Here is a 144,179-nt window from a genome sequence, read left to right on the forward strand (position 1 = left end):
CACTACTTTCAAGCATAAATGGGGTTATTGCAGCCATGTTCCCACCCACACCTTCATTTTGTAGCTAATGCATTGTTATAAAACAGACAACACATTCATCCCATTTCACAAACAGCAATAAGCCTTAAGGGATTATAAGACACACATTCTGTTTTTTTTTTCAAATGCAGATAATATAGTTTACCATCACAAATGATGTTTGCCTATCCATTGTGTATACATATAAACTGATCAATAGCCTATTGTTTGCATGATTATGCTGATGTTGTTTCTATGCAGTACCTTATATCTGAAAGATATATAACTTTTACATCACCAGGATTTTTGCATCTTCTGCCGTTACCAGCTTGGTAGATATGGGCATGCTGAGGCAATAGATGAAATTGCCTCATGTTTACTGACAACCAGCTAATTATCAAACAAACTGATAAGGTATGTGACAGATGTATTTATACATTGTCACTGGAGGCAAAGCTCTCACATAAAAGCACTCCTAAAGTCAATCTGTTTGTCACTAGTACACACACTGCATCAATCACACTTAGTTCAAAGCAGACATATAGACTCACATATGCTGAGGCACTTAAATGTAACCTTCCTAAACCCCAAAGAGCTCCTAGAAAAAGTACACATAACAAATACCCTCAACAGCCCCAAATGCACTCTTTCAAAATAGCACCCACATGAAGCAAGCCACCACACACAATCTAACATTCTGGTCATTGCAAACTCCATTGTGAGACACACCAATGCCCCTATCACCAGGCTGAGCAAGGAAAAAGTCATGGTCAGCTGCTTATCAAAGGTTAGGATCTGCCACAATATGCATGGATGCAGGTCATTGGACCACAAGTACCAGTACGACTCAGTCATAGTCCATATGGGTGTAAATGACCTGAGATTTACTCACCAAGACTATATGAAGAGAAACATCAAGAAGCTCTCAGTATATGTATCCCAGGCTGGTATGAGCCTAGTACTGAGAAGCATTTTACTTTCTCTAAGGATGCTGTCACAATACAAAGAGAAGATAACTGACTTTAATAACTGGCTTTGATTCTGGTGTAATTCCAACACAGTGTGAGATTTGTCAGCATGGAAGGAGATGGTCAGCAGACAACTCTGTTTTGCCAGGGATGGTCTGCACCTTGCCCCTCTAGTCTTTTGAATATTAGCTAAAACATTGTCCTCCCCCATAATACATTTTTTAGACAATGCCAAATTGAAAGTACTTCTGACATAGCAAATCAAAACCAAGAAAATCTAAACGTATTATTGCTCAATGCTAGGAGTCTAAACAAGGAACTTTACTCCCTAAAGCTCTTCTCACTTTAGATAATGCTGATGCCTGTGCAGTCACTGAGACATGGTTTAAAGTCATGGAGAGCATACTGGCAAGGCTATATCACCTTCCATGCATTTAGATTATCTACTACACAGACAAGGACTAAAGGTGGAATTGTCTCAATTTACATCAAAATAAATATAACTCCAGTCTGGTCAAACAGGACACTTGAGGTTTTCCACATTCAAATTACCATAGGCAAAATCCCATACTGCCTTGAAAGCTTTAGGTCCCATTGTATGACCCAGAAAACCCATAACATGTATTTAAACTTATTGGAAAAAAAACACCATACAACCCAATACCATATTCATGGATGGCTTTAAATACCCCACTATTAACAGGCATTGTCAGACCCCACCCTGATGGACATCTTGCATATCCACAAAACAAGCAGCACCACAGCTATCAATTCTAAAGACTTAAACCTTGAATGTGATATAAATAAGGACTGCTGGACAGACAGGTATGTATCCCAGAGACTACCCCTTCTCTGGAACCAGCTCCCCATCGATGTGAAGCAGAGTTCCTCTCAAATCCAATTCAAGTGTAACTTGGACAGTTGGTTGTGGAACAAGAAATTCATCCCTGGTTTGGCACCTGTGTTTCTAATAAACACAGCAGTCTGTAACAGTTCATCTCCCAGGCTTCTGCTTGTAAACATTTCATCTCTCAGTACCCTGCTTACATTTTTCAAGGGTACCAGAACTTGTCAGAGATTTGGAATGCATGGCTAGGCTTAAACAGGCTCTTGTGGACATTGACCTAGTACACACTTATGAGCCTATAAATAAACACTCAGAAAATACATAAATAGCTGGATATATACCCCTCCACATACACACACACACACACACACACACACACACACACACACACACACACACACACACACACACACACACACACACACACACACACACATGCACAAACATGCTCACACACACACACACACACACACACACACACACACACACACACACACACACATGCACACACACACACACACACACACACACACACACACACACACACTAACACAAATATTGCCAGTTCTATACACCTCTGGCTATTTGCACAAAGTAATTTTGTAAATATGCTATTTTAGATTCTGTGTCTCTTTGAAGATCTATACATAATTTTGTAGGGGTGGGTGCATAAATCTGTGCACTTGAGCTCATGCAAAGATAAGTGTGTGTGTGTGTGTGTGTGTGTGTGTGTGTGTGTGTGTGTGTGTGTGTGTGTGTGTGACAGAGAGAGAGAGAGTGTGTGTGTGTGTGTGTGTGTGTGTGTGTGTGTGTGTGTGTGTGTGTGTGTGTGTGTGTGTGTGTGTGCATGTGTTTGTGTTTCTATATGGGATATAGACTTTAGACATATGTGTAAGATATCACACTTTTCTTCGTCAAAATCTAATTATTCAAGTTATCCTGTTTGGTAACATCAAAAAGGATTCAAATAATCCTTTAATTTTCTGTCAAACTTTTACCTGGAAAATTTCTACACTTGCAAGATGAGTCATAGAAAAATAAACTCTTAAGAATCATCTTTGAAGAAGAATTGTGAGATGATCTTGACTAATATTCATGAACTATCACTGAAAATGGACAAAATGGTCAATAAGTTAGGCAATTTTAAGGACAGATGTAGAAAACAAAGGGAACAAATCCAAGAATCATTTAATCGTCAGAAAGTACAGAACATAAGAATCATTAAATGATGTGGAAGGGAGATTAACTGAAGAAGAAAACAACACTGAATTTTTATTAAAGCAAAATACCTTACTATTAAGCAAAATAGATAACCTAAAAAACAGATATCTGAGAAACAATATCCGTATCTTTGGTTTGCCTCAGAAAATAGAAGGGGGAATTATAACAAACGTTTTAGCATCCTGGCTTCCTAAAATTCTTAATCTACCAGAAGCGATGCCTTATGACTTTGAGAGTGCCCGTGGGTCTATGACTGTCATTCCTTCTAAAAGTACTCAGCACCTAGATCTACTATTGTTTTTTTTTTTCTTCACAGGACCAGGAATAAGTACTCAAAATAGCTAGGTCAAAATCTCCCACCAAACTAGATGAAAAAATAATAAGATTTGACAATGGCTATTTTTCTGCAGTGATATCTAAAAGGAAATGTTTTTTTAACCTTTAATTAAAGAACTTAAGAAAAAACAGATATTCACTTGCTTTTTCCTTCCAGACTTAAATTATTTATTCCTGATGAAACTAAATTATTTGAAGACCTGGACACTGTATTGTCTTTTCTGAAAATAAAACATATAATTGATCAAGCAGAAGTCATGGATCGGAATAAAAGTTCCCTGAAATGACAAGTTAAAGGAACGGATGGAAAACTATGGAGAAGGAAAAGAAAATGAAGGAAAAGTAACGTATTGACCAATTTCAACAGCAGTTTATTTATTAAGCTGTTATATACCTAGTCCTGCATACTAAGTGCTTTTAAAGTCTCTTTTAAACCTTCTTTTCCCCCCAAAAAGAAAACCTGGATGCACACTTCACTAAGGTAATCATTTTTTTAATTTATTTTATTCACTTATTTGTTCTTATTCTTCCTCTTAATATTTGAGATTATTTTAAGTTTATTATGGCTACATATGATGTATATGCTATTATTTGATTAATATATTTAGTTTCAGTAATTATATTATTATTAATATGTTATTTATATATCCTGCTCCTTGGTGATGGCTTTGCATTCAGGGTTTCTATGCTCTTTTTACTATAGACTCACAATTTATATTACTTAAAGTTTTACAATCAAGCCTTGGACATCTTCTGATGTGTGTTGCTCTAGCTGGGTTGTGGTGGTACTTCTTTGATGTTGTATGTGTGGTTTATTTATGGGGACTCATATAGAGGTTAAAATGTGCTTTTGACTATGTGCACTCTCCCTTTGGAGGTGTGGTGGTTGGTTTTGGGGTTGGTTTGTTTTGTTTAGTAGTTTATTGGTCTTGTTGTGTACTTGACATGGATCGGGGGTTGCTAGTAGGTTGTGTAGTCCTTGCTGAGTCTTGGTTTTTTTGTTCGTATGCTGCTTTGTATCTCTGTGGTGCTTGCAGTGATTACTGTAACTGTGGTGTCATGTATTGGGTGTTTGGTTCGTGGACCATAGGCTAGTTTGTCTTTTTTTGTATTTGTTTTGAGTATGATTGCTTTCTTTTGTATTGGCACTGATTGAGTGGTTGTAGAGTTTGTGATTATGCTGTTTGTCATTGTGTTGGTTGATGAGGAGCATTAATCTTGTGTTGTCTGGTACACTTTGTGAGAGCTTGGCAGCTTGCACTCTTAACAGCTTTGATTGTATAGGGCTCAAGCATTGACTGTTGCTTGTAGAAGCCTTTTTACCATCTCACATTCTTGACAGATTGAAATTCTTACTGTGATCACAAGCATTCTGACATCACAGCTTGGCTATTGGCAAGCAGGTGGAGTTATCGGTGTGGAGCTGTCTTGTTGCTTGTAGTGTGTTTCTGGCTAGCTCCTTCTGAGTTCTGTGTCTCTCTCATTTAATTCACTTTCTTTTGTTAAGACCGCATGATTCTTTTGTCTAAGCTCACTGAAACATATTGTAGAAAAGCAGGGAGTGGGTGAAGTATTAATGTGCAACTCTGATGACTTGTAGTCAATTCTGAGTACATTTTAAAAGATTAATTTTATCTTAGAGAGAATGTCATATGGATTTTATACACTACAAAAAGTTAATTCAGCTTAGAAAAATAAATAGAACTCTAATGTTTACTTTATGATTCTAAAAAAGTATATGGTTAAACAACAACTGCCTTTTGAAACAGAAGGTTGCCTAATGAATAACAGCAGACATTGGTGTGATGAACCATAATAAAATGTTGTCATATCCCTACACTGTACAGATTTTTGCAAAATGTCCGGATTTTGGCCTCATATTTTGTGGTCCATTTTTCAGAAAATTTTGGTTTCTGGTAAATTAACCATTAAAGACTAAGGGCAGGATTCACAAAGCCTCCGTGTAAGAGTTACAAGGCTTACACGGAGGCTGCAGTTAAACAGTGTAACGTCAGCATGTCATGCATATGCATGAGGGCATGCTGAATCAAACCTAAGGCTTATACGGTCTGTGGAAGACAGTAGGGGGCATGTCCATAGGCCGAGCCCTGCAAACGGACACGCCCCCAGAAGAGTAAAAGTCCCGAAAGTAAAACCCCATGACAGAGTCCGTGTAAATGTGAATAAACACAACACAACACATGCCCCCACAGACTATGAACATAAAATATATAAATGAACATCTTATATTTTTTTTTAAATTGTAAAGATGTTTGCCCGTGAGTGCGCTCGTTTGCGCGGGCGTGCCCGTAGCTTAGCCACAGTTAGCAGTCAGTGGAAAAGCATATAAGAACTACATATGCAAAGTAAGCCAAGAAGCAATAGTGTAGTGGTAGAGACGTTGGCTGAAGAGCAGGCAGTCATGGTTTGAGCCCCACAACATCAATTTTTATTTCTAGTGAAATAAGCACAAAACAAGTCCCTGACATATATGTACACATATAAAATTATATTTTATGTAAAATGTAATGAAATGGGCTATTTATTTTGAAGAAATGTTAGATAAAATAATAAAAAATGCCAGATGTGCCTATAGCTGAGCTACAGTTTAACAAGTTGAGTGCATCTGCCCATAGGTGAGCAGTAGTTTAACAGGTGTAAAATGAGTGCCCGTAGGTGAGCAGTGGTTTAACAGGTGTAAAATGAGTGCCCGTAGGTGAGCAGTGGTTTAACAGGTGTAAAATGAGTGCCCGTAGGTGAGCAGTGGTTTAACACACTGAAACTGTGTGCCCCTAGCTGAGCTGAGCGTAATATGCATGCTGACAGCCAAATGACGCGTAAACCAGTGTACCCCGTTTGCGCGGAGCTGCGCACCATGCCAACAAGCTAACCGATGGGCAACGTTGAGCAAGCTGTAACAAAACTGCCTTTACACAGACACACCTCCTAGCCTGTGTAGACAGTCATAAAATATAAAAAGCAGTGGCCAGGTTCGAACCCAGGATACCATAGGTTCATAGGTTCATAGGTTCATACTAGGCTATCTGCCCGAACCACTAAGCCTAGTCCATAGTTTTGTGGCTTAACATACCCCTTTAGTATGGGAACTATACCCATTATTTTGCTGTGCCTCTGTTGAGCAGTGACACTGAGGTAATCCCTGGGGTATATTTCATATCTCCATTCCATTCCCAAGATTTCTCTTGAACAAGGCATAGCGAGTGCTCTGCCTCACATATACAGGGATTTTTTTTCCACAGCATAGTGAGTCTGATGAATGATGAATCTAGCCTCCAGCCTATTAATAAGTAAGTCTTGTGGCTCAGGTTTAAGTCTCCGTGGCTGGTTTGACGGATCTAGATTTTTGGTTTGACATGGCCTCAATGTTCATGGGTGCGCGGCCTTTGTATGTAAAAGCAAGTGTCCTAGGAGTAAGCGGTACAGTCAGGAATAGAGCATGGAGTTCTTTCAGTTGGGCGCCATAGACAGATGTTTTTTGTGGCCTCTCCCTTTGCAAGTGTCAGTTGTGGCACCTCCAGCAGCTGCAACATTGTTCATTCCAATCATTGCAACTGATGAGTCAAGGGACCTGGCCTCCCTTGATGCGAATTGATGACCCTGAGAATCCCTTGATGAGAATTGAGGTCTTCCTTTCTTCATGATAAGGTGGGCAATGTGACGAACTACTTATAGACCTGGGTCACGGGTGTCTGATAACCCTAACTCAACCTGGGTCCCCAGGTCCCCACATCTATTCTTATGCTAAAGGTAACCTTGTTTTCATTTGGTAGCTAGGTATACATTTTGTTTTTCCCCATTTAACTATTAGCATTTTTGGCATTTAACTTTTAGGCTGGGCTGTCTGGCCCCAGTTATCCGCTCGTGAGACCTTCTGAAGGATATCTGTGTCAGATGTGTTTTCTATGGCGCCCAGTTGATCATCTGCAACCTTTGTTCTTGGCCTAACCCTCCTGTGTTTGCTTACACTGGGAAAGTAGATGTGAAAACAAGAGTGGGCAGGCTTTGAGTCTGACGCCGGCCCAGCAACTCTGACCCTGTGGTTCTCTGACATGGCCAGTTTCACGCCCATCTTGTGATGTCTGGGTTAGCCAGTTTGCAACCCATCTTGTATGATGCGGGTTAACATTTAAGTATCGAAGGGTTTCAATGATACGAGGTGGGGTGTTGTAGCTGCCTTTCTCTCATCAGGTAGGCTGTGTGGACCGCCTTTCTCTCCAGGCATAATTTGCAAGGACTTCGAAAAACTAACCAAAAAGCAAAGTCTGACAATTCCCTGTCTTTATTTGGGGTCCATTATGATCCTCCTGTCCTTTATGATGTCTTTTATTGCAGAGGTCCATTACATTTTTCTCCATCGCTTGAATTTCAAGGCCAAGGTGAGAGTGGGATGGGTTTGTAGAACACAGCCACCTTTTCTATGAACTACCCATTATTTTTGCTGTGCTGTGCCTGAGTCAGTGGAGCAGTGGAGGTTTGGGGTATATCTCGGTATCTTTATCCATTAGTCAAGATTTTGGCATTTTGAGGCGGGCCAGCACAGTTGCAGTCGCCACTGCCTCCAGAGGTAAGACTATGATTAAACAGCTGTCCGGACACCATCAGGTCCCATGGATGCTGTGTTTTTGCTTTGGAGAGTTGGAGATGTTTGGGGGCTGCAATCTATAGATATCTCCGGGGTGGGTTGGCAATGTCTGTAGGATCAGTAATCTTCACATCATTATATCTGGGAGGTTCCTCCCAGGTTTCTAACATGCCTTATGATTGTCTTTTGAGTCTTCAGCTATTTTCTCTCAAAATTTGCTTTGGATGATTTTATGAGAGCTCTTAGTTTTACTTATAGTGATCAAGGGTGTCTTACCTTTTAAGGATTTTGCTCTATCTTGTAGTAGCTTTTGTTGTAGAGTTTGTTTATGGCTGGGGTCCACCAGACTGGACGCTTGCCTTTGGTACAAAGAGTCTTGTTTTGCTTGGGATTGCCTTATCCACCATGCCCTGCAGGTGCTGGTAGAGAAGGCATTTGTAAGTGATTCAACGTTTGAGTATTGTTTTGTTTTCCGCTGCTTTCGGGGAGGCATAACCACACTAGTACTAGAAGTGTGAAATTCAAGCCGTCGGCTTACTGTGGTCTTTTTTTTGGGGTGGTGGGTGGGGATTCAGATGGGGAGGGATTTTAGTTCCAGGATCTGAGTGAGGGGTATACTTAGAAATGCAGTAATAGCAAATATATAGGAATGAATAGAAAGAGGAGCATGACAAAGCAGGTTTTGTGAAGCTGATACAATTCCAAAATGGCCAATCACAGATAAGTGCGGGAAAAACGGCATATATAAGCCCCATAGGCGGGAATACACAGCATAACCGATTGTAGAACCAACTTGCAGCCAGAATGTCAGGTGTAGGTGAGGGTAGTTGCTTTCGAGCACAGAGGTGGGGCATTGAGGAGTTCAAATATATGGTTTGGCTCCTTGTCCACAATCATGAGGCCCAACTCATGCAGGGTCAGGTCCTGTGGGGAGCATATAGGGCTGAGGCGTGGGACCGGTTGGCTCATGATCTTACCAGTGCCACAGGGATACCAAGGACTGGTAAGCAGGTCTCACCACCATGCGGACCTGAAGAGATGGAAGCAGGACCAACTCAATCGTTGGATCCAGGAGGCCCGGCAAATGCCCAACGCCCCACTACTGAGTAAGTTACATCTAATTATTTATGTAAGAAATTAACCTAGCTGATATTATGGAGATGTGTATTCCAATATTACTTTATTTATATTACATATGCAGGTGTCCGTTCTGCGAACTGTAGAGCCTATGGCGATAGGCTGGCGCGGTTGCACCACCAGGCAGGTCAGTAATCCTCTCCCTGTAACTGTAAATAAATATAAAAGTATGACAGTTAGTAAAAGAGTGCAGTGTAGTCACTAAGTAATAAAATGTGCAAGTAACAGTGTAAGAGGGTTTGCAAGTATTGCTTGATTACAAAAGTGTGATGCAGTCTGTAATCCAAACAGAAAAATGAAAATGTCTAAAATAAAGATGTCCCACCTGAAATATAATAGTACATAACCTGCAGCAGGCTGAAAAGGACAGCTGCATAAGCTGAGTAAAACACGTGTGTGAAATATATCCCTGTTGAAATACAGAAACATGACAGAAGTGAGACTGTTGGAAAGGATTGTAATAACTACAGGTAAAACATGTCAATAAAGCCTAGAATTAAGTACCATCCTGAATTGTAAAAATAAAAGAAGTGAGAGAGTGTGAGAAAGAGTTATGAATCCACCAATAAAGTAGTAATAACTCCTGAATAAAGTATACTGCAGTCAGTACAGAATGAAATGAATGTGACAAGCAGAACCAAACTGTAAAATGTGTTGAAAATGTCACCGCAGCTGGAATGTGTATCCCAAAATCTGGATATGTTGCTCTCAGTCTGCAATATGCAGATAGTATGGTTGTCTGAAATACCAAACATCCACAGTTGTCTATAGCTATATAAAGCAAATATAGCAGGATGATGTAGCTGAACAGAGCCAGATATGAATGTGTATGAATAAAAATGAAAATGTATATTGATGTAGCAGTAACATTCCTATCACCAACTTGAAGTAGTTATCACATAGGAAACTGTAGGCAGAACTGTAGTGTGTATATATCTGAAGCTATTAGAAATGTACAGCATATGTATTGGTATTTGACGTTGTTAATTAAATTTTCTTCACTCTACCGTATAACCACATATAATCCATTCCACGTGAAATTGGTATGTGCAATCACAATTAACACCCCTGGACATTTGTCCTATTGGTTCATACATATTTGCATGTACGTTGATGCATCTGCCCTGTTCATACATCCAAACCTGATGGCCTGTTGCCATCAATCAACCCTGCATGTTGTTGGACTGTGTATTACTGTTCAAAATATGCATGTGTTATGCTTGATGTTCAATGGTTTGAATATCTGGGTGTTTGGTTAATGGGAATACTAATGCATGCTGTTACAACTAATTGTGAATGGTATTGTACGTTACTAACCCAAACTGTCATGACATAATTCAAAACATAGGACAACAGGGAAGGCGGGTTCCAGCGGACCCACCTCTCCCACCTCAGCTGGCGAGTGCAGCTGGCAGTAGTGCCCAGTCCGGACCCTCCTGTGGTGGCCCTGTGCCACCTGTGGGTGGAAGCGCTGCAGGGGATGGGGCTTGTCCACCCTCTGCAAGTGTGGCCGGAGGAGAACAACCACTCACCCTCCGTAGTGTCTGGACTGTGGTGCGTAGGGAGATCCAGGAAGCTGTTCTTGGGCCCCTATGCCAGCTTGAGGCACAGGTGGCACAACTAATGGGCGTGCCTGCTGCCCAGCCTACACAGCCCCCAGCACAGCCCCATCCTGGGCTGTGAAGGCACAGTGGCAACTGCCCATGGGTGGGGATATCAGTTCCACTGTTGCCATCTGTGGGCTCATGGGTTCGAGATATCCAAACATCCATCCCCGTCAATTATGTAACTCCCCCACATGTGTCATACACTGTCCCTGTATGCATCTTGTTTGTCTTGTCTGTTGACCTACCCAACCTACCTCCCCAGCTATACCGACTTCCTCTACCTGACATGCCACTCTCACCTGAAAAAAAAAAAAAAAAAAGGGCACTCTGTACCCACAAAAAAATTACGCCTCATACATAGCTGCCCATTTCGCACACATGTCTGCTGGACATGGAAACTGTCAATTACAATTATCTGTACAACAAGTATTATTGTTGTCCACACACCTCTCTCAGGGGTGGAAGGTTTCAAATGTCACACCAAATTACAAACATATGCACAGCTGTTGCTGATGAAGAAATGGGCAGCTATGGGCCTTACCTACATCCCTCCTGCAAAACCCGAGCTTGTTTCCCTACTGTCTTACCCTCTTTGTGACCCCTTTTTCACCACTTTCCTGTCTCCCCATTTTCATTTCTTTCAAAGAAAATAGCGCGGGCGTGTGCAAGAGTGAGCAATTTTAAGTGGTTGTAAGCGGGTGTGCGCGGAGCTGAATGCCAGTGCGCATGTGTGAGCTCCGCGCAAACCAGCACTAACCCAGTTACAACTGCTTAAAAGTGACTTAGTCACTCTGAATGACAAGTCCTGTAGTCTGCTCAAAAGCAAAATAAAATCCCACTGTCAGTCCCAAAGCCAGGACCTTGGAAACAGTAGTCTGCATGACTTACCAGTAAGCCATGACTGTTATATAAGAACATTGTGCTACAATAAATATATCATGTAATAGTAGGAATGAATATAAAGGGAATATAGGATGTGTAGTACACAAAGCATGTCATGTATATTTACTGTCAAATGTAGTGGATTTCTAGAATAGTAGTGTGTGAACAGAAACAGCCATGCTAGTTGGTAGCTAGTAGGTAATAATGTCACTGTAGCACCTTGCAAGCCACACACATACTCACAGCAGGATAATCACTGCCATACCCCACAACCTCTTACAGGAACACATCCGGACTAAGTAATAAAAAATGTGGAGCAAGGGGCCAAAAACAGGGACACATTCCAAATAATGCTACAACAAACTTAGACAGTTCAGAGAGTAACAGGTTCTGCATTTTGTTGGATGTTTGGAAGGGTATGAAGTCAGAAACTTAAATGTTTGTCACTATAGTCTGACTTGAGCCCAGAGTAATTTGCCAGAAAAAGCTGTTTATGAGATATTGGCCAAAATATGAGGCAAAATGTGGACAACCTGCAAATATCTGTACACTTGAGAGGTCTGACACTGCCATATTTGAATAGTTAAGAGCCTAGACATAGCAACAGTGACTGAGTTACAGGATGCCCCACAGACTCCCTGTGAAATGTACAAACAGTAGGCAGAAAGGTGTTACAACACATGCAATGGTAACTATAAAGTACTGAAAGTATGCACCACTTGCACGGCAGAAATAGTGTAGTAATACATATGCTCATGCTATCCCACAGTCACAACTGCAGAATACCAGACAATTTAATGGGTGTACCCCACTGATATGTACCATTCCATGAGGCAGATAAAAGATGCACCTGAAAGTCTCTTGGGCCTGCTCAGCAGCATACTCAAATACCCTAATAGACGTCAAGGCCCACACCATGGCCAGACCACACTGTATGCAGTAACACCCTAGCAGATATAGCAAGCATTCCAAGGTGTGAATGTACATGGAAATTAGGAAAGCCACAGAAACACACTACAGTCAGGACACCTAGCAGGCATACAAGTAGTGAATGTAAAGGGCAAATATTGAAGCCATAGCAACAAAGTGCAAGAGCCACTGCTATGTACCAGTTACACCACATGTCCCACAGGAAAGAACACCCACCCACATTAACAGTAGTAGTAGTAGTCTTAGGTGTCAGTGTACATACACACTTAGTACAGGAAACTGGAGAAATGAATGGAGAAATGTTAATCTACAACACAGCCAGAAATACGAGAGGGATACTAACCTTTACACTCACAGAACAGTGTCCAGAGCATACCAGCATGGTCTCTGTCCTTAAACTTTGAAAGGGCCATACCTATCTCACATACCTTTTTATAGCACTGTCCTGGAATCATAGTGAGAACTGCAATCAGTACACAACTGGCTGCATGCAATTAGCAAATGCTGGCTAACAATTGGTGCAGAGGCCATCACATGGACATATGCAGATACCTACAAAAGCATGCTGTACTCCCAGTCCACACATGCAATACATTCATTGCACCCTGTGGAGGTAGGGAGAGACAGAGAGAGAGAGAGAGAGAAAAAAATAAACATACACAAACAAAACCAGTCAGCAACAACCACTCGAAAGCTGACAACTGGCAAGTGGAGCAGCAGGACACCAAACCAGACGGCAACACAAGCAGCTGTGACAAACACAGGTAATGTAAAGTAATACTTTAAAAATCTACATATTGTGAACCCTCCATATGTGTCATTGGTCTGTATCCATATGTATATGAAGATGTGCATAGGGCAGGGGACATACAGTAACTATCAGTGAAGGCTGTACATACATATGTATGTGAGGGCATCTATGTGCACATATCAATGTAGGTTGAATGTAGGTTGTAGTGCAATGTACAAAGTAGGTTTCACAGTTATGTATGTTTAGCAGTATGTTAGTGTGTGTATACAGTTTTGTAAACAAACATGTTGATATATCTACCTATCATATGGATACTTATGTATGTCAATATATGATGTATGTATATATGTATATATATATATATATATATATATATATATATATATATATATATATATATATAATATGCATATATGTATACATACATAGAGAGGGATGTAGGAGTACATAGACAGATGTAGATAGACAGAATATGTACAAACATATATATGTAATACACACATACAGATATAGATATATGTAGATACATATACATAGACAGACAGATCTGACTATCTACAGGTATGACTGTATATGACAATCTCACACTTCTCCTGTCCCACCCCCTCTGTCACTCTCGCCCCCTCTCTGTCACACACCCCCTCTCCATGCCTATAGCAATATATATATATATATATATATATATATATATGTATATGTATACAGACATATAAATATATATATATATATATATATATATATATATATATATATATATATATATATATATATATATATATATATATATATATATATATATATATATATATATATATATATATATATATATATATAGAGAGAAAGATATATATATATTCTGAGAGAGGCACATGTGTACAGATGTATTGCAACAGGTGCCTGGTGACAAAGGCATGGAGTGAACACCACTGTCAAAACTGGAGTACCATACCCCATTTCAAATCACCTACACCAGTAACCACCAGATATTTGATTGACTGCCCACCACTGCATGTGTCAGGGGTGAACAGGGTCATAAATGTGTACAATAGTCCCCCCAATGATATTCACAGTGGCATACTATTCCTGGAATACCTGCACATGGTATGTGTCAGCAGACATGGTGTGTCAGCTATGGACATGTAGGTCAGTGTACCCCTCCACATCACACAATGGCTGCCACGGTATGTACCTCACATGACAGCTACAGAAATGGAGAAGGACACAGTGACATGTACAACACTGTGACAATTCACTCAAACACATTACCAATGCATAGTGACTGACAACACCACAGAGTACACACATACTACCCACATAGAGGTTACCACTCCTGGATTTACATACTTAAGTCACACCCATGATAGATGTCCAACAACCATAATAACACCTCACACCATCCACAACCTAAATGACTGCTGTGTGTCATCCGTGACACTGCAGTAGAGAGCACATGGCAGAGGTACAGGTTCCTACCCACAGATAAGACATACCCTGCAATAAAACACACAGTGTTAAGAAGCAAAACTCCCCATGAGTATATGTCACACATACCCCTGCTGAATGTTAGTCAGATAGGTAATATGCCATATGAGTCACCCTGTGAAACTGTTTGACAGGAGCAGGTACCATCACATCACATGTGTCACAATGGTCAGGGTAGCAGAACAGTATGCTGCTGTAGTCCCAGGGGCAATAGCATATTGTATTGTATTGTATTGTATTGTAATGTATTGTATTGTGTTGTATTGTATTGGTATGTAGAGGTGCCTCCTTCATGGAGTGGAACCACTGCTGCTGTACGCCAGTGTACAAGTACATATCCTGTAGTCAGGCTAGTGTTACATATCACTTATATATGTGTGTTTAGCTCCTCTTGGAGTTCATGTAGCATGCAACCGGGGATCAGGTCCCATTCATGTTGTGTTTTCTGCTTTTCTGAGGGCGGCTCTCAACTGGACATCTGTGATGACAGGGAGGTTACAGTCAGCTGGGATAAGTATGTCTCAGTTTGGGGGAGAGGGAGGGGGGAAACCTGCACTGAACCTGTCTGACACAATGTTGCCAATATCTGTGGGTTCAGTGAATTATTTGTTGTTGTGTACTAACTATGAGCATATTGGAGGGTTTCTGACCAGGTTGCTAACATAACTGAAGAAGGCCTTGTGTTTATCTGTAGTGTCCCCATTGATTTCTCTCTCAAAGTTGCCCATGGATGTTTGTATGAGAGAAAATAGCTCCTTACTAGTGCTGATCAGACATGCCTTCCCTTTATGGAATTATGCTCTGTCTTGCAGTAGCTTCCATCTTTTGTTATACAATCTGTCTATGGCTAGGGTCCACCAGACAGGATGCTGTCCCTTTGTGGAGAGTGTCTTGGTCTTATTTGGGAATTGCGTGATCCATGCATTCTCTGAGATGTCCGTAGAAATCATTTGTGAAGGGGTCAGCATTGTGGGTTGTGTCTTCCACTGGCCCAGTGGGCTTAAAGGATACCATGTCAGTGTTACGAAGTGTAAAGTTTGCATTTGAAATGTTATTCACTGTAGTCGTTTGTGCTGGTGGTGGAGGTGGGATATGTATATCCAGGGCAATTAGTTTGTGGTCAGCTCAGAGTAGTTGATGATGTACCCCATACAGTACCTCAATACAAACACCCAGAGTGAGGAGGTGCTTTGGACCTGAATCAGTGTTCTGACTGCTGGGGTTTGGTAGTATGTCGTATGGAATGTGCCAGGTACTGTTGCACAGTTGTTGGCTGAGCACTGATACCTGGCCATTTACATGTGTATCCACCAATAGACACACAGATGCTATATATGTGAGATATGTTGTATCACAACAGTCGAGTAGCATGTGTAGTATGTGTGCCAAATTCTGCTGACATATTTTGCTGATATCATGTTATTTCCTTTTTCAGGACCATGGCTCACCAGCACAATCCAGCATACTCAGCAGCTGAGGATGAGGAGATACACCAGAGCCTGGTGCAGGATTATGCAATACTCTTTTCCCGCACCAGCCAGAATCAGCAGGAGAGGGCTGCACTGTGGCAAGACCTGGTCCTTCGGGTAAATGACATAGGTACGCATAATAGGACATATGAGCAGGTACAACATCACTGCAGTGATTTAATCAGTAATGTCCATCAGCGTGTGTCGGATATCCACAGGCAACAGGTTGCCACAGGTGGTGGGGTGGCTACACATCCCCCACTCACCAGACTGGAGGGACTACTCATAAGTGTTGTGGCTCCAGCCCACCAACAACAACAACAGCAGCAGACCTGCATTATGATGGAGGCTGGAGCCACACAGCAGCAAGACTATGAGCGTGCAGGTAATATGCCATATGTATAGTTGACTGTTGTGTACACTGGTAGTTCATGCATGTGTGAGGTGTGTCCTTTGTTTGTAGCTGTCATCATAGTATCTAATGTGCAAGTGTGATATTCTCAATATCAGCAGCTGACCTGTGAAAGGTGACTGTTGTGCTACTGACCTTCATCATACTCAGTAACAATGGCACAGTTGTGCCCACTGACATTAATTTCCTCACTTCTGCATGTCCCTCCGGTGTAACAGCAATGCAGCCTATCCATGCTGGTGAGTGTGTATTAACCATACCTTCAATAGTCTTGATAGTAATAGTAATATTAGGCTCACTGAGTAGTGCTCTGTGTATGCATGCAGGTGTGTCTGTGTCTGTGTGTTGATATCTCGCATACTGAGTAGTGTGCAAGTGTGCAACTGTGTGCATGTGTGCACGTGTGCACCTGTGCATGTGTGCATGTGTGCATGTGTGCATGTGTGCACCCGTGCATGTGTGCATGTGTGCACCTGTGCATGTGTGCATGTGTGCATGTGTGCATGTGTGCACCTGTGCATGTGTGCATGTGTGCATCACTGGTAACATTGTGTAGACATTGTAAACTGTGTTTCCTGTTTCCCTCCCACAGGTTCTGGTGCTGCTCTGGTGTCATGCAGCAGGGTACCTGAATCAGGTGTCACGGGTACTGATAATGATGACATCTGTGTAATGGCACAGGAAGGTATGCCAGGGTCCGTCACTGGTCAGCCAATTGACAGTACACAGCTGTCAACCCCATCAATGCGCACAGTTATCCTGCCAATACATCCTTTGTCACCAATGTCCCTAGGTGATGGATAGGATACAGTGGGCATTGACCAGGGTAATGTGGTATCTGTGGCACATGCTTCCCCACACAGCAGCCATGGGCATGGCCCTGAGATGGTACCACACAGACAGATGTCCAGGGATTCTCGTGGGAGTATCTGTGGGCGTACTGCCCCTGTCAGACGTGCCCACAGAGGTCTTACAACCTCAGCTATGTTTTGGGCTGTCATGCAGACACAGTCACGTATGGAACAGAACACCAGACAGGGTCTGAGGGAACTGACAGCATGTCGCACAGCCATGACTGACAGTATGCGTGACAATGCGGCTGCCATCCGTAATTTCACCGATGTCATAGACAGACGTTGTGGGGACATATTAGATCGGTTCCACAAATACATGTCCATGATCCAGGGCGATGGTGGATGGTTGAGGCATTGACGTGGATGTATGCCAGCAACAGCAGCAGCTGGCAGTCGTGGCGTTCGACAACAGGGCTGCGGCTGCCCCCATAGTGCCAGCAGCAGCCCCAGCAATGCTGGGTCTGTGCTGTCATCAGACCGCCCCAGGAGACCACGTGCACATGGCTCTGGACAGGCCCGTCAGGGATCTGTGTCCAGTCAATGAACACCTGCTTCTGATGACAGTACCCAGTCTGGATTGGTACCGGATACGGTCTGTAGCATCCCAGCAAGGCACAGGTACCGTGTCCATGGCCAGAGACACTGATCTGTATGACCTGGCAGGTACAGTCTGTGGCTGTGCACAAACACCAGTATATGGCAGCCATGAGGTGGAACTGTGTGCATCCATACACACATGCGAATTGACAACACCTAGGGCTACTGCATACACGCACACACTGCATCAACATTGCCCCACCTTGTAATGCTGTCCCTCACCAACACACATACACATACATGTCAATTGGTGGTATCAGTGGTAGACTCAGGCATACCAAGTTCACACCCTGTGCATATGATGAAACTGTGCCACCTCCTGCAATCTGTAACATCAGTGCAGGTACAGGTTAACATGTTGCTGATGCACAGGGTGACTACATAGATGTGTAGTAATAGTATCATGTTGTTAACAGTACTGTGTGCTGATATAATTGTGGGTATATCCCAGCATGCCGGATGCAGTAAGGGTATGATTGTCTTGTACTGTTGTCTACACCCATGGTAAGTTCCATAGTATATCATCTGCACATGCTGGCATACTGGTGGTAAGGATGTCAACAGAAGGCAACATACATAGGTAGCACAGGGGATAAGGTAATGAAAGTATTGATACACAGTGATGGACACATAAACTGCAAGTGGCATGTTGCCCACACTGGACTCTGCAATGCGGATGTTTGAGGATGTTGATATGTGTGCAGTACTACACGACTGGTACAGGACACACAGGAGCACCCTAGCACTGCAAGCTCACATCTCATACCATGCTAGACAGCCCCAATACACAAAACTAACTTTCACAGGATGGAGAGTCCCCATAAATGTCAGGGATACTGTGGTGGCAGGCCAGGTAGCATACATCCTACTAAGTATGGAACCACTGAGTGAAGGCTCAGTGTCTGTTATTTGACATGTGTATTACTGCAGGTATGAGCACCTGGGTTTCCATCCAGTTATTGTACATCCTGATGGTACATGGTCTGTACACTTGTGTGCGCTGAGACTGGACCCAAGCCATCTGATCTGTGTATTTCCATGTACATGTGTATAGTGTCTGCATATTTGCACTGTTACCTACTGGAAGTGGTACAGCTTGTTTGTTGTACAATGGACTACATGCAGCCCTGCTTACTGTAGCTTTGTTTGCATGCATGTTTGCTTGCAGTTACCCTGGAACACTGATCCCACCTGCAATGCAGAGTTACAGAGCTTCTGTGGACTCCTAGTGACATCTGCATAGCTTACTATATGTATGTCCATGTCTCACTTGACAGAACGTCACTGTTTGTCCTGTTCACATGTACGTTGCCTGTGACACATTGCATATGACTCACCTGGCATTTGTCCACGTGAGAAGTCATATATGCCAGTGCTAACTAATTACAGGCACTACACCCTCACATACTCACCTTCTGTTGAACCACCTGCTTCGCTAGGGATGGCTTGCACCTGTCACCCCTGGGCTTTCGGATATTGGCAAAGGCTCTTGCTACCCCCATAGTGACTTTTTTAGGCAAGGCTCAAAAGACAAACCCACCTCCATAGGTATCACAAGGGATAAGAAACTAAGAGTAATGCTACTCAATGCCAGAAGTCTAAACCTCAAGATGCACGCACTCAAAACTCTCCTTTGCATGGAGAACATTGATATCTGTGTAGTAACAGAAACCTGGTTCAGGACTCCTGAGAGCACCCCAGCACTACCAGGTTATACCTCATACCATATTTTTCGGCCCCAAAACTTGGACAGAACCACAAAAGGAGGGGGAGTATCGATATTCATCAAAGATACCCACACCTCCAGGTTGGTGGCAAAGCACGAAGCATCAGAGACTATCCATGTGCAACTAACAGTGGGTAAAACTGCCTTCCAGTTTATAGCCTGCTACAGACCACCCTGCCAAACCCAGGAACCCCACTCGACCTTCCTGAAAACACTGGAAAATATGAAGGTCTCTCCAAACACCATTATATTGGGTGACTTCAACTACCCAAACATAGACTGGGAGAATTACTCTAGCTCCAACACCCTAGCCCAAAGGTTCCTAAAATTTATAAACTCAAATGCTATGGAACAACTTGTTACCTCTCCCACAAGAGGGGAAAACATGCTGGACCTGATCATCATCAACATAGGGACTCTGTGCTCCAGACCAGAAGTGTATCCCTCACTGGTAAGATCAGACCATAAACTAATCTCACTGGATATTCACATCCCGACCCCACACCCTGCCCAGAAAACCACAGTGAAAAACTACTCTAAAGCAAATTTCACACTCCTCAAAACCGAGGTGGAATCCTTCAAAGCCCCTGGGCCTGTGGAACATACAGCCCAGACCGCAGAATCCTTTATAAACGCATTCTATGAACACCTTCAGGAATGCATGGATCATGCGATCCCAAATAAAACCAAGACCCAATCCTCCAAAGGCAGACGTCCTGTCTGGTGGACCCCAGGCATAAACAAACTATACAATAGAAGGAGGAAGCTACTAAATTATAGAGCAAAATCCCAAAAAGGGAAGGCATCACTGATCAGTATTAGCAAAAAACTACGGGCACTCATAAAATTGTCTAAGGCCAGCTTTGAGAGAAATATTGCACAGGACACTAAGGATAATCACAAGGCTTTCTTTAGTTATGTTAGGAACCTGGGTGGTAATTCCCAGATATGCTCAGAATTAGTCCAAAATGAACCCACAGACATTGCCAACATCCTAGCTGACAGGTTCAGCGCAAACTTCTCCCCCCCTCCACACCAAAAGGGCAAATATCTATCCCAGCAGAGTGCTGCCCCCCTGACATCTCAGATGCTCAGGTAAGAGCTGCCCTCTCCAAAGCAAAAAACACAGCATCAATGGGACCAGACGGTGTCCCGGGCTGTGTCCTACATGAACTCCAAGAAGAGCTAAACCCAAAGATAAAACTACTGTTCAATCTCAGCCTTACTACAGGATATGTGCCCAAAGAGTGGTGTACAGCAACAGTGCTCCCTCTCCATAAAGGTGGTGCCTCAACGGATCCTGGAAACTATTGCCCCATAAGCCTGACTAGCTTGGTCTGCAAAGCTATGGAAAGGATCATCATGGACCTCATAAATAAAGATATTGGGGACCTACAGACATTGGATCCTACCCAGTTTGGCTTTGTTAAGGGCAGATCCTGCCTCTTAAATCTGGTTGATTTCTTTGAAACAGTCACCAAGGCCATTGACGAGGGGAAGGTGGTCCACACAGCCTACCTGGACCTCGCAAAAGCCTTCGATACAATACCCCACTCATGCTTTATAGATAAGCTCACCAGCTTAAATATAACCCCCTATGTCACTAGATGGATTGCAAACTGGCTCAAGGACAGAACCCACTTGGTTAGAATTGCTGGAGCCATGTTAGACTCCAAACCAGTTATAAGTGGTGTCCCACAAGGCTCAGTCCTGGGACCTCTCTTGTTTGGTATATATTTCTCGGAGGTACAGGCCAACACGGAAGGACTGTGGCTGACCAAGTTCGCAGATGACTGCAAACTGGGCACCATAATCGACTCTCCAGCCGACACAAGCATCCTCCAAAAGGGCCTCATAGAAACAGACAACTGGTGCCAGAGCTATGGCCTCAAGCTAAATGCCAAAAAGTGCATAGTCATCCCCTTTGGCAAAAACAAAGTGCCCACAGATTACCACATAGGTGGTAATCCATTAAGTACAGAAGAAGTAATTAGGGACCTGGGGACCCAAGTTGATAGCAATCTCTCATTTGACAACCACATGGCCAAAGTGGTTAGAAAAACATTTTATATAGCCCACCTAATCATGAAGGGATTTACATCTAGATCAGGGGAGGTCATCGTGCCTCTTTACTCATCCCTCATCAGGCCCATAATTGAGTACCATGCCCCTTTTGGGATGTACCTTACCAGACACCTGCAGCAACTGGAAAGACCCCAAAAGTACCTCACCATGAGGATCAAAGGGCTCAACCAAATGCCATATGCTGCCCGGTTAAAGAAACTCCAGCTCTACTCAGTGGCATACCGCCTGTTCAGAGGCGATCTGTGCCTAACGTATAAAGCCATGTCCAACCCGGAATTAATGGACATGCTGCACCTCAGAAAATCCAAATCCCATTGAGCTACGTGCTCGAGAGACTTGAACCTCAGCACTGAAATAAATAGGACATGCTGGAGGGACAGATTCATAAACCAGAGGCTCCCTTCACTCTGGAATAAAATCCCAGTCCAGGTTAGGCAGAGTCCCTCATTGACTCTCTTCAAGAGGAATCTTGATGAGTGGATGGGAGATCGTAGGTTTACCCCGGGTATCACTTCTGTGACACGGTTAGACAGAGGCACATTATACTAACCTCGAAAAAGGGCATAGCAAAATAAATTTAAAATGGGTGGCGAAAGCCAAACACATACTGGCTAGGCTTATAAATGCCCTAGGGCAGATAGCCTAGTATGAACCTATGAACCTATGTACCTTGTTCCCCATTGGCCCTATGTGCTGTTAATCACCATGGCAACCACAATACTATGGTAGCATGTGCAAAGGTCACTTGCCAGTCACCTCTATGGTACAGTTATGGAATATGTGGGTCATGTGGCAATGTCACAGCTGCCACATGTACACAGTCAACCCTCTCCCCTACACATGGATGTACAACACATGTATGAGATGCAACCACATAGCCAAACTGGGGACTAAGCACTCTGAACCCAGTACTGGCATAACCTGTCAGGTGGCATGAAATACTACAATGACTACAATACCAATCTGAAGTAGACCTACACTGGCAGCAATCCAAACGTGAACACACTGGGCCATTCATGGAGCCTCAGAATAGCATCCTGCCTGAGCAGCAGACACCTCTGCAGCTGGCACAGGCATACGTTAAGCCAGAACACAGCACGTGCAACACATAGCACACAAATCCTGTGTGCCAAACAGTCACAGCCTGTAGGGCTAGACAACACACCTGCTACAGTTGTGTTAGGTATCTTTATTGTCCGGTACAGTGAGATCCCGCTCACCAGGCTGGGCAAGGTGAAGGTCACAGTGATATGCCCGTGAGGCACTATGGTCCACCACATAACACAAGCATACAGGTCAGTCAGAGGCATGGACACATATGACTCAGTCATTGTCCATGCCACTATGGCTGACCTGTGATGTACCTCTCTGGACTACATGATAGGGAACATGGAAGGGATCTCTGAGCATGTGGCACAGGCTGGTATGACCCTGACCTTGGTTGGCATCATACCCTCATCAGGAATGCCGACGTATTACTGAATGCTGATGAATTATGGTAGCTACAACACCCTAGCAGAAAGGTTCTTAGCATGTAGTCACTGCATTGCTATGGAACAACTTGTTACCACTACCACAACAGGTGAAAACATGCAGCACCTGTTCATCAACAACATGTAGACTATATGCCCCAGACCAGATGTGTATCCCTCACTGCTAGGATGATACCATATACATCTCACACTGTATATACACATACCACATGCAGCACCCGCACAGAAGACCACAGTCATAATGTTATCCAGTGCAAATACCATGTATTCACATGTGACAGGCATCAGACATGGGAACTATTGAAGGTCACAGGTACATATGTGTATTTGGCACACACATACATCATCTGTGTCCATTGCCATTACTGGTTTAATTGGTCATGCAGTATTGTGAACAACAACCCACACACATGGGCATTCTGTGTGACAAAAACACGTGGCATGTGTGGAATTCAAAGCCATAACTAACTGTGCTATAACAGTAGTGAGAGATGCAGTAGCAGAGCATGCTATTTGCATTACTGGGAGATTTGCCCTCTTCCACTGTACTTGTAGGGTGCTGACATCATCTCTGTGTAGATATTGGAATATGCAGCAGCTGGTATGTTGTACTGGTTGGCAAAAGGGTCAGTTTTCTCATCCATGTAATTGCACACACCTTACTTTCACCCCCCACCACACACACACACACTTGCAGTATTCAAACCTCTACCTAACTAGATTATGAAACACAAGACGTTCGCATTAGCGGAGTGCGCTATTCACTTTACTGGGAGGCTTTTCTTCTCCTGCTGTACTTATAGGGTGCTGACATCATCAGTGTTTAGAAAGGGGAATGTGCACCCTGTCGTGTGTTCTCCTAGTTGCCAAAAGGGACATTTCCCTCACACAAAATTGCACACACACTACCCCCCCTTACCCAAACACACAGTCTTGCCATTTGCAGGATTTAAACTTCTACCTAACTATGTTATGACACTCCAGATGGACGCATTAGCGGAGCACACTATTCGCATTACTGGGAGGCTTCCTTTCTCTTGCTGTACTTATAGGGTGCTGACATCATCAGTGTTTAAAAAGGGGAATGTGCATCCTGTTGTGTGTTCTCCTAGTTGCCAAAAGGGACATTTCCCTCACTCAGAATTGCACACACACTAATCTCCCTCACCCAAACACACACACTTGCAAGATTCAAACCCCTACCTAATTGTGTTATGACACTTGAGACGGATGTATTAGCAGAGTGCGCTACTCACATTACTGGGAGATTTCCCTTCTCCTGCTTTACTTATAGGGTGCTGACATCATCAGTGTTTAGAAAGAGGAATGTGCATCCTGTAGTGTGTTCTCCTAGTTGCCAAAAGGGACATTTCTTTCATACAGCATTGCACACACACAGAGCATTTGCAGGATTCAAACCCCTACTTAACTATGTTATGACACTCAAGATGGACACATTAGCAGAGCACGCTATTCACATTACTGAGAGGTTTCCCTTCTCCTGCTGTACTTATAGGGTGCTGACATCATCAGTGTTTAGAAAGGGGAATATGCATCCTGTAGTGTGTTTTCCCAGTTGCCAAATGGGACATTTCTCTCAAACAGACTTGCACACACACCAACCCTACTCACCCACACACACACACACACACACACACACACACACACACACACACACACACACACACACACACACACACTGAGCATTTGCAGGATTCAAATCCATACCTAACTATATTATGACACTTGAGGGAGACGCATTAGCAGAGCGGACTATCCGAATTACTGGGCATCTGTTCTGCACCTGCAGTATTTATAGGGTGCTGACATCATTATTTCTACAGAGGTATGTACATCTAGTACTACCTGTCAGGTGGGGGATAGCATATATATGCATTTGCAGCCACCTACCTCAGGGTCAGATATGCACATCACACTGGCAGGTTATGTTCTATACCATGCTTCATGACCACAGGACCTGTAACACACAACACAACCAGTTTGGACCACCCCTCCCACATCCAGGACACACACTTTGCTTCCCTGGGAACAGTGCCAAGATATGCAGGTGTTCACATACACCATTCCAGTTGTTAACGTCAGGTACAGGTATATTGTGTGGGAACTACTCAGGCCTCTACAACATTACCCTACAGCCACTACAATTTGTGAGTCCATGTGCTATGGCAGAACCACTCACCACAGCCACGAGGGGGAATACATATTGCACCTGACCACCTGCAACATGGGTACTCACTGTTCCAGACCAGAGGTAGACCACCATTGTTGATATCTGACCATACCCACCTTCCCTTTTTTAACCAATTAAACCCAAGGGAAGGTTTTTTTCCACTGAAAAAAAATTTTAAAACAAAAAATTTTCATTTGTTTAAACTTTTAAAGGTTTTTAAAAGGGCAATTTTCTGGGGGTCCGGGGTTGCTTTTCCTTGCCCCTTTTTTTTTTTGGCAAGGGGAAGGGTTTCTTTATCCATGGGATAAATACCCTGAAGTCCCAAAGGGAACCGTAATTTTAAGGGCCCTTTTGGGACCCGTCCCAGCCCTGGGTAAAACATTTTAGGCAGTAGCCCACGAGGGAGGACACCCTTAACAGGTTTAAAAATTTTGGGACCAAACCCCCTTCAAATTTTCCCTTCATTTAATATCACGACAAAGGTTTTAAAAAAGTAAATTGTCCAAAAACAATTTCCAGAAAAGGCCTTCCCCTCAGTCTTTTATTTATCCCACTTCTTTAGATCCCCCAAAAAGCAAAACCCCCTTTTTCCGGCACCCCCCCCCAACCAAATTTTTGGCTTTGCCTTCAATTTGGGGGTCTTCCCCTGTTCCCTGCTTGAACCAAAGAGGCAAGACAATTGCCTCAAAAACAATTCCCCCCTTAAAACCTACTTTTAGTGGAAAATAGGGCCAAAATGGGGGGGCGAGCCCAAAATCTGGGAAGCCGTCATTTTTTGGGGCCCCAAACCAAAACCCAGTTTGACCTCACAAACCCAAATTTTAAATTTTAAAAAAAAAAAGGCATAAATGGAGGTCTTTTTCCAAAAACCCAAGGCCCCCCGCCCCAAACAACTTTAACCCCGGGGAAAAAATGAAACCCCTAATCACGTAATGTCCGTAAACCCTTTTAAGGGCAAAAACCCAATTTCCGAAATGTTTTGGTTCCCAAAAACACGCGTGCCAAAACCCGATATGGGGGCCAACCCTTTTCTAAAACTGAAAATTTGGCCTAAAGGTACAAAAGCCCCTTCATTTCCAGGGTTTTTGTCGACCTAGCCCCCTTTATAAAAAAGGGCATTTGGGGTTGATTTTCCATATGTTTAACCCCTTGGGAGCCCACCCACCAAATTTTTGGAAAGAGAAAATGAACTTTAACAATTCTTTAAATGGTTTTTTTGGGGTCCAAAGTTGTTGCCCGGGAACTGCTTTTTGGCAACCCCCAACAAAGGGGGGTTTAACCCGTCCCCGGGTTTCGGGGTATTTGGGATAAGGTTTCAAATCCTTTTCAATAAACTAAAACCAACCCCCCTTTGAAAACCGGAAAAAAAAGGTACCCGGTTCCCGAACTTTCAAATTTACGACCCGGGCCCCTTTAGTTTTAGAAAATTTTCTGTGACAAAACCTGGTTAAGGGGGCCCTTTTGGACACCCAGGGATTTTTTCAGGTTTTACCCCAAACCCGGGTTGCCCCCAAAAGGACCCCAAAAAGGGTACCAATTTGGCAAACACCCCAAGGGTGGGGCCCTAGCCCTTTTTAAGCCATCCCGGTGGTTTTGGCCTTTGCAAATTGTAAGGGGGGTTTGGGCCCCCTACAAATTTAGGAAACTGGCCTTCCCAAAAACCTGAATAAAGTATACCCAAAACCACCATCTCCCCCTACTTCAAATTCCTTTGAGGGGGAATCAAGGAAACCCTGGCCAAAATTCCCGGGGGTTTAAAATCAAATGGGTGGCCTTGGGAATCCCCAAAAAAACAACTTGTCCATTATTTAGGGTGGGGCCAAGGGTTTTCCCCCGGAAGTACCCCATTTAGATTGTAAAAAATTGCGGAGGGTTTATTACCCCCCCTTTGGAAAATGGCTTTTTTTAAGGGCCCCTTCCCTTTTGGGTGGCCTTTTTGGCCCCGTGGGGAAAAAACTCAAATTTTTTAATCAAAATGGGCCCTTTCCAAACCCTTTAACTTGGTAAAGGTGAAAAAAAAACCCTTTACCCAAAAAAAGGGTCTGGGGACCCCAAAACAAAATTTTCCCAAAAAAAAAACTATAAAGGGTGAGCAAAACCAAAATGACCCCCTTATCCTTAAAACTAAACTTTCATAAAAATTAAAAAATTGGGAAAAAAGGTAAAAAATTTTTGAAACCAACTAAGGCCCTTTTTGTTAAAATGGGGGGGGAAAAAACCCCAATTGTTCCCCAGGGTTTTAAAAAATGTTAAGATTAATGGGGGTTAAACACCCAAAAATTTGGTAAGGTTGGGCAAAATTCTGGGAAAATCCACCAAAGGGGGGACCCCCCAAAAACTGCAATTAGCTTGCTGACATGGCTATGGCACCAGTTGTCTGCTTATATGTGGCCCTTTTGTGGGATGCTTGTGTCAGCTGGAAGGTCAGATATGGTGGCCAGTTTGTAGTCCTCTGCAAACATGTTCAGACACAGTCCTTCCATGTTGGCCTGTACCTATGGGACATATATACCAAACGAGGGAGGTCCCAGGACCAAGCCTTGTGGGATGCCAGCTATATCTGGTTTGTAGTCTGACATGGCTGCAGCATGTCTGACCATAGCAGTTCTGTCCTTGGTCTGGTTTGCAACCCCTCTACTGACATAGGGGTTTATATTTAAGCTGGTGAGCGTATCTATAATGAACAGGTGGGGTATTGTATGGAAGCCTTTGCAAGGTCCAGCTATGCTGTGTAGACCACATTGCCCTCATCAATGACCTTAATGACTGTTTCAAATGAGTCAAACATGTTTAAGGGGCAGGATCTGCACTTAAGAAAGCCACACTCGGTAGGGTCCGGTGTCAGTAGATCCCCAATATCTTTATGTCTGCGGTACATGCTGGTCCTTTCCATAGCTGTGCAGACCAAGCTTGTCAGGATTCTAGGGTGGTAGTTTGCAGTATCCATTCAGGCTACACCTTTGTTGAGAAGGACCACTGTTGTTGTATGCTGCTCTTTGGGTACATATCCTGTGGTAAGGCTGACATTGAGCAGTAGTGTAATTTGGCATTCCATTCTTCTTGGAGTCCATGTTGTACTCAGCCCAGGACACCATCTCATACCATTGCTGCTGTGTGTTTTGCTTTGTAGATGCTGGCTGTTACTTCAGCATCTGCAATGTCAGGGGGCCAGCAGTCTGCTGGGATAGATATTTTGCATTCTGGGGGGGGGGGTTTGCACTGCACCTGTCAGGTTGGATGTTGGCAATATGTGTGTGTGTTTGGTATGTTGTTTGTAATATTTGAGTGATTCAGAGCATATCTGTGAATTCCCAACAAGGTTCCTACCATCAGTTAAGAAAGCCGTGTGATTATCCTTAGTGTCCTGTACAATTTGTATCTTCATAGGTTCATAGGTTCATACTAGGCTATCCACCCTAGGGCATTTATAAGCCTAGCCAGAGTGTGTGTGGCTTTTGCCACCCCTTGCTATGTAAATATTATGGCCATTTATGATTTACTTTACTGTGCCTCTGTCTGGACGTGACACAGAGAAGATCCCCAGTGTACATCTACGATCATCCATCCACTTGGCAAGATTCCTGTTGAAGAGTGTCAGTGAGGGGCTCTGCCTAACATGGAGTGGGATTCTGTTCCAGGGTGTAGGGAGCCTCTGGGTTATGTATCTGTCCCTCCAGCACATCCTATTTCATTATGTATTGAGGTTGACATCTCTCACTCTCACAGCTCCAATGGCTTTGGGTTTTCTGGGGTGGAGCATGTCCATTGCTCCTGTGTTGGACATGGCCTTGTACAACAGGCATACAATGCCTCTGTGTAGGCAGTATGTGACTGCATTCAGCTGGGGTGTCTACAGCCAGGCAGCATATGACATATATCTGAGACCCTTTATCCTCTTGGTGAGGTACCTTTGAGGTCTTTCTAACTTCTGCAGGTGTCAGGTAATGTACATCCCAAATGAGGCATTGTACTAGATTATGGGTCTGATAAGAGAACAGTATAGGGGCACAATGACCTCTGCTGACATAGATGTGAATCCTTTCATGATATGGTGTCCAATATAGACAGTCTTCCTAGCCACGTTGGCAATGTGAGTGTCACACAACAGGTTACTGTCCACTTGTGTCCCTAGGTCCCTGATTACTCCTTCCATACATAATGGTTTACCACCTATGTGGTAATTTGTGAGTACCTTGTTTGGTATTTGGTGGGACATTCATACTGTCCAGTGTCTTCAGGATGGCTGGGTGGGGTTCCTGTGTGTGAGAGTGTGGTCTGTAGCATGCTACAGACTGTACAGCAGTTTTGCCTATGGTTAGTTGCACATGGGTGGTCTCCGATGCTTTGTGCACATTCAGTTACCTGGACGTATGGGTGTCTGTGCTGAATATGGATACCCCCCCTCCTTTTATGTTTTGGTCCAGGTTTTGGGGCAATAATGCATGATATGTGGTATAACCTGGTAGTGCTGGTGTGCTGTCAGGAGGCTTGCTGCAGGTTTCTGTCACTGCATGGACATCAATGTTCTCCATACTGGGGAGGGCCTCGGGAGCATGCATATTGAGGTTTACATGTCTGGCATTAGTCAGCATTACCCTTATGTTTCTTTCCACCTATGCTTACTAGGGTGGTGGGTTAGTCTTTTCAGCCTTGCCTATGAAAGGCTCTATGGAGGTGGCAAAAGCCTTATCCAATATCCAGACGCCCAGGGGTAACAGGTGCAAGCCATCCCTGGAACAGGAGCGTGGCTTGTCAAGCATGACAACCCAAGCAGACAGACATTGGATTCCCTTGGAATGACACCAGTAATTGTGCCACTTGTTAAAGCTGATCATTCTGTGTTTGTACTGTGGCATCATTCTTGGTGAGGGTAGGATGCTGCAAACGGTCAGTGTCATACTGGCCTGGATTACATAATTGGAGAGCTCATTTATGTCTCTTTTCATGTAGTCTGGGAGGTACATCTCAGGTCATTCACGCCAGCATGGACAATGACTGCATCATATTTCTACTTGCTTTAGGGTGACCTGCGTACTTGTGTTATGCGGCGTATTGTAGCAGCCTACAGGCAGCTTACTGTACCCTTTCCCTTGTTCAGTCTGGTGAGTGGGACAGCAGTGTGTTTGACTATGGAGTCACCTATTACAACTGTATCAGGCATGTTGTTTCTCCTTCTGGCCTGTGACTGTTTGGCACACCAGCTTTGTGTACTATGTGTTGCATGTGCTATGTTTGGAGGTTGTGGTTGCTTAGGTGTCTGCTTTGGAGACCTCTGTTGGTGTGGTGTGTTTGTAATTAGGGCCTCCAGGAATGTTTTTCTGTGTTTATGACTTTGGTTTGCAGTTGTGTAGGTCTATGTGGGACTGGGTTTGTGGTGCGTGTGGTTACCTTCTCCTCCTGACTAGTTTTGACAGTACTGAGTTGAGGGAGCTCAGCCTCCAGTTTGGATAAATGGTTGCATCTCTCACATATATTTGTATTTCTTGGGGGGAGTTGAGGGTTGTCTGTGTACTTGGGGCAGGTGTAACATTGCCTCAAGATTCACAGATTCAACTTGTTGTAGCTGGCCTTAGTGGATTGTATGTGTGGACATATTTTATTGCCATACTACTGATCAGTGATTACTTCCCTTTTTATGTTTGCTCTATCATGTAGTAGCTTCCTCATTCTCTTGCATGGTTTGGTAATGGTTGGAGTCCACCATGACAGATGCCTGCATGTATGGCATTGTGTCTTGGTTTTATTTGGGATTGCATTATCCAAGCATTCCTGGCAGTGTTCATGGAATGCCTGTATAACAGGTTCTGAGGTGTGGCCCATATTTTGCACCTGCACAGGGCCTTTAATGGATTCCACATCAGTTTGGAAGAGTGCAACTTTTGCTTTACACATGTTTTTCACTGTGGTTTTCTGGCCAGGGACTGTGGTCAGGATGTGTATATCCAGTGTGATTACTCTATGGTCTGGTCTTACCAGTGAGGGATACACTTCTCATCTTGCCATCCAGTAGCCATGTTGCTGATTATCACATCCAGTATGCTTACCCCTCTTGTGGGAGTGGTACATTGTTCCTGGGCATTTTGGTTTATGGATTCTAGGAACTTTTGTCCTACAGTGTTGGAGCTAGTATAATGCTCCCAGTCTATGTCTGGGTATTTTCAGTCACCCAATATAATGTGGTTTGGAGGGCTTGATATATTCATGTATTCCAACATAGGCCAGGTGCAGTTCCTGGTGTTAGGATGGTAGTCTGTAGCAGGCTATAAACTGGGAGGCAGTTTTAGCCACTGTTACTTGACCATGGCTAGTCCATGCTGCTTCTTATTGTGGTACCAACATGGGGGTATGGTTATCCTTGACAATTATTGCTAGTCAGCCTCCTTTTGTAGCTTGTTCCATGTTTTGAGGCTGTTCAGCACAGTATGAGGTGTAACCTGGTAGTGTTAGGGTGCTGTTGTGAGCCTTGACCCAGTTTTCTGTTACAGGACAGATATCAACATTCTCCATACTGGGGGAGTTTAGACTGCATGCATCTTGCTGTTTAGACTTTTGGCATTGGGTAGCATTACATCTAGGTTCTTATCCCTTGTGATACCTATGGAGGTGAGTTTGTGTTGTGAGCCTTACCTATTCAGGGCACGCTGTGGGTAACAATAGCCTTTGCCAGTATCCATAAGGCCTGGACTGATAGGTGCACGCCACCCCTAGCAGATGGAGCATTATGTCATGCTCAGCATGTCATCCGAGGCTGGCACACATTGGATCCCCTTTGATTAACTGCAATACTTCAGCCAATTATTGCAATTGATCATCTCATCGTCATATTGTGGCATCATGCTTGGTGAGGGTAGGATGTTAGTCAGGGTCATCAAGTGTGCATATACTACATGGTGTTACATTGCTTAACACATGGCATTCATGCCTCAGGTGGTGCTGCAGGGCTGCCTCTGTCAGATGCACATACTACACTCCCTGTACATGTTTGAGAGCAGGTTATGTCATTTTAGGCATCCCTGTTATTATATGAGTGAGTCAGAGAGGGGTATCATTCCCAGGGTTCCTACTGAGCCAGTGTATGTGCTATGCGTTGCCTCTTTGCCAAGGCCAGGGCATACTGGGCATGCCTCCTTCTGCCTACTGGGGCAGGCTCAGGTTGTTCCTCCTCCGAGTCATGCTCTGCCTGTGATGGCCTTGGCAATGGTGGGGGGCTGTTTGGCCCGGCCCTATGCTGGTCCTGCTGCAGCTGTTTTCGCAAGATCATATTATGTAGCATAGCACATACCATGACAATTTGGCTACATGTAGTTGGTGAGTACTGCAAGGCTCCACCAGATGTGTCCAGACACCGGAACCGTGACTTGAGCAGCCCAAACACACGCTCTATTACATTACGTGTTTGTGCGTGTGCCTCATTATTGCGTTCCTGTTCAGGTGTGTGTGCGTTTCTGATGGGTGTCATCAGCCACGGCTCCAGTGCATAACCTGCATCCCCCACTAGGTGTCCATGTGGGATGTCCCCATTGGTAAATGTCTGGTACAGCTGCGTCAAATGCCAGATATGGGAATCATGGTAGCTCCCAGGGCAGCCAGCACACACATTCATTATTATGCCCTGGGCATCACACATGACCTGGCAGTTGATGGAGGGGAAGCCCTTGCGGTTAATGTAGGCCCTACCCCGCTCACCGGCTGGTGCTTTGATGCGTATGTGCATGCAGTCTATTGCACCCACTACCTCAGGGTATTCCACTATTTGCTGGAAGAGATGCATATTGCTGGCCAATACCTCATGGACATTGGGGAAATATACATGATCACTGACATGTGCTGACATGGCATCCAGGAACTGGTTTAGTACCCTGGAGGCTGATGCCTGTGATATTCCCATCATATCACCAGTTGGTCTCTGGAAGGTTCCTGTTGCTAGTATTCCTAGGCCAACACATACCTTGGTTTCCACTGGGATGGGTTCCCCTCTGTTGGTTCTGTGTGTGAGGCGTGGCCTGCACAGCTTGACAATTTTCTGCAGGAGGTCTCTGTCCACTCTATAGCGCTCTACTATCTCCAGCTCATGTAACCCATGGTAGGTGACCCTGGGCCTGTACACTCTTCTCCGTCTCTTCACTGTGCATTGTCTGGCACCATTTACATTGTCACCACCCTCAGCAAGTAGCCTATGTCTCCTTATGACAGCTATGGCAGCCCCTAGCATTTCTGCTCTGAGTTCAGCTTTTTCAGTTTTCACTTCTAATAGCTTACTCCTGTCTTGCAGTGTCTCTTGAGAGAAACATCCTGCACTGCTGTTTGCAGAGTTTTAAGTGCTTGGCTGAGCTACTCTTCTGCCTGTGTAATTGCCTGCTTCTAATTGTTTTCACCTGCTAGCTCCAGCAGTATTCCCTGCTAGCTTCCTACTTATTCTGTTGCTTCCTTTTCCCTTTATGTTTCCTCAGGGGGGAGCAACACGCATACCAGCAGAAACATGCGCACAGTGGCTTACACGCGCGCACACATGCTTACACGGTTCAGAATCCGCTTATTCGGGTTAAAACGTGCGCACACCAGTGCAAACAGGCTTACAAGTCTGCCAATAGGCTCCCACATGCTCAGTCTGCCTTACACGCGCGCACACTGCCCTACTCGCGCCTCATGGTGCGCACACGTGCGCATGCACGCCCAGCAAGAAACTTTGGTGTAAGCAACAGTGTACACCTTCCATTTCTTGACTTTCCCATGCTTATCTTGTGGCACTGCTCTTTCCATGATATGTGTCTGACATCTGTCATGTAACACTGACCTCCAATGAACTGCATTTCTTTCTGCCATTCCCCCCCCCTGTGATGTCACCTATCTCCTACTCTATTCCTCCCCCTTATGTATCTCTTACACTACTCAGAATGTGCTCATTTACTATGTGACAGTGGAATTCAGTATCCTAACACTCATTTTCATCAGATTGCCTACTAATGCTTAGTTACATGTCTTAGACTCAGCTTCCCCCCTTAGCAACCATTAAATGGTGGCCATGTTGTTTTTGGTCTGCTGGTCCCTGCATTGTAAATCCATCTATTGCATAAAACCCACATTTGTGGGTTTATAACCTTCATTTTTATGTTTTATACAGTGCAGCCCGTTTGTGCACTAAAAAAAATGATTTATTTCTCATATTTGCATAGGGGTACTTTGCCAATGGCCACATATTTGGCCATTGGCATGCTGCCTGACACATATGCACCCTTTATTTGGAGCTGACATGGCTCCATTGTGTTTTTTGCAGAAACGTACTCAGTTGTCAACTGAGTATATTTCTGCAGCTAAAACGGCTCTTACACGGGCTGCTTTGGGCTTCCTGGATCAATAATCTACCTCATTCCCATGCCTTTCGGCTGCAAGTGAGGTGATTAGCATATCCACGCCCACTCCGTGTAAGAGACGTTTTAGCTGGTCTCTTACACGGAATTTAGGGCTGTTCCTGGATCGCGAGGGCTGCATGGAGTCTTACACTACTCTTAGACTCCGTGCAAGCCTTCGTGAATCCTGCCCTAAAGCTAGAAAATAATGACAGACATTTGCATTTCAGACTTCATATCCTTCAAAAAAAAATTCATGCTAATGTGAAACCTATTATTCTATCAACTTTCAAAGTTTGTAAGAGCAATATGTAAAAATTGTCACTATTTTTGGGCATCTGTCCCACTTTTATTAATGGCTTTGCCATATTTCTTGCTCTAAGTGGTTGAAAGGTATGCATTTGATATAATTGTATCTTATTTTTTTCCTGAAGCTGTTTTCTATCTTTACATGGACTGAAATTTGTGAGACTAATCTTAAGAGTACTAATTATATAATATTATTCATCATAGCATAGTTTCTATTTAAAAATTATGATCAAATATGATTCAGTCATGCTTCATTTTAATGCATTCCTGTTTTTCCTTGATTTACTTTGTAGAACCCCTCTAGCTGTTTTACTGTAATTTTATCTTTGTAATACATAATTAAGGAAGAAATGTTGTTGTGCATGATATGTAAACACTTTTTTGGTATCATACCACACTGTATACTAATGGCAGCAGTCAGTCTGGTTGTGCTGTACTCTCTCTCTCTATATATATATATATATATATATATATATATATGTATATACTTTTACTGCCTTGTGAAACTAGCAACTGGTGCCACTAGCTAGTAGCAAAGCTTTTTACATGTATTTTAAAAAGAAAGAAAATGTTTTGGTAACAGTCCTGTTCATCACTTCATCACTTTCAGGATTTAACCCCTACTTTGTAGTTTATACCTGTTCATTGTCAGGTAGTGTCTAGGCTAAAAGAGCTTGCCACTTTACGATATGATTTTGCTGAACTAGCTTTCTAAGAGTTGAACCTCAATCCATAGGATGATTTAGTGATCTTATGTTTTAAAAATTGTTTTATTTCATTAGTGTTAATATAATGACTTAAACTGTAACTATAGATTATTTTTATTTGGTTGCAGCTGGTTCTGTGCTCATTTCCATGTACAGCTGTTTGTTATTCTCTTTCAAGGTTGGATGTAAGTAATTTTATTTAATTGTAAGGCATTGTTCTTTCATTATATACATGTGAATGTTAGATGCAAATTTTTTTTAGCAGATAGTTGATACATATGTCGACATTAGCAAATGCTGAGACAATATTTAAATGGTTATGCTTCATTGTGTTGATGGTAAAGCATTTATTGGGTTACCTCTTGCTGTTCTACTTGGGATTTGGAAGATGTATATGGATCTTAGAGTTTTTATTGTGATTCATATCTTTTAAGCTGAGAGACTCTTTTTTAGATGCCACATAACTAGTTATGAGACATTTTAGCTAGAGGTTAGACTAAATTTGAAATAATTCTTTACAGTTCTGCTTATTTTTGAAATAGCTTAGTTATAGTTCTACTTATTTAAATAATGTGAACATTATTGAATGAATAATTTAATGAACTCATTACAGATACACTGTGGGAGGTAGAGATTCACATCTTGAATAGAAAATCTAGTCTATGGATTGTCATCAAACTGTTAAATAAGTTAATTGTTGTTTAAGCTATGGTGCTATATTTATTCTTAAAAAAAAAAAAACAGAAGGTACAATAACAGCAAAGGATTTTATGCATCTTCCTATATCACTTCCAATTAAAATGAAAATACATAATTAATAAAATAATTTAAATGATCTGGTGAAAGCTCAGATTTATTTATTATTTATTTATTTGCAGTTGCTATACCAGGATGGTCGATTGGGCTGAGATTAGCCCGTTTTCAATTGAGTCCTAGGGAGAAAAGCTCCAAACATACAAAATCTTTAATAAACAAGCACCAAGAATATAATGAATATAATAAACAATTTTTGTCTAGTAATGCAAGTACAATTACAAGCATGAATTTAGATACAAGTTAAAAGGAATAATAATAAGAATTATTTAGAGAAAGTTGGTTCATACAGTGGTTGTTGTATCTTTTTGGCTTTTCCCATTTAGGGGTCGCCACAGCAGAACTCCGGTCCGCTAATGATTGGCAGTAGATTTTTACATACCGAGTTGCCAGCCCTGATGTACAACCGTCAACAAAGGTACGCCCATTCACGCATGTCTCCACACAGAAGACGCTTTAGCTGAGAATTGAACAGGACAACGTCTTACTGTCAGGCGACAATGCTACTGCAGCACCACCACCGCAGTGGTAAAGGAAATAAAATAAGAAAAAGCAGATGGTTCATACAGAGGTAACAGAAATAAAATAGTAAAAAATGGTTGTTAGATAATTTAGAAGTATGTAAACTCCTGCTGAAAGGCTGAGTTTCAGATGTAGTTAAGTAGGAGTAGTGCAGTAACATTCCCAGTGGGATGCTAGGTGTGAGTGAAGCAAGGTTTTAAAGGAGGAGCGACTGCTAGTGGAACAGATCAGGGGTGGCAGTGAGTTCGAGAGGTGTGCTAGAGAAAATGATAGTATATGCTTACCAGGTGGGCTGGCAGGTTTATGTAATTCAATAAGATTTTGAGTGTTTGATCTGAGGAGTCTATCAGGTATGGGCAGTTTGAAGGTGGAAGCTAGGGAGGAGCAATGTGAGGGAATGAAAATAAGTTTATGAGCTTGGATGAGTTGGATATAAGTGAGATAGTGGGGCAACTCTAGCCAATTAAATTTGGGAAAAGCTTTACAGTGGTGAGTGGAAGATCTGTGGCTTGTGGCAAATGTGGCAATTTTTTTGTAGCAGGAGGTAAGTTTAGTCTTGAGGGATGATTGTAGGTTAGTGAGGAGAGGGGCACCATAAGGGAGAGATGGGATGAGGTATGTGGAGGAGAGAACTAGCTTGGTAGAAGAAGAGAGGTAGCCATTATGGTGGTATAGCATTTCAAGTTTCTGATGTGTTTTCCAGATGTTTGTATGCAGGTGAATATCATACTTAAGCTGATCATCAATGAGGACACCAAGTCATTTTCTATTGGAACTATTTCAAGAGGAGTATTATTGTGACTAGTAATGGTGAATGCGTCTTTATCAATGATGGTGGTTTTAGAAGGGGTATTATGATACCAAAACCTATAAGGCTGATGTTGCATTATCATAAGGGATTCAATGCAAAAAGACAGTCCCCAGGATTCAACAAAATCTGTTTAGGCTCTATGTAGAGCCTACACAGAATGTACAGGTGTACACAGCTACAGTTCCCCCTCAGCAGTGCACCATGCATATTTATCATGACACGCTGCCAATGACATCACATTAACATGGATATTGAATCTGTGTAGGCAGTAATGTAGTGTCCCATGGTTGTGGATTGTTCAGGGAATTCCTCGACAGATGTTATGTAAAGGGGAAGAATGCATATAATTACCCTACTAGTGTAGAAATATGCGTGACTTTTAATATTTTTGTGTTATTTTTATTTATTTTTTTAATGGCCGTTTGTGCAGTGGGGCATGGAGAACAGCAGTGCTGATCTGTGCTTACACATGCAAAGGTAACATCTGCCAGACATCTATAAATAGAAACTGTAATTAATTATGTGGTTTTGTCTAGGTGTTTTTATTTTATATTACGAATGTCCGTTTGTGCATCACAGCATGGTGTTTAGCAATGCTTACAGGTCACTTAGTAGTATATGTGAATATATACTGGCTTTCTTACCATCCATGTAGCTGAATAGGTAGAGTCACGGCCTTGAGTGTTGTAGGTCCCGGGTTTGAGTCACCAGCAGTCATGCCTTTTTACATTTATTGCTGTGGAAATGTATGAGGTGACCTAAAGGGCAGTTTAATGTAAAAAAAAAATGTTACATTTGAAAAAGCATTGCTTAAACATGGTTAATGGCTGCTCCTGTTTGCACATTGCTAATCTTTGATAAAATATGGCTGTGTGAGTTTACATGATGCTCAGCTCCACTAAGCGAGTTTGCACAATGCTAAGCAAAACTGTGCTTTTTTTGATTGTTGCAGTATGACATGAGGGAAAACAGCCTTCATTAAGGGCAATATGTGGGAACTTTGCAGCATTCATTTGAGTCTTGTTAACTTGTCGATATGCCTGGCATGGTTAGTGAGGGAGAGTGCATTTGTGGCCACAGGTGGGTTGTGTAGAAGTCCAGAGTGTTTGTTGGACTCCTGGTCTGCAACTATGAACCCTGGCTGTTGCAGAGTGATTACAATAGCTCAGAATGTAAAGCTGAAGCTGAAGTCTGGGATTGGTTGGCTAGGGGATCTTACCAGTGCTACGGGTATCTCCCACACTGGTGAGCAGTGTCGTCACCACTATGATGACCTGAAGCAAAGGAATAGGGGAAGCTTGGACACCTGGGTCCAAGGGGCTAGGGCTGAGCATGCCCCACATATATGTAAGTATTTTTTCACTACTTTACTAAAATAAAAGCTGAATCTGTGCAAAACTGGCATGCATAATGGTGTGCTTCTCCTCCAACAGCTGCAGCTGGATCGGCTCACAACCTCAAGTCTCATGCCAGGCACCTAGACAGGATGCACTGTGAGTGTGGTAAGTACTGATATTTTCTGATAACTGTAGTGCAATAAACAATAAACGATACCAATAACAATAATCAATAAGGTGTAAAGCAGGATTGATCTTTGATAACTAAAGTGTTGAAATAAGTGCAATACGGCTATATTCATTGGATGTCTGCTCTAATGTTGTTGCAGTCAACTGTAAAACTGAAATATGTAAAGAATGCAAACATAATTGCCTGATAAATGTATTGCACAACCCACAGTATGGTTCAGGGTGTCTGCAGCCCACTTTTAGTCACATAATGCTCTATATTCCTTCTGCAGGAACAAAGTATATGGCTAAGGTAGCCCAAATTCTTAGCAGATATCATGTGTATACTTCACATATTCTAAGGAGCAATAACAATAAAGTGTAAAGCAGGATTGTGGTTTCATAACAATGTGTTGAAACAAGTACAGTAGGTTGTATTCATTGCATGTCTGTTCTAATGTTGCTTCAGTCAACTGTAAAATTGAAACAAATAAAGGATGTAAAAGTAATTGCCTGATAAATATTTTGCACAAACCACAGGATGGTTCTGGGCTGTCTACAGCCCACTATCAGTCACACAATGCTCTCTATTCCTCCCACTCCAGGAACAAAGTATATGGGTAAGGTAGCCCATGTTCTGGGCTTATAGTATGTGTATACTTCACAGATTCTACGAAGCAATAACAATAAAGGTTAAAACAGGATTGTGGTTTCATAATAATGTGCTGAAATAAGTGCAGTAGGGCTGTATTCATTGCATGTCTGTTCTAATGTCACTGCAGTCCATTTATACATAATGTTCACATGTACCCTGCAGTCACAGATTTTGGGTTCTACTCCCATGCCTGCCAACTAAGATATGATGGCTGTCTAGTCTTCTTAATGTACACAAACATACCTCTCAAATGTCATGATTTTTTGTAATGCAATGACAACTGCCCAATCTGTCTGGTCCATGATTAGCAGATAAATGATTACCTGGAATGCAATGTATTTGCAAACCTCTTTACAGAACACCTTGGTAGTTATGTATGTGCACATTATGTGAAACAGTTCTGTGTAGTTGTGTAACTGCATTTGTTAGTGCTTGGCCCATACTGTCCCATGCTAACAGCTTGAGAGGTATGTATGTGCTACATCATTTATAGAATAATTTGTGTCACTGAACTCACAACTGACACTGCACACCTGTAGAAGTATGTATTAGTAGTCTGTGTATTAATATCATCTGCGACTTCAATAATGCTATGTTTTTCTCTCTCTTCCCACCCCTTATCTTTAATTTATTAAATATTATTTATTATTATGATTTAATATTAATATATTCTATTAAGCTACCTGTTTTGTTGGTGTTATGGGTTATTTCATTCTGGTTTGCTGTTAACATAGTTACTGTTATGTTACTTAATGTTCCACATAATATACCTTAATATGCTTTTGGATTAATCAATATTATGTTCCATTATGTTAATACTAACATTGGTTTGGTTGTTACTAACCTTAACCTATTGTTATAACTAATTTACTAAAGCGTGGCAAGGTAGTCCGCTTCCAGTTGATATACCTACCTTGGCTCCTTCGGCTATGCATTGAGGCCCAGCACATCTGGGACCCAGCCCGGTGATGCCCCCTTTGCTGCTCCTGCACTACCTGTGACATCAGGTAGTTCTGCCCAACAGGACAGGGTTTGGCATCCCCCCTGGGAGTGGTAGTGGAGGGGGTGTTATCACCTGTGATGAAGTTTCAGGATTGGTGTGCAGGATTGTGTTCTGTAGATTAGCATGCCACCTGTGGTGGATGGAGGGCATGCTGGCCACCATGGTGGGGCAGCCTCAGCATGGAGTCCTTGAGTAGATACCCTAGACTGGGATTCCACAACACCCTCCCCATCCAATGTGTTCACCCCCTTCTTGTGTCATACACCACAACTGTCTGCTGTCTTGTCTGTCTTGTTTGTCTGCAAAAGCTTCCTCACCTTCCCAACTTACCTCTTCACACGTACCTATGTCCCTTCCCCAACATACCACTCTCACCTTAAGAAAAAATGGGCACCTGTCCCCCCCAAAAATTGTCCCATACATAGCTCTCCATTTCACACACGTGTCCAGTGGACACAAGTAATTTTGGCCTAATTGGCTTGATAAAGCAGTTATGTTGTCATCACCCCTTTGTCTGGGGGTGACAGTCCAAATTCATCTTTAAATTCTGGCAAAGTGCACACTTATTGCTGTACAAGAAATGGATAGCTATGGTTCTTTCCTACACCCTTCCTGCACATACCTACCTACATTTCACTATGTTTTTTCCCCCTGCTTGCACCCCATTTCACCACTGTCCTATCTCCCCATTTTTCTTTTCTTTAAAGACTTTGTGCATGATGCCTTGCAAAGAACCACATCGAGCAGTGTTGCTAATCTCAGCTAAACTGAGCTATATATTGATATATGTGTTTTAATTAATAATAAACACATGCAAAATAAACACCTGTCCCCTATTTTGAATCTAAGGCAATCACACCTGCAAAACACTGCGTAAACCTGCCATGCCACACAGCTAATTAAAACAGGTGGTTTAAGCAAAACATACTAATTGCAAATTACAGTAATTATGCATGTTTAAGCAGAGCTGCACATCATGCCGTGTCATGCAAACTTGATGAAAAACTAATGGAAAAACTGGGATTGTAATTTGGATACTGGTACAGGAATACACCAGTAGAAAGCCAGACAAAGAGTAATGGATGTAACTGAGGCCTCTAATAGTAAATGGGCACTTTTATCAGCAACATGTACAAGTACACCTGCTAAAACATTAAATACATGTTCAACTGGGACTCTGGTGGAGAAATACATCCCTATAAAGCCAGGCACATAATAATGGATGTAATGGAGGTATGTCACAGACTGCATGTATGCACTTATACCTTCACAAATACACATGCTGTAACAGTGACTTAGTAGCTCACTCCATTAAATGCTTTGCAAACAGCATATTTTGCCACATGTCCTGGGTTCAAATCCAATGGTGTGTAGCATTTAAATTTCAATATTGTGAAGCCATCAATGCATGACTGAGTCATGCACTCTTCATCCACGCAATGTATTTCAAATGAAATGCCTGCTTTAAACAGATGGAAGTCACATGCCTACAGATAAGAACACATTTGACATATCCCTACAGCAACAGTATAACTGCATAAAGTGTCAGGTCATGCATTACTATGCATTCAAAGAGGATTTTAACTTAGGTAATGTAGTTGAGGCCCACTAATATCAGAGCACACAACACAATAATTTCATAATGATATTACAAACTACCACAACTGCACAGCTAACATGCACAAATGGAGGTCCTACAAATAACAAGGCTGTCAGAGCACACATTCCAAATGACTACCATAATGTAACACATGGCCTGATAGTTGCCAGAATAGTTGACGTAATGGGATATTTACCCCTATATTGCTCAAGGACACAACAAATATGCTACCTAGTACTTTGTTAGTGATGCCATTTCCTAACATACTTACCTTAAATACATACCTTAATTTGGAGTGGAATGGGTACCCTCACTTTGACTCTGCTTCTACAACAAGGCTGCCACAGCTCTCACAGTTACTCTTATACCATGCTGTACTGCAAAGTGTTCACACTCTCTACCTATGCCTATTGCCAGCAGCGTCCACTGCAGCCTGTAGCACACAGATCTGTGTGTAAAGGTAGCTGCTACAGACATATCCTGTGTGATGATGTAGTGTTTTTACCACAGAAATGTCCAGTACAACATATCAGAAAGGGCTTCTACTTTACATGAAGGTCTTATACCTTGTTCAGTGGTTGCATGTCATTGGCTGATTATAATACAAATCAGCACTGTTGGCTGCAGTTAGCATTTCAGAAATGCAGACTGGTTAAGACAGAATCACCTGATAATGTAAACCATATTAAAAAGGCAAACAGCTGACTAGGGGAACCAGTCTGTATGACACTTTCTTCAGATAATAAATGCATTGCCAAAAATGTTATATATCTGCACATATCAATAGAGAAGTATTGTACTCCATCAGGTATGTAACATTTTTACTTAGAACATGATGCATATTTGTGACTATACTTAGGAGGAGTAGTTATTACAGCATTAAGTCCTTAGAAATGTAATGATGACATGTCATTGATCTCCAGATTTGTTACAACTACAGAGGATATACAATACAATAAGGGTGGAATGTTTTTTTGTCAATGTGGCACACTGGTCTCTTAGGAATGCCCCTTTATAGTGGCTGCAATACCGCACTGCTATTTGTTTGACACTGTAATTTTGACTTATTATCAGGGGGGTTGCCCCTAGGGGACACACTACAGTGGACTCCTGTGTTGGGTGTGTGATCATACTGCAGTATCTGGCATGGCACAAATGGGAAAAGCTGACTATTGCTAGTATCTTAGTTGGATCCACATACTTGGTAAGATTGCACAATGTGGAATATGACATGTGTGATCATGTAGTGGGTACTGCCAGCCTTTCTGTTCCTGCTGTAGCTCTACATAGTGTACTTCCACGTATGCAATCCTGACATGTGTTCCCATGTTGTTGTCGTTCAGGAAACATGTAAGCCAGGCACCATGCCCCCTTTATGGATGCTGAGAATTATATCATCCTGGAAAGCCTCCAGTAAAGCCATAAACTCTTACTATCCTGGGGGAGGCAAAACAGGAAACAGTGGGCAGCATTGTGGGCTGATATTGTTCATGATGTGAATGCCATAGGTCACCAGAGCGGACATATGAGCAAGTTCAACACTGTGCCACAGATATGATTAATGCTGGAGCATGCAAAGAAGAAACAGATGTAGCCAGAGATCATGGTATCACCATTAGAGAGGCTGTAGCAGAACAACCACTGCCAGCCACTGAGGAATTCCTGGTGAACCTAGGACCACACGACAGCTCCCAGGCATCCATCACATTGCATATTGTGGATGTATGTGCCACAGTTTCCAAACAGAAGAGCATCCAGGTCAGCTTAGTTTTGTCAGCATTGGAATACTATAGCATTCAGTGTATCAGGGTGTATATACATTTACCTGGGTGTCAGGTGTTTGTTCTTTTTTTTTGTGGGGGGGTAACTGCAGTTTGAATCCCATGCTCAGATTTTCACCGACATAACAATTAACAAAGTAGCTACTGTAAATGTGAGATATATGGACATAGTACCCTGTTGTAGTGCAACACGCAGTGGTGTTTACATTACCTCTTCCTCAACTTTTTACAGGTCCCTCAGGAATGGGACAAGGCTGTGGCCCTGCTCCTGGTAGACACGACACTGTTTTGTTATAGATGTAGATATACTGCAATGAATTCCCTAAAGTGTCATCCCAGGCCTGCTTGCTGGATTGGTGTACTGTTGACATGATTGCCAACTGCACAGATATTTTCTGGCTGTACACACTTTAGAGTCATACCTATGCCTTGTAGGTGTGACCACATTGATAGATGTGACAGTATTGTCAGGACATTACAGATTGCCATATGTGTCAACTGTGCAGAGTCTGCACAAATGTCTGTAGTGTACCACAATGTTGTTGATGAGATCGCTGTTTTTATTTACAAGTAACTACAGATGTTTGTGAGAATGTAATGTCCTCATGTCCTACTATATGAGGTTGGGGGTTAAACAGGCCTGTACTAGTGACAACAGTGTATACAGTTTTATATATATATTGCAGTATAGTATTGCAGAGCATAATATTGCAGGTATTAATGTACTGCTTTTCCCTTTCTTAACACAGGTGACTAGTGGAGTTGGTCTCTGTCCGCTACACAAACTGATGTTAGTGTTTCTTCAAACTCTGATGATGATGGTGGCCTAATTGATGCACAGGTGGGGATTTTCAGGGGCTGAATCTGTTCCAGGGGTTCACATCCTTCTTCTGCCCTCATTATCACTGCACACAGTCAGTATGCCTACACATACCCAGTCCCCGGAGGCCGCAGATATTAGACAGTCAGAGGGTGGTGACATTAAACAGGAAATTGTGACAACTATGGCTCCAGTGAGTGCAGAAACTGGCTATAGCCAAAGAGCTAGTGAGGTTCCACACAGGCGGATTGATTGGGGTGCTCATAGGATGCTTGCTGTCCTTCTACCACCTGTTGCAGATGTCTCATCATGGGTCACTTGGCATATGTTTTGAGCAATTATGGAGGCACAGGCACATTCTGAAAGGTACTCCAGATGCATGCTTAGTGTTATGGATGCAGCACAGTCTGACATCCGTGACTGCCACCACTGTATTAGTGATAGACTGGATCAGTTCAATGATGCAGTGGAAAAAAAGGTGGTCTGAGACAGATCGCAGAATATCTGTCTTGGAATGCCTATTGTCTGTGATGGAACATCTGGATGGAGCTGAGCATTGGACTCCTGGACATAGGTCAGCAACTCCATCTGCTGAGAGTCCACGAGGCCATGCACAATCATGCTTCAGTAGTGGCAGTACATCCAGTGCTCCAGAGGGGAGTGTGCTGTCCACACCAAGACATGACAGGCCATGGGCTCATAGTTCTGGGTGTTCCTGTGGAGAACACATTCCCATCAGTCAGTGGTCACCGTCAGGTACTAGCACCACTTCTGACCTTGGGCATGTGGAGGTGCCAGTGCAACTCCTGGCAGGGCCAGTTCCCATGTTTGGAGTGGAGGTGGTGAACTGTCAGCTCTGTCATGCACAGATCAAAGCTGTCCAGCATACACACACATGTAGGACTAGCACTGAGCTTGATTGTGTTCATGCACACACTCACACAACACTGTCAAATTCAGGTCACTTACAGACACACATGACATATTTCCATAATCCATCTTGCCTGCTTCCCTTCCTGACTCACACACATGCTTTCAACCTATTTGGTCAGCCTAGGCCTCCTGCACCCCCACACAACACCCTGTGTAAATGATGATACATGTGCCACATCCCTGTCATCTTTGTCATTGAAGCAGGGAAATGAAGCTAAGTGTCTGATGCACTGGATGACTATATAAATTAATGTACAATTGTGTAATGCCGTGCTGCTTTGCCAAGGCGCTTGTACTGGTCACTGACAGATACTATATGCTGACATTTGTAATGAGTAAGCCACATACTTCTGCGTACCTTCTGTTGTATGATGTTGTAATGGCTGTATATTTATACAATGAAAGATGTGTCACAGACCTGTTTATGTATCAGTTTCAGGAGATTGTAGGGGACACCTATGGATACACAGCATCAATAAACCCATAGACATCACAGCACAGGATGGAATATCAGCACAGAAGAAATATGTCTCCAGCAAGGTGCAGCACTATAGGTGCATGGCTTCACAGGTTTATATGTGTATAAGAGGCTAACAAGGACAATATCATCACTCAGGCTGCACATGCATCCCTACTCTATGAAAAGGTCTGATACCCTTGATAAGTGTCACCATGGTTTCTGGAGCTAATACATCTACAAGCTGTGGTGATGGAGAAAAACCATGCACAAATTTCCTGTGTCTATTACAGACATTTGTCCTACATCAGTTTTGATTGCCTTGTTCTGCATCCCACTGTGTCACTTGCACATGATGTGTGTTACAGATGTGTGCTTTACATGCATGGGGAGCCTATTACATAGAGGGTGTAGTGTCTGTGTTACATACCTGTCCATTCAGCATGTACTATTTGTAATATAGCGATGCTGTAGGTGTGTAGAACACGTAATACATGTGTTAGCCCTGTCTTGGATAAGTGTGAGGTATACAATGGGATCTGACACCTCCCTGTCTGGCAGCCATATACATCCCCTCCAAATCATGAAGAAGACAGACTGCATATGTATGGTCTTGACATGGACTGCATCAGACATGTTATCTACAATGGGAATTAGTTTACCATGGAACCTGTGCGGAGTGCTACAGTTGTAAGATATGCTTATGTAGTGACATAGCAAATGTGCCATTATCAATCAATGATAGGTGTTTAAGTGTCAAATACAGTATAACAATGCTAGTCTAGGATGTACACTCCATACATTTCTGTATAGGTTGTACAAAATTGAATGAATCCCCACATCTTACCAACCAGTGACAGTCAAAGGCTACATTACTCTCTGTGTCCAAGTCCATGAGTAATGGCTCAACTGTGTGCAGTGTGCAGACACTGCTATATTTTTCAGGGGTGGATGACTTCCAGAAGGATAGTATTGTGCAGTCGTTGGCATTTACTATTTGCCAGTGGCTCTGACAACAACTGAATGTGTGTCTCAGGCCATCCTGGATAACTGCTGGTTCTGTGACAGCTCTTAATATGCAATCACCTACTAATGTAGTCATTCAAAGGCCACTGACAGTGGCCGTGATGGCAGAGAAGGGAAATATCTACAAGGGATACTCCATTAATAATGTCTAAGGGAAGTCCACTGGTGATTGGTGTCATTGTAGCATAGGTCTACCCAATGCCATCTTCCCAAATTATCACTATAAGACACTTAGCTATCCACCAGCTCACATACCATTCTGGAAATAACCTACACAGTTTTCAGCAAAGCCTGCTGGCCTAATATTGTCAAACTCCTTTTTGGCCATGGTAGCTGGAGTGAGTCATATTCCCATCATCCATTGCATAGTGATCCACTCAATGAGGTCCACCAGTTAAGGTAGATAGACATGATCTGCCCTTGAGCAAAACAAACTGTGTTTGGTCCAGTGTCAGTAGGTGTACAACATTGTTACTGATCGTATCCATGCTAACTGCTTTCATGGCTTTACATATCAGATGACTGAGAGATCTGGGGACACTGCATGTCACTGCATGCTAGTTGTCCTCTGTGCAACTAGGTATTGCAGTTACTTCCATCATGTTCCAAGAAAAGAGTCATCCAAGGTGCCTGAACAGAGGACAGATAAAAACTGGAGGTAAGCATAATATGTATACCCTGTGAAGGAAAGGTGGATGGTTTTGCACAGGTATTCTGCAGTTGGACACTACTCAAGTGGTGTGTACTGAAAGGACACAATTACCCTGTGAAGTATGTGGAAAGCAGGGGAGTCCTCTGAATTGCTGGTGTCTGGCTACTACTAATGCTGGTCTCACCACAACCATTCTCTCATGGGATACCATGCTGCGATACTTTTTCTGTCCTCACATGAAAAACATTACTACAAAGCTCATGGTGAGAAGCAGGACACAGCCTGTTTGTTCATCCACATGGTTGTCCCACATTATGGAAGGCTCTGTAGGCTTCACATACCCTTTGGCTTCTCCAGGTAGATGCCTTGATTAGCAACCTGAGCAATCAGTTGGCTTTTGCATGTATTATGCCTTCTATGCAAGGATTGGTGGTATGTCACTCGGAAAATGGCAAGAATGTGATGAGGAGCATAGTTGCAGCATCACAATATAATGTGTAATCTCTAGTGACATAAATGTCCAGGCTTGCTGAAAGCAGCACAGCAGTGGTGATCCAGTTTAAGTGACAATTTCACAGCATTTCATGCATCCTGACCTCCAACAGATTAATGGTGGATATCTGCATGACATGGCTGTGAAGTCTACTACAGAGGACTGGCCACCTTTGGCTAAAGTGTGTCCACCTGTCACATGTCCTACATATATCATACTGTGCAGCTATGTACCCAGAACACGTCTTTGTTCTCACATCATGTCACACCAGTTTTCTGTCTAGTTGATTGACAGTTATTGTACGCTTGCAAGGCCAGCGTAATGTCAGCAAAGTTGGACAAGTTCTCTGTGCATGAATGGGCATTCACATCTTCACTGCAAGGCATGCCTACACACACTGTATTACAGGCTTTCAACCAAAGGGTGTGGCAGCATGAACCTAACTTTACAGGACTTGCACAGTTTTACATTTGTAGGTATGATATTAGGACCAAGCCTGATGACACAATTATGGTCAATCCAAGGTCCACATAGCTGACAAAGCATTGTATGGCATACTGTCAGGTGTTGTTTTACCTTAGGGGACCTACATAAAGGTGACATGTGACATTTCACCATCTGTCATGGCACTGCCAATGGCATTGTCAATGACTGCTTCTGAGATCTGGAAAGTGTCCCCACCCCTCTACTCCTATGTCACAAAAACACAACGTGTGACAAATGTGACTGTATTTCAAACCTTGATTTCACGGTATCTCAAACAGCAGTCAGTACTTATGGCAATGAGCATTTTGCCAACATGCACAGTGCACCTCCTGCACCACGCACATGCACAACACACACACCTGCATTAGTGCAGCTCCTTACCAGACACATTACCAAACAGATATCTCAGAAAATCCTACCTCTGGAGAGCACAGTACATATAATACTGCATGCACCTGAGGCAAAACACAAAATCAAAGGTATTATTTATAGGTGATTACATTGTGAGACACACTGATGTCCATGTCACCAAGCTACATATCGGAAATGTTGCAGTTAGCTGTCTGTGGGTTAACACAATACGCCATACAACACATTGCAGCAACTCAAGGAATACCAGGTAACATAATGGTAACATCACATTTCCTGCAGGTGTGTATGACTAGGGACAAATGTCACCAGACTCTATGCAGACACATGACAGGGTTTAGACACTGTGGTTCTCTTGTGGGTATGCCCATAGCTTTCAGCTGCATTTGACCCTCACCTAGGATGATGGCTCAATACACATGGAAAAAGACATGTCAATAATTGCCTTAGCGTGTGATGTCATTGTAATGGGATCCACTACTTCTCTGCCTGGGATAACTTGCTCAACAGTCATCAATGGTTTGCCAGAGATGGTCTTCTCGGATTTTGAGTACTGGCCAAGGCTGCTGACATCCCCACAGTGCATCTTATAAGCACTGTCTGGAGGGAAAACTTTCCAATGAGAATGCCATCTTCATACAACATCACGGGTAAGAGCAACACTAAACCACACTCTGTGGAAGGTGTCCCCACCTTGAAATATGCAGACATTTGTACAGTCAAAGACACCTTGTTCAAGACTGTGGACAGCACCACAGCCATACTAGACTACATATTGTTCCACATGTTCTGACCTAAAACTGACAGCGTGAAAGGTAATGCTAGTGGTGTATACACATTTATTAAGGGTAGATACACATCCAGATTTAGTGAAATATTATGATTTCCTGGAGATACTGCACGTGCTGTTAACTGCTAGAAGGCCACCTACTCAAGCCATTACCAGCTACAGGAGCAGCTCCATGAATCCAGACACCCATTTTTCTTATTTGAATGTACTTGTGCCTATCAAGGTATATCACTACACCCACCATGGCTTGGTGTGGCATTAAGTAACCACCGACTGTGTTGCTTAGTTGTGCTGAAGTTACTTGCCCAAAGGTTAGTTTACATATTTAATTACAATTTTCTGGGGCTGTGGTGTGACATCCCCACAAGTGGAGCCAATGTAGTGCTTCATGTGTTTACAAATAAGGGTAATCAATGCAGCTCCCCACTGTGAGGTCCTTCCTTATGAGATCTGACCAGAGATCAGTCTCATTAAAACTACAAGACCTAATCCTCCCTTGCCAGAAATATAGAAATATACTTCAACAAAGCAATTAATTACCTCCTATGGAATGGTTTACATATCATGATTGCACCTCCCTCCTCAGATGGGACAGGCAAGTATGCAGAGCTCTACACCCATGCATTATGTAAGCAACAGTATAACTGCATATATTTGGCTGTACCTGAAAAGAGGATCATGAGCTCCTCATGGCACAGCAAACCTTCCTGGTGGACAACTACCATTAGCAGGCTGTATAATAAGAGGTGGACATTGCTGTGTGACATTTGGGTGAAGGTGCCCCCTAAAATGGAGGTGCAACCTCCTCAACTAAAACAGCCACATAGTGTTGTTGTGACATCATGTAGAAACAGTATGCAACAAAATTAGCCTCCCCTACAAAGCAGAACCACAACACACAGTGTAGTTACAAGTATAACCTCAGAGGACAGGTGTGGATTGTCAGTGAACTTGTACTTAATGATATCACATATAATGGGTTTGTAGTCATAGCTAACCTGGTGTCCCACAGGTTCTGTGTCACCTTCATTCCCCTGTCCCCTCCACATGTACCACATGACATTCCTACAACCTGTCCCATACCATTCATATCTACAGAGCAGGTTGTAACTATCCTCTCTATGGTTGATACACAGCATCTATTGGACATGCTAACATCCCAGGCTGCATCCTACATGGGATCCAACAAGGATTACTAACACCATTGGGAACTCCTTGCAATCATACTGTAACCACTGGCTGCATCCCAGTTGAGTGGACAATGGCAACTGTTATCCCCTTGCACAGATGTGCTGCATCCACCAACTACCGGAACTATAGACGTATTTGCCTGAGTAGCTATATCTGTGCACCCATGTGACAAATCATCATGGAGCTGATAAGCAAACATATATATAATCTACAAACAGTTGACTATACACAGTTTGGATTTCTGACAGGGAGAGCATGGCTGTTAAATGTGGTGGACCTGCCTGAGACAGTCACCAAGGACCTGGGTGAGGGGACATCAGGTCATACAACCCCCTGGACTTAGGCAAGCCATGTGACTCTATCCTCCACTCAAGCATCATAGACAAAGGCACCACTTAGGCATACATGATAATATCATTATAGGGGTCACTAAGTGGCTCAGTGATGGCACACATACTCAAAATAGGGAAATCCACCTCCAATACCTGATATGTAAGCAGCAGTGTTCAAGAGGGCTCAGTCCTTGGTCTGTACTACTTGGAATACATTTAACCATGATATAAGTGAATACTGAATGTCTGTGGCTGACAACATTGGCTGAGGCCTGCAAACTGTGAGCAGTCATACGCTGTGTGAGTTGTGTCAATATCCTACAAGAGTGTATTGATGAACAAACGCCTGTTGACATACTAATGGCCATAAACTCCATGCAAATATATATGCAGTATCATTTCTAGCGATAACTCCTATGTTCTTGGTAAGTAGCACATCAGTCGCAATATGTAATGTACATACTCAGGGGTGATAGGCATGGGCACACAGGCCTGGCCACACAGGTTTACCCCTAATGTTCCTGAGATCACCTTGTCTCTCCAGTGATAAGAGGGGAATCATATACCATAACTGAGGTCACAGTCACCCAAAACTGTCCTACTCATAACCTCCATGTACTCTTCCCTCAGCATGCCAATATTTGAGTACAAATGCCATTTGGTAATGTACCTTTCCAAGCACTACTGTCAATTGCACACAACACAATGATCCCTCACAAGGGAACTTCACATCTTCAGTATCTGTTCAATTGGGATCATCTGAAATCCATGGTCATTGTAGCCTGTGGCATATAGACTACTCAGAGGTGATCTCTGCCTTGCATATTGGGCAATGTGTGGCCCTTCTTGATTGGAAAGGCTGCATATCTGTATGCATTGTCTCTTAGACAAAACCAGGGAGCACTGATCATGCCTATGTCTGCCTACAGGGACATCAGCAGGAGGTTCTATCTCTGAGTCCTCCTGTGACTGTGGCTTTGGTGACCTACACACTGGTAAGTGGCTGTATATCCCTTCCCTTTGCTGATCCTATTGCAGCTGTTTCCACAGGATCAAAGTGAGTAGCATGGCACATACTGTGAACATATGTGCACATGTGGCTGGAGACTACTACAGGGTACAACCAGATATATCAATGCACTGGAACCACGTCTTCAGAAGTCCAAACAAACACTCTATCATGTTACTAGTTGTGTGTATGCCTCATTATGGCATTCTTCCATGGATGTGTGTGTATGTCTGATGGTCTCATCATCCATGGCTCCAGAGCATAGCGAGCATCCCCCAGTTAATGGCCATGTGTGATGTCTCCCTAGCATACATCTGTAGAGCTGTGATGCATACCAGATATGAGAGTCTTGACAAGTACCAGAGCTAACAGCACATGCACTCAGGATAATCCCCTGGGCATTGCATATGACCTGGGACTTGATGGAGTGGTATCCCTTGGTGGTGACAGAGATTCTACCCTCCTACCGGGTGGTGCCTTGATGTGTACATAAGTGCAATCTGTGGCACCTGGTTCTTCAGGGTAGTGTGCTACATGGTAGAAGTGTTGCATATTGCTGGCCTTCACCTCAGTGGCAAGGGGAAAAAATATGTGCTCACTGGCATATGGTAGCCTGGCATCCAGGAATTGGTGGAGTATCCTGGATGCAGACACCTGTGAGACCCCCATCATGTTCCCAGTTTTTCTTTGGAAAGTACCTGCAGCTAGTATCCTAAGGGCTACACATACCTTTGTTTCCAATGGGATGGGTTCCCCTCTGTTGGCTCTGGGTCTGAGTTGAGGGTGGCAGAGCTCAGTGAGTTATTGTAGTATGTCCCTGTCTACCTTGTAGCACTCTCCAATCTCTAGCTCATGTAGCTCCTGGAAGGTTACCCTTGGCCTAAACACTCTTCTCCTTCTCTGCCTAGGACTATTGTCAGCAGCAGCAGCAGTACTGACTTCAGCAACTAGCGCATACAGATATAGCAGACCTGCAGCAGCCACTTGCATTATCTCAGTTAAAATTCCCAAGTCTGTACTACAGTGGTCCAGAGTATTGGGAGAAAATCAGAATGTAGGGTATTTGCATAACTTATACAGCTCTACTGTAGGTGCAGAATGTGTGATTGGCTAACTATGATGCATTTCACCTGCCTACAATATAACAACATTTAATGGCCCTATTTCTGTGCACAATGCCATGCACAGTGCAAAGCCACTCAGCATAGCTTATGCAAAGGTCAAAGTTTTAATTCAATACATCTGGTTTTGAGAACATGCTCAGACAGGTGGTGCACCATACCAACATGCACATCTAAGCTTAAAAGAGCTTAGAAGTGAGAGGAAACACCCCCTTATGTCAACCACACCCTGTGTAAACATCAAGATGGTATAATACCCTACACAAAGGAAATATGTGGACACGAGTGCTCCTTTTTATTACTCAATAACTCTACCTCATTTGCATACTTATCTGTGCTGACAGTCTGGAAACAACATGCTTCATAACCATATGACTTTAGCAATGGCAGCAATGCACCACTGAAGAGACCCCACACAAGATCCTATAATACATTTCTGTCACATAGTATTCTGACATCTAGAGTAATAGTTTTGCTCATATGTGTATGTGGAATTATTACATTGTCAGGGGATTTATGTCCACATTTCTACAGTTTTACACCCTCTTTTGTCTGTCTAGACTCATGTATATGAAAATTTTCCATGTAGACTACAGACACTGACACGGGGTATGAACAGATGCCTTTCTGCTTGTTGGATCACTCAACCTGCCTCATTTGCATGAGATTCACGTGCTTCTGAGGCGATTTGCATGCCACAGAATTTTCTGTGTTTTCGAGTGTATGCTCACTGCTCAGCAGTGCTTACTGAATCTTAATATGTTCACGGCCATATAAGCTTCATGGCATGATGCCTAGATGGCAAAAAAACATTTAGGCTTTATTAAATACCCCAGTGTTATTTTTAACTTTTAAACTTGGTGTCTTGTCTGCATTTGGAAAGTGTTTTTTTAAAGTCTTCAAGAGAATAGTAGATCCATTCTTATTTACAGTTATTGATTTACTTTAAAGATATAGTTATTGTAAAAACCTATTTTGTATCCTAGTCACATTTCTATAGCAGTTATGTCATAGGTCATTACTTTTTAGTTACTTCTACCATGTCAAGAGATAATACTTGTAACCTCTTCTCTTGTGTCTATAGTTGTCTATCCCTTTAATGGCACATATTGTGAGAGACATATATGCAGAAAATATGAAGTAGTAGTAGTATTAAATGTAGTTAACATGATTTATTTTAATTAAAGAGTCTTGTAAAAATAATGTGATATATATATATATATATATATATATATATATATATATATATATATATATATATATATATATATATATATATATATATATATATATATATGGGAACACTTCACATAATCGAATTACTGAAATCTCGAATTTCATATGGTCGTGACCATATGATCGAGATTTTAGTAAATCGAATGTGTGTAGTGTTTAGAAATAAGACTTTACTTACCTTAATACATTACGTGCACACAGACAAGTATTGTTGTATGCCTTGTGTGTACGTAATGTTTTATTTGTTTTGCGGTGTTGGCAGGAAGTGAGAAATCTCCCATTTTGCTTCAAGATACAGCAAGACAGGAGATTTCCCATCTCCCCACTGTAGCGCAATCTTGGAGTTGATATATTTAAGTAGGCGAAGTTTGTGTTTTTTTTTTTTTTTTTTTTTTTTATGGTTTCCCTTCAGAAGTTCGAGTTTCCGAAACTCGAGCTTTTGGTTTTGGTTATTTGCAGTTCGAGATTTTGGAAATTTGATCTTCTGAAGTGAATATATATATATATATATATATATATATATATATATATATATATATATATATATATATATAAAAACCGAAATGACACAACACCGACAACCACAACACCGACACCACAAGAACAAAGCTGTAAAAACAAGAAAGTTCACATGCCTGACAAACCACAATCCCGACAGTTAACAAAACAAAAAGTTTGCTGTTCCACACAACACACACACAACACAAGCACACCAACAACCTAAAAACCTACACTACACCTTACACACAACTATCTATGCACTAACCTTAACCAAAACCCTAACCCTAAGGTCCATCACTATCGCACACTTACCTTACATGCACCCTAACCCTAAATCCCTCACTATCGCACACTTACCTTACCTGCACCCTAATCCTAAGTCCCTCACTATCGCACACTCACCTTACCTGCACCCTAACCCTAAATCCCTCACTATTGCACACTTACCGAGTCACGCTCACATGTTTCCCATGTCAGTGTTTTCGCTGTTGGGATTACAAGTTGTCGGTTATCTGCTCCATCGGTCTTCTGGTGCCGGTGATGTGATTGTCGATCTTCTGAGCTGTCAGTCTACCGTAGGGAACCCATATATATATGAAAGCTCAATTCACTGAAAACTCATTTGCTCAAAACTCATTTCGTCGAAAGTTATATATGGCCTTTTCCCCACTGTAGTATGATCCTGGAGTTATAATATAAAGTAAGGGGTTGTGGGGGCACAGTCCATCCACATTGGGAGGTGTGGGGGTGTCGCCCTCTACATAGTTTGAGTTTATATTGTCTTGTGGAAAGAGTTGTTCATTGCACTTGTCAATATACATGTGTATTGTATAAAACATTTAAAATAGGTGGGAGCTATGCCCCCCACACCAGCCAATGTGGGGGGCTGTGCCCCCCCACACCCCCTTACTTTATTTTCTAACTCCAGGATTGCATTACAGTGGGGAAAAGGCCATATATAACTTTCAACCAAATGAGTTTCAAGCAAATGAGTTTTCAGTAAAGTGAGCTTTCAGTCAAGTGTGCTTAGTCAAGTGAATTTTGACCAAATATTTTTTCGACCAAAGTAGACCCATATATATGTGTGTAAAACAAATCTTTACTTTTCTGATATGGGTCTAAGTCAAGCAGTTATTAGGCAGTTGCAGATTTTATTTAATCAGAGCACAAGCTATTAGAATAAATATTATGTCATATAAGGAAAATAACACTTATTAATTTATTTAGGTCACAAAGACCTTACTTATTTTGGGAGCTATTGTAGAATACAGACGGTGATATTTTTTCTCTTTCTCTTTTTTACATTAACATGTTATAGATCTGGAATGTCAGATTAGTATTAATCTTACTTTTATTGCTAGGTGGGATGACTTGGATAGATTTGCTATTCAAGTCAGGGGTGCTATACTCCATGTGGGTTGTGAAAGTTTAAACAACTTTATGTTTAATTTTTTTATGTTACATTTTTCTTATTTTGGTGTCTACAATTATATTCAATTTATTCATCTGTACTAACCTCAGGTCTATTAGATTTATAGTTGTTGCAGTCTCTAAGTGGTTCATTCATATTGCCACATTTTAAAGTTTTGATATTCTTAAGTAACAATTTCCTTGGACTATCAGATGACATATTTAAAGATTATTTCTGTTAACATCAATTGATTAAATAATGGTTGCAAAAGGGGTAGATTAAATAATTGTTTTAAATTATTTTCTTCTAAGATCTTATTCATCCAACATACAGACTCAATAAGAAATATTATACCATATTAGCTAGTTCCCAATATGATCAGAGCAGAAGAGGAGTAGCTATTTTGTGGAAAATCTCTATGCCTATGCAAAATATACTTAGTACATATAGTGATGATAAAGGGCTGTTTTGCTCAGTAACATTGCAAATTAAAGGAAAAGTATACACTCTCATTAATGTTTACTGGATATCTGGTGTCAGAGTTAAAATAGTTAAACATCAATTAGATCAGATTATTCATCTTTCAAAGGGTAGTTTAATTTTGTGAAGAGATTTTAATAGAATAGTAAATGAGAAAGATTTGAATACTACTGGGAAATGTAGAATATCAGCTTCAGCAAAAGCATTAATAAAGTTCATTAATCTATGTAATCTTAGTGATGTTAATGAGTTTTTCAGTCTCTGATTCTCTTTTTATACTCACTTTTCACATGGATATGGATCATAATCAAGAATTGATAGATTATATCTTTCCAGTGATTTAACTACTAGTCTTGGTAAGGTTAAGGTAGTCCCGTGTCCATTTTCTGACCACAACGCCATAACATTTGAGCTTATTTTGAACCATAATAATAATAATAATAATATTCACATTAAAAGAATACCTGCATATATAACTAACTTAAAATATTTCAAAGATTTCTTTAATAAGGAAATTCAGACTTGCACTGAATTCAAAAACACTGAAGATGCATCTGAGATTTATACATTGAATGCTCTAAAATCGTATGTAAATGGCAAAATATGACTTGGTATGCTTCACAGAAAAAGCAATTGGATAAGGATCTACTTGAATTACAGGAAAAAATAAAACTAAAAGTAGAAAGACAAAAAGACAATAACACTTTGATGAAAGAAATTAATAAACTGTAAAGGAAACATCTAGAATTTTTAAATCATAAAACTAAAATAAATCTAGAAAATAATAACTTAACAAACGTCTCCATAAATCCAAAATGCATGCATAAATTAGCCCTTAGAACAAAACTGATTATTAAATCTAATTACATTAAAGAGTTATATTCAGCTGATAGAAAGAATAAGGTCATGGTAATAGAAGATATTTTAAGACAATTTAGAACTTATTTCAGTAAAATTAATCAATTTAATTCAGTAATGGATTCACAAGATGCAATCAAAACCTTTATTAGGAAATGTACTAAAAACAAATTGACTGATGAACAATTGAAACTAATAGATAGACCTATACTGATGACTGGACTTAACAATCAAACTAATAAACTAAAACCTAATAAAGCCCTGAGTAATGATGGCATAATTTAAAAACTTTATAAACTTAAGCCTAAAGATACTTTAAATATCTTCATGTTTTTATTAGCTAAACATTTAACAAAGGCTCTGCTGTCTTGGAAATATACACTTATATCTCCAATTTTGAAAATATATAAAGACCCAACTGAATATTCTTCATATAGGCCAATTTCATTATTAAATGTTGAATACAAAACAGTTATGGCTATACGAGCTAGTAGAATTCAACAATTTCTTCCATATTTAATTAATAATAATTAAACTGAATTTATAAAAAAATATGAATACTTATGATAATATTAAAAGAATATTAACTGCAATTGATTATACAAATAACATAAAAGATACTTTAATGAGTTTAGACATCAACATCACTTCTGATTCAGTTAATTGGAAATACATTTTATTAGTTTTAGAGGAATGTAATGTCTCAAGTGGTTTTCTGCAACTTATAAATCTCCTTTATGATAATTAATTAGCTTATATAAAAATAGATTCTTATATTTAAGAGTCACTTTTGCTTACTAAAGGAACTAAGCAAGGTTGTCTGTTGTCACCTTTGTTTTTTACTTTAATTATGGAACCATTCGCAAATTACATAAGGTCAATACCAGATATTAAAGGAATGCAAATAGATAGCAATCTAAGCTCAAAACTACTTTTATTTTTTGATGATATACTTTTGACCTTGAATGACAATAAAAAAATTCTTAATGCTCTCTTTAAGGCTATTGAAACGTTTCAGTCTAAGTCTGGACTTATTTTTAACAAACAAAAATTGTATGTATAAATTCCAATATACATGATGTGCAGAAAATATTTTCTAAATATATTGTGGAAGATAAAAAATAAATATTTAAGGATAATTTTAACAGAAAACATTAAAAATATAATAAATGTAAATTATAATAATAGTTTAAATATTATAAAAATCGTATTAATAAATGGAATAAGTTCCTATTCTCTATAGGAGAGAAACTTTATTTAATAAAAATAATTATCTTACCAAAAATATTATACATAATAGAATCACTGGGCAGGATTCACGAAACCTCCATGTAAGAGTTAACATGTCTTACACGGAGGCTGCAGTTAAAAGGTATGACGTCAGCATGCCATGCATATTCATGAGGGCATGCTGAGTCACACCCTAGGCTAACACCGTCCAGGTAGGAAAATAGGGGGCGTGCCCGAATGGCGAGTTCTGCAAAGGGACACACCCCCAGAAGAGTCAGAGTCCTGAAAGTAAACTCCCACAAGTGAGTCCGCGGAAATGTCAAGAAACACAACACCACACATGTCCCCACAGACTATAAACCCAACTGTAATGTAAAATTTAAAAATAACAGTTTAATTTTTTTTTTATAATTTCAAAAATGTTTGCCCATAGTTGCGCTCAGTTGTGCGGGTATCCCCTCCGCTCAGCCACAATTAGCAATCATTGAAAAGCATATAAGATCTAAATATGCAAATTAAGCCAAGTAGCAATAGCGTAGTGGTAGAGACATTGGCAAAAGAGGAGGTAGCCACGGTTCGAGCCCCCACAACATCATTTTCTATTTTTAGTTAAATAAGCATGAAACAATCCCCTGACATATATGTATATATATATATATATATATATATATATATATATATATATATATATATATATATATATATATATATATAAAACTATAATTTAAGTAAAATATAATGAAATGGGCCATGTATTTTTGAAGAAATCCGAGACAATAAAATAAAAAAAATGTTATAAGTGCCCATAGCTGAGCAGCGCTCTAACAAGATGAGTATGACTGCTAGCAGGTTAGCAGCGGTTTAACAGGTGTAATATGAGGGCCCGGAGTTGAGTAGTGCTTTAACACGCTTAAAATGGGTGCCCGTAGCTGAGCAACACTTCACACAGCATAATATGTGTGCTCATAGCCAAATAACACGTTACCCAGTGTAAGCCATTTGCGGAGCTGCAGCCAACCGCTTACCGACGGGCAACGTTGAGCAAGCTGTATCAATATTGCCTTTACACAGACACACCTCCTAGCCTGTCTAGACAGTAGTAAAATAAAAAAAAAGCAATGGCCAGGCTCGAACCCAGAATACTGTGCACCATAGTCAAAGTACTAAACCACTAAGCCATGACAGCTGTACTGAGAAATGCAGTACTAGCATATATATAGGAATGAATTGAAATAGAAGCATGACAAAGCAGGTTTTTATAAGCTGATACATGTCCAAAATGGCCAATCACAGATAAGAGCAGGAAAACCAGCATATATAAGCCCCATAGGCGGGAATACACAGCATAACTGATTATGGAACCCATTTGCAGTCAGGATGGCAGGTGTAGGAGAGGGCAGTCGCTTCTGAGCACAGAGTTGGGGTATTGAGGAGTCCAAATATATGGTTTGGCTCATAGTCCACGATCATGAGGCTCAACTCATGCAGGGCCAGGTTCACTGGGGCGCATACAAGGCAGAGGCGTGGAACCGGTTGGCACATGATCTCACCAGTGCCACAGGCATACCAAGGACTGGTGAACAGGTCCGTCACCACCATCCGGACCTGAAGAGGTGTAAGCAGGACCAACTGAACCGTTGGATCCAAAAGTCCCGACAAATGCCCAATGCCCCACTACTGAGTATGTATCCATGTAATTAAGTATGTAAGAAGTTATCATAGCCTATATTATGGAGATGTATGTTCCAATATTACTTCATTTATATCAGAGCTGCAGGTGTCCGTTCTATGAATCGGCGAGCCTATGCTGATAGGTTGGTGAGGTTGTGCCACCAGGCAGGTTAGTAATTATTTTGCTGGAATTGTTATAGAATATAAGTGAGACAGCTTGTAAAAGAGTTCAGTGTTGTCACATTAATAAAGTTCAAATAAGCCTAGAGGAAAGATTCTGCTAGTATTGTATGATTAGATAAGTGATGCAGCCTGTAATCCAGAAATAAACATTAAACAAGTGCGAAATAAAGATTTTCCACGTGTATTGTAATATCAGATAACTACTTCAGCCTGAAAATGACTGGCGAACAATCTGCAGAGGATAGACATATGTCAAATACATCCCCTTTTAAAATCTGCCATATGAAATAAGTGACTCTGTTGGAAAGGATTGTTGTAACAAGTAAGAAATGTTAATAACACCTAGAATTCAGTACCATCATGAATTGTAAAAATAAAACAAGTGAGAGTGTGAGAAAGAGATATGAATCGACCAAGAAAGCTGTAATAAGTCTGGAATAAAGTTATACTGCAGTCAATACATTATGAAATGAATGAGACAGCCACAACCAAAGAGTGAATGGGTTTAAGAAAGTACTGAACCTGGAATGTGTCTGTCCCACAATTTGGATATGTTGCTGTACCCTTGCAATATGGAGATAGTATGGTTGTATGAAATACTGAACATACACAGTTGTCTAGAGCCATATAAATCAAGTGTAGCAGGATGCTGTACCTGAACACAGCCAGATATGAACATGTATGAATAAAAATGGAATGTATATTAATGTAGCAGTAACATTCCCACCACCAACATTCCTAAGGTTACGTATAGGAAACTGTACTAAGACATGTAGGGTATATATATCTGCAGCTACTAGAAATGTAGAGCATATGTATAGGTAGTTTAAGTTGTTAATGTAATATTTCTTCACCCTACCCTATTTCACAAATAATGCCATTCCACACCAAACTGGGTATGTGTATTCACAATTAATTCCCATGGACATTTGTCTTGTTTGTTCATGCATATCTGCATGTATGTTGATGCATGTGCCCTGTTCACATAGCCAAACCTGATGGCCTGTTGCCATCAATCAACCCTGCATGCTGTTGGATTATGTACTGTTGTTCTAAATATGCATGTATTATGCTTGCTGTTCAATGTTTGGAATTCATGGGTGTTTGGTTAATGGGAATACTGATGCATGCTGTTACAACTAATTTTGAATGGTGTTGCTTATTACTAACCCAAAATGTCATAAAATACTGCTAAACATAGGACAAGAGGGAAGGTGGGTTCCAGCAGACCCACCTCTCCCACCTCAGCTGGCGAGTGCACCTGGCACTAGTGCCCAGGCCGGAACCTCTTCCGGTGGCCCTGTGCCACCTTCGGGTGGAAGCGCTGCAGGGGATGGGGTTCGACCCACCTCTGCAAGCGTGGCCAGAGGAGAACATCCACTCACCCTCCAAAGTGTCCGGTCTGTGGTGCGTAGCGCGATCAGGCATTCTGTGCTTGAACCCCTACGTCAGCTTGAGGCATGGGTGGCGCAACTCACAGGTGTGCCTGCCCATCCTATACAGCCCCCAGCACAGCCCCATCCTGGGCAGTGAAGGAGCAGTGGTAACTGCCCATGGGTGGGGATCTCAGTTCCACTGTTGCCATCTGTGGGCTCATGGGCTCGCGATATCCAAACATCCATCCCCGTCAATTGTGTTTCCCCCCACATGTGTCATACTCCACCCCTGTATGCATCTTGTATGTCTTGTCTGTTAACCTCCCCAACCTACCTTCCCAAATATACCTACTTCCTATACCTCACATTCCACTCTCACCTGAAAAAAAAAATAAAAAAAGGGCACTCTGTTCCCACAAAAATATTACACCCCATACATAGCTGCCCATTTTGCAGACATGTCTGCTGGACATGTCAACTGATAATTAAAATTGGCTGTACAACATATTTTGTTGTCCTCACCCCTCTCTCAGGGGTGGAAGGTTTCAAATTTCACACCAAATTACACACATATGCACAGCTGTTGCTGATAAAGAAATGGGCAGCTATGGGCCTTCCCTACATCCTTCCTGCAAATCCCAAGCTTGTTTTCCTACTGTCCTACCCACTTTGTGCCCCCTTTTTCACCACTTTCCTATCTCCCCATTTTCTTTTCTTTAAAAGAAATTAGCGCGGGTGTTAGCAAGAGTAAGCACTTTTAAGCAGTAGTCAGCGGGTGTGCGCTTGAGTGCGCTTAGCTAAGTGTGTGTGCGTAAAGCTAAGCGGCACTGTGCATGCGTGAGCACCGTGCAAACCAGCACAAACCCGCTTACAACTGCTTAAAAGTGCCTTAGTCACTCTGAATGACAAGGCCTGTAGTCTGCTCAGCAGAAAAATAGAATTTCCCTGTCAGTCTCGAACCCAGGACCTTGGAAACACTAGTCTGCATGACTTATAAGCCATGGCTGATATACAAGAACTTTGTGCTGAAAGCAATATATCATGAAATAGAAAGACTGAATGTAAAGGGAATATAGGAAGGCTATTACACAAAGTTTGTTTCTTGTATCTTTACTGGCAATTCTTGTGGAATCGCATTACATTAGTGTGATAAGAGAAACAGCCATGCTAGTAGGTAATAATGTTACAGTAGCACCTTGCAAACCCCACAGAGTATCAGAGCAGGATAAACACTGCCATACTTGAATAGGTAAGAGGCCAGACCTCCCAACTGTGACTGATTTACAGGGATGTCCCTGATATGCATACAAATGTTAACTGTGCCACACTGACTCCCTGTGAAATGTACTAACAGTAGGCAGAAAGGTGGGGAATCCCACGTAATGGTAACTGTCTATAAGTTAAAGTAGACACTACTTTCATGTCAGAAATGGTGTAGTAATACATATGCTCAAAATACCCCACAGTCACAACTGCTGAATATCTGAAATATATCACGGGTGTATCCCACTGATAAGTACCATTCCCTGAGGCTGATCAAATATATACCTGAGAGTATCTGAGGCCTGCAAGTGTCAGAAACACACAAGCATATCAGCCTGTCTGCTGTTACACACTCTGTGAATAGCTGTAGAACTGCTTCCACAAGCACACCCTCATGTAGGAGTACAACCCAGAAATATCAAAGGATGTAGCCATCTAATAAACTAAGGACAGTATAGCAGTTTACAAGCACTGCATGTGCCTGATATTCATAACTGTTAGTACAAAGTACAAGGCCCCACTACTGCTCAGCAGCAAAATAAGATACCCTTGTAAGTGTCAAACCCCACACCTTGGCCTCACCAGACTGCATGCAGTGCCACCAAACCACACCAAACATATAAGAAATTGCTGCTGAAAGAAATATATCATGCATTACAAGGAGTGAATGTAAATGGAAAATAGGAAAGCCATAGCAACACATTCCAGTAAAGACAAATAGCAGGCCTTCAAGGAGTGAATGTAAAGGGTAAATAGTGAAGCCATAGCAAGAAATTGCAAGAGCTACTGTTGTATACCAGTTAATCCACAAGTCCCACAGGAAAGTACATACTCCCATGTAAACAGTATTAGCATTATTAGGTGTGAGTTAACATACACACTGAGAAGAATGAACTGGAAGAAGCAACAGTCAGGTTTCAGTACCCCATGCATTTCAGTGGCTACAACACAGCCTTAGATATGAGGGACATACCAACCTTTTGACTCACACAACAGTGTCCACAGCAAACCAGCATGGTCCTCACCTTGAAAAACTGAAAGGCCTATGCCTACCTAACCTAGCATTTTATAGCACTGTCCTGAAATCACAGTGAGAACTGCAATTACCACACAGCAGGCTGCATGCAATTAGTAAATGCTGGCCAACAATTGGTGCAAAGGCCATCATATGTACATGTGCAGATACCTACAAAAGCAGCCTGTACTCCCAGTCCACACATGCAATAATATCATTGCAGCAACTGGAGGAGAGAGAGAGAGAGAGAGAGAGAGACACCAAAAAAAAAAAGCCATTAAGACAGCAGCAAGCCAGCCAGCCAGCAGCAAGCCAGCCAGCCAGCCAGCAGCAAGCCAGCCAGCCAGCAGCAAGCCAGCCAGCCAGCAGCCATCCAGCAGCAAGCCAGCCAGCAGCAAGCCAGCCAGCCAGCAACAAGCCAGCCAGCAGCCAGCCAGCAGCAAGCCAGCCAGCCAGCAGCAAGCCAGCCAGCCAGCAGCCATCCAGCAGCAAGCCAGCCAGCCAGCAGCAAGCCAGCCAGCCAGCAGCCATCCAGCAGCAAGCCAGCCAGCAGCAAGCCAGCCAGCCAGCCAGCAGACATCCAGCAGCAAGCCAGACAGTAGCAAGCTAGCCAGCCAGCAGCAAGCCAGCCAGCCAGCAGCAAGCCAGCCAGCCAGCAGCAAGCCACCCAGCCAGCAGAAAGCCATCCAGCAGCAAGCCATCCAGCAGCAAGCCATCCAAAAAAGCTGTCAGAAACAAAGGTAATGTAAACTACATAATCTAATAATCTACATATTGTGAACCCTCCATATGTGTTAGCAGTCTGTATCTATATGTATATGAAGATGTGCATAGGGCAAGGGACATACTGCAACTGTTAGTGAAGGCTGGACATACATATGTAGTTGAAGGTTGCTATGCGCACATATCAATATAGGTTGTAGTACAACATACAATGTACAATGAAGGTTTTACAGCAATGGATGTTTAGAAGTATGTTAGTGTGTATATGTGTATATATAAATATATGTATATGTATATGTATATGTATATGTATATATATATATATATATATATATATATATATATATATATATATATATGTGTGTACATAGAGAGGTATGTATAAATAGATAGACATATATAGATACATAGAATATGTATATACATATATATGTAATAGACACATGCATATATAGATATCTATAGATGCATACACATATACAGACAGATATGAATGTCTATAGATATGTATGTATATGAATATCTCTCTCTCTCTCTCTCTCTATATATATATATATATATATATATATATATATATATATATATATATATATATATATAGACTGAGAGAGGCACATGTAGGCAGATGTATTGCAACAGGTGCCTGGTGACAAAGGCATGGACTGAACACCAGTGTGGATACTGGAGTACCATACCCCATTCCAAAACACTTTAACCACTAACTACCACATAGGTGGTTGCCTGCCTACTACTGGAGGTGTCAGAAGGGAACATGGGAAACAAGTGTACAATAGCCTCCCCTTTGATATTCACAGTGACACACTAGTCTTATAATCCTTGTACATGGTACGTGTCATCACAAATGGTGTGTCAGCTAGGGAAATTTAAGTCACTGTAGCCCTCTACACCTCACAATGTCCGACACGGTGTGTACCTCCCATGACAACTACAGCAAGGGAAAAGGACACAGACATACCTAACAAAGAGTGATAATGCCCTCAAACACATTCCCTATGCAGAGTGACTGACAAAACCACAGAGTGTATTTCATACTACCTACACAGAGGTTACCACTGCTGGATATACAGTGTTATGTCACACCCATAACAGTTGTCCAACCGCCATGGTAACACCTCACAATCTGTCCAGCCTAAATGACCTATGGCCCTCATCCTTGTCACCGCAGTAAAGAGCACATGCTGGAGGTACAGGTTGCTATCCACAAATAAGCCATATACTGGACTAAACCACCCAGCATTAACAAGCAAGGCTCCTTATTAGTAGATGTCAGACATATCCATGATGAATGTTATGCAGATAGGTAATATGCCGTATGAGTCATCTCTGTGTAACTGTGTGACAGGAGCAAGTACAATCACATTACATGTGTCCCAAGGGGCAGGGTAGCATAATACTATGCTGTCATAGGCCCAGGGACAATAGCATAGTACCTACCTATGACACAATGCACACACACATGTAGTCATTGTAATACCAACTATGTGACATGGAATGAGTGTGCCACTGACTGTGTGCAAGGTCTGTAATGGTGTGATTGCTCAGCATGACTTTGTGTCTGTCATGGTAGTGTGTGTCCTCGGTGTGAGGCCAAAGAAAGATGTGTCAGTTATTGGGATACAAACATACTACATTGCCATATGTAGTGCTGTGGTTCCCTGTATATGACTGCGGTGTAGGTAGGGGTATGGCATCAAAGACTAGGGTAGATTACCATTGAAATTGTAACTGTACATTGCATGCATTGCATGGGATGACAATATTCCCCATCCATTAGCTTGATACATACCCCCAGTGTGAGGTTGCGCATTGGACCTCAAACAGTGTGCTGAGTGCTGGTGTATACTAATTTGTTGTATGGAGTGTGGCAGGCACTGTCACACAGTTGTTAGCTGAGCACTGATATGTGTTAATTTACATGTGTATCCCCTGATAGACAGACAGATGCTATATATGGCAGTTCAGTGATATCAGTACAGTAGAGTATTATGTGTGCCATATTACTTGCTCACATATTTTTCTTTTCCTTCCAGCGAGATGGTGCATCAGCGCAACCCCTATTATTCAGCTACAGAGGATGAGGAGATACACCAGAGCCTGGTGTGGGATTTCTCCACACTTTTTTCCCAGACCAGCCAGAACCAGCAGGAGAGGGCTGCACTGTCGCAAGACCTTGTCCGTCGGGTAAACATCCACAGGCATGTGTCATGATGGAGGCTGGAGCCACCCAGCATGTGGACATGGAGTGTGCAGGTAACATGCCATATCTGTAGTTGAGTGTTGTCTGCACTGGTAGTTTATGCATGTGTGAGATGTGTACTGTGTGTGTAGCTGTTATCCTGGAAATTCTTGTGCAAGATTGATATTCTGAATATCATCAGTACACCTGTGAAAGCCAACTGTTGTACTACTGTACTGTATCATACTCACAGTATCAATGGCACAGTTGTGCCCACTGACAATAACTGTCTTATTTGTGCAGGTCCCTCTGGAGTAACAGCAAGGCAACCAATCCATGCTGGTGAGTGTGTAATAACAATACTATTAATACTAATGATAATAATAGTAATAATACCCTCAAACAGTATTGTGTATGTGTTGGATTGCAGGTGTGTGTGTGTTTGTATCTCATGTACTGAGGAGTGTGCATGTGTGCATGTGTACATGTGTGCATGTGTGCATGTGTGCATGTGTGCATGTGTGCATGTGTGCATGTGTGCATGTGCCCATGTGCATGTGTGCATGTGCCTGTGTGCATGTGTGCATGTGTGCATGTGCCCATGTGCATGTGTGCATGTACATGTGTGCATGTGTGCATGTGCCCATGTGCATGTGTGCATGTGCCCATGTGCATGTGTGCATGTGTGCATGTGCCCATGTGTGCATGTGCCCATGTGCATGTGTGCATGTGTGCATGTGTGCATGTGCCCATGTGCATGTGTGCATGTGCCCATGTGCATGTGTGCATGTGTGCATGTGTGCATGTGTGCATGTGCCCATGTGTGCATGTGCCCACGTGCATGTGTGCATGTGTGCATGTGCCCATGTGCATGTGTGCATGCGCCCGTGTGCATCTGTGGTAACATTGTGTACACATCGTAAAATGTGTTTCCTTTCTTCCTCTCACAGGTTCTGATGTTGCTCTGTTGGCATGCAGCAGGGAACCTGAAGCAACTGCTGGGGATGGTGATAATGATGATACATATGTAATGGCACAGGGAGGTGTGACAGGGTCTGTTGTTGGTCAGCCAATCGACAGTACACAGCAGTCAATCCCATCAATGTGCACAGTCATCCTGCTGATACATCCATTGTCACCAATGTCCTTAGCTGAGGGACAGCATACAGTGGGCATTGACCAGGGTAATGTGGTATCAGTGGCACATGCATCCCCTCACAGCAGCCATGGCCAGAGTCCTGACATGGTACCACACAGGCAGATGTCCAGGGGTTCTCGTGGGAGCATCCGTGGTCATACTGCCCCTGTCAGACGTGCCCACAGAGGTCTTTCAACCTCAGCTATGTTCTGGGCTGTAATGCAGGCACAGGCACGTATGGAACGGTACACCAGACAGGGTCTGAGGGAGCTTAGAGCACATCGCACTGCTATGAATGACACTATGCGTGATGTAGTGGCTGCCATCCGTACTGTCGGTGAGGTCATTGACAGACATTGGTGGGACACATTAGATCTGCTCCACAACTACATTTCCATGAGCCAGGGCAATGCAGGATGTTTGAGGCATTGACGTGGACATATGCCAGCAACATCAGCAGCTGGCAGTCTTCGTGGACAACAACAAACCAGCAGCCGCTCCCATAGTGCCAGTACCAGCCCCAGCAATGCTGGGTCTGTGCTGTCATCAGACCACCCTAGAAGACCACATGCACGTGGCTCTGGACAGTGCAAGCAGAGACATGTGTTCAATCATCAACCAACTGCTTCTGATGACAGTACCCAGTCTGGCTTAGTACCTGATACTGTCCGTAGCACCCCTGCCAGGCACAGGTACCTTGTTCATGGCCAGAGACAGTGATCTGTATGACCTGGCAGGTACAGTCTGTGGCTGTCTACAAACACCCGTATATGGCAGCCATGAGGTGGAACTGTGTGCATGCATACACACATGCATAATGCTAACACCTAGGGCTAACACACACACACACTGCATCAACATTGCCCCATGTTGTACTGTTGTTCCTCACTAACACACACACACACACACACACACACACACACACATACATGTCGATTGGATGTGTCAATGGCAGACTTTGGCATACCAAGTACACAACCTGTGCATATGATGAAACTGTGCTACCTCCTGCAATCTGTAACATTGATGCAGGAACAGGATAGCATGGTGCTGATGCACAGGGCAACTACATAGAACTGTAGTAATATTATCATGTTGTTAACAGTACAGTGTAATGATATCATTGTGGGTATATCCCAGCATGCCCGATGCATTAACAGTATGATTGTCATTGTAGTTTTTTATACACCAGTGTTAATTCCAACAGTGTAATGTCTGCACATCTTGGCATTCTGGTGGTAAGGCTGAAAACACAAACCCACCTACATAGGTAGCACAGGGGATAAGAAAATGAAAGTAATGATACTCAATGCCAGACATGTAAACCACAATATGCATGCAGTCCAAACTCTACTTAGCATGAAGAACGTTGATATCTGTGCAGTGACAGAAACCTGGTTCAAGGCTCACAAGAGCACCCTAGCACTATCAGGTTACACCTCATACCATGCTTTACAGCCCCAAAACATGGAACTAACTATGAAAGGAGGGTGAGTATCAATAAATGTCAAGGATACCCACACCCCCAGGTTGGGGCCACAGCATGAAGCATCACAGACTACCCACGTGCAACTAACAGTGGGTAAAACTGCCTTCCAGTTCATAGCCTGCTATAGACCACCCTCCTAAACCCAGGAAACCCACTTGGCCTACTTAAGAATACATGAATATATGAAGATGTCTCCAAACAACATTATATTGGGCAACGTCATCTACCCACACATACACTGGGAGCATTACTGTAGCTCCAACACCCTAGGCCAAAGGTTCCTAGAATTCATAAACTCAAATGCTAAGGAACAACTTGTTACCACTCCCACAAGAGGGGAAAACATACTGCACCTGATCATCACCAACATGGGGACTCTATGCTCCAGACCAGAAGTTTATCCCTCACTGGTAAGATGACACCATAGAGTAATCTCACTGTATATTCACATACCAACCGCAGCCCCTGCACAGAAAACCACAGTGTAAAAGTTGTGTAAAGCAAATTATACACAGCTCAAAACCAAGACAGAGGTGGAATCCTTCAAAGCCCCTGAGCCTGTGGAAAATACGGCCCACACTGCTGAATCCTTTATAAACGCATTCTATGAACACCTCCAGGAATGCACAGATCATGCAATTCCAAATATAACCAAGACCCAATCCTCCAAAGACAGGCATCCTTTCTGGTGGACCCCAGCCACATAACAGAAAACAATAGAAGGAGGAAGCTACTACATGATCGACCAATATCCCACAAAGGGAAGACATCTCTGATCAGTACTTGGACAAAAATTACGGGCACTCATAAAATCGTCTAAAGCCAGCTTCAAAAGAAATATTGCACAAGACACTAAGGATAATCACAAGGCTTTCTTTACTTATGTTAGGAATCTGGGTGGGAATTCCCACCCAGATATGCTCAGAAGTTGTCCTAAATGACACAGAATACACCTAAGCCACATACATTGCCAACATCATTGCTAACAGGTTCAGCACAAACATCTCACCCCTCTCCCCACCACAAGGGCAAATATATATCCCAGCAGAGTGATGCCCCCCTGACATCTGAGATGCTCAGTCACCCTCTCCAAAGCAGAAAAACAGCATCAATGGGAGCAGACAGTGTCTCAGGCTGCATCCTACATGAACTCCGAGAAGAACTAAACACAAACATAAAACTACTGTTCAATCCCTGCCTTACTACAGGATATGTAGCCAAGGAGTGGCGTACAGCAAAAGTGATCCTTCTCCACAAAGGTGGTGCCTCAACGGATCCTGGAAACTATTGCCCTGTACACCTGACTAGCTTGGTCTCCAAAGCTATGGAAAGGATCATCATAGACCTCATAAATAAAGTTATTGAGGACCTACAGACACTGGATCCTACCCATTTCGGCTTTGTTGAGGGCACATCCTGCCTCTTAAACCTGGTTGATGTCTTTGAAACAGTCACCAAGGCCAGTGATGAGGGGAAGGTGTTCAACACAACCTACCTGGACCTCACAAAAGCCTTCAATACAATACCCCACTCAGGCATTATAGAGACACTCACCAGCATAACTATAAACCCCTATGTCACTAGATGGATTGCAAAGTGGCTCATGGACAGAACACACATGGTCAGAATTGCTGGAGCCATGTCATACTCCAAACCGGTTACAAGTGGCATCCCACAGAGTGCAGTCCTGGGACCTCTCTTGTTTGGTATATATTTCTCGGAGGTACAGGCCAACACAGAAGGACTGTGGCTGAGCAGGTTCACAGATGACTGCAAACTGTGCACCATAATCAACTCACAAGCCAACAGAAGCATCCTACAAAAAGGCCTCATAGAAACAGACAGATGGTGCCAGAGCCATGGCCTCAAGCTAAACGCCAAAACCTGTATAGTCATCCCCTTTGGCAAAAACTAAGTGCCCACAACTTAACACATAGGTGGTAAGCCATTAAGTACTGTACACATGATTAGGGACCTGGGGACCCGAGTTGATAGCAAACTGTCATTTGACAACCACATGGTTGTAGTGGTTACACAGACAGTTTATATAGGCCACCTAATCATGAATGGATTCACAGCTAGATCACAGGAGGTCATCGTGCCTCTTTAGTCATCCCTCATCAGGCCTATAATTGAGTACAATGCCCCTTTTGTGGTGTAACTTACCAGACACCTGACCTGCAGCAACTGGAAAGTCCATGAAAGTACCTCACCAAGAGGATCAAAGGGCTCAAACAGATGCCTGACATATAGAACCATGTCCAACCTGGAATTAATGCACATGTTGCACCTCAGAAAATCCAAATCCCATGGAGGTATGTGCTCGTGACACTTGCACCTCAGCACTTCCATAAATAGGACATGCTGGAGGGACAGATTCATAACCCAGAGGCTCCCTTCACTCTGGAATAAAATCACAGTCCAGGTTAGGCAGAGTCCCTTAATGACTCTCTGCAAGAGGAATGTTGCTGAGTGGATGAGAGATTGCAGGTTTACCCCAGGTATCACTTCTGTGTCACTGTTACACAGAGGCTGAGTATACTAACCTGGAAAAAGGCCATATCAAAATTCATTTAACATGGGTGTCAAAAGACAAACACAGTCTGGCTAGGCTTATAACTGCCCTAGGGCAGATAGCCTAGTATGAACCTATGAACCTATTACATGATGTATCCTCAACTGATACACAGATGTAGGAAACCCAGTGTCAGTGATATCCCTGCAGTACTTCACTATACCAGTAGCCATTCTTACTGAGCCACACACATCCCTGTGAAGAATGCTGTTTGGCATATAGCAGTCTCACGTACATGCCAACAGACTAGTGATATGTTAATCCACGACTGGAAATGTATACAGTGGCCTACAATGCTTTCTGCACATGACACACATGACCACCACATGGGTATCATATAGATGGATACCTGTTGTCCAAGCCATGCTCTATTACTGTAACGCAACTGTAACTTTGTCATCAGCATGTACTTAACTTAGTATTCCAGTAGTACCATGTAAGTGGCAGCACCCATCATGTAGAATGGGTAATGGTGTGTACATATGGACAAGTGTTTTCTTGTCTATCCTGTGATATTCACATTTCCAAAGGTATTGTGCAGTCCCTTGGTGTATCACCTAAGCAAGAAGGTGTCTTTATGCATATCAGCAACAGTTGCCATACACCTACACTGGATGTCTATTACTCACAGACTTTGCTGTGTTATAACATGTGTGACATATACTCCAGACATGAACCCTCACCCACATTAATATATCACAGCTTTCATGAGTGTGTGTCATCCAGTTGGCCTAGGACACAGATCACTGCAGTAGCCTGCATTGTCAACAACATAAATGCATGGCGTACCGTCTGGGAATCTGCAGGATATGCTGGCACAGGTAACAACTGTATTCACATGAGGCAGGCTTCACACATAGGAACTATTTAAGGTGACAGGTACATATCTCTATGTGGCACACACATACCTGATGTGTGCATTGAAATTACTATTATAATTATATGTCATACCTTAATAAAAGCAACACCCACCACACATTGGCAAACTGTGTGACAAAAACACACATGACATTTGTAAGATTCAAATCCCTACCTAACTATGTTATGACACTTGAGAAAGATGCATTAGCAGAGAACACTATTCGCATTATTGGGTGGTTTCTCTTCTTCTGCTATACTTATAGGGTGCTGAACACACATGACATTTGTAAGATTCAAACCCCTTCCTATCTATGTTATGACACTTGAGAAAGATGCATTAGCAGAGAACACTATTTGCATTACTGGGTGGTTTCTTTTCTTCTGCTATACTTATAGGGTGCTGATATCATCAGTCTACAAAGAGGAATGTACATCATGTAGTGTGTTATTCCAATTGCTAATATGTCCATTTATTTCAAAGAGAATTGCACACACACTGAGCATTTGCAGGATTCAAACCCCTATCTAACTATGTTATGACATTTGAGAGAGATGCATTAGCGGAGCATGCTATTCGCATTACCGGGTGGCTTTTCTTCTCCTGCTTTACTTATAGGGTGCTGACATCATCAGTCTTTACAAAGAGGAATGTACATCATGTAGTTCCAGTTGCCAAAAGGTCCATTTCTTTCAAAGAGAATTACACACACCCTGCCCACCCAAACATTAAGCATTTGCAGGATTCAAACCCCTACCTGGCTATGTTAAATGACACTTGAGATAGACAAATTAGCAGAGCATGCTATTTGCATTACTGGGTGGTTTCTTTTCTCCTGCTATACTTATAGGGTGCTGACATCATCAGTCTTTACAAAGAGGAATGTACATCATGTAGTGTGTTATTCCAGTTGCCAAAAGGTCCATTTCTTTCAAAGAGAATTGCATACACCCTGCCCCCCCAAACACACACACTGAGCATTTGGAGGATTCAAACCCCTACCTAACTATGTTAAGGCACTTGAGAAAGACACATTAGCAGAGCTTATTATTCACATTACTGGGAGGTTTCCCTTCTCCTGCTATACTTATAGGGTGCTGACATCATCAGTCTTTACAAAGAGGAATGTACATCATGTAGTGTGTTATTCCAGTTGCCAAAAGGTCCATTTCTTTCAAAGAGAATTGCACACACCCTGCTCCCTCCCCCAAGCACACACTGAGCATTTGCAGGATTCAAACCTCTACCTAACTATGTTATGACACTTGAAAAAGACACATTAGCTGAGCACGCTATTCGTATTACTGAGATGCTTTCTTTCTCCTGCAGTATTTATAGGGTGCTGACATCATTATTTAGAAAGAGGTATGTACATCTATTACTATCCCTCAGTATGGGGGATAGAATATATATGCATTAACAGACGCCTACTTCAGGGTCACATATGCACATCAGCACTGCTGGGTTATGTTTTATACCATGCTTCGTGACCACAGGACTTGTAACACACAACACAACCAGGGGGTGTATCCATATATGTTACAGATACACACACCTCTTGGTTGTTACCACTGCACTAAGCATGATAGGCCATACATATACAACTAGCATTGTGCAAAACTGACTTTTGGTTTGGTGTGTAGTTTAGACCACCCCTCCCATATCCAGGAACCACACTTGGCTTCCCTGGGAACAGTGTAGGATATGAAGGTGTTCACATACACCATTACAGTGGTTAACTTCAGGTACAGGAATATTGAGTGGGGGAACTACTCAGGCCTCAACAACATCATCCTACAGCCAGTACAATTTGTGAATCCATGTGCTATGGCAGAACCAGTCACCACTACCACAAGGGGGAATACATATTGGACCTGACCATCAGCAACATGGGGACTCTATGTTCCACACCAGAGGTAGACCACCATTGTTAATATCTGACCATAACCAACTTTCCCTGGACATCCATATCCCATCCCCACCCCCAGGCAAGGAAATCACTGCAAACAAAGTATTTCTCAAAAGCAGACTTTGCACTTGTGAAGACTGGGATGGAATACTTCAAAGGCCCCATGCTGGAGGATTATACAGCCCAATCTGCAGAATCCTTTACAAATGCATTCTATGAGCATCCGGAAGGTTTACACTGATCATGCTATCCCAAATAAAACCAAGACTCCTCCACAACAGGAGACCTGTCTGGTTTACACCAGCCATATATAAGCTGTACAACAGAAGGAGGGAGCTAATACATTACAGAGCAATATCCCACAGAGGGAGGACATCTCTGAACAGTATTGGCAAGACACTTCAATCCCTCACAATCATCACTTGCAAGTTTTGACAGTGAAATTTTCCAGACACTGCAGATAAGGCTCCCCTCAGTCTGGAATTGAATCACAATTAATGTTAGACATAGCCCCTCACCAACCCTCTTCCAGCAAACTCCAGCTACATGGATGTGACATTGCAAATTCAACCTCTGGGATCTCCACTGTGTCCCTGCTTGACAGAGGCAGAGCACACTAGCCTTAAATGGTGCCTTCTGTGACCTACTTTACAGAGGTACAGTAGGCTACTGTACTGGGGAGGCAGACACCAAATACACTCTGGCTAGGCTTATCTATCCCCTAGGGCAAACAGCCTAGTATTGACCTCTACACCCATATGTTTATGTTTCAGATGCACAATATTTGTTGCTGATAAACTGTTTGCAGGTCTTTATTGCCATAGCTTTCCATGTTTCTAAGAACAACTTGTGTATCTGTGGAAGATGTTTGAATATGAGAGGGTTCCACTATATTACTTATGTCTCTGTTGTCATTTAACTGTGTGCACTGGGCATATTGCTGTATTGTTGTAGGTTCCTGGCTTAACACATACAAATGCCAGATATGTGTGGCCAACTGCTATACTGAGACATGGCCTAAGTGTGTGAGCATGCCCAGTTCAGGCTTTCCATGGCTTGTTGCCTGACGTATGTCTCATTTATCAAAGTGTGTGAGCATACCCAGTGTGACCTTTCCATATGTTGAGATCTGAGGTCCACCACATTTGTTGTTGTGTGTGAACTTCAACAATATTTAACATTTATAGTTGTGTGTTGGAAGTTTTGTTGTGTTCTTACTGCCCAACTGCTTTGTGCCTGAACCCAACAGGGATTATGCTGTGCCTGCAGGGTTTCCATGGGATAGTTTGCATACACTTGTCAGCATTCTTTCATACTGACCAAACACTGTAATATTGTATAGTGTACTGGTTGAGTCCTTTCACTATGGTGAACAGTATCCTGGTGTTCAGTCCTATCACTGCTTTAAATATTCATACTGAGCACACCAGACTGGTAAAGGGCCAGTTGTGCAAATATGACCATGTTGCATTTTGTTCAGCTATGGCCTACTTAAACCAGGCTTGTCCAACATTAGTAGTGTATTCCACAACTGGAGTGGACATTGAGAAACACTAGGCTGTGTGCCCTAGGCCATTTCTAATCCTAGTCAGAGAGTGTGTTTGTCCTTCAACACACATTTTAACTGGAGATTGCCATGACATTTTTCAAGGTTAGTATACTGTGCCGTTGTCTAACCGTGACATAAAAGTGATACCCAGGGTAAACCTACAATCTCCCATCCACTCATCAAGATTCCTCTTGAAGAGAGTCAATGAGGGACTCTCTGGCTAACCTGGACTGGAAGTTTACTCAAGAGTGGAGGGAGCTTCTGGGTTATGGATCAATCACTACAGCATGTCCTATTTATGTCAGTGATGAGGTTCAGGTCTCTTATGTGCATAGCTCAATGGCATTCAGATTTTACAAGTTGCAGCATTGCGGAGCTGCAGTTTGCTTAATCAGGCAACACATGGCATCTGTTACAGCCCTTTGATCCTCCTGGTGAGGTACTTTTGGGTCTTTCCAGTTGCTGGAGGTGTCTGCTAAGGTACATCCCACAAGGGCCATTGTACTCAATTGTGAGCCTGATGAAGGATGACTGAAGAGGCACGATGACCTCCTCTGATCTAGATGTGAATAACTTCATGATTACGTGGGTATATGAAATGTTTCTCTAACCACTACGGCCACATGGTTGTCAAATGCAAGATTTCTATAAACCTGTGTCCCCAGGTCTCTTATTACTTCTAAAGTACTTAATGGGTTAACACCTATGTGGTAATTGGTGGGCACTTACTGTTTTTCCAAAGGGGATGACTATATACTTTTCTGCATTTAGCTTGATGACATGGATCTGGCACCAGTTGTCTGTTTCTATGAGGCTCTTTTGTAGGATGCTTGTGTCAGCTGGAGGGTCAGATATGGTGCCCAGTTTGTAGTCATCTGCAAACTTGATCAGACACAGTCCTTCCAAGTTGACCTGTACCTCTGAGAAATATATGCCACACATGGGCTGTCCCAAGACTGAGCCTTGTGGGATGCCAGTTGTAGCTGGTTTGGAGTCTGACATGGCTGCAGCATTTCTGATCATGTCAGTTCTGTCCTTGAGCTGGTTTGCAACCCATCTACTGACATAGGGGATTATATTTAAGCTGGTGAGCTTATCTATAATGAACAAGTGGGGTATTGTATGGAAGGCTTTTGCAAGGTCCAGATAGGCTGTATGGACCACCTTCCACTCATCAATGGCCTTGGTGACTGTTTCAAATGACTCAACAAGGTTTAAGGGGCAGGATCTGCCCTTATGAAAGCCACACTGGGTAGGGTCCAGTGTTTGCAAGTCCCCAAAATCTTTATTTCTGAGGTCCATGATGATCCTTTCCATAGCTTTGCAGACCAAGATAGTCAGGATTCTGGGGTGATAGTTTGCAGTATCCATTCAGTCACCACCTTTGTGGAGAGGGACCACTGTTGCTGTACAATGCTCTTTGGGTACATATCCTGTGGTAAGGCTGAGACTGAGCAGTAGTTTTATTTGGTGTTCATTTCTTCTTGGAGTTTATGTTGGACACTGCCCAGGACACCATCTGGTCCCATTGATGCTGTGTGTTTTGCTTTGGAGACGTTGGCTGTTACCTGAGCATCTGCAATGTCAGGGGGACAGCACTCTGCTGGGATAGATATTTGGCATTTTGGTGGGGGGGGGGGGGGTTGCATTGAACCTGTCAGGTTGGATGTTGGCAATGTGTGTGGGTTTGGTGTATTGTTTGTCATTTTGGACTAATTCTTAGCATATATGTGAATTCCCACCCAGGTTCCTACCATCAGTTAAGAAAGCCTTGTGATTATCCATAGTGTCCTGTGCAATTTTTATCTTGTAGCTGGCCTTAGAGGATTTTATGTGTGGCCATAGTTTTTTGTCATAATACTGATCAGAGATGACTTCCCATTTTGGGTTTTGCTCTAGCATGTCGTAGCTTCCTCCTTCGCTTGCATGATTTGGTAATGACTGGGATCCACCAGGCTGGATGCCTGCGTTTGGAGTATTGGGTCTTGGTTTTATTTGGGATTGCATAATCCATGCATTCCTGAAGGTGTTCATAGAATGCATTTATAAAGGGTTCTGAGGTCTGGGCCATATTTTCCACAGGCACAAGGGCTTTAATGGATTCCACCTCAGTTTGGAGGAGTGCAAAATTTGCCTTACACATGTTTTCCACTGTGGTTTTTGGGCCAGGGACTGGGGTCGGGATGTGAATATCCAGTGAGATTACTCTATGGTCTGATCTTACCAGTGAGGGATACACTTCTCGTCTTGGGCATAGAGTCCCCATGTTGGTGATTATCACGTCCAGTATGCTTACCCCTCTTGTGGGAGTGGTAAGTTGTTCCATAGCATTTTGGTTTATGAATTCTAGGAACCTTTGCCCTAGGGTGTTGGAGCTAGAATAATGCTCCCAGTCTATGTTTGGGTAGTTGCAGTCGCCCAATATAATGTTGTTTGGAGAGACCTTCATATTTTCATGTGTTCTCAAGTAGGCCAAGTGCGGTTCCTGGATTTAGGAGGGTGGTCTGTAGCAGACTACAAACTGGGAGGCAGTTTTAGCCACTGTTACTTGCCCGTGGATAGTCTGTGCTGCTTCTTGCTGCGGCACCAACCTGGGGGTGTGGTTATCCTTGACAATTATTGATATTCACCCACCTTTTGTAGTTTGTTCCATGTTTTGGGGCTGTAAAGCATGGTATGAGGTGTAACCTGGTAGTGTTAGGGTGCTCTTGTGAGCCTTGAACCAGTTTTCTGTTACTGCACAGATATCAACATTCTCCATGCTGAGGAGAGTTTGGACTGCATGCATCTTGCAGTTTAGACTTCTGGCATTGGGTAGCATTACTTCTAGTTTCTTATCCCTTGTGATACCTATGGAGGTGGGTTTGTGTTTTGAGCCTTACCTATTCAAGGCACTATGGGGGTGACAACAGGCTTTGCCAGTTTCCAAAAGGCCAGGGGTGATAGGTGCAAGCCATCCCTAGCAGTGGAGCATCATGTCTTGCTCAGCCTGTCATCCCAGGCTGACAGGCATTGGATCCCCTTTGACTAACAGCAATACTTAAGCCAATTGTTGTAATTGATCATCTTGTCTTCATATTGTGGCATCATGCTTGGTGAGGGTAGTATGTTAGTCAGGGTCATCAAGTCTGCATACACTACATGGTGTTACATTGCTTAACACATGGCAATCATGTCTCAGGTGGTGCTGCAGGGCTTCCTGTGTTGGATGCACATACTACACTCCCTGTACATGTTTGAAAGCAGGTTGTGTCAGCTTAGGCATCCCTTTTACTATATGTGTGAGTCAGAGAGAGGTATCATTTCCAGGGTTCCTACTGAGCCAGTGTATGTGCTATGTGTTGCCCTTTGCCAAGGCCAAGGCATACTTCTACCTACTGGGGCAGGCTCAGGTTGTTCCTCCTCCGAGTCATGCTCTGCCTGTGATGGCCTTGACAATGGTAGGAGGCTGTTTGGCCCAGGCCTATGCTGGTCCTGCTCCAGCTCTTTTTACAGAATCATATTATATAGCATAGCACATACCATGACAATGTGGGTACATGTAGTTGGTGAGTACTGCAAGGCTCCACCAGATGTGTCCAGGCACGGGAACTGTGACTTGAGCAGCCCAAACACACGCTCTATTACATTACGTGTTTGTGCATGTGCCTCATTATGGCGTTCCTGTTAAGGTGTGTGTGCGTTTCTGATGGGTGTCATCAGTCACGGCTCCAGTGCATAGCCAGCATCCCCCAGTAGGTGACCATGCGGGATGTCCCCATTGGCAAATGTCTGGTACAGCTGCGTCAGATGCCAGATATGGGAATCATGGTAGCTTCCAGGGCAGCCAGCACACACATTCAGTATTATGCCCTGGGCATCACACACGACCTGGCAGTTGATGCAGGGGAAGCCCTTGTGGTTGGAGTAGACCCTACCTGCTCACCAGCTGGTGCTTTGATGCATATGTGCGTGCAGTCTATTGCACCCACTACCTCGGGGTATTCCGCTATTTGCTGGAAGAGACGCATATTGCTGGCCAATACCTCACGGGAATTGGGGAAATATACATGATCACCGACATGTGCTGACATGACATCCAGGAATTGGTGCTGTACCCTGGATGCTGATGCCTGTGATATCCCTATCATATCACCAGTTGGTCTCTGGAAGGTACCTGTTGCTAGTATTCTTAGGCCAACACATACCTTGGTTTCCACTGGGATGGGCTCCCCTCTGTTGGTTCTGTGTGTGAGGCGTGGCCTGCACAGCTCAACAATTTGCTGTAGGAGGTCTCTGTCCACTCTATAGTGCTCCACTATCTCCAGCTCATGTAACCCCTGGTAGGTGACCCTGGGCCTATACACGCTTCTCCGTCTCCTCACTGTGGGTTGTCTGGCAGCATTTTCATTGTCACCACCCTCAGCATGTTGCATATGTCGCCTTATAACAGCTATGGCAGCACCTAGCATTTTTTGTCTGAATGAGGCTTTTTCAGTTTTCACTTGTAATAGCTTACTCCAGCATTGCAGTGTCTCTTGAGAGAAACATACTGCACTGTTGTCTGCAGAGTTTTAAGTGCTCGGCTGGGCTACTGTTCTGCCTGTGTAATTGCCTGATTCTGATTGTTTTCACCTGTTACCTCTGCTAGTATTCCCTGGTAGCTTCCTACAATTTCTTCTGCTTCCTTTTTCCTTTCTGTTTCCTTGGGGAGGGGGCGATGTGCAAACAAGCGCAAACACGCTCACAGCAGCTAACACGCATGCACACATGCTTAGACGGACAAAAACTTGCTTATTTGGGTTTAAACGCTCGTACACCAGCGCAAATGAGCTAACAGGTCTTTAAACAAGCTTCTACATGCTTACTCAAGCTGAAACACGCCCACTTGCACTTACATGCATGCACCCTATCTTACTCGGCGCGCACACACACGCATGCACGGCCAGCAAGAAACTTTCGTGTTATCCACAGTGTATACCTTCCATTTCTTTATTTTCCCATGTCTACTTCTTGACACACCTCTTTCCATGATGTGTGACTGACAGCTTTCACATGCCACTCTGCTCCACTGAGCTGCATTTCTTTCATACATACTCCCCTGTGATGTCACCTATCTCTTACTCTGTTACTCCCCCTTATCCTACTCCTACACTCCAGGGATTGTGCTCATTTGCTATGTAAAAGTGTGATTCACTATCCTAACACTCATTTACATAGGATTGCCTACTAATGCTTAGTTACATGTCTTACACTGAGCTTCCCCCCTTAGCAACCCCTAGTCAGTGGCCATGTTGTTTTCAGCCTGCTATTCCCTTACATTGTAAATTCATGGTCTTAAATTTTTATTTTTCTGTTTTTTTACAGTGCAGCCCATTTGCGTGGCGCTGCGCTACGTTTAAACATCGGCGATCGCCAAAAAAAAATTAATTTTCCATGGGGGTACGTTGCCAGTGGCCATATATTTGGCCATTGGCATGCTTCCTGGAACATATGCAACCTTTATTTGCAGCTGACAAGGCTCCATTGTGCTATTTGCAGAATGGTACTCAGTTGTCAACTGAGTAAATTTCTGCAGATAACACGGCTCTTACACGAACAGGTTTGTGCTTCCTGGATCGCAAAATTACCTCATTTGCATGCCTTTCGGTTGCAAGTGAGGTAATTTATATATCCAAGCCCTGTCCGTGTAAGAGCCATTTTAGGAGCTCTCTTACACGCCCCTACAGGCTGTTCGTGGATCGCTCGTCGGACATGATGGCTGCATGGAGTCTTACACTACTCTTAGACTCCATGCAAGCCATCGTGAATCCTGCCCACTATCTCTTCCTCTCCAAACAATATTTAAGAGAATTTTATTCCTTAATCCTTAGTTTCCTTTGGTATCCTAATAAACCTAGATTGGCTTTTAATCATCATATAAGAAATTGTCTTCTGGGGACATTGCATTACCTGATTTAGAATTATACTCCTTATCATTAATTATAACGCAATTACTGTTTGGTCAAATGATTATTACAATGCTAAATGCAAAGACATACAAGAAAGTATTTGTTGGATATCTGTTAAATATTCTCACTTCAAAATATGATAATTGATACTAATTTTCTTTGGTTATTAAAAGATTATATTTTGGAAAATCAAAATCAACCAACTAACTCCTCGTATACCGCCATGATATTGATTAACTTTAGAAATTTTGTTTACAAGAATCCAGCATATAAAGCATGTTTTTTGAAACATTTCCTATAGCATATACACGAAACAATATATGTACATTTAAAGCAGCTACAATGACTACATTTAAAATGTACAAAACAAATACTCACTGATATCCACCACAGCAGGTAAAATAAAATAAAATTTTATTACAGATAAGTGCTTTTCCTACTGCTCTTCAGATCACATAAAAACACATCAGCATCAACAAAATGTAAAATGCTTAACAATCAATAAACATGAAAGATGGTGCCTATGCCCCTTTAATAAATGCTTTAAAGGTATGTATGCATTTAAACCTGGCAATCTGTCTGCCTGCAGATCAGCTATCTGTCTTAACTCATTCAGTTCTGTCCATTGTGTAACATCCACACCATTCTATTATCTAATTGTATCTGTAGTACCATAAATACAAATGTATGACCCTGATGTAATTTGACATGCTGGGCTAAGGCATTATGCTTTGCCTCTAACCTAATATCACTCATGTGCTGTAGAATTCATTGTTTCAGCATTCTATTAGTTTTCCCCACATAATATGAAATATACAATGTCCATTTAGCTAAATAGACAACATTTGTGGTACGCAATCAGCATATAGGTTCAGGGTGTATATTCTACCAGTGATAGGATGTAAAAATGTATTAGACCTGTCTATATACTGGCAGCCCTTGCAATGTCTACATGGATATTTACATTTCCTTGTGCTCCTAAATAACTGGCTCGCTGGAACATCTTTACATAAAAGACATTTCAAATTCATGTTGTTCTTAAATATAAACCTTCTTTAACCGATTATCTGACTGCAGAATCCTGACTGCAGAATCCTCCAATTCCTTCTAATTATATCACAAAAGTATATAGACAGGTCTAATACATTTTTACATCCTATCACTGGTAGAGTATACACCCCGAACCTGTATGCTGATTGTCGTACCAAAAATGTTGTCTATTTAGCTAAATGCAGATCATGTATTTCATATTATGTGGGTAAAACTAATAGAATGCTGAAACAATTAATTCTATAGCACATGAGTGATATTAGGTTAGAGGCAAAGCATAATACCTTAGCCCAGCATGTCAAATTGCATCAGGGACATACATTTGCATTTATGGTAGTACAGATACAATTAGGGTGACCACAGTGGTGCAACGGTTAGCGCTGCAGCCTCACAGCAAGAGGTTCTCTGGCTTGATCCTTGGCTGGGGTGCCTACTGTGCGGAGTCTGCATGTCCTCCCTGTGGTTGTGTGGCTTTCCTCCAGGTGCTCCAGTTTCCTCCCACATCCCAAAGACATACTGTAAGTGGATTTGATACGCTAAACTGACCCTAGGCATGAGTGCGTGCATGTGTGTGTCTTTTGTAGAAGGCTGGGTGCCGGGCTGGCAACTTGACACCTTAAAACTCCACTGCCAATCATGAACAGACAGGTGATCCACTGTGGCAACCCCTAACTGGGAAAAGCCAAAAGAAGTACTACAGATACAATTAGATAACAGAAGTGCTGAGGATGTTACACATCAGACAGAACTGAATGAGTTAAGATGGACAGCTGATCTGCAGGCAGACCGGCTCTCAGGTTTAAATGGATATATGCCTTAAATCCTTTATTAAAGGTGCATAGGCCCCATCTTTGATGTTTATTGGTTGTTAAGCATTTTAAATTTGGTTAATGCTGATGTGTTTTTATATGATCTGAAGAAGAGGAGTAGCTTGAAAATGCTTATCTGTAATAAAATTTTATTTTATTTTACCTGCCGTGGTGGATATCAGTGGGTATTTGTGCATTTTGGATTTTATCTTTTACCACTGTCAAACTTTGATACTCCTGCGACTGTTTTGAATATATTTGATGACTACATTTAAAGATAAAAATCTAACATATCAGTTCCAGTTGATGGAAAAAGAAAAGTTACAAACTCTAGATTATGTATTAAAAATATAAACAATAAAATGTAGTTAGATGTTCAAAATTGTAGATACTCAATAGAGAAGAAAGTTAATCTAATGCAAACATCAATAAAAAAACACTGTTCCTAAAGTCATTCTGCAGGATTCACGAAACCTCCGTGTAAGAGTTAGCAAGTCTTACACAGAGGCTGCAGTTAAACGGGGTGATGTCAGCATGCCATGCATATTCATGAGGGCACTCTGAATCACACCCTAGGCTAACACGGTCCATGTAGCAAAGTAGGAGGCGTGTCCGCATGTTGAGTCCTGCAAAGGGACATGCCCCCAGAAGAATCACAGTCCCAAAAGGGAACTCCCAAGAGCGAGTCCACGGAAATGTCAAGAAACACAACACCACATATGCCCCCACAGACTATAAACCCAACTGTAATGTAAAACGTAAAACTTAACAGTTTAATTTTTTTTATAATTTTTTAAATATTTGCCCGTAATTGTGCTCGTTTGCGCGGGTGTGCCCTTCGCTCAGCCACAGTTAGCAGTCATTGAAAAAGCATATAAGATCTAAATATACAAATTACGCCATGTAGCAATAGTGTAGCAGTAGAGATGTCGGCCAAAGAGGAGGTAGTCATGGTTTGAGCCCCAAAAACATCATTTTTTTATTTTTAGTGAAATAAGCACAAAACAATCATCCCCTGAGATATATGTACATATATATATATATATAACTATAATTTAAGTAAAATGTAATGAAATGGCCATGTAGTTTGAAGAAATCTGATACAATAAAAAAAATGTATAAGTGCCCATAGCCGAGCAGCGCTCTAACAAGCTGAGTATGATTGCCCGTAGGAGAGCAGTGGTTTAACAGGTGTAATATGAGTGCCCGGAGTTGAGCAGCACTTTAACATGCTGAAACTGTGTGCCCGTAGTTGAGCAACATTTCTCATATCATAATATGTGTGCTCATAGCCAAACAATGTGTTAACCAGCGTAACCCGTTTGTGCAGAGCTGCGCAACGCGCCAACCAGCTTACCGGTGGGCAACATTGAGCAACCTGTATCAAAGCCTCCTTTACACAGACGCACCCTCTAGCCTGTCTAGACAGTAGCAAAATAAAAAAAAAAACAATGCCCAGGCTTGAACCCAGGATACTGTGCATCATAGTCAAAACACTGAACCACTAAGCCATGACAGCTGTACTGAAAAATGCAGTATTAGCATATATATAGGAATGAATGGAAACAGAAGCATGACAAAGCAGTTTTTTAAGCTGATACAATTCCAAAATGGCCAATCACAGATAAGTGCGGGAAAAATGGCATATATAAGCCCCATAGGTGGGAATACACAGCATAACTGATTGTGGAACCTATTTGCAGTCAGGATGGCAGGTGTAGGAGAGGGTAGTCACTTCCGAGAACAGAGGTGGGGTGTTGAGGAGTCCAAATATATGGTTTGGCTCCTAGTCCATGATAATGAGGCTCAACTCATGCAGGGCCAGGTTCTGTGGGGAGCGTTCAAGGCAGAGGCATGGAACTGGTTGGCACATGATCTCACCAGTGTCACAGGCATACCAAGGAGTGGCGAATAGGTCCATCACCAACATGCGGACCTGAAGAGATGAAAGCAGGACCAACTGAACCGTTGGATCCAGGAGGCCCGGCAAATGCCCAGCGCCCCGCTACTGAGTAAGTATCCATGTAATTACGTATGTAAGGAATTATCCTAGCTGATATTATGGAGATGTATGTTCCAATATTACTTCATTTATATTACAGCTGCAGGTGTGCCTTCTGTGAATCGGCAAGCCTATGGTGATAGGCTGGAGTGGTTGCGCCACCAGGCAGGTTAGTAATTATTTTTCTGTAATTGTTATACAATATAAGTGACAGCTTGTAAAAGAGTTTAGTGTAGTTACATATTAATAAAGTTCAAATAACACTAGAAGAAAGATCCTGCTAGTACTGTATGATTACATAAGTGATGCAGCCTGTAATCCAGAAATAAAAATTAAACAAGTCTGAAATAGAGATTTCCCACCTGTATTGCAATATCAGATAACCTGCTGCTGCCTGAAAATTAGTGGTAAACAAGCTAAAGACAATAGACATGTGTCAAATGCATCCCCTTTGAAAATCAGCCATATGAAACAAGTGAGTCTGTTGGAAAGGATTGTTGTAACCAAGTATGACATGTTAATAATGCTTAGAATAAAGTACCATCTTGAATTGTAAAAATAAAACAAGTGAGAGTGTGAGAAAGAGGTATGAATCCACCAAGAAAGCTGTTATAACTTCTGAATAATGTATACTGCAGTCAGTACATAATGAAATGAATGAGACAGCCACAACCAAACAGTGAAATGTTTGAAATAAAGTACTGAAGCTAGAATGTATCTGTCCCACAATTTGGATATGTTGCTGTACCCTTGCAATATGGAGATGGCATGGTTGTATGAAATAATTAACATCCACAGTTGTCTAGAGTCATATAAATCAAATGTAGCAGGATGCTGTACCTGGACACAGCCAGATATGAACGTGTATGAATAAAAATGGAATGTATATTAATGTAGCAGTAACAGTCCCATCACCAACATTCTTAAGGTTACATATAGGAAACTGTACTAAGACCTGTAGGGTATATATATCTGCAGCTACTAGACATGTACAGCATATGTATAGGTAGTTGAAGTTGTTAATGAAATATTTCCTCACCCTACCCTATATTCTCAAATAATGCCATTCCACAACAAACTGGGTATGTGTATTCACAATTAATTCCTATGGACATTTGTCCTGTTGGTTCAAACATATTTGCATGTACGTTGCTGCATGTGCCCTGTTCACATATCCAAACCTGATGGCTTGTTGCCATCAATCGACCCTGCATGCTGTTGGATTGTGTACTGTTGTTCAAAATATGCATGTGTTGTGCTTGCTGTTCAATGTTTGGAATTCATGGGTGTTTGGTCAATGGGAATACTGATGCATGCTGTTACAACTAATTTTCAATGGTATTGTTTGTTACTAACCCAAAATGTCATAAAATGTTGATAAACATAGGACAACAGGGAAGTCGGGTTCCAGCGGACCCACCTCAGCTGGCGAGTGCACCTGGCACTAGTGCCCAGGCCGGAACCTCCTCCGGTGGCCCTGTGCCACCTTCAGGTGGAAGCGCTGCAGGGGATGGGGCTCATCTCCCCTCTGCAAGTGTGGCCAGAGTAGACTGTCCACTCACCCTCCAAAGTGTCCAGTCTGTGGTGCATAGTGAGATCAGGCATTCTGTGCTTGAACCCCTATGCCAGCTTGAGGTTCGGGTGGCGCAACTCACGGGTGTGCCTGCTGCCCATCCTACACAGCTCCCGGCACAGCCCTGTCCTGGGCTGTGAAGGCACAGTGGCAACTGCCCATGGGTGAGGATCTCAGTTCCACTGTTGTCATCTGTGGGCTCATGGGCTCGCGATATCCAAACATCCATCACCGTCAATTGTGTTTCACCCCCACTTGTGTCATACTCCACCCCTGTATGTGTCTTGTTTGTCTTGTCTGTTAACCTCCCCTACCTACCTCCCCAAATATATCTACTTTCTGTACCTCACATTCCACTCTCACCTGAAAAAAAAATAAAAAAAGGGCACTCTGTTCCCGCAAAAAAAATTACACCCCATACATAGCTGCCCATTTTGCAGACATGTCTGCTGGACATGTGAACTGGTAATTACAATTGGCTGTACAACATATTTTGTTGTCCTCACCCCTCTCTCAGGGGTGGAAGGTTTCAAATTTCACACCAAATTACACACACATATGCACATCTGTTGCTGATAAAGAAACGGGCAGCTATGGGCCTTTCCTACATCCTTCCTGCAAATCCCGAGCTTGTTTTCCTACTGTCCTACCCTCTTTATGCCCCCTTTTTCACCACTTTCCTATCTCCCCATTTTCTTTTCTTTCAAATAAATCAGCGCGGGTGTGCACAAGAGTAAGCACTTTTAAGCAGTTGTAAGTGGGTGTGCACTTGTGTGCGCATAGCTAAGCAACAGTGCGCATGCGTGAGCTCCGTGCAAACCAGCGCTAACCTGCTTACAACTGTTTAAAAGTACCTTAGTCACTCTGAATGGCAAGGCCTGTAGTCTGCTCAGCAGCAAAATAAAACTCCTCTGTCAGTCTCAAACCCAGGACCTTGGAATCACTAGTCTGCATGATTTACCACTAAGCCATGACTGATATACAAGAACTTTGTGCTGAAAGCAATATATCATGAAATAGTAGGACTGAATGTAAAGGGAATATAGGAAGGCTATTACACAAAGCTTTTCTTGTATCTTTACTGGCAATTCTTGTGGATTTGTATAACATTACTGTGAGAAGAGAAACAGCCATGCTAGTCAGTAGCTAGTAGGTAATAATGTGACAGTAGCACCTTGCAAACCACACACACTATCAGAGCAGGATAAACACTGCCATATTTGAATAGGTAAGAGGTCAGACCTCGCAACTGTGACTGATTTACAGTGATGTCCCTGATTAGAAAACAAATGTTAACTGTGCCCCACTGACTCCTTGTGAAATGTACTAACAGTAGGCAGAAAGGTGTGGAATCCCACGTAATGGTAACTGTCAATTACTGAAAGTATACACTACTTGCATGTCATAAATGGTGTAGTAATACATATTCTCAAAATACCCCACAGTCACAACTGCAGAATATCTGAAATATATCACGGGTGTATCCCACTGATATGTACATTCCCTGAGGCTGATAAAAGATACACCTGAGAGTATCTGAGGCCTGCAAGTGTCACAAACTCACAGGCATATCATTCTGTCTGCTGTCACACACTCTGTGAATAGCTGTAGAATAGCTTCCAAAAGCACACCCACATGTAGTTGTACAACCCACAAATATCAAAGGATGTAGCCAACTAATAAAATAAGGGCAGTATAGCAGTTTACAAGAGCTGCATGTGCCTGCTATCCATAACTGTTAGTACAAAGTACAAGGCCCCACTACTGCTAGGCAGCAAAATAAAATACCCTTGTAGGTGTCAAGCCTCACACCTTGGCCAGACCAGACTGCATGCAGTACCACCAAACCACAATAAACATATAAGGAATCGCTGCTGAAAGAAATATAGCAAGCATTACAAGGAGTGAATGTAAATGGAAAATAGGAAAGCCATAGCAACACATTCCAGTAAAGACACCTAGAAGGCATTCAAGGAGTGAATGTAAAGGCCAAATAGTGAAGCCTTAGCAACAAATTGCAAGAGCCACTGCTGTATACCAGTTACTCCACAAGTCCCACAGGAAAACACATACTCCCATTTAAACAGTATTAGTATTATTAGGTGTCAGTTAACATACACACTGAGAAGAATAAACTGGAGGAAGCAATAGTCAGGTTTCAGTACAACATGCATTTCAATGCCTACAAGACAGCCTGAAATATGAGAGACATACCAACCTTTACACTCACAGAACAGTGTCCACAGCATACCAGCATGGTCCCCACCTTGAAAATCTGAATGGGCTATGTCTACCTAACCTAACATTTTATAGCACTGTCCTGAAATCACAGTGAGAACTGCAATTACCATACAGCAGGCTGCATGCAATTAGTAAATTCTGGCTAACAATTGGTGCAGAGGCCATCAAATGCACATGTGCATATACCTACGGCTTGCACCTGTCACCCCTGGGCTTTCGGATATTGGCAAAGGCTCTTGCTATCCCCATAGTACCTTTTTTAGGCAAGGCTCAAAAGACAAAACCACCTCCATAGGTATCACAAGGGATAGGAAACTAATAGTAATGCTACACAACACCAGCAGTGTAAACCTCAAGATGCATGCACTGGAAACTGTCCTTAGCATGGAGAACATCAATATATTTGCAGTAACAGAATCCTGGTTCAAAGCTCCCGAGAGTACCCCAGCACTGCCAGGTTATACCTCATACCATGCTTGTCGGCCCCAAAACTTGCACTAAACCAGAACAGGAGGGGGAGTATCAATATTCGTCAAAGATACACACACCTCCAGGTTGGTGGCACAGCACGAAGCATCAGAGACTATCCATGTGCAACTAACAGTGGGTAAAACTGCATTCCAGTTCATAGCCTGGCACACACCACCCTCCCAAACCCAGGAGCCCCATTTGGCCTTCCTGAGAACACTGGAAATATGAAGGTCTCTCCAAACACCATTATATTGGTGGACTGCAACTACCCAAACATAGACTGGGAGCATTACTCTATCTCCGACACCCTAGATCAAAGGTTCCTAGCATTTATACACTCAAATGCTATGGAACACCTTGTTACCACTCCCACAAGAGGGGGAAACATACAGGACCTGTTCATCACCAACATGGGGACTCTATGCTCCAGACCAGAAGTGTACCCCTCACTGGTAAGATCAGACCATAAACTAATCTCACTGGATATTCACATCCCAACCCCACCCCCTGCCCACAAAACCACAGTGTAAAACTTCTCTACAGCAAATTCCACACCCCTCAAAGCCGAGGTGGAATCATTCAAAGCTCCCGGGCCTGTGGAAAATACGGCCCAGACCACAGAATCCTTTATAAACGCATTCTATGAACACCTTCAGGAATGCATGGATCATGCAATCCCAAATAAAAACAAGACCCAATCCTACAAAGGCAGACTTCCTGTCTGGTGGACCACATCCATAAACAAACTAAACAATAGAAGGAGGAAGCTACTGCATGATAGAGGAAAATCCCAAAAAGGGGAGGCATCTCTGTTCAGTGTTAGCAAAATACTACGGGCACTCATAAAATCGTCTAAGGCCAGCTTTGAGAGATTAAATGCACAGGACACTAAGGATAATCACAAGGCTTTCTTTAGTTTTGTTAGGAACCTGGGTGGGAATTCCCAGATATGTTCAGAATTAGTTTAAAATGACAAAAAACTACACCAAACCCACAGACATTGCCAACATCCTAGCTGACAGGTTCAGCGCAAACTCCCCCCCCCTCCCCACCAGAAGGGCAAATATCTATCCCAGCAGAGTGCTGCCCCCCTGACATCTCAGATGCTCAGGTAAGAGCCGCCCTCTCCAAAGCAAATAACACATCATCAATGGGACAAGAAGGTGTCCCGGGCTGCATCCTACATGAACTCTAAGATGAGCTAATCCCAAACATAAAACTACTGTTCAATCTCAGCCTTACCACAGGTTATATACCCAAAGAGTTGCGTACAGCAACAGTGGTCCCTCTCCACAAAGGTGGTGCCTCAACGGATCCTGGAAACTATCGCCCCATAAGACTGACTAGCTTGGTCTGCAAAGTTATGGAAAGGATCATCATGGACCTCATACATAAAGATATTGGGGACCTACAGACACTGGATCCTACCCAGTTTGACTTTAAGGCCAGATCCTGCCTCTTAAACCTGGTTGATTTCTTTGAAACAGTCACAAAGGCCATTTACAGGGGGAAGGTGGTAAACACAGCCTATCTGGACCTCGCAAAAGGATTCGATACAATACCCCACTCGGGCATTATAGATAAGCTCACCAGCTTAAATATACACCCCTATGTCACTAGATAGGTTGCAAACTGGCTCAAGGACAGAACCCACATGGTTAGAATTGCTGGAGCCATGTCAGACTCCAAACCAGTTACAAGTGGCATCCCACAAGGCTCAGTCCTGGGACCTCTCCTGTTCGGTATATATGTCTCGGAGGTACAGACCAACACGTAAGGACTGTGGCTGACCTAGTTCACAGATGACTGCAAACTGGGCGCTATAATTGACTCTCCAGCTGACACAACCATCCTCCAAAAGGGCCTCATAGAAACAGACAACTGGTGCCAGAGCCATGGCCTCAAGCTAAATGCCACAAAGTGTATAGTCATCCCCTTTGGCAAAAACAAAGTGGCCACAAATGACCACATAGGTGGTAATCCATTACATACGGAAGAAGTAATTAGGGACATGGGGACCAAAGTTGATAGCAATCTCTCATTTGACGACCACGTGGCCAAAGTGGTTAGAAAAACATTTTATATAGCCCACCTAATCATGACAGGATTCACATCTAGATCAGGGGAGGTCATCGTGCCTCTTTACTCATCCCTCATCAGGACCATAATCAAGTACAATGCCCCTTTTGGGATTTACCTTACCAGATACCTGCAGCAACTGGAAAGACCACAAACGTACCTCACCAAGAGGATCAAAGGGCTCAAACAGATGTCATATGCTGCCCAGTTAACATAACTCCATACTCAGTGGCATACCGCCTGCTCAGCGGCAATCTGTGCCAGATGTATAATGCCATGTCCAACCCGGAAGTAATGGACATGCTGCACCTCAGAAAATCCAACTCCCATCGAGCTTTGCGCTTTAGAGACCTGAACCTCTGCACTGACATGAATGGGACATGCTGGAGGGACAGATTCATAACCCAGAGGCTCCCTTCACTCTGGAATAAAATCCCAGTCTAGGTTAGGCAGAGGCCCTCATTGACTCTCTTCAAGAGGAATCATGATGAGTGGATGGGGGATCGTAGGTGTACCCCGGGTATCACTTCTGTGTCAATGTTAGACAGAGGCACAGTATACTAACCTCAGAAAAGGGCATAGCAACATTAATCTAAAATGGGTGGCAAAAGCCAAACACACTCTGGCTTGGCTTATAAATGCCCTAGGGCAGATAGCCTAGTATGAACCTATGAACCTATGAACCTATGTACCTCTACCCACACCCCCAGGTTGTTGCCACAGTGTGACGCATCACAGACTATCCACATGCAACTAACAGTGGGTTAAACTGACTTCCAGTTCATAGCCTGCTACGGACCACCCTCCTAAACCCAGGTAACCCACTTGGCCTACTTAAGAATACATGAATATCTGCAGGTGTCTCCAAACAGCAATATATTGGGCAGCTTCATTTACCCACACATAGACTGGGAGCATTACTGTAGCTCCAACACCCTAGGTGACAGGTTCCTAGAATCCATACACTCAATTGCTATGGAACAACTTGTTACCACTCCCACAAGAGGGGAAAACATGCTGCACCTGATTCTCACCGACATGTGGACTATAGGATCCAGACCAGAAGTGTATCCCTCGCTGGAAAGATGACACCATAGACTACTCTCACTGTATATTCACATACCAAATGCAGCCCCTGCACAGAAAACTACAGTCAAAAAGTTGTGTAATGTAAATTCCATGTATTCACATGAGGCAGGCTTCAGACATGAGAACTATTTAAGGTCACAGGTACATATGTCTATGTGGCACACACATACCTCATGTGTGCATTGACATTACTGATATAATCTATATCATACAATATTAAGAGCAACACCCCACACACATGGACAAACTGTGTAACAAAAACACACATGGCATTTGTAGGATTCAAAACCCTACCTAATTATGTTATGACACATGAGAGAGACGCATTAGCAGAGCACGCTATTCGCATTACTGGGAGGTTTCCCTTCTCCTGCTATACTTATAGGGTGCGGACATCATCAGTGTTTAGAAAGATGAATGTGCATCATCTAGTGTGTTCTTCTAGTTGCCAAAAGGGACATTTCTTTCACACAGAATTGCACACACACTAACCCCCCTCACTCAAACACACACACAGAGCATTTGCAGGATTCAAACCCCTACCTAACTATGTCATGACACTTGAGAGAAATGCATTAGCAGAGCACGCAATTCAAATTACTGAGTATCCGCTCTTCTCCTGCAGTATTTATAGGGTGCTGATATCATTATTTATAAAGAGGTATGTACATCTATTACTATCTGTCAGTTAGGGGGATAGCATATATATGCATTAACATCCACCTACTTCAGCGTCAGATATGCACATCAGCACTACCAGGTTATGTTTTATACCATGCTTCGTGACCACAGGACCTTTAACACACAACACAACCAGTTCAGACCACCCCTCCCATATCCAGGAAACACACTTTGCTTCCCAGGGAACAGTGTAGGATATGAAGGTGTTCACTTACACCATTACAGTGGTTAACCTCAGGTACAGGTATATTGTGTGGGGGAACTACTCAGGCCTCAACAACATCACCCAACAGCCACTACAATTTGTGAATCCATGTGCTATGGCAGGACCACTCAACACAGCCACAAGGGAGAATACATATTGGACCTGACCATCTGCAACATGGGGACTCTATGTTCCACACCTGAGATAGACCACCATTGTTAATATCTGACCATACCCAACTTTCCCTAGACATCCATATCCCATCACCACCCCCAGGCAAGGAAATCGCTGCAAACAAAGTATTTATCAAAAGCAGACTTTGCACTTGTGAAGACTGGGGTGGAAGACTTCAAAGGACCCATGCTGGGGGATTATACAGGCCACTCTGCATAATCCTTGACAATTGCATTCTATGAGCATCTGGAAGGTTTGCATTGATCATGCTATCTCAAATAAATCCAAGACTCCTCCACAACAGGAGACCTGTCTGGTGTACACCAGCCATATATTAGCTGTACAACAGAAGGAGGGAGCTAAGACATTACAGAGCAATATCCCACAGAGGGAGGACGTCTCTGAACAATATTGGCACGACACTTCAATCCCTCAAAATCATCACGTCAAAGTGTTGACAGTGAAATTGTCCAGACACTGCAGATAAGGCTCCCCTCAGTCTGTAATTGACACCCAATTACTGTTATAAGTCCTCGCCAACCCTCTTCCAGCAAACACCAGCTACATGATTGTGACATTGCAAATTCAACCCCTGGGATCTCCACTGTGTCCCTGCTTGATGGAGGCACAGCACACTAGCCTTAAATGGTGCCTTCTGTGACCTACTTTACAGAGGCACAGTAGCCTACTGTACTGGGGAGGTAGACGCCAAGCAACCTCTGGCTAAGCTTGTATTCCCTAGGGTAAACAGCCTAGTATTGACCTCTACACCCATATGTTTCATTTTCAGATGCACAATATTTGTTGCTGATAAACTGTTTGCAGGTCTTTATTGCCATAGCTTTCCCTGTTTCTATGAACAACTTGTGTATCTGTGGATGATGTTTGAATATGAGAGGGATCCACTGTTTAACTTATGTCTCTGTAGTCATTTAACTGTGTGCACTGGGCAGATTGCTGTACTGTGGGAGGTTCCTGGATTAACACATACAAATACCAGATATGTATGGCCAACTGCTAAACTGAGACATGGCCTAAGTGTGTGAGCATGCCCAGTGTGAGCGTTCCATATGTTGAAATCCGCTGTCCACCACATTTGTGGTTGTGTGTGAACTTCAACAATATTTCACATTTATAGTTGTGTGTTGGGAGTCATGTTGTGTACTTACTGCCCAACTGCTTTGTGTCTGAACCCAACAGGGATTATACTGTGCCTGCATGGTTTCCATGGGATAGTTTGCATACACTTGTCAACATCTTTTCATACTGACCAAACACTGTAATATCGTATAGTGTACTGGTTCAGTACTTTCACTGTGGTGGACAGTATCCTGGGTTTCAGTCCTATCACTGCTTTAAATATTCATAGTGAGCACACCAGACTGGTTAAGGGCCAGTTGTGCACATATGACCATGTTGCATTTTGTTCAGATATGGACTACTTAAACCAGGCTTGTCCAACATTGGTAGTGTATTCCGCAACTTGGGTGGACATTGACAAACACTAGCTATGTGCCCTAGGCCATTTCTAATGCTGATCAGAGAGTGTGTTTGTCCTTCAACACACATTGTAACTGGAGTTTACCATGACATATTTCAAGGTTAGTATACTGTGCCTCTGTCTACCCATGACATAGCAGTGATACCCAGGGTAAACCTACCATCTCCCATCCACTCATCAAGATTCCTCTTGAGGAGAGTCAATGAGGGACTCTCTGGCTAACCTGTACTGGGAGTTTACTCAAGAGTGGAGGGAGCTTCTGGGTTATGGATCAATCACTACAGCATGTCCTATGTATGTCAGTGCTGGGGTTCAGGTCTCTCATGTGCATAGCTCAATGGCATTCAGATTTTACAAGGTGCAGCATATTCATTGATTCCAGCTTGGACATGGCTTTATACATCAGGCACAGATTGCCTCTGGGCAGGCAGTATAGCACTGTGTGGAGCTGCAGTTTGTTCAATCAGGCAACACATGGCATCTGTTCGAGCTCTTTGATCCTCCTGGTGAGGTACTTTTGGGGTCTTTCCAGTTGATGGAAGTGTCTGCTGAGGTACATCCCACAGAGGCCATTGTACTCAATTGTGAGGCTGATGAAGGATGACTGAAGAGGCACGATGACCTCCCCTGATCTACATCTGACTACCTTCATGAGTAGGTGGGTATATGGTATGTTTCTGTTACCACTACAGCCACATGGTTGTCAAATGCAAGATATCTGTCAACTTGTGTCCTCAGGTCTCTTATTACTTCTAAAGTACTTAATGGGTTAACTCCTATGTGGTAATTGATGGGCACTTACTGTTTATCCACAGGGGATGACTATACACTTTTCTGCAATTATCTTGATGACATGGCTCTGGCACCAGTTGTCTGTTTCTATGTGGCCCTTTTGTAGGATGCTTGTGTCAGCTGGAGGGTCAGATACGGTGCCCAGTTTGTAGTCCTTTGCAAACTTGTTCAGACACGGTCCTTCCATGTTGGCCTGTACCTATGGGAAATATATACCAAACAAGGGAGGTCCCAGGACCGAGCCTTGTGGGATGCCAGTTGTAGCTGGTTTGTAGTCTGATATGGCTGCAGCATTTCTGACCATGTCAGTTCTGTCCTTGGGCTGGTTTGCAACCCATCTACTGACATATGGGTTTATATTTAAGCTGATGAGCTTATCTATAATGAACACATGGGGTATTGTATGGAAGGCTTTTGCAAGGTCCAGATAGGCTGTGTGGACCACATTCCCCTCCTCAATGGCCTTGATGACTGTTTCAAATGAGTCAAACATGTTTAAGGGGCAGGATCTGCCCTTAAGAAAGCCACGCTGGGTAGGGTTCAGTGTCTGTAGGTCCCCAATATCTTTATTTCTGAGGTCCATGATGATCCTTTCCATAGCTTTGCAGACCAAGCTTGTCAGGATTCTGGGGTGATAGTTTGTAGTATCCATTCAGGCACCACCTTTGTGGAGAGGGACCACTGCTGCTGTACACTGCTCTTTGGGTACATATCCTGTGGTAAGGCTGAAATTGAGCAGTAGTGTTATTTGGCGTTCCATTCTTCTTGGAGTTCATGTTGGATGCAGCCCAGGACACCATCTCATACCATTGATGCTGTGTGTTTTCCTTTGAAGATGCTGGCTGTTACCTCAGCATCTGCAATGTCAGGGGGCCAGCACTCTGCTGGGATAGATATTTGGCATTTTGGTGGGGGGGGGGAGTTTGCACTGATCCTGTCAGGTTGGATGTTGGCAATGTGTGTGGGTTTGGTGTATTGTTTGTAATATTTGAGTAATTCAGAGCATATCTGTGAATTCCCACCAAGGTTCCTACCATCAGTTAAGAAAGCCTTGTGATTATCCTTAGTGTACTGTACAATTTGTATCTTCATAGGTTCATAGGTTCATACTAGGCTATCTGCCTTAGGTCATTTCTAAGCCTAGCCAGAGCGTGTGTGGCTTTCGCCACCCCTTGCTATGTGAATATTGTGCCCATTTAGGGTTTACTTTATTGTGCCTCTGTCTAGACGTGACACAGTGATGACCCCCCAGTGTAAATCTACGATCTCCCATCCACTTGGCAAGATTCCTGTTGAAGAGAGTCAGTGAGGGGCTCTGCCTAACATAGACTGGGATTCTGTTCCAGAGTGTAGGGAGCCTCTGGGTTATGAATCTGTCCCTCCAGCACATCCTATTTATTTATGTGTTGAGGTTGACATCTCTCGCTCTCATGGCTCTGATGGATTTTAATTTTCTGAGGTGGAGCATGTCCATTAATTCTGTATTGGACATGGCCTTGTACATCAGGCATACATCACCTCTGAGTAGGCAGTATGTGACTGCATACAGCTGGGGTGTCTTCAGCCAGGCAGCATATGACATATGTTTGAGACCCTTTATCCTCTCGGTAAGGTACTTTTGAGGTCTTTCTAACTGCTGCAGGAGTCGGGTAAGGTACATCCCAAATGGGGCATTGTACTCAATTATGGGCCTGATAAGAGAAGAGTATAGGGGCACAATGACCTCTCTTGATGTAGATGTGAATCCTTTCATGATAAGGTGGCCAATACAGAAGGTCTTCCTAGCCACATTGGCAATGTGAGTGTCACATGAGAGGTTACTGTCCACTTGGGTCCGTAGGTCCCTGATTACTTCTTCCATACATAATGGATTACCACCTATGTGGTAATTTGTGAGTACCTTGTTTGGTATTTGGAGAGACATTCATACTCTCCAGCGTCTTCAGGAAGGCTGAGAGGGGTTCCTGGGTTTGAGAGTGTGGTCTGTAGCATGCTACAAACTGTACAGCAGTTTTGCCTACAGTTAGTTGCACATGGATGGTCTCCGATGCTTTGTGCATTGTCAGTAACCTGGACGTGTGGATATCTTTGCTGAATATGGATACTCCCCCTCCTTTTGTGGTTTGGTCCAGGTTTTGTGGCCGAAAAGCATGATATGAGGTATAACCTGGTAGTGCTGGGGTGCTCTCAGGAGCCTTGATGCAGGTTTCTGTCACTGCAAAGACATCAATGTTCTCCATACTGGGGAGGGCCTCGAGAGTGTGCATCTTGAGGTTTAGACTTCTGGCATTGAGCAGCATTACCCTTATGTTTTTTCCACTTATGTTTTCTAGGGAGGTGGGTTTGTCTTTTCAGCCTTGCCTACAAAAGGCACTGTGGAGGTGGCAAGAGCCTTATCCAATATCCAGACGCCCAGGGGTGACAGGTGCAAGCCATCCCTGGCAAAGCAACATGGCTTGTCAAGCATGTCATCCCAAGCAGACAGACATTGGATCCCCTTGGAATGACACCAGTAATTGAGCCAATTGTTAAAGCTGATCATTCTGTGTTTGTACTGTGGCATCATTCTTGGTGAGGGTAGGATGCTGCTCAGGGTCAGAGTCATACCGGCCTGGGCTACATAATCGGAGAGCTCCTCTATGTCTCTTTTCATGTAGTCCAGGGAGGTACATCTCAGGTCATTCACACCAGCATGGACAATGACTGAGTCATATTTGTACTTGCTTTGGAGTGACCTGCGTGCTTGTGTTATGTGGCAGATTGTAGCAGCCTACAGGCAGCTTACTGTACCCTTTTCCTTGTTTAATCTGGTGAGCGGGACATCAGTGTGTCTGACTATGGCGTCACCTATTACAAGTGTATCAGGCATGTTGTTTGTCCTTAAGGGCTGTGACTGTTTGGCACACTGATGTTGTGTACTATGTGTTGCATGTGCTATGTTTGGAGGTAGTGGTTGCTTGGGTGTCTGCTTTGGAGGCCTCTGTTGATTTGGTGGATTTTTAATTAGAGCCTCCGGGAATGTTTCTGTGTGTTTATGTCTTTGGTTTGCAGTTGTGATAGGTCTATGTGAGACTGGGTTTGTGGTATGTGTGGTTACCTTCTCCTCCTGACTAGTTTTGACAGTACTGAGTTGAGAGAGCTCAGCCTCCAGTTAGGATACATGATTGCATCTCTCACATATATTTGTATTTCTTGGGGAGAGGAGGGGGTTGTCTGTGTACATGGGGCAGGTGTAACATTGCCTCAAGATTCACAGATTCAACATGTTGTAGCTGGCCTTAGTGGATTTTATGAGTGGCCATATTTTATTGCCATAATACTGATCAGAGATTACTTCCTTTTTTGGGTTTGTTCTATCATGTAGTAGCTTCCTCATTCTCTTGCATGGTTTGGTAATGGCTGGGGTCCACCATGCCAGATGCCTGCGTGTATGGAATTGGGTCTTGGTTTTATTTGGGATTGCATAATCCATGCATTCCTGAAAGTGTTCATAGAATGCATTTATAAAGGGTTCTGAGGTGTGGCCCACATTTTCCACAGGCACAGGGCCTTTAATAGATTCCACATCAGTTTGGAGGAGTGCAACATTTGCTTTACACATGTTTTTCACTGTGGTTTTCTGGCCAGTGACTGTGGTCAGGATGTGAATATCCAGTGTGATTACTCTATGGTCTGATCTTACCAGTGAGGGATACACTTCTCATCTGGACATAGAGTACCCATATTGCTGATTATCGCATCCAGTATGGTTACCCCTCTTGTGGGAGTGGTAAGTTGTTCCTGAGCATTTTGGTTTATGAATTCTAGGAACCTTTGCCCTAGGGTGTTGGAGCTAGAATAATGCTCCCAGTCTATGTTTGAGTATTTTCAGTCACCCAATATAACTTTGTTTGGAGAGCTTGATATTTTCATGTGTTCCAACGTAGGCCAGGTGCAGTTCCTGGTGTTAGGAGGGTAGTCTGTAGCAGGCTACAAACTGGGAGGCAGTTTTAGCCACTGTTACTTGACCATGGATAGTCCATGCTGCTTCTTGTTGTGGTACCAACATGGGGATGTGGTTATCCTTGACAATTATTGCTAGTCACCCTCCTTTTGTAGTTTGTTCCATGTTTTGGGGCTGTAAAGCACAGTATGAGGTGTAACCTGGTAGTGTTAGGGTGCTCTTGTGAGCCTTAACCCAGTTTTCTGTTATAGAACAGATATCAACATTCTCCATGCTGAGGGGAGTTTAGACTGCATGCATCTTGCAGTTTAGACTTCCAGCATTGAGTAGCATTACATCTAGGTTCTTATCCCTTGTGATACCTATGGAGGTGGGTTTGTGTTTTGAGCCTTACGTATTCAAGGCACGGTGGGGGTGACAACAGCCTTTGCCAGTATCCAAAAGGCCAGGACTGATAGGTGCACGACATCCCTAGCAGGTGGAGCATCGTGTCTTGCTCGGCATGTCATGCCAGGCTGGCACGCATTGGATCCCCTTTGACTAACAGCAATACTTAAGCCAATTATTGTAATTGATCATCTCGTCTTCATATTGTGGCATCATGCTTGGTGATGGTAGGATGTTAGTCAGGGTCATCAAGTTTGCATATACTACATGGTGTTACATTGCTTAACACATGGCAATCATGCCTCAGGTGGTGCTGCAGGGCTGTCTATGTTGGATGCACATACTACACTCCCTGTACATGTTTGAAAGCAGGTTGTGTCAACTTAGGCATCCATTTTACTATATGTGTGAGTCAGAGAGAGGTATCACTTCCAGGGTTCCTACTGAGCCAGTGTATGTGCTATGCGTTGCCTCTTTGCCAAGGCCAAGGCATACTGGGCACGCCTCCTTCTGCCTACTGGGGCAGGCTCAGGTTGTTCCTCCTCCGAGTCACGCTCTGCCTGTGATTGGCTTGACAATGGTGGGGGGCTGTTTGACCCAGCCCTGTGCTGGTCCTGCTGCAGCTGTTTTCACAGAATCATATTATGTAGCATAGCACATACCATGACAATTTGGGTACATGTAGTTGGTGAGTACTGCAAGGCTCCACCAGATGTATCCAGGCACTGGAACCGTGACTTGAGCAGCCCAAACACACGCTCGATTACATTTTGTGTTTGTGCGTGTGCCTCATTATGGCGTTCTTGTTCAGGTGTGTGAGCATTTCTGATGGGTGTCATCAGCCACGGCTCCAGTGCGTAGCCAGCATCCCCCACTAAGTGACCATATGGGATGTCCCCATTGGCAAATGTCTGGTACAGCTGCATCAGATGCCAGATATGGGAATCATGGTAGCTTCCAGGGCAGCAAGCGCACACACATTCATTATTATGCCCTGGGCATCACACATGACCTGGCAGTTGATGGAGGGGAAGCCCTTACGGTTAATGTAGGCCCTACCCCGCTCACCAGCTGGTGCTTTGATGCGTATATGCGTGCAGTCTATTGCACCCACTACCTCAGGGTATTCCGCTATTTTCTGGAAGAGACGCATATTGCTGGCCAATACCTCACGGGAATTGGGGAAATATACATGGTCACCGACATCTGCTGACATGGCATCCAGGAACTGGTGCAGTACCCTGGATGCTGATGCCTGTGATATCCCCATCATATCAGCAGTTGGTCTCTGGAAGGTACCTGTTGCTAGTATTCTTAGGCCAACACATACCTTGGTTTCCACTGGGATGGGTTCCCCTCTGTTGGTTCTGTGTGTGAGGCATGGCCTGCACAGCTCAACAATTTGCTGTAGGAGGTCTCTGGCCACTCTATAGCGCTCCACTATCTCCAGCTCATGTAACCCCTGATAGGTGACCCTGGGCCTGTACACTCTTCTCCATCTCCTCACTGTGGGTTGTCCAGCAGCATTTGCATAGTCACCACCCTCAGCAAGTTGTATATATCTCCTTATAACAGCTATGGCAGCCCCTAGCATTTTTGGTCTGAGTGAAGATTTTTCAGTTTTCACTTCTAATAGCTTACTCCTCTGTTGCAGTGTCTCTTGAGAGAAACATTCTGCACTGTTGTTTGCAGAGTTTTAAGTGCTGGGCTGGGCTACTGTTCTGCCTGTGTAATTGCCTTCTTCTGATTGTTTTCACCTGCTAGCTCTGCCAGTAATCCCTGCTAGCTTCTTACTATTTCTCATGCTTCATTTTTCCCTTCTGTTTCCTCAGGGGGGAGCAACACGCATACCAGCAAAAGCATGCTCACAGCGGCTAACACGTGCACACACATGCTTAGACAGACTAGAATCTGCTTATTCAGGTTATAACGCATGCACACCAGCACAAACAAGCTTACAGGTGTTTAAACAGTCTCCTACATGCGTATTCTGCCTTAAACGCGCGCACTCACGCTTACACGAGCGCACTCTAGATTACTCGTGCCTACCAGCGCACACACGCGCGCATGCATGCCCTGCAAGAAACTTTGGTGTTATCCATAGTGTACACCTTCCATTTCTTGGCTTTCCCATGCCTACTTGTTGACACTTCTCTTTCCATGATGTGTGACTAACATCTTTCACATGTCACTGTGCTCCAATGAGCTGATTTTCTTTCATACATTCCCCCCCTGTGATGTCACCTATCTCCTACTCTGTTACTCCCCTTTATCCTACTCCTACACTGCACGGAATGTGCTCATTTCCTATGTAACAGTATGATTCACTATCCTACCACTCATTTACATAGGATTTCCTACTAATGCTTAGTTACATGTCTTACACTCAGCTTCCCCCCTTAGCAACCCCTACTCGGTGGCCATGTTGTTTTAGCCTGCTATTCCCTTCCATTGTAAATTCATGCTTTGCATAAACCCACGTTTGTGGGTTTAATTTTTTTATTTTTCTGTTTTTTTTTATAGCGCAGCCCATTTGCGCCGCGCTGCGCTATGTTTAAACATTGGTGATCGCCGAAAAACCCCCCACATTTTTATTTTATGTTTGCATTGGGGTACGTTGCCAGTGGCCACATATTTGGCCATTGGCATGCTGCCTGGGACATTTGCAACCTTTATTTGGAGCTGGCAAGGCTCCATTGTGTTATTTGCAGAACGGTACTCAGTTATCAACTGAGTACATTTCTGCAGTTAACACAGCTCTTACACGGGCAGGTTTCTGCTTCCTGCATCACGAAATTACCTCATTTGCATGCATTTCGGCTGCAAGTGAGGTAATTAGCATATCCACGCCCTGTCCGTGTAAGAGCCGTTTTAAGTGCTCTCTTACACGCACATACAGGCTGTTCCTGGATCGCGATGGCTGCATGGAGTCTTACACTACTCTTAAACTCCGTGCAAGCCATTGTGAATCCTGCCCATTGACTTTCAAATTATTTTGATGCATCAAAATATTTCAGAAAAAGGACTTTTAACTAAAATGTGTAAGATGATTAAACATAATACAACATTTTACAAAGAAAATTATTGAGATTATTTTAATTTCATAATTATTATCCAAGTGTAGATGAAAAAAATGATTCTATCATCCTCTAAACAAACCAATTCTTCATTAAAATGCAAGTTATTTTCTTGGAAATATATGCATAAAGCATTCATTACTCCACTTAAAATTGAATTAATGTATAAAAAAATGTTGGATGCTGGACATGTAAGTCAAACATTAAAGCAGATTGACAACATATGATTTTCGAATGTAATGTAATTCAACCATTTTGGAATGATAATTTACTTTTTACAGGCACTATTTAGTGATAAATTTACTTTAACTAAATCATTAATCTTATTTAATACCCCAATACCATCATGTGTTAAAAAATAAACCACTCACTTCTTCGAAGAATTTTATCAATCACAAGGAAAATAATCACCAAGAATTGGAAAAGTGAATCAACTCCATTGTAGAAAGAATGTTTTGCCATTGCAACTGAAGTCTGTCATCTGGAATTACCTACCATCAAGGAAAGAACAACCAGAACTATCACTTCCTATAACTCATGAATGAAACTCAAACAACTGTTAAATAAACAGTCATTAATTGTTTAGAAACAAAAGATTACTTCATAAACATATAACGTTTCTTATTCTTCATGTATAGTAGACACACCTTTGTAAATAGTTGCTTTTGTTAATTTGCTCTCATATTTTCTATTCATTGTTTTTTTTCACTTGTGCAATTATCTAATTTCTATATATATTGTAATGTTATATTTTGTTAACTTCCTGTAAATTCTTAATAAAAATATTTAAATAGAAAACAGTGCCTTCTGAAAAAATCAATGGATTTAGGTATTTAATTCTGTTACACTTTTTGTTTGCATGGCACAACAAAGTAGCTAATAGCTTTTTATGCTGTTTAACTTTTTGTTACTGTTCTTTACTGGCTTACACTGTCACCACTAATCATTAGCACAAGACATGATCTTAATAGTGCTTAGAGGAACTTAGCAAGTTTGTCTTTTTCCCTATTTTTGTGGTGTAATTCCAATTTTCAATGGAGTGCTTTCTGTTTCTTGACTACTTACTTAAACATGTAATACATACTTTGTATTATGGTGCTGAAGCTGTTGTTAATAATCATATGACCCACCTTGTCCAAGACTCTGTTAAAGTTGAAATACAATGCAGTGACAGCTGTAGGTGCTGTTCCTTGATAGATCACTTAGTGTTCACAGTATCTGGCTGGTGGGATATGTTGAGTCCTACCGTGAAAACTGTCAAGTGCATTGCTCTTTCACCATGTGGCACAATCATAATTTCAAGTGCCCAATTGTCTAAAAAAATCAAAAGGAATTGTTAAATCGGGGTACACAGGCTTAGATGATATTGATGAGTTGTAGTCAAGACATTCCCTAACATTCTACTTGCGTGATCTTTCATAAGGCATAGGGCTTCCCGAAAAGATACTAGATACAGGACAAAATCAGTATGGTAGTATCACTCTACCAATTTACATTAATATATCTTACACTAGCTTCTAAAGGTGTGTAAGATAAGGGTTAGAAATAGCACAGTGGTATCTACCCCCCATTTACTATATGCTAACCTATGAAAGTGTGGTTCTGGGCATTACGTTTATTCACAATAACAGAATACAAGGGCTCATAATTTCATAGGAGGTTACTAGGCTAGTGGTCCTGGAGCCTTTACAAGCCTAGCTGTGTTAATCCCACATATTCCCATTTGTTCTTTTTGGGTAGTTCACATAACAAATTTATGAATTACCAGTATTTATGTTTAAATCATTATTCCAAGTGAGTGTATGATTAGTAAACAAACATAGCTGCAGAGCCACTACAAAATGTGCATTCAGCTACAGTAGACTCCCTCATTTCTGGTCTTGCTGGGACTGGACCGTAAGCTGGATAAACAAATGGCTGGTTAATCAGAAAAAGCATACAACATAGCATTTATAGGCAGTAAATCAGATTAAAAAATGACATACATATTTTATGTGTAAATATTTATTAAACATTTATTTATTTAGTTGACAAAATCAGTAATTTTCCTTTTTTTTTATTGCAGTTCTTCTTTTGAAGCAAAATTGTTGTGGATGCGAATGAAATGTAGTTCGATACCTGGATTTTTGAGGTATACAAATGCATATGTTTCTAATATACCTTGTTCTTAGACTAGCATGGGACACCAACACACACACACACACACACACACACACACACACACACACACACACACACACACACACACACACACACACACACACACACACACACACACACACACACACACACACACGCACACACACACACACACACACACACACACACACAAAACCACACACACACACACACACACACAGTCAGGCACAACTTCTTTTGTCAGTGTGAGGGAGAATGTTGGCAAAATGGTTAAAGTCTTTACTTCACACATAAAAAGTATAATGTTTGATTCTAACCTCTGGTTGTTGGCTAGGCTACATTTACCTATAACTTCTCCTATATTGTACTCAACACCAAACACTGAGTTAGTAACACTCTTGAAATGTATTATATAGCTTTGAGCTTGTATTTAAAACACCAAAAAACAACATGCATTTTTGTGGGATGAAGGATTTAATTGTACTATTACATTTTTGAATTTAATTGTAATTGCAGGTGGCTGCAGTGGTCCAGCAATTAGCATTGTCACCTCACAGCAAGAAGTTCTGCAGTTTGATTTTTGTCTGGGGTGTCTTCTGTGCAGAGTATGCATGTACTCCTTGTGGCCACGTGGGTTTCTTCTGGGTGCTCTGGTTTCCTCCAACATTCCAAAGACATGCTGTAGGTGGACTGAACACTCTAAATTGCCAGTAGGTACAAGTGTGTGTGTGTGAGTGAGTGAGTGGTACAGATGGATTACTGCAGTAGGGCTAGCCACCTGGCAGTGTAAACCTTGGCTCGAGTTGTTTGTCACTGTTGAAATGGCACCCCAACCCCGTGTGCAAAACTAGGAAAAAGGGTAGAGGATGGATGGAGGGATTTAACTGTAATTTTAGTGAAGCAAAATGCGCATGCATTTTAAACATTTTGGAAGAAAAATTGTCCAGCAATACTGGACAGCTCATGTTCAGGCCATAAAACCATAATTTCTTACAAATAATTTCCTATGCAGTTTAGTAAAGGACAGCAGACAGCAATACAAAATTCAGGAGATGAAAAGAAACTGGAGGAGGTCAAGAAATTGAAGGAGAGACCTTGTGTACATAGTTCTCAGCTGTCCAGATTTTTGTCTCATATTTTTGGTCTATTCCTCATAAAATTTGTGGTTTTCTGGAAAATCACTGAGGATAGAAGTCACTAAATCATGTCAGACATTTGAGCGTTAGGCTTTATATCCTCCACAAAATCCATGTTAATGCATAGCCTATTATTTTAGCAACATTCTAAGTTTATAACAGTAATATTTGAAATCTGTCCATCTTTTTTTGGCCTTTGTCCACCTATTATTTTTGGGTCTGTCCAGATTTCTTCTACTAAGAGCTTGAGAATTATGTTTTTGAGTGTGTTTATGGGCTGGGGTGCTGGAAGTATACAAGGATGAAAAAGCCATAACTAGGCAACAAGACAATGATATTATTGTTTGTGTCTTTCGGCTTTTCCCAGTTAGGCGTCGCCAAAGCGGGACTCCAGTCCGCTAATGATTGGCAGTAGAGTTTTACGTGCTGGCTTGCCAGGCCTAATGCACAACCTTCAACGAAGGAACACCCGTTCACACATGTCGCCACACAGAAGACGCTCTAACTGAGGATCGAACGGGCAATGTCTAACTGTGAGGCGACAATGCTACCGCAGCACCACCACCACAGTCAAGACAATGATATTATAAATGAGAGAATTGGCTACACAGACATAAAACTGGAATTTGATAGCAACCTTCTACTCTTCATAATGACTTAAACATTCTGAGAACAGAGTGACAAACTGAAACTTGCAAATAAACCACTTATTGACATAGCATATCGCAACTCCCCCAAAAAATTGATAACTAGACCATATCACTGGCCTAACAGCAACCTGTCTTTGCAGCCCTTTATGCAGAAAAATAAATGTTTATTTTATCAGAATGCATTAACTTTTATTTTGTTGTTTGTATCTTACTAAGCTTATTAAACTCTTTAATGTGCAATAACATTTTCTGTACATCCACTCACCCATCTCCATGCCTATCGCCACCAGCTCATCTGCATATTAAGGGGCGAAAGAATAGCATTATGCATATGGATTAGAGTGTTCTAAGACCCCAAGATGGTCACCTTTAAGGGCATAGTATTTTACATCTGAAATTCCTAAGCCAGAGAAAGTGAAAGAGAGAGGATATGTTGGATAGATCTAGACAGAGCAGTAAATCAAACTCAAACTGCATCTGAATGTGCTTTCTGCAAAAAATGACAGGTCAGTGTGCGTGTGTGTGTGTGTGTGTGTGTGTGTGTGTGTGTGTGTGTGTGTGTGTGTGTGTGTGTGTGTGTGTCTGTGTGTGTGTGTGTGTGTGTGTGTGTGTGTGTGTGTGTGTGTGTGTGTGTGTTGTCTGCTGACAGCCTTCCCCTTCTAAATAATAAATGTACATCTGGAGCCCCTGTGCTTTTTATTTTTTTTTTTTAGGACTGAGCTTTGATTTTTGTGTTTCTTGCAGTGATATGCAGGCTATGGTTTCTTACTTCTTCTCAGCAGCTCCACACGGCAGAGAAGGTCCAAATGTCCTTTCTCCTCCATTCTGTGCACTGCTATGTCTCACATTGCAGTGATAAGTTCAGTGCCAACAGTTACTGGTACGAGACGTAACACTGAGGACCAGTTGAGAAGTCCCTATAATAACCAGGAGTGCCATAAGGATTGTGTTAGGGATGGTTTCTTTAATAAATACCACCACCATCATCATCACAAGCAGCAGCAGCTCATATACATGCAAAGACATCCTTGTAAGTGAAGTGTAGACACCAGCAAGGTACCAGCAGCAGGCAACCACAACAGAGGAGCTATCATCAGCTACAGTAAGGCACAGCAGTAAAAACTTTGCCTTGTATTTTTGGTCTGCTCTTCATAAAACTTGTTTTTTTTCCCCTCTAGCAGATCTATTGAAGTTTGCAGTCACTGAATAAGTCACTCTTATCCACTTTCACTTCAACCTGGCACTTCAGAACATCTCAGCTTATTGTTTTAATTTAGAATGTTAAAATACTAAAACAAAAATGAACTTGCAATATATAAAATAAAAACTGCACGTTTGTTTTTGTTTTAGTATTTTAATATTTTAAGATTAAAAGATAAGACGAAACATTCTGAAGTGCCCTTAGGAGGTGGAAGTGTTGTTCTTCTCTGTTGTCTGTTGCTATGGCTACAGCAGAAATTTGATTTGCGTCTTGTCAAAAATATGGCCAGTTAAAGCGGAGTCCAGGCAAAACAAGACCGGATAACAGTGAGTCTACTGTACATGCATATACTGCACACATAAATGTGCAACTTTTGTAAAAAAATAAATAACTAGAAGTGAAACATTTTAGTGGCTCATTTAATAAATCTGCTACAAATAAAATAACCATGCATGACATATACTTTAGTTTATTCATCTTTTCTTACCATTACAGTGTTTGTTAGACCTTTTTTCAGTGTGTATCCACTTATTAGTAAAACATATTTCAGTGTTTTGAGTAGCAATACCCAATCATATGCAAAATCCACTCTCAGGCAACAGACTTCCTATTATCCCATACTCATGCATGTGTACTTTGTGATGTCAAGTCCCTGCCAAACATAAGAAAAAAACAACACTTGCCCTCTAATTAGTAATTTGCTTAATGCCTCTACAAAACATAAATTTAACCTTTCAAACTCTTGCCGCGTAATTAGTAATTTGCACAAAACCTCTAGAAACATTAAGTTAACCTTTCAATGTCTGTCTATACTGAGATGGTGCTACTCCTTAAGTAAGCAGGAATGGGTGTGAAGTAAAATAAAAGATAGCTCTTAAAAATCCAGGAATGGAGAAAGTGCTTTGTTTCTGTCTTAGCAATGTAATTAGGATCTGGACACTTTCACTTTTTAATACACGAATCATTGGTCATGCTCTTCAAATTAATTTAGGTGACTAAGACTGAGCAAAAACATATTTTTTCACATCTCCTTGTTGCAGAAGTCCTTGCACTACCAAATAAACTCTACAATAGTACAATGCAGCCAAAAGTATAATTTGAATTGATCTAAATTACAACCACCATCTTTCTCATATTCTCATGTTTTAATTTAAAAAAATCTATATTTAAGAGAGAGAGAGAAAGAGAGAGAAACATGAGTAAAATTTGTAAAAATCTGTTAAAATGTTAACTACAATTCATTTGTATAAAACCACAATGCCAGTAACTGGTATAGGATCAAGCCAGCATTGCCTCAGTATCTACACACACCTACACTGATGTCGCACAAACTCACTAAAAAGGGAGAAGATGAGTGCTAAAAATCCTTTCCACCTTACCCCTCTTCTCTGATACCAAGATGTATGTTATGCATACCTCTCAGCTGTATAGATTTTCACAGAATGTCTAGATTTTTGCCCCATGTTTTTATTCTGTTCCTCAAAAAAAATTGTGATTTTCTGGATTTTTGTGGCAAATCAGTGGCAAATCACCAAATAATGACAGTCATTTGAGTTGCAGACTTCATATCCTTCAGAAAATGCATGACAACACAAGACCTTTCATTCTAGCAACTTTCTAAGTTTACAAGAGCAATATTTAAAATGTGTCCTTATTTTTGCAGATTTGTCCCACCATTATTTTTGGCTATGTTCAATTTTTTTGTGCTAAGAGGTTGAGATCTGTGATACAGTGTACAGTCTTGTCAGTAAAATCTACTACTTGAAAGTTGTGACTTTTTTGTCAACATTCTGAAACTCACTGTTTTGCACTGTGACCAAGTGTCAATGTCCCATAAACAAACAGTAGTGCAATGGGAGTTATGGTCCCACCAGGTGTGGATTGCATAAATGACTGGTCACAGAGTGCCAAAAATACTATAGTAGTCAGGTACACTGTCCCATATAGCACCTACCAGTATATACATGCCTCCATTGTGGACACCTTTAGCTAAGTGCAGAGATGAGGGTGATATGAAGAGGTCCCCTGTTTCTGTGTCCCCCCATCCCATTACCTCCTATGAATGGCATGTACCCCCAGATTTTGGTACCAGGGTAACACTATAGTTACCCCTAGTGGGCAGACATACTCCTACCACATTATTCTACCATGTCTCTGGCAGTAGCAGTCCATGATGCCCGTCTATTCGTTACCTATGTCCAGCAGTGGGAATGTAGACATGCTGAAGGACAGACACTGCCCATAGGCCCTCACCTGTACCAAACATATCCTTGTGATGCTGTACAATATGCTACTGTATAGTCAGATACTAACAGGTGCATACCACAAAAATGGGTAGCATAGGGCAATAGACTTGGGTTGGACGGAAGTGGCTTGCAGCACAGATAACCTGTTTTCATATGCCCATGTGTCGCAGTATGCGTGCATTGTAAATAGGTAGGGCTCTTTAAGGTGGGATACTTAGGTGTATACATGGGAGTATTTAATGGCACACCTACACAGGGTATGCCTACTGCCTGTGGCAGGTGATACATAACATTTCTGACCACAGCAGTCCTGTGGAATTGATGGACCTATGTAAAACATGCAGTTTGTTACTGTTGGAGCTGTTTAACTGCTTATGTTGTCACAGAAGGATAAAACCTTAGCTGATGCTTGAGGAGAACTTGCATAATAGACAGTCAAAGGTGAAAGATCACATTGGTCCATATGTGGAAACTAATCAGAAAGTGCAAGGGCCAGATACATGCAACTACAACTAAATGACTTTGGGAGAAACACTGCAGATATCAGCTGGGCATGATTATCCTTCTTATGTGACTGTCTCAAAAATATTGTATGTCATACATGAAATATATGAAAGGGCAAATACTAGCTGGAATGAATATAAACAAAGAATATAGCCTCAGGCAATAAAACAACCAGGGTAAAAAGAAGCAAATGAGAAAAAACCCTGTAGCACAGGATGTAACACAGCAGAATATCCAATTTATTGTAAGTAAGCGCTTTCAAGGGTTCACCTCTTCATCAGACTTAGATAAAAATGACTTAAAACAACCACATTAAAAAGTATTCCAATTAACATTAATTACTTCAATTAAAAACAATTAAATTATTTAAAGCCATACTTAACATTTTTAAAAACATCACAGCATACATAAAGTAAAAACTAGTGTCTCGATTGTCTTGCTTTCAGGAATAGTTTAATGGAGACCATATTATTCGAACCAGGTGCTTTGTCAGCACACAGTAACTTAATCCATTTTTGTTCAGCCGCCTCAGTAATGTTCCTCATATCTCCTCACCTTTTTCTGACTGTAAGTATTTCCATGACCAGGAACTTAAACATGTTCACTAGCTGCATTCTTGATGTGCATACCAAGGCACTACTTTCCTTTTTATTTCTTATATCCCTCATATGTTCAGGTATCCTGTCTTTGAACTGTCGATTAGTCATGCCAATATAATATGAAAAACATTTGACACAATAACTCAAATATATTACATTGACTGTTTTACAGTCAGCATTGTGAGAGGGCTCTATTCTGAAGCCTAGCTTAGGGCGTACAAAGTTAGCATCTGTGTGCATATATGCACAGGCAGTACAACTCCTGCATAATGTGATCCAGACACATAAAACCTTAAGAATCACTTAAACTCTTGATGAATGTAGATATGATGATAAGCATATTTTAAATGTAGTGTTACTAGGAAGTCTGAATTAGGAAGAAGTAACAGGTTGTGAAGTGACATCATTTCGAACGTGGGCACTATCACAAACAGTTTTAGGAAAGAAAGATCCAGAAATGGTCTCAAAGCATTTTTGTTCTTTGGTACTAAAAGCATCCTTGAATAAAAAACTTTCCCTTAAACAAACTGGAACTTCACAGGGAAAAAAATTAGAAGATGAACTGGTTCTATCACTCCCTGGGATAACATATGTTGAAGGACAGGGAAAAATAAAATAGTGAAATCTGATGCATGAGGATTATCCAAGAAAAGTGAAAATTTCCTTCCACTGCCATCTGTAACCTTGATGAATGATCTTCAGAACACATTTGTCAGAAACTATATTTTGCCAAAGGGAAAAGTGGAGATGCAGACTTTCTGAAAGGGAAAAGGGACTGCCAGGGTGGGGGTGGACAAGGTCCCTAAAAATACTCATTATGACTTGCTGGACTGTCCTAACTCCCCCCCCCCACACACACACACACACACACACTCACACACATACACTTGCCGTTTCTTCTTCCAGAAAAGGACAGGTGGTCAGGTTGATGAGATTACATAATGATGATGCAGAGCTGAATTCAGCTCTAGAGTCTCTTAAAATGGATATAAAAGTAAAGATATAGACAAACACATTAAAGAGGCATGGAAAGATATACATGGTAGGTATAAACCATACTTTACCAACAATGCAACAGTATGTGACCCACATGTAGGTAGTGTTGTCAAGAGTAGTGAGATGCTATGACAGATCACTAATGAGAGGAGTAACGATTTGAGAATAACTTTGACATATGCTAGTAATATAAATATGATCTGTGATGTCATCAATAAGAACTGGAATATACTCTCTACTCTGGATGGGTTGAAGGAGATAGTAGGAGACAAACCTATGTTTAGCTTTCGAAATAATAAGACCCTAAAGAACCATATTTGTTATAAATCTAGTTCAAATAGGACTACTCTTAGATCAGATAGAGTAGGTACATATACATGCAGGAGTTGTACTGTATGCGCATATATACACACAGGTACTATCTTTGTACACCCTAAGCTAGGCTTCAGAATAGAGCCCTCTCACAATGCTGACTGTAAAACAGTCAATGTAATATATTTGAGTTATTGTGTCAAATGTTTTTCATATTATATTGGCATGACTAATTGACAGTTCAAAGACAGGATACCTGAACATATGAGGGATATAAGAAATAAAAAGGAAAGTATTGCCTTGGCTATGCACATCAAGAATGAAAGTAGTGAGTATGTTTAAGTTCCTGGTCATGGAAATACTTCCAGTCAGAAAAAGGGGAGGGGATATGAGGAACATTACTGAGGTGGCTGAACAAAAATGGATTGTATTACTGCGTGCTGACAAAGCATCTGGTTTGAATAATATGGTCTCCATTAAACCTTTCCTGAAAGCGAGACAGTTGAGACACTAGTTTTTAATTTATGTATGCTGTGATGTTTTTAAAAATGTTAAGTATGGCTTTAAATAATTTAATTGTTTTTAATTGAAGTAATTAATGTTAATTGGAATACTATTTAATGTGGTTGTTTTAAGTCATTTTTATCTAAGTCTGATGAAGAGGTGAACCCTTGAAAGTGCATACTTACAATACATTGGATATTCTGCTGTGTTACATCCAGTGCTAAGATGTTTTTTCTCACTAGCTGGAATGACCCCATTGTGCTTATTCAGGTTATGAAGCAGCTCACATTGTAGGAGATGTTGCTGAGTCTTCAAATGAAGCAGGCTGTTTACTACTATATAGGATACTGCTGGAGGTCAGCCATCAGCTTATCCTGAGATGTTGACCATGCTAATGGTATTCAGCCCTGCACAGTATGGCTTGTGTGCTACACTTGGTGGCACATACTAAGACGATTCCATTATGATACTGGAGCTGAGACTGATTAATGGGACCATCCTCATGTGTCCCAGCAACTGTACTCCATAAATGAATTTCGGGAATTGGAGGAGTGAAACCGTACCTTAGCACTTAGATGCTATTTAATATCTAATAAGCCAGACACCACATATATTGAAGTGCTTGCTACACTGATGGACATAATGCAACTGGGGAGTTTGCAGCTGACCTGAATTTGTGAAATGTGACTTTGAGAAGGAAGACATAAATGCCATGCAAACAGCCTTGCATGATGTTTATCTCAAGAAATGTAACTTTCAATATGCAAGATTATGTTTAGACAGGTACATGCTCAGCAGCTAGTGACCATTAATAGTACTGACCATAGGTTTACACAGCAGATTTAGAACCTTTTTGCCCTAAGCTACTTAAGCAGTTCAACCATTCCTGAAAGGTACAATGACATCTGTCAGGAATGACCCAACAGGTGCCTATTATTCTTCTGTGAAGACTATTATATTATGAGGCTGAAAAGTAGTATGGACTACTGACTACATCACAGTAGGGTTCTCGATGTGCTTCCCATACAAAGATGTAGCCAGCTATTCTGATGCCCATTGCCTTTCTCCAATCTTGGGTCATTACTTTTCAAATGAAACAGCAGTTGCTACAGGACAAGAACATTAAAACACTTCATTTCTGAAGTCCTGGGATAAAACTTTGTCAAAAAATGATTGGGGTCTGCCAATCACACCTTCTAACACTTTGCAACTGGGTGTCTGGCTACCTACTTCACCCCACCTTAGCTACGCTACTCTTGACATTTGGAACATCTCCCCAGACACAAAATACTACTGATGTGTTCACTATCAAACTAGAAGCACTCTAAGTTCATCAGCAGGAAAGACTAACATTTTCTTTCCCACTCTAGAGTAGTAGCTGATGGATGCCTTTCCAGGGGGGCACCTCTCACATCTAAATATGTGCATTTGTTATTTCCATGAGAAATAAAAGCAATGAGTCCTGTTTACAGACTATGGAGGATACATTGGCCAATAGATTTAAGACTGTGGCTAAAAACTTCAGGCTGTAAATATATAAATGTCTAATATATCCACTTTACAGTGTCCACTCCCATTTGCCTTAGGTGCCCTGCACTACACACCACCTGTGGCATACCCATATAATTATCTTCAGCTGTGAATGAAACTCTCTTTTGCCTGTAGCATCCCTCAGTTGTGACATATAGTATTCCATGATAGGTCCACAGTTACATCCAATGTGTTGGACTATGTTGTTGTTGTTGCTGTTGCTATTGCAAGTGAATTTCTATTTTGTATTTGCATATTTTCATTGGTACCCCATTTATGTGACTCACACATGTTCTATTTGTGATCTGTTTTCTGTTTCAGTCAAGTATAGTTCTGCATTGTTGTCTCTGACAACTGGTATGTATCATGGCATTTTCTTGTTTATTCCTAACATGTCCCATGCACACCTGGAGGATCTGATTTCTATTACAGCTCCACCACCAACTCTTCCTACTTACCTTTCTGTAGTTTGCATATACATCTTCTACTGTAGTGCACATGTACACTTTCTCCATAGCACTTGTCTGCTACTGACTGCAGGTCACAGAAAGCATTTTCACTCACTTCTATTTTTACATTGTTCTATTGGTGACATTTTGCTGCATTGTTGCTTCAAGGAGGGTGTCCTATGGTCTTTGATCAATTCAAGTATGCTTTTCTTTCCATTTGCTAAGGTGAAAGTTTCCTCAAGAAATCAGGTACAACACAAGTACTAAAAAGATACTAAGTTAAAGTTCATCAATACTTTACCAAAATAAAAAAAAATCAGCAATAAAATAAAACATTTACTAGAACTCTAAAGACTCTAAATTATGATTGGATAATGATTTTCAACTATCCTAATAGCCGAAAAAGAAAGTACATAAACAAAATAGACTAAAGCCACTATCCTGTATCTTGCTGAGTGCCTTATATTGTTGTATAAAGTAGTTTGAAAAGAAAACATTGCATACTTATAGCAATCCAGTCACATTGCAGAAAAACTAATGAATTGAACTCTGTTTCATTTCACGTGCTTGGTGCCACTTAGGGAAGTTTTCCATTGTGAACCAAGGTTGTCAAACCATCCATTAATTTAAGTTAATTACATGTCCATAACTTCAGGAGCAACAGCAGAGCAAATCTTACAGAAAAAATAGTAATGAAGAAAGAGAAATCTGATTGAACACTGTAGAACAAAATAATTTTCTTTGTGGAGAAGGTACATTTTTATGTTAATTTTTCTGACATCATTTCTTATATTATTTCTTATGTGATTGCAGTGTTTGCTTTAGTAGAGTGTTTTAAATCATTAAATTATGTAAATCATATTAATCACCGTTACAGTAGCTATAGCTATATTAGGTTATATCATGTCAAAGATTTAATAACTGGCCAGCTTTCTAGGCTTCAGTGCACTATCCACATGCCCAAACCATTAGTCAGCTTGAGCTGCGCTTACTATACATTTGGGTGCCAAGACCTCCAGAGCTTTTCTGCCATTGAAAAAAAGTGCTCCTCTGTAAGCTTTTTTGGATCATCTGTCATCTTGTGCTGAATTTTTGCTGGGCAGATAAGTTCCCTATGGGGAAACATTTCCACCTTAACAATTATTTTGTTGTACTTTCCTGTTTAGGAAACTTATTTTTAAGCTTAGAGTTTGTGTTTTAATTGACTGCCAAGGGACTTAACTGTACTTTTAAACAGGTATGCATTTTTTTTCTTGTCAGTTTAGAAGTTATTTAAAGTAACTGAAACCCATTTCCTAGGGATAAATTATGTTTATTTTAATTTTGGGGGCTGGCAAGGCATTTCAAAATGGTTTTTACCACATTTTTGTATGAAAAAGTATATTTTAAAGACTTACATTTTTACCACCTTTTGTTACTTGTTTTCCCCAGAAAAAGGCACCATTTTCAGCTTAATTGTGGAACAGAATATTGGTCCCATGGTTGGTCCTTCTTCAAGCCACAAAAAGAAAAACTAAAGCAAACAGCCTTTGCTATGACAGTAGGAAAGCAAATTCCCACAGCTACAGGTAGTTGACTCTGCTATGGCTATAGCTTTTTTCTTAGACCACTCACCTTTTAGCCTAATATCCCTGTGGTGTAGTACATACAACCACTATGGACTGAAAGTAAGTCACATCATCTGAGGTTGTTGGGGTCTCCTCAATGGTCAAGGGAGATAAACCAGGAAAGACTTTTCTGTTTAGTTAGAATGTTTTGCCCATCCATGGGGTAGTTGCTGCCATTAATAAAACTGTTTGCCACATGTATCCTATCAAAAAGAAACAAAAAACTAAGCATTTATCAACTCCTATTATGTCCTTAGAGAAGAGCAGCTTACTAGGTTTGGCTAAAGGTTTAATTCAGACTGTTGATCCTTCCTTTTGATAGGTGCCAAGGCTCTTTTACAACAACCCATGCCACTACAAACTTAAGCAGATGAGGCCTCAGTTTAATATGGCACACTCAGGAATGCAACATTCTTAGTCTGCAGAGGAGGATGAAGGGAGAGATACAGGGATTTCTCCTCTGTTTTCTGATTCAGACTCAGTAGACAGCTCAATTTCTGATACTCCATGTGGAAGGTTCAGTTTCTCTTTACAGGATATCCCTGTAGTTTCAGTGGGAGAAAATGGGCTTTCTCAGTCCATCAGAAAATACTATGAGCTGTCAGAAGGAATTTCTAGAACCTTTACCCATTTTCACAGTTCTGTCAGCTTTGAAGGATATGTGTGTAACTGCCTGCAATTTTCCTGATAGTCAGCCTGCTGCCCCTAAACTGCAGATAGACTGTTTAAAGTTACTCAGACTTTTACAGTTTTATACTCTTCCTAAACTTGACTCAGCAACTATAACTTTAGTTATTCCTACTGCTGATAACACTTAGTTAATTTAAATCCTACTCTTTATGACAAGGATGGTAGGATTAGTGATAAGTATGGGGGAAAAGTATTACCCCCAGATTCACGAATCCTCCGTGTAAGACTTAATAAGTCATACTCAGAGGCTGCAGTTGAACGGTATGATGTCAGCGTGCCATGAATATGCATGAGGGCATGCTGACTCAACCGTAAGTCTTACACGGACAGTATAAGAAAGCAGAGGGCATGTCTGACTGCCGAGCAGTCTAAATGTCCACGCCCCTGCAAGTGTTTAAAATAAAAGCAAATAAACAAGACCGAGTCCGCCCAAATGTCCCTGCACCCAACACCTTACTGTCTGATATTGTAAACCCCATCACAGTTCTAAAATGCATAACATTAATTTTTTTTAATTCCCAAAATAGCTGCCCGTATTTGTGCGTGTGTGCACGGGTGTGCCCATTGCTTAGCTACAGTTAGCAATTCTGACATGGAAGAGCATAAGAAAGAATGCTTGTGCAAATCACACGCAATAGTGTAATGGTAGAGCGTTCGCACAAAAAAGAGGCATTCATAGTTCGATTCCCAAAACTCCCTTTCATATTTATTTTTTTAAATCAGTATATGGAATAATACCTAACATATATGTTTAAACATAACTAAAAAGCAGTGAAATGGCTGATGTATCAGTGAACAAAATAAATATTTTAAAGAATCCCAATATAAAATTGCCCACAGTTTAAAAGCGCTTTACCCATTGCAATAGAGTTGCCCACAGTTTAACAGCACTTTACCCAGTGCAATAGAGTTGCACATAGTTTAACAGCGCTTTACCAGTGCAATAGAGTTGCCCATAGTTTAACAGCACTTTACTCAGCGCAATGTGTTTGCGCGGACGTGCGTGCCGCTCCAACCAGGGTGCCATAGGGCACCAAGGAGCAACGTAGAGCAAAGTTGCTTAAATGCAGCCACACCCCCTAGCCTGTCTGGACAGTATGAAAATAAAATGAATAACAAGGTTTGAACCCAGGACTCTGTGCATCACAAGCAAAGTACAGAACCACTAAGCCATGACAACATAGGAGAAGCAGCCACTGTTAACATTCATATGCTTACTAATGGTAGTTTAACCATTACTAAGCAGGTCTGCAGTCAGCCGAGAATTATACAAAATGGCCAAGCACAAAAAAGTGTGGGAAGTGCGGCATATGCCATAACTGATTGTAGCTCACATCTGCAGTTAGAATGTCTGCTGTCGGAGAGGGAACACACTTCTGAGTGCAACATTGGGGCATAGAGGAGTCGAAATACATGGTTTGGCTCCTTGTCCACCGTCATGAGTCAAGAGTCCTGCAGGGCCAGTTCCAAGGGACGGAGTACAAGGCAGAGGCTTGGAACCAGTTAGCTCGTGACCTCACCAGTGCCACAGGCGTTCCTCGGACTGGTGAGCAGGTCCATCATCACCATGCAGACCTGAAGAGACAAAAGCAGGACTGCCTGAACCAATGGATACAGGAGGCCCGTGGGATGCGGGTTGCCCCACAACTGAGTAAGTAGCCATGGAATGCAGTATGTAAGAATTGATAATGGAGTATGTACAATGGATAGGTATGTCTCAATATCTCTTCATTTACTTTACAGCTGCAGGTGACCGTGCTGTGAATCAGCAAGCCTATGCTGATAGGCTGCTAAGGCTGTGCCACCAGGCAGGTTAGTGATTATTCTGCATTTATTGTTATATAAAATATGGGAGAGAGCATGAAAGAAAGTGTTGTAGTCCAATAATACAGCCATAAAATTGCCTGAATAAGTCCTCTGCATGTACTGTCAGATAAAAACGTCAGAGAGGCAGAAAAAGAGTGTAGTAACCCATTAAGAAAGGTAACATATGTCTGGAATAATATCTCTGCAGGCACTGTCATATAAAATAAGTGAGTGAGCCTGAAAAAAGAGTGTTCTAACCCATTAATAAAGGTATAATATGTCTTGAACATGTCTTCCATATACACCGTTAAAAGAAATAAAGGAGTGAGCCTGTTGAAAAGTGTGTAATGTCATTAATAAAGGTCTAAAACCTGGAGTGTGTCTGTGTCACAGAGTTTGAAATGTTGTTGTACCCTTGCATTATACAAACAGTACTGTTTGAAAAGGTGCTGGCAACCCAGATTTGTGCAGTCCCATATAAAGTGGGTGATGAAAGTGCTAGTAGCTGTGAAACATATATACAGTCCACAACAGTCAGTTACTGGCTGGCATGAATAAGAAAATCTGGCACACGTGTAGCATGTTATTTTTCCCCAGAAATGTGAGTGTGTGTCAAGAAATGCAGGGTTCTGTACAAATCAAAGTGAAAATGTCATGCAAAAACATCCCAGATATGTAGATAAAGAAATATAAATGCAAACAAGAAATATGTAGCAGTAACATCTGCATCCTGGACAGTTAGTATGTCAGATATAGGTCAGGCATATATTGAACTAGCCAAACCCATTACACAACGTAATGTATGGTGGCAAGTGTAATAATACACGTAGGGGATATACACTTGCAGTCACTAGGAATGTAGTGTAGATGAAAAGGTAATTATAAGATGTTAACCGAGGTTTTTTCTACACCCTACTGTATGTGCATAAACCATGCAATTCCACACCTCAGTGGGTATGTGTAATCTTAAATATTTGTTGGGACATATGTCCTATTGTTCTATAAGTATTTGCATTCACGTTGATGCATGTGTCCTTTTTAAATACCACAATCATAGTGGCCTGTTGCTACCAAACATCCCTGCATGCTGTTGGAATATCCACTGTGGTTCAATACAATGCATGTGTTATTTTTGCTGTTCAACTGTTGTAACCTTGGTGTGTTGGGTTAATGGGAATATTACTGCATGCTTTTACAACTAATCTGGAATGCTGTTTTGCTTATGTTGTAATTAAACACACCTAATCACAGAATGTATGGGAAGGCCGGTCCCAGCGGACCCACCTGTCCCTCCTCAGCTGGCGAGTGCACCTGGCACCAGCAGGTCCGGTGCCCAGCCCGGGCTCCCCTCCTCCATTGGTCCTGTGCCACCTTTGGGTGGAAGCACTGCAGGGGATGGGGCTTGCCCCCCCCCGTGCAAGCGTGGGTGGAGAAGGGCCACCTGTCACACTTTGAAGGGTCCGGGTTGTGGTGCGTAGGAAGATCCAGTGTTCAGTCGCTGATCCCCTATGCTAGCTTGAGCCGAGAGTGGCACGTCTCACGGGTGAGCCTGCCCATCCTACGTAACCCCCAGCACAGCCACCCTCGGGGCTGAGAAGGTTCAGTGGTGACTGCCCATGGGTGGGGATTTCAGTTCCACTGTTACCATCTGTGGGCTCATGGGCTTGCGATTCCAAACATCTGACCCCATCAATTGTGTTCACCCACACCATGTGTCATACACCGCCCCTGTATGCATCTTGTCTGTCTTGTCTGTTTACCTTCCCAACCTACCTCCCCGGACATACATACTTCCTCTACCTCACTTCCCACTCTCACCTGAAAATAAAAAAAAAAGGGGGCAATCTGTACCCACAAAAAAATTACGCCCCATACATAGCTGCCCATTTCGCACACATGTCCATTGGACATGTAAGCTGATAATTCGAACTGGCAGTACAACATACTTTGTTGTCCTCACCCCTCTCCCAGTGGTGGAAGGTTTCAAATTTCACTCCAAATTCATTGCATATGCACAGCTGTTGCTGTTAAAGAAATGGGCAGCTATGGACCTTCCCTAGACCTGTCCTGCACATCCCGAACTTGTTTACCTACTGTCTGTCCCTCTTTGTCCCCCCTTTTTTACCACTTTCCTATCTCCCCATTTTCTTTTCTTTAAAAGAAATTAGTGCGGGTGTTAGCGGGAGTAAGCACTTTTAAGCAGTAGTAAGCAGGATTAAGCGAGTGTGTGCATGTGTACGCTTAGCTAAGCATCACTAAGCATCACGCAAACCCACGCAAATCCGCTTACAACTGCTTAAAAGTGCCTAAGTCACTCTATGGCAGGACCCTTGTTCTGCTGAGCAGCAAAATATAAAACCTCTTCCAGTCCCGATCTCCAGACCATTGACGCAGTAGACTGCATGAATTACCACTAAGCCACAGCACATATGCAAATAACTTGGTGCTGAAATAAATATATCATGCATTACATTGAGGGAATGTAAATGGAAATTAGGAATGGCATAACACAAATCCTGTTTTGTGGGTCTTTACCAGCTGTTGTTGTGGAATTGCATGACATGACTGTGAAAAGAGAACCAGCCATCCTAGCAGGGAATAATGTTACAGTAGCATCTTACAAATACCACACAGTATCAGACCAGGATAAATACTGGCCACATGAATACAGTGCAATAACCACATTTGTATGGCAGTTAATTGTGTAAGTGAGAAAAAAGTATATGCTCCCATGCATCCTGTGTTAGCATTTGGAGGGGTGCATACATGTCTACACTGAGATATGTGTACTGGAAGCAGCAATATTCAGGTTTGAGTACAACATGCATATAACTGGCTACAACTCTAGCATCAGATAAGAGACATATACAACCTTCAGACTGACACAACGGTGTGCAGAGCAAACAAGCATGGGCCCCACTTTGGAAATCTGAAAGGGCTACGCCTACCTAACCTAGCATTTTATAGCAGTGGGCTGCAATCACAGTGAGTAATGCAATCACCAAACAGCAGGCTGCATGCAATTACTGAATGGTGGGCAGCAACTGGTGCAGAGGCTGTCACATGCACAAGTGCAGATACCTAGAAAAGCAGGCTGTACATGCAGTCCACACATGCAATTATATCATTGCAGGTGCTGTGAGATAGAGAGTGAGAGAGAGAGAGACACGGACACAGACACAGACATAGACTGAGACAGAGACAGAACAGAGTGAGAAACTGAGACAGAAATTTAAATAGAGGGCAAAAACCCAAAACAAACCACCAATAATAAAAAAAAAAACTACAAAACCGTAACGCACGGAGCAGGGAAATACAAAGGTAAGGTATGTAACTCACATGTATGTGTTGGCATGTTGTAGATGTTCCTGAAGAGTACTCTACACACTGCAAATCATCCATGTGTGGCAGCAGTATGTATCTATCTGTATCTGCACATGTGCATAGGGCAAGGGACATACTGCAACTGTTAGTGAAGGGTGGACAGATATCTGTCAGTGAAAGTTGATATGTGCATATATCCATGTAGGTCTTAGTGTGTGGCCTAGAAAACAGCATGCAGTGCGCAGGAGCGGCCTTAGGTCAACTGGTGCCCTAGGCAAAAGGGCTCCACGGCACCCCCTACCACACTTCCTGGTGCCCCCATCCTTGTCTTACTACACCACATAAATAGTGGAAAAGCACCCCTGCTAGAGCGGCGCCCTAGGTGGCCACCCAGTTGGCCTATGCCTAAGGCCAGCTGTGGTAGTGTTGATATATGTCATGTGGTGGTTAAATGCTGTGGGACATATTTGTCAGATCGGCTGTGTTACAGCCAGTGAGGCCTGCTAATGCTACAAGGGCTGAGGACACCCACATGCATTCTGCACAACACTGTGCAATTTAATCACATACCTGTACATCCCACAACTGTCGCATAAGTGATATCCCCACCATGAAAGGTGGACTGTACATGTGCCTATATGTACATCCATGTGTACAGCAATGGATGTGTACATGTATGTGTATAGATATATATATATATATATATATATATATAATATATATATTTATATATATATATATATATATATATATATATATATACATACACACATATAGAGTGAGAGAGAGAGACAGAGAGACACGAGGTCATATGTACCGCAACAGGTGTGTGGTGACCAAGGCATGGACTGTAGACAAGTGTCGATACTGCAGTGCCATTCCACCTTCCCAAAACAGTGTACCCATTAACTACTACATAGGTAGAGATCTACCTAACAGTGAAGGTGTGATAAGGGAACATGGGACACAGGTGGACAGTAGCCTCCACTTTGATGAAGACAGTGCCACACTACATCTGTAATCTCTCTGTGTGGTATGTGTCATGACAACAGGTGTGCCATCTATGGAAGTATAGGGTAGAGTTCCCCTCTACTCATCACAATGCCCTGTGTGGTATGTACTTCACATGGCAACTACACCAGGTCAACAGGCCACAGACAGACCTCCCAAAGGGTAATACTGGCCGCAAACAGATGACCTATGCCGACTGACTCACAAATCTACAACTACACTGTATTGCAAACTGGCCACACGGAGGTGACCTCTGCTGGACATACAGAGGTATGTCACACCCATAGCTGGGTGACAACCACCATGGCAACATATCACAATCCCTCCGGGATACACGCTCTATGGCCCTAAACCTTGTCTGCTCACTAAACAGCATATGCTGGAGGGATAGGTTCCCATCTCAGAGATATGGCATACACTGGAATAGACCACATAGCAATAGCAAACAAGGCTCCTCCTTAGCAGTTGCTATAAATACCCCTGATGATTGTGTGGGAGATTGGTAATACACCCCAGGAAACACCTCTGTGGTTCAGGTTGGCAGGGGCAAGTGAAATCAAAGTACATGTGTGTCAAAGGCCAGGGTTGCATATGGCTAGGCTGCTGTAGGCCCTAGGGCCAATAGCATATTACCTACCTATGACACTATGCTCTCACACATGTACTTAATGCAATAGCTGCTATATGAGGTTGAATAAGTGTAACGCTGAATGTGTGCAAGGTCTGTAAAGGTGTGATAGCTTAGTGTGATGTTGTATCTGACATGGTAGTACCTATCCTAGCTGTGAGGACAGCACTGATGTATAATGTACTGTTAGACAGATATAGTAGTACGGCATATGATGTGACATAGTTCTCTGTTGATGAATGTGGTGTCTCATTGTAGGATAAAGCAATATATGTATGCTTAGTGAGTGGTACTGCTTGTGAATCCATCAACAATATGAACTGTAGTACTACCTGAAGCTGTAGGCCTAAACAGCACAGTATGGTGTGTGTTCACATTGCTTGGAAACACTGTCATGTGTGTTTTCTGTAGTCTGCACAGAGGACAGAATGTAGGCATAAGGGTGTGTAAGTAGTGGCACACAATACCGTATGGTATACAGGTAATGCTCATCTGTGTTGGCATACAGTGGTGCATTGTATGTTTGCCTGATGTGTATGTGATTATGCCTGTACAATGGCTGCAATCATATGTGTGTTACAGGGTAAACATGTGTATCCAGCAGCATATATAGTCTGTCACAGCAGTATGCCACCTATAGTAACAACTGGACACATCTGTTAGGCAGGGCTATGGCATCAATGACTAGGGTGGTTGATTGGTACTACTGTACCTGTACTTTACATCCATTGCAATGGATGACATCTCTCTTCGTGCATTGGTGTGATATACACCCCTGTCTTGAGGTTGTGCAATGTGTCACAAACATTGTATCGGGTACTGTTGTATAGTGGTGTGATATATAGAATCTGCCAGGCAGTGCTAGTTAGTTGTGGCCTGAGAACCAATAAGTGTTATTGAACGTGTGTAACCTCTGACAGACAATAGGATGGTATATATGTCAGTAAAGTGATATCTGTGGGTAAAGGTGTAAAGTGTGCCACAGGACACTCTCACACATATTGTTCATATCTTTTTCAGCCAGATGCTCCACCAGCACAACCCAGCGTACACAGAGGATGAGGAAGAGGTGATACTCAACAGCCTATTGCAGCGGTTCACAATGCTGTTCTCCAGAAGCAGCCAGCAGGAGCCGACTGCACTGTGGCAGGAACTTGTTAGTCGGGTAAATGACATAGGCATGCATAACCGGACATATGAGCAGGTACGCCATCACTGCAGTGATTTAATTAGACAAGTCCGGCGGCATGTGTCTGATATCCAAAGACAGCAGCTTACCACAGGTGGTTGGGTGGCCATTCACCCCCCCCCTCACCAGAGCAGAGGAGCTGCTCCTAAGCGTGGAGGCTCCTGCACAACAGCTACATCAACCTCTGACATGTGTTGTAATGGAGGCCGGAGCCACCCAGCACATCCACCTGGAGCAAGCAGGTAACATGCCCTATCTGTAGACTACAGTTAACTGTATTGTTAGATTATGTGTACATGAGATGTGTACTGTGTGTTTAGCTGTTCCGCTGCATAGTGTTGTGCAATACGGATAGTTTGAATAATATCCCTACACCTGTGACTCTTAACTGTTGTTGTACTGCAGTTTAGCATACCCACTGTAGCAATGCCACAGTTATGGCCACTGACGAACCCTCTCATATTCTCGTAGGTCCCTCTGGTGTGATGGCAGTGCAGCCAATCCATGCTGGTGAGTGTGCTATACCTGCAATGTTGGTAATGAAATATGCATGTCATAGGTGAGGTGTAGGCCATGTACATGTAACACACCTACACATAATGCATGCCGTGCATGTTTGCTGTGAGATGTTGCACAGCTCAGTAATGTCAGTAGCTGCTTCAATGACATGCAATACACAGAGCATGACACACAGTTGTGGCAACCCCGTACTGCACATTGGATAGGCATAGTTGCAACACCCGTACACAACATAACACATTTATCACATGCAGTACACAAAGTCATGCTACATATGGCATAACCACACACCCGCTCTAAGGTCACACTTCAGTATCCCACATGTCATCCACACACACATGATGTACCTCAGGGGTAGAGGCCTATCATCGGGCTGTGCAACACTCTTCAACACATAACACAGTCATGTTAGGCAATGCTCCCTACTGGGCACCTCATACACCCATGTACAAAGTGGCTGTGTAATAGTGAACGTATCCACGGCACTGCAGTTCAGGTACAGCATGCTTGGTGGTGGTCTGTCACACAGTAGTAGCCGTGAGTGACCACAAGATGCATGATGATGATGATGGCACATGGTACTACACCCCATCTGGTTACAGTGACCACAGTACTACACATAGCAGTCTTTGCTGTGCACCTCATTGTTCTGTGTGTGCAAACATATGCACTTATACACACCATGCATAGCATGTTGTGTGTGTGTGCTTACATATGCTAGTATACACATTTTGCACAACAGTCACCATCTGTACAGAGTCACATATATGTCCTGGAATGCTATTGTGTGTATAGGTCACATGACACAACATTGGGTATGTGTGGTGTTTAATGTTTCAGTCGTGTGGCATGCCATGTCATGGCAGGCACCGACATATCTGTAATATGTCCCACACTCACCATAACCACTGTACAATGTCCATGTCGTGCATTGGGATTCCTTCACATCTACACCACTCATCCCATGTCTGTACATTGCATGCATTTGCTACACCTGTGCCCACTATTATGTGCTATGGACACAGACACTGGCATCAGACATGGCAATCTATGTGTCACACAGATATCACATGCAGCCATGGTATGTATACCATTGAGTGATGGTGCGCATGACATTGCAGAGCAGATAATACTTTCACAGCAATGTTGTGTTCATGTACATATTGTGTTCTAGGGTGTAGCCAATCACTAAACAACTACACACATGCTTCAAAGCCATGTATAATGTCATTATATAGGGCTGTCTACACTTGCACTGCATGATGTTGAGAAACACATGGTCTGCATGCTGACTCGTGTGTGGTGACTGTTTGCCTTGTGATACTGTCACCCACCATCACCCACTATTGTGTATGTGTTGGATTGCTGGTGTGTGTGTGTGTGTGTGTGTGTGTGTGTGTGTGTGTGTGTGTGTATGTGCTGTGGTGAGCAGTGCATTTCTGTGCATGTGTGCATGTGTGCTAACATCATGCACAGATTGTAAAGTGTGTTTCATGTCTTCTTTCCACAGGTGCTGAGTTAGGGGTGGCTGAATGCAGCAGGGAACCTGATGTTACCGCCACTAATAGTGGAGATGATGAGACATGTATTGTGGCACAGGAAGGTCTGACAGGGTCTGTCATTGGTCCACCAATCAACAGTACACAGCAGTCAACCCCATCTCTGCGCACACTCATACTGCCAATACATCCCTCGTCACCAATGGCCGTAGCTGAGGGACAGCATACAGTTGACATTGACCAGGAGAGTGTGGTACCTATGGTACGTGCATCCCCTCAAACCAGCCATAGCCGGATTACCGGAATGGTACCACATAGGCAGATGTCCAGGGGTTCTCGGTGGAGCAACACTGGTCATATTGCCCCTGTCAGACATGCCCCCGGAGGTATTATAACCTCTAGTATGTTCTGGGCTGTAATGCAGGCACAGGCATGTATGGAACGGCACACCTGACAGGGACTAAGGGCGCAGAGGGCCCATTACACTGCTATCAATGACAGCATCCATGACCTTGCCGGTGCCATCCGGAATTACACCGAGGTCATTGATAGCCATTGGAGGGAGACATTAGATGTCCTCCACAATGTGTTAGCCATGAGCCAGGACCATGCCGGATGGATGAGAAGCCGAAGCGGATGCATGCCAGCAACAGCATCAGCTGGCAGTCATCACAGATGGACCATGGATCACAGCCGCTCCCGTAGTGGCAGTACCAGCCCCAGCAATGCTGGGGCTGGCCTGTCCATTGACTGTCCTACTAGACCACGTGCACGTGGCACTGGCCAGTCCCAGCAGGGACATGGGTCCAGTCATCATATCTCTGCCTCTGATGATAGCACCCAGTCAGGGTTGGCACCCGATACTGCCCGTAGCACCTCTGCTAGGCACAGGTACTGTGTCCATGGCTGGAGACAGTGATCTGTACGGCCTAGCAGGTATAGTCTGTGGCTGTCTCACAACCGCCCGTATATGGCAGCCACATGGGGGAGTTGTGTGCATGCAGACACACACACACATTTACCATACAACTAGGGCTCACACATACACACACACATTACATCAACATTGGCCCATGCAGTACTGTTGTCCCTCACACACACACACACACACACACACACACACACACACATACACATGCGCGCACACACACACACACACACACACACACACACACACACACACACACACACACACACACACACACACACACACACACACACACACACACACACACACACACACACACACACATACCGATTGGATGGGTCAATGTTGGGTTCTGGCAAACCTACAACAAACCCTGTGCATATGATGACACCTGTGCCACCTCCTGTCATCTGTTGCATTGATGCAGGAATAGGCTAACATGGTTCTGATGCACAGGGTGACATTATAGCAGTGTAGCAATAGTAGCAAGTTGCCAACAGGAAAGTGTACTGATATCCTTGTAGGTATATCTGAGCAGGCATTATGCATCACAGCTCTGATAGTCATTGTAGCATTGTTTACACCAGTGTTAGGTCTGAGTATGTATTGTCCACCCATGTGCCACTTGGCTGAAGTGTACAGTATTGCCAGCATGTGTTAGTGAGTGGACAGTACGTGTGTGATTTGTGCATTACAAATTAGTGGGTGCACATCTGTGAACATGATGTGTGCGCACTGTCTGCATGTACGTGCATAGTGGACACGTGGGATGTGCGACATACCCTGTTCTACACATTAACATCTCATGGTATCTTTCGATGGCCAGTATGCATTCCACTACAGATATGTACTAACATGGGTACACATGTGTGTATGACATGGGTTGGCACTATGCTGTGGGTGATACTGTTGATATCTGTCAATGATCTGCAGTCTGGTAGCATACACCACCTCAACAGCATGACTATAACCAATCATTAGATGATGTCCTGACAAATGACTCACAGTTGTAGGGAACTCAGGATCCTTCCAGTACTATACTATAACAGTAACCAGTGGTATTGACCACCACACATTCGTGGGACCACACCTGTGTGACATATAGCCCTCTTAGGTACATGCAAACACACTAGGGATATGTCCATCCACATCTGGAAATGCATGCATTGGCCTACACTGCATTCCCTGGATTGGACGCATATCCTACACAAGGGTATCATACAGACAGATACTTGTTGTCCAATACATGCTGTATAGCAGTACGCCGTCTATGGCATAGTCACTCAAATTTACTATACATACTATCCCCACAGTACCACATAGGTGGTAGCCCTGAACATGTATGTTGTGTACCAATGCGTACATACAGCCACGTGGTATGTCATCTGTCCCTTGGTATCCACATATCCATAGGTATTGTGGGGTCCCTTGGTGTTTCACATAACACATTAGGGGCTTGCATGCATATCCACAGGGCTGGTGCACACCTATAATGACTGTCCATTATTGCCAGTCATTTTTGTGTATGAACATGTCTGACATATACCCCGACAATTACCCTCACTCACAGTACTCTATAGTACGTGTCATGGGTGTGTGTGGCAGGGATGTCCTTGGCAACGGATCACTACATTGGCCAGTCTTGATGCATACATACATATGTGACCTATGATCTAAGAAGCAGCGGTACAATCTGTCGAAGGTTACAAATGTATTCATGTAGTATGCAGGCTTCACATCTATGTACTGATTGAGGTCACATGTACACAAATTTATTTGACACGCAGATACCCGATGTGTGCAATGCACATACTGTTTGAAACATATGTCATACGGTAGTAAAAGCAAAATCCACACTGCATTGACAACATGTGGCACACACACACAAACTCAGCATTTTCAGAACTCAAACCCCTACCTAACTATGTTATGATATTAGAGAGATACGCATTAACACGGAGTACTATATGCATTACTGGTTGGTTTCTGTTCTCCTTGAATATTTGTAGGATGCTGACATCATCAGACTTTCCAAAGAGGGATGTACCTCTTTTAATGTGTTTTCCCAGTCTCCAAAAAGGCTACTCCTCTCAAAGGAAATCACATACATACACACACACACACACACACACACACACTTGGTGTTTGCAGGACTCAAATCCCTACCTAACTAAAAGCAAAATCCACACTGCATTGACCACCTGTGGCACACACACACACTCAGTGTTTGTAGCATTCAAACCCCTATCTAACTATGTTATGATATTAAAGAAGAACGCATTAACATGGCGTGCTATATGCAATACTGGGTGGCTTCTGTTCTCCTTGAATATTTGTAGGATGCTGACATCATCAGACTTTCCAAAGAGGGATGTACCTCTTTTAATGTGTTTTCCCAGTCTCCAGAAAGGCTACTCCTCTCAATGGAAATCACACGCATACACATACCCCCTCCACATTTGCAGGACTCAAAACCCTACCTAACTATGTTATGATGCTAGAGAAATAACTCATTAACACAACGTGTTATATGCATTACTGGGTAGTTTCTGTTCTCCTTGAATATTTATTGGTTGTTGACATCATCAGACTTTCGAAAGAGGGATGTACCTCTTTTAATGTGTTTTCCCAGTCTCCAAAAAGGCTACTCCTCTCAAAGGAAATCACACATGTACACACCCCCCCCACACACACACTTGATGTTTGTAGGACACAAACCCCTACCTAACTAAAAGCAAAATCCACACTGCATTGACCACCTGTGGCACATACACACACTCAGTGTTTGTAGCATTCAAACCCCTATCTAACTATGTTATGATATTAAAGAAAAACGCATTAACATGGAGTGCTATATGCAATACTGGGTGACTTCTGTTCTCCTTGAATATTTCTAGGATGCTGACATCATCAGACTTTCCAAAGAGGGATGTACCTCTTTTAATGTGTTTTCCCAGTCTCCAGAAAGGCTACCCCTCTCAAAGGAAAGCACACACATATGCTTATAGAACTCAAACCCCTACCTAATTATGTTATGATACTAGAAAGTTACGCTTTAACACAGCGCGCTACATGCATTACTTGGTGGCTTGCATTCTCCTTGAATATTTGTAGGATGCTGACATCATCAGACTTTCCAAAGAGGGATGTATCTCTTTTAATGTGTTTTCCCAGTCTCCAAAAAGGCTACTTCGCTCAAAGGAAATCACACACATACACACCCCCCACACACACAAACTTGGCGTTTGCAGGACTCAAACCCCTTCTTAACTATGTTATGATGTTAGAGAAATACACATTAACATAGCACACTATATGCACCACTGGGTGGTTTCTATTCTCCTTGAATATTTGAAGGATGCTGACATCATCAGACTTTCCAAAGAGGGATGTACCTTTTAATGTGTTTTCCCAGTCTCTAAAAAAGGCCACTCCTCTCAAAGGAAATCACACACATACACACCCCTCCCCTCCACACACACACTTGGCAAGGACTCAAACCCCTATTTAACTATGTTATGATGCTAAAAAGATATGCATTAACACGGCGCACTATATGCATTACTGGGTGGGTGTTTTCTGTTCTCCTTGAATACATGTAGGATGCTGACATCATCAGACATTCCAAAGAGGGATGTACCTCTTTTAATGTGTTTTCCCAGTCTCAAAAAGGCTACTCCTCTCAAAAGAAATCACACACATACACACACCTCCCACACATACTTGGCATTTGCATCACTCAAACCCCTACTTAACTATGTTACGATAGTAGAAAAATACGCATTAACACAGCGCGCTATATGCATTACTGGGTGAGTGCTTTCTGTTCTCCTTGAATATTTTTAGGATGCTGACATCATCAGAATTTTCAAAGAGGGATGTACCTCTTTTAATGTGCTTTCCCAGTCTCCAAAAAGGCTCCTCTTCTCAAAGGAAATCACACACATACTTGGTGTTTGCAGGACTCAAACATCTACCTAACAATGTTAGTACACTAGAGAAATATCTATTAACACAGCGCGCTATATGCATTCCTGGATGGCTTCTGTTCTCCTTGAATATTTGTAGGATGCTGACATCATCAGACTTTCCAAAGAGGGTTGAAACCCTTTTAATGTGTTTTCCCAGTCTACAAAAAGGCTACTCCTCTCAAAGAAAATCACACAGATACATTTGCAGAACTCGAACCCCTACCTAACTATGTTATGATGCTAGAGAGCTAAGCATTCAGACAGCACGCTATATGCATTATTGCGTTGCTTCTGTTCTCCTTAAATATTTGTAGGAAGCTGACATCATCAGACTTTCCAAAGAGGGGTGTACCTCTTTTAATGTGTTTTCCTAGTCTCCAAAAAGGCTACTCCTCTCAAAGGAAATCACATACATACACCACCCCACACACACAGTGCCTTTGCAGGACTCAAACACCTACCTAGCTATGTTATGATGTAAGAGAAATACGCATTACCACAGCACGCTATATGCATTACTGGGTTGCTCCTGTTCTCCTTGAATATTTGTAGGATGCTGACATCATCAGACTTTCCAAAGAGGGATGTACCTCTTTTAATGTGTTTTTCCCAGTCTTCAAAAAGGCTACTCCTCTCAAAGGAAATCACACGCATACACACACCCCCTCCACATTTTCAGGACTCAAACCCCTACCTATCTATGTTATGATGCTAGAGAAATAACTCATTAACACAATGCGTTATATGCATTACTGGGTAGTTTCTGTTCTCCTTGAATATTTATAGGTTGCTGACATCATCAGACTTTTGAAAGAGGGATGTACCTCTTTAATGTGTTTTCCCAGTCTCCAAAAAGGCTACTTCTCTCAAAGGAAATCACACACATTGGCACTCGCAGGACTCAAACCCCTACCTATCTATGTTATGATGTTAAAAAGATATGCTTTTACACAGTGCGTTATATGCATTACTAGGCAGTTTCTGTTCTCCTTGAATATTTATAAGTTGCTGACATCATCAGACTTTCGAAAGGGGGATGCAACTCTTTTAATGTGTTTTCCCAGTCTCCAAAAAGGCTATCCCTCTCTAAGGAAAGCACACACATACGCTTATAGAACTCAAACCCCTACCTAATTATGTTATGATACTAGAAAGTTACACTTTAACACAGCGCGCTACATGCATTACTTGGTGGCTTGCATTCTCCTTGAATATTTGTAGGATGCTGACATCATCAGACTTTCCAAAGAGGGATGTATCTTTTTTAATGTGTTTTCCCAGTCTCCAAAATGACTACGTCTCTCAAAGGAAATCACACACATACACACCCCCCACACACACAAACTTGGCGTTTGCAGGACTCAAACACCTTCTTAACTATGTTATGTTGTTAGAGAAATACACATTAACATAGCACACTATATGCACCACTGAGTGGTTTCTATTCTCCTTGAATATTTGAAGGATGCTGACATCATCAGACTTTCCAAAGAGGGATGTACTCTTTTAATGTGTTTTCCCAGTCTCTAAAAAGGCTACTCTTTTCAAAGGAAATCACACACACCCCCCCCCACACTTGGCATTTGCAGGATTCAAACCTCTACCTCACTATGTTAAGATATTAATGATATATGTATTACTACAGTGCGCTATATGCATGACTGAGTGGCTTTTGTTCTCCTTGAATATTTGTAGGTTGCTGACATCATCAGACTTTCCAAAGAGGGATGTACCTCTTTTAATGTGTTTTCCCATTCTCCAAAAAGGCTACTCCTTTCAAATGAAATCACACACATACACCTCCACACAGATACTTCGCGTTTGCAGGACTGAAACCTCTATCTAACTATGTTATGATACTAGAAAGATACGCATTAACACAACACGCTATATGCATTACTGGGTGGTTTCTGTTCTCCTTGAATATTTGTAGGATGCTAACATCATCAGACTTTCCAAAGAGGGATGTACCTCTTTTAATGTGTTTTCCCAGTCTCCAAAAAGGCTACTCCTCTCAAAGAAAATTACGCACATATATTCACAGGACTCAAACCCCTATCTAACGATGTTATGATGCTAAAAAGATAGGCATTCACACAGTGTACTATATGCAATACTGGGTGGTTTTTGTTCTCCTTGAATATTTGTAGGATGCTGACATCATCAGACTTTCCAAAGAGGGATGTACCTCTTTTAATGTGTTTTCCTTGTCTTCAAAAAGGCTACTCCTCTCAAAGTAAAACACACATACATCCCCTCCCCACACACATGGCATTTGCAGGACTCATACCCCTATTTAACTATGTTATGATGCTAAAGAGATACGCTTTAACACAGCACACTATATACATTGCTGGGTGGCTTTTGTTCTCCTTGAATATATGTAGGATGCTGACATCATCAGACTTTCCAAAGAGGGATGTACCTCTTTTAATGTGGTTTCCCATCTCCAAAAAGGCTACTCCTCTCAAAGGAATTTGCACACATACACACACCCCCCACACACACACTGGGCATTTGCAGAACTCAAACCTCTACTTAACTTTGTTATGATGCTAGAAATATACATATTAATACAGCGCGCTATATGCATTACTGGGTGGCTTTTGTTCTCCTTGAATATTTGTTGGATGCTGACATCATCAGACTTTCCAAAGAGGGATGTACCCCTTTTAATGTGTTTTCCCAGTCTCCAGAAAGGCTACTCCTTTCAATGGACATCACACAGACACTTGGCGTTTGCAGGACTCAAAAATCCTACCTAACTATGTTATGATGATAGAGAGATACGAATTAACACAGCGCACTATATGCATTAGTGGGTGGTTTCTGTTCTCCTTGAATATTTGTAGGATGCTGACATCATCAGACTTTCCAAAGAGGGATGTACCTATTTTAATGTGTTTTCCCAGTCTCCAAAAAGGCTACTCCTCTCAAAGGAAATTGCACACATACATTCGCAAGAATCAATCCCCTACCTAATTATGTTATGATGCTAAAGAAATATGCATTCACACAGCGCGCTATACGCATTACTGGGTTGCTTCTGTTCTCCTTGAATATTTGTAGGATGCTGACATCATCAGACTTTCCAAACAGGGATGTACCTCTTTTAATGTGTTTTCCTAGTCTCCAAAAAGGCTACTCCTCTAAAAATAAATCACACACATACACCCCCTCTCCACACACGCTTGGAGTTTGCAGGATTCAAACCCCTATTTAACTATGTTTTGATGCTAGAAAGATACGCATCAATACAGCGCGCTATATGCATTACTGGGTGGCTTCTATTCTCGTTGAATATGTGTAGGATGTTGACATCATCAGACTTTCCAAAGAGGGATGTACCTCATTTAATGTGTTTTCCCATTCTCCAAAAAGGCTACTCCTCTCAAAGGAAATCACACACATACACCTCCACACAGATACTTGGCGTTTGCAAGACTGAAACCTCTACCTAACTATGTTATGATACTAGAAAGATACGCATTAACACAACACACTATATGCATTACTGGGTGGTTTCTGTTCTCCTTGAATATTTGTAGGATGTTGACATCATCAGATTTTCCAAAGAGGGATGTACCTCTTTTAATGTGTTTTCCCAGTCTCAAAAAAGGCTACTCCTCTCAAAGGAAATCACAAACATACACTCACCCCACACACACAAACTTGGCGTTTACACAACTCAAACCCCTACCTAATTCAGTTATGATGCTTGAGAGATATGCGTTAACACAGCACGCTACATGCATTAGTGGGTGGCTTTTATTCTCCTTGAATATTTCTAGGATGCTGACATCATCAGACTTTCCAAAGAGTAATGTACCTCTTTTAATGTGTTTTCCCAGTCTCCAAAAAGGCGACTCCTCTAAAAGGAAATCATACATACCCCCCCACACACACACTTTGAGGACTCAAACCCCTACCTAATTATGTTTTGATGCTAGAGAGATACACATTAACACAACACGCTACATGCATTACTGGGTGGCTTTCGTTCTCCTTGAATATTTGTAGGATGCTGACATCATCAGACTTTCCAAAGAGGGATGTACCTCTTTTAATGTGTTTTCCCAGTGACCAAAATTCTACTCCTTTCAAAGGAAATCACACACGTACACCCCCTTCACATACACACACAGTTGACATGTGCAGCACTCAAACCCCTACCTAATTATGTTATGATGCTAGAGAGATATGCATTAACACATCACGCTATATGCATGACTGGGTGGTTTTGGTTCTCCTTGAATATTTGTAGGATGCTGACATCAACAGACTTTCCAAAGGGGGATGTACCTCTTTTAATGTGTTTTCCCAGTGACCAAAATTCTACTCCTCTCAAAGAAAATCACACACATCCCTCCCACACACACACTTGGCATTTGCAGGACACAAAAGTCCTACCTAACTATGTTATGATGCTAGAGAAATATGCATTTACACAGAGCGCTATATGCATTACTGGTGGTTTTTGTTCTCCTTGAATATTTGTAGGATGCTGACATAATAAGACTTTCCAAAGAGGGATGTACCACTTTTAATGTGTTTTCCCAGTCTCCAAAAAGGCTACTTCTCTCAAAGGAAATCACACACATACACCCCCTCCTTGCACACACACTTGGTATTTGTAGGACTCAAACCCCTATCTAACTATATTATGATGATAAAGAGATACGCATTAACACAGCACACTATATGCATTACTGGGTGGTTTTTGTTCTCCTTGAATATGTGTAGGATGCTGACATCATCAGACTTTCCCAAGAGAGATGTACCTCTTTCAAAGGAAATTACACACATACACCTCCCCACAGATACTTGGTGTTTGCAGGACTCAAGCCCCTACTTATCTATGTTATGATACTAGAAAGATACGCATTAACACAACATGCTATTTGCATTACTGGGTGGTTTCTGTTCTCCTTGAATATTTGTAGGATGCTGACATCATCAGACTTCCCAAAGAAGGATGTACCTCTTTTAATGTGTTTTCCCAGTCTCCTCCTCTCAAAGGAAAACGCACACATACACCCCCCCACACACACACTTGGCATTTGCAGGACTCAAATCCCTACTTAACTATGTTAGGATGCTAGTGAGATATGCATTAACACAGCGCACTATATGCATTACTGGGTGGTTTTTGTTCTCCTTGAATATTTGTAGGATGCTGACATCTTCAGACTTTCCAAAATTCTACTCCTCTCAAAGGAAATCACACACTTACATCCCCTCCACATACACACACAGTTGACATGTGCAGCACTCAAACCCCTACCTAATTATGTTATGATACTAGAGAGATATGCATTAACACAGCACACTATATGCATTACTGGGTGGTTTTGGTTCTCCTTGAATATTTGTAGAATGCTGACATCTTCAGACTTTCCAAATAGGGATGTACCTCTTTTAATGTGTTTTCCCAGTCTCCAAAATGGCTACTCCTCTCAAAGGAAATCATACACACACACGCTTGGCATTTTCTGGATTTCAACCCCTACCTAACTATGTTATGATACTAGAGAGATACGCATTAACACGGCATGCTATATGCTTTATTGGTTGGTTTCTGCTCTCCTGGTATATTTTTAAGATTATGACATCATTAGACTGGACATGGTAATGTGTGTACACATTTTTATGCAATCTCAGGAATGATCCATGTAGGTCAGCAGGTATCAACAGCTTGTACAGGACCCCATGAGTCTCATCTTGTGTGATCTATCTGTGGACACATTGCCATCCCTTCATATGTCAACACATATCTATGCACAGATTGTTGGTTTTGTGGATACAACATGTGTCTATGATGTTGATGAAGAGCTGTTCAAAGTCTATGTGGGACATGTGTAGCTCTGTTCCATGATGTATGTTCTGGGTGGCTGCCTTGCAGACAGTGTAGCATGCTTGGGAACCATGATCTGCCCATGAACATACCACAGTTGGTATGGTTGTGTGTTTGTTGGTTTCCAATAGCTCTGTTTATTACTTCTGCCATGATGCACTCCATGGCCTTGCAGATCAGACTTTATAGGCTTACTGGACTATACTTCCCATGGTGTGTTCTGCACCTACACATGTGCGGAGTGCCATATGTTGCTGTACCACATTCAATGGTTCCAGGTCCTATGGAGTGGGAGAGGCTCAACAGACTCTTCAGGTGCAGGGTCTGTTTGATCTGTAGTGCATGCATGACACATATTGGGAAACAATGTAATCCAATTGCTGCCATGCTTTTGGCTTTGGGGGGAGATGTTCAGCCATTCTACACGTGATATCTACTGGTATGATGTCAGGGACTATCGTCAGTGGCAGGTGGGTATGTATACATGGGCCTGTCTGACAGGATGTCGGCAATGTCAGTAAGGTACAGTTGTCCCTGACTCAGCACATATATGCGTGTACATTACTATTTATTACATAGTTGAAGGACATGTCATGATTCTCAGTCTGGACTCCTTCTCAGCTACTCTTTACAAAACACCGACAAACTTGAGCACTAATCCCGGTTATACTCTTTTACACACTTAACACCCTACTGATCCTTTGTGATCAGGATACAGAGTATGTCATCATAATACACTGGCATGTCCAGGGGTCGGTTTCATGTGTACTCTCCAGTCCAGCTAGTGAATATTGTGGTAATGACACAATGTCACATCTGCCTCATGTAAACAGACAACCCTCTCCTCCTCACATCACGCTCACATATATGTGGGAGATGTAACAATATTGACATACAAGATGCTGAGCTCTCTCGACCCATGACTGGCATAGTTTATCAGGTGGTGAGGGTGACCACACACACCACATATCAGTCTCAAATACACCGATAGTGACAGCAAACAAACCACATTATCACACATACACATATTCGGAGGCTCTACATACACTCTGCCTAAGCAGCAGAGACCTCCAAAGCAGACACGCATACAACTGTTACCCCACTATAATGCCCACATGTCACACAGTTCACAATGTCAGTGTGCCACACAGTCACTGCCCTTTGGGCTAAACAACACACCTGATACACTTGTTATAGGTGACACTTAATGTCAAACACACTATCGTCCCACTCACCAGGCCAGACAGGGGAATAGACACTTTGAGCTTTCTCTCAGGTGCCAGGATCCGCCACATAACACATGCACTCAGGTCACTCCAAAGCAAGTCCAGGATTGGCTCCATCATTGTCCATGCTGGTGCGTACAACCTCAGATGTTCCTCCCTGGACCACATGACATGAAACATAGAGGAACTCTGTGATCATGTAGCCCAGCCCAGTATTACTCTGACCTTTTCTAGCATCTTACACTCAACAAGTATGATGTCACAGTATACCAACAAACTGATCACGTTTAACAGTTGGCTAACATATTGGTGTTACTCAAAGGGGATACAGTGTCTGTCACCCTGGGGTGACATGCTCGACATGCCACATAGCTTCCCAATGGACAGCTTGCACCTGTCACCCTTGGACTTTTGAATACTGGCTAGGGCACTTGCTGCCACCATACTGCCCTATTTAAGCACGGCTCAAAGGATAGAACCATCTCCATACACAGTACAGAGTACACAACACTGAGGGTAATGCTGCTCAACACCAGATGTCTTACCCTCAAATTGCGCCCACTCAGGAATCTCCTCAGTATGGAGTATAGCAATATCTGTGCACTAACAGACACATGGTTGAGGCTCCCACATGCACACCAGCACTACCAGGTTGTATTTTGTGCCATGCTTTCTGACCACATAACTCAGAATGGCCAACACAAATAGGGGGAGTATCCATATACATCACAGATACACATACCTTCGGGTTGGTAGCACTGCACAATGCATCACAGACCATACATATGCACCTAACATTGTGCAAATCTGCCTTTTGGTTTGTTGCCTGCTACAGACCACACTCCCCAACACAGTGACCTCACTCAGCTTTCCTGGGAACATTGGACCATATGAAGTTCTCCCCAAACACAATTATATTGGGTGATGTCAAATACCCACACATTGACTGTGGATAGTACTTAGGCCTCAACACCCTCGCCCAACAGTTGCTACTATTTCTAAACTCATATGCTATGGCACAACCAGTCACCACACCCACAAGAGGGAACAACATATTGGACATGATCATCACCGACATGGGGACTCTATGTTCCACACCTGCGATATACCCCTCATTGGTAAGGGCAGAACATACTTTATCTCACTGGACATCCATATCCCATCCCCTCACCCATCCTGGCTAATCTTGGTGAACTTCCCAAAAGCAAACGTCACACTCCTCCAAACCACAGTGGTATCCATCAGAGACCCTGGGTCAGTGGTAAGTATGGCTCAGACTGCTGAATCCGTTACATACACATTCTATGGACACCTAGTGGATCACATGGATCATTACATCCAAAATAACAACTGGACTCACTCCTCCAATGGCAGTGGACCTGTCTGGTAGACCCCAGCCATTAATACACTTTACAACAAATGGAGGAAGCTACTACATGATAGAGCACAATCCCAGACAGGGAAGGCATCTGTGATCTGTACTAGCGGACTGCTACAATTTGGGTATTTATGTCAGGCACGCTTCTAACGGACAATTGCACCAGACACGTCGGACACTCACAAGGCCTTCTTCAGTTGATTCAAGTACCTGGCTGGACACTCACTGATATGCTGTGTGTTACTGCATACTGACTAAACATACCCTGAACCCAC

Source organism: Protopterus annectens, chromosome 2.part0 (genome assembly GCF_019279795.1).
Source record: "Protopterus annectens isolate FY-2018-M chromosome 2.part0, PAN1.0, whole genome shotgun sequence".
Lineage (NCBI taxonomy): Eukaryota > Metazoa > Chordata > Ceratodontiformes > Protopteridae > Protopterus > Protopterus annectens.